At 33.3% G+C, this 144,179-nt stretch overlaps 6 protein-coding genes, 1 long non-coding RNA gene and 3 other non-coding genes across 10 annotated transcripts in view; 5 read left to right on the forward strand and 5 right to left on the reverse strand.

The window, feature by feature from the left end:
• The first annotated feature begins 5,184 nt into the window (after nt 1–5,184).
• On the forward strand, nt 5,185–78,991 carry LOC123703935. The gene is made up of 54 exons (XM_045652145.1): nt 5,185–5,641; nt 18,647–18,729; nt 25,324–25,415; nt 27,861–28,019; nt 28,999–29,167; nt 30,063–30,154; nt 30,795–30,935; nt 31,994–32,118; nt 32,793–32,884; nt 33,413–33,430; nt 33,881–33,965; nt 34,476–34,595; nt 34,794–34,905; nt 35,770–35,862; nt 36,699–36,824; nt 37,339–37,416; nt 37,842–37,943; nt 38,437–38,594; nt 39,267–39,405; nt 40,178–40,302; nt 41,401–41,531; nt 43,406–43,547; nt 44,435–44,521; nt 45,466–46,107; nt 46,862–46,927; nt 47,430–47,474; nt 47,915–47,932; nt 48,768–48,937; nt 49,830–49,978; nt 51,108–51,224; nt 52,615–52,761; nt 53,716–53,856; nt 54,697–54,874; nt 55,514–55,638; nt 56,017–56,360; nt 57,161–57,294; nt 57,772–57,911; nt 58,249–58,410; nt 58,838–59,553; nt 60,032–60,223; nt 60,521–60,573; nt 61,054–61,183; nt 64,406–64,543; nt 66,043–66,215; nt 66,832–66,923; nt 67,303–67,436; nt 68,391–68,512; nt 69,605–69,749; nt 72,337–72,467; nt 72,956–73,059; nt 73,586–73,687; nt 74,297–74,396; nt 74,761–74,904; nt 75,523–78,991. The coding sequence occupies exons 3-54, from the start codon at nt 25,331–25,333 to the stop codon at nt 75,662–75,664; spliced, it is 7,575 nt and encodes a 2,524-aa protein (XP_045508101.1). The 5' UTR covers nt 5,185–5,641; nt 18,647–18,729; nt 25,324–25,330; the 3' UTR covers nt 75,665–78,991.
• On the reverse strand, nt 71,652–72,197 carry LOC123704176. The gene is made up of 3 exons (XR_006753096.1): nt 72,049–72,197; nt 71,810–71,951; nt 71,652–71,732 (listed from the first exon to the last, which is right to left on the reverse strand). It is a non-coding gene; the product is annotated as an uncharacterized LOC123704176 (long non-coding RNA).
• Nucleotides 78,992–80,863: 1,872 nt separating the features above from the next.
• Nucleotides 80,864–90,528, reverse strand: LOC123704084. Its single transcript, XM_045652352.1, has 7 exons — nt 90,404–90,528; nt 89,691–89,862; nt 88,906–89,008; nt 87,794–88,230; nt 87,036–87,155; nt 81,665–81,763; nt 80,864–81,047 (listed from the first exon to the last, which is right to left on the reverse strand). The coding sequence occupies exons 1-7, from the start codon at nt 90,418–90,420 to the stop codon at nt 80,913–80,915; spliced, it is 1,083 nt and encodes a 360-aa protein (XP_045508308.1). The 5' UTR covers nt 90,421–90,528; the 3' UTR covers nt 80,864–80,912.
• Nucleotides 90,529–98,996: 8,468 nt separating this feature from the next.
• LOC123704053 (serine proteinase stubble-like) lies at nt 98,997–133,360 on the forward strand. The gene is made up of 10 exons (XM_045652312.1): nt 98,997–99,247; nt 108,324–108,534; nt 114,761–116,338; nt 120,350–120,733; nt 123,522–123,605; nt 126,810–126,987; nt 129,683–129,835; nt 130,220–130,335; nt 130,761–130,916; nt 131,984–133,360. Exons 2-10 carry the CDS (start codon nt 108,348–108,350, stop codon nt 132,145–132,147), a joined length of 3,000 nt encoding a protein of 999 aa, XP_045508268.1. The 5' UTR covers nt 98,997–99,247; nt 108,324–108,347; the 3' UTR covers nt 132,148–133,360.
• LOC123704231 lies at nt 127,630–127,822 on the forward strand. The gene has a single exon (XR_006753101.1). It is a non-coding gene; the product is annotated as a U2 spliceosomal RNA (small nuclear RNA).
• Nucleotides 133,361–133,682: 322 nt separating the features above from the next.
• On the forward strand, nt 133,683–133,789 carry LOC123704234. The gene has a single exon (XR_006753105.1). It is a non-coding gene; the product is annotated as a U6 spliceosomal RNA (small nuclear RNA).
• A 1,491-nt stretch (nt 133,790–135,280) lies between these two features.
• Nucleotides 135,281–135,387, reverse strand: LOC123704235. The gene has a single exon (XR_006753106.1). It is a non-coding gene; the product is annotated as a U6 spliceosomal RNA (small nuclear RNA).
• A 736-nt stretch (nt 135,388–136,123) lies between these two features.
• On the reverse strand, nt 136,124–139,349 carry LOC123704182 (proteasome subunit beta type-4). The gene is made up of 5 exons (XM_045652493.1): nt 139,116–139,349; nt 138,257–138,469; nt 137,566–137,701; nt 136,722–136,867; nt 136,124–136,309 (listed from the first exon to the last, which is right to left on the reverse strand). Exons 1-5 carry the CDS (start codon nt 139,244–139,246, stop codon nt 136,150–136,152), a joined length of 786 nt encoding a protein of 261 aa, XP_045508449.1. The 5' UTR covers nt 139,247–139,349; the 3' UTR covers nt 136,124–136,149.
• A 350-nt stretch (nt 139,350–139,699) lies between these two features.
• LOC123704183 (60S ribosomal protein L23) lies at nt 139,700–142,097 on the forward strand. Its single transcript, XM_045652494.1, has 4 exons — nt 139,700–139,816; nt 140,007–140,090; nt 140,784–140,911; nt 141,883–142,097. Exons 1-4 carry the CDS (start codon nt 139,804–139,806, stop codon nt 142,078–142,080), a joined length of 423 nt encoding a protein of 140 aa, XP_045508450.1. The 5' UTR covers nt 139,700–139,803; the 3' UTR covers nt 142,081–142,097.
• Nucleotides 142,098–143,479: 1,382 nt separating this feature from the next.
• LOC123704184 (RNA-binding protein 8A) overlaps nt 143,480–144,179 on the reverse strand; it is a 1,953-nt gene continuing 1,253 nt past the window's right edge. The window contains exons 4-5 of the mRNA XM_045652495.1: nt 144,064–144,177; nt 143,480–143,653 (exon numbers count right to left, since the gene is read on the reverse strand). Coding sequence (XP_045508451.1) covers nt 143,549–143,653; nt 144,064–144,177 — 219 coding nt within the window. The 3' untranslated portion in view covers nt 143,480–143,548. The remainder of the gene's footprint in view (nt 143,654–144,063; nt 144,178–144,179) is intronic.

Below are 144,179 nucleotides of genomic sequence, written 5' to 3' on the forward strand. Positions count from 1 at the left end.
GTTTTGCCTGGGTTGACAGGGAAAAAATATAACTACATATATGAATATTAATTAATTAGTATAACTATCTACTTAGTTCCTATTTTTTTCATCGATATTTGCACACCCAAGCAGTGTGTACATTGTATTTATTAGCCTTATAAAATTGTAATATTAATAACATCTATAATTTGTAACAACATTCTTGCAAATAAATATAATTCGAATTTGAATTTTGAGTTTCTACCCCTTTACTAGATATTACAATTTATAATCCTACTAATATTAAAAATGCGAAAGTTTGTGAGGATGTGTGTGTGTGTTTGTTACTCTTTCACGCAAATACTACTTAACCGATTACCACAAAATTAAGCACACATATAGAGAGTAACTTGGATTAACACATAGGATAGGTTTTATCCCGAAAATCCCACGGAAACGGGAACTGTGCGGGTTTTCCTTTGAAAACGCGGGCGAAGCCGCGGGCGGAAAGCTAGTATTTGAATTAAAGTTACCTGTATCCTTTGCTTTAAGCATATCTATATCTTTTTTATTTAATTCAACAGATACAGCAAAATTACATTTAATTATAGTTGACCCGGTGAACTTAATTACTTCGCTACTTATCTGTTATACACTATTGGTTTTAGATGTTTTATTTTTGTTTGTTTTTACTATAGTTAAGTAAGTATATCGATTATTGGTTGATAAAATCACGAAAAATGGTCCACCCGTTCTTGAGATAAATGTGTAACTAAGACGATTATGCGACTTTGTTTTCTTTGTCTGGTGTAAGAAATATTTGAAGTGAAACTTCTTTATCGGGGTTGGAAAAAAATTTTTCGTTACGCGTGACATTTTTCCGTTACGCGCCATCTTTTTCTTAACCCTACCACGCGTGATTATGTATTTCTGTACAGTTGCATATAGTAAATTATTTTTTGAAAAATAAGGTCATAAAGAAGTTTCACTTCTTACGTGTGTACACTAGTACACGCACACATTTTTTTTACCATTTTTGCAATATTTGCATTGCTCTCTCCGATCATTGATCGTAGCATGATGTAATTGAACCTATGCCCTCGATTAATTTATTGAAAAATGTTGGCTAGCTATCCAACACAAAAAAAAAAACATTTTGGAGCAATGTTCCCCGAGATACAAACAACAAACATACAAATGGTTCTTTATTTATTTACAATTAGGTAGGTACATTATATTATGTAGGTACTTACTAAAACCTTCCTCGAGAATCACTATCTATTAAAAAAAAACGAAAATCAATCATCAAAATCTGTTGCGTAATTTTAAATATCTAAGCATACAGACAAATGACGGAAAGCGACTTTATTTTATACTATGTATAGTGATAATATTTAATAATTACCTATTTTCTATCTTATATATAAAAATTAATCGCAAAATGTGTTGGTAAGCGCATAACTGGAGAACGGCTGAACCGATTTCGATAATTCTTTTTTTATTAATATTATATTTCTTGAAGTACGAGGATGGATCTTATGTAGAGAAAACGTAAACATGTACCACGGGCGAAGCCGGGGCGGACCGCTAGTACATATATAAAAATGAATCGTAAAATGTGTTGGTAAGCGCATAACTCGAGAACAACTGAACCGATTTCGTTAAATCTTTATTTATTACATTTCTTGAAGTACGAGGATGGCTCTTATGGAGAGAAAACGTAAAAATGTACCACGGGGGAAGCCGGGGCGGACCGCTAGTAAAAAATAAAAATGAAACCCGTTTCGCGTTGTCACGGCATCACGTGTGAATGGCTGAACCGATTTCGATAATTCTTTTTTTATTATATTCCTTGAAGTACGAGGATGGTTCTTATGCAGAGAAAACGTAAATATGTACCACGGGCGAAGCTGGGGCGGACCGCTAGTTAAATATATTTTTCGCATTGCCGTTGAGTCATGACTCATGTAGAGTCGTAGAGTAGATTCATTTGTATGACTCTTTGAAATTTATATTTAACTTTAACCTGCGGTTTTGCTCGAAATTATGCAGATAAAAAGCAACCTTTATGGCTTCATATGAATAGCCTTTATGTTATTCCAGGTATAATCTATCTGCATGCCAAATTTGGGCCAAATCGGTTCAGTAGCTTTTGTGTAAAAGGGCAACAATTAAAATCTTAGCATCCCTGCAAGCTTGAACGTCACTTATAGCAGAAATCGGAATATACAGGGTGTCCCACTATCAGTATACTAAGCGCGAAGGGAATTGTAGTTTTGAATAGGCTGATCACGTAAAAAATTCTTAAACAACAAAATTACGTCAAAAATTTTTTGCTAAATTTTTTCTTAAAATCCATGTTTTCTTCTCTAGCTTCGCGCAGCCGGCATATACAGCTTCGCTAATGGAGTATTTTGTCTATGAAAATATAATATTAAACGAAAGATCGCGTGTGGATGGCAAAGTTGGGCGGGTTACTTGTTACGGGTGTACACATAGGTCATAGAACATAGAGTTTCTGTGCCATAGAGTTTCAAGAATTCATCTATTTGAAAAAAATATGCTTCAGAAATTTTATAAGTATTTTTAAGCACTCAGCGTATGCAAATCTATAACCTCCTTCGAGCTTAGTATACCGAGGGTGGGACAGCCTGTATAAATGTGTTTTTATTTTTGAAAATAAGGCTATGATTAATAAAAAATTCTTCGTTTAAGTACATGTAATGTGTAGGTACGTATAAAATAGAGAATTTTCGATTATAAAGTATCAAAAGTACTTTACTACTTAAGTGCCCTTACGCACTAGCGGTTAACCGCGGGGGCGGCTAACCGCGTGGTTAGCCACTTCCCCATTTTAATATGCAACCGCTTTTATGATTAGTGCGTACAATCATAAGCGGTTGCATATTAAAATGGGAACGCGGCTAACCGCGCGGTTAACCGCCCCCGCGGTTAACCGCTAGTGCGTAAGGGCACTAACAGCTATAGCAGTAGTTAGGTACTTATACATATTAAAATTTAACACACAATAGAAACTGCCTCATTTATTCAGATACTATTTTAATTTATTATTATATTATTACATACGGCCTTAGTACCGATATTTCCTCAAAATTATGTGAGTAGGTACCTACCTACGAGTTATGAGAAACTTACAATAAAATTTATATTTTGCTCTTCAAACTTCTCTACCATACTAATATGGGTGAAAGCTTCATTTTAATCGGTTTAGTAGTTCGAAACATCTCCCTAGTCATAGGAGCAAACAAAATATTAGTATTTAGTAGGTATAATAATATATTTATTCATACATGTACGGGTAGTTTTAATTTATTAGCGTATTTAGTAACGTAGGTAGTAGGTACCTATCGTAAATCGTTGTTAAGATATTTATTTTTTCCTTTTCATATTAGAGCGCACTTAAATCTGAAAAGTGACTTATCAAACACTTTATTAGCAAACAAAAAAAAACTGTAAAAATTATACTAAAAATGGGTGAACCGTTTCCGAGAAAGATAAGAACAAAGGGGAGCACTCTTAAAACACATTATAACATCTCTTAATAAAGCTTATTAGTTATTACTTAGAACCGGAAAGTCCCTACTTAACTATTTTTTATTCTGTATAAGCCATAATCGAATGTATAAATAGATAGTTACCATATTATCATTATTATTTGATGATAATATAAATACATACCTATGTACATTTATTTTTATTTTTACGTAGGTACTTACCTAACATAATTTTAATTAGGTACGTAAACCTTGTAAGCCATTTGAAAATTTGTTTATTTGAAAATTCACGTTATTGCTAAATTACTACCTACTATAATAAATATTAAATATATATTTTTTTAATTTAAAGTCTCTAGTAGAGACTTTAAATTAAAAAAATATATATAGAGACTCTCTACCATGGTAGAGTCATTGGGTAGAGACATGTCTCTACCCAATGACTCTATAAAATATACAGTGTCATAAATTACATAATTCTCAGTATTACATACCTATCGAGCATTATTATTAACAAGCGTTTAATCTGAGTAACAGCTGGCCCAACTGATAAGGCTTCACAAAACGACAAAGAATGCCTTGCCTACTATACAAAAAAAAAATACTTAACAATACGGTAAGCGTAACATACAAAACTATACATTTCAATAATCAAATTTAAACTCATGAGACGGAGATCGAACGCCACACGCTCATAGAAAGGCTAGGTGAAGCTATTCAAGTCATTTATTTAACAGGTAACGAAAGAGACAACTGTTAGGATACTATTTAAACTTATGTCATTGACTTCAATCAATACGTACGCCATATTCGCGAACCAGCGCGTCAAAACAAAAAAACACGGCCACCGTCGCGTAGCCCACGAAAAAACAACCAAAAATCATGTGCGATACATTAAAAACATTAGCGTTATTGCAACAAATTGTCGTCGAATAGGCTTTGCGAGCGATAATCTCCGATCAAAATGGTGGCCGTCGGCCATCTTAGGTTCGCCACGAGCGAGAGAGCGCACGGTCCGGGAATTTGGGAAATTGCTGTTTTTTTTTGTTGTAAAGAGAGCAGTATATAAGAGGTCGGTAGGCAGAGGGGGCCGGCGGTGTGAAGGGAGAGGGCGGCTCACAAGAGCAGCCCGTCTCGAGATTTGTCCGCGGATATTTTTGCGTCGCTCACTTTGCATATAAATGTTTTGAAATAAAGCGAGCAAACATATTTTTTTGTGGAATATAATGACTTGTTGTTTAAATACGTTGTTATTTCAAGGTTTTCATTTACATAATATATAATTATTAACTATGTAAATAATAAAGTGATACAGGAGTTTGTTATATCTTGTACACATGAGATGGAATAACTTTGTCTATATAATCTTAATAAAATAGTAAAATTAAATGTTTGCATTTAATTTTACTTGTTTAATAATTAACAATAAATACTTAACTTAACTTATATAGTTATTATTGATATTACGTCTTACTACATTACTTGCGTGATATGGACTTAGAACTATGAATATTATAATCCATATTCCATTATCACGAGCCGCGCGCAAAGCCAGTGTTTAGAATTTAGATATCGTCAGATGGATCCGTTCGCAGCGGCACGGCTATCCCCGGACGGGTCCTCGTTCTGCCCGCCGCGTGTACCGGTCACCTATCTTTCATTGCACGTACGCGCGACGCGCGGGGGGCAACGCGGCATACGAAGCCATCTTGCTAGCGCCCGTCGAATCGCTCGCGTCTCCGCGACACAAATCGCTCTTAATTCGCACTAATTAACCATTTAAACAACAAAAACAATTAACAGTGATCAGTGAAAGCAGTGACGGACCGCGTTCCCAAAAAACATTGTTGACATAGTGTTGTTGTTTTAGTGCATTTGTCTAGGTGAGTAGTCACTCTTTGTGCGCGACAATTATCATTCTGATCGATTCGGTGCGCGGGGGTGTGCAGCCGGCCCGTTTTATATCTTTTGTTGTTTTGTAACGCTAAATCAATAATTTTAGTGGTGGCTAGCGGCCATCGCGTTCTTAATTCAAATCGTTTGACGTTCCGTTTGCTTTAGTTGTTTCTGTGGCGAAGGACTTTAGTTATTCGGCCAGTTCGGATCGTGGGAAAGTTTAGTGTCATCAAAATTCTTTAGATAAACGTCGATACTGGACTGTTAAGGTAATTCTATACAATCATGTTCGCTTGCTTGTTAAACGCGATTGATTTCGTTGTTTCTATAAATAGCACCGCCAGGTGCAAGTTATCGTACGTATTGCAATTGCATTATGGCATTATGTCACAAAAATATGTTTTAAAACGTTTCGCAACACCGAAACGGGTTGAATGTTATTGAAATTAGAAAGTAGTAATTAATACGAAAGTACGTGTTTTACACGTATTCTATTTACCATTCTTATTATTTATACGCTTCCGAGAAATAATGCATTAGTCATAAAACGTGATTTTAAACGTTACACTTACACGTATGTGTGTATTGACTTCAAAACTTACGGAAGTAAATATTTATAAATAGAACGCACATCAATTCATCAATGATGGCTCGTGATGATTCGAAGAATACCGACAGATTATCGAGTTTAAAAAAAACAGGTATTTTTTTATCAAGAAATAAATTATATTAATCGTAGCCTGTGTAATAGATGCACAAGGTCAACAAAATTATCTTTCATTCATGCGGGCGTTCTCTTTTACGAAAGATTAAATATTACATTATAAAATATGATAATAGTTACATAATAAGATAACACATGAACTATATTATATTTAAGTCGCTATATACCTATTCGATTGATACGTAAACCTTGAAGCTATTATTTTCGTAAATGCCCAAGAGTCAAGCACAAAAGCATTCGGTATAGATTAAAACCAAAATTAATGACACCTCTAGGTATAACATTAGTATTCTTTGACGGATTACTATTATCGAAATGGGTACTTATGTTAGAATAGATAATAACAGTGTGGTAAGGATAGAATTACGTACTGCTTCGAATACCTATATTAGATGAATATAATATGTAAATTTTGAATAAGAACAGTCACAGATTATCGCTGCGTTCGCAATTCAAAATGACATTTTATTTTTTTTAAAGTGCGAATAAAGCAAATGGTATTTATGAACGCGTCCATGGCGAGGTGAACACATGAAGCATGAAATAATTGCATTACGACCGCGCCTTGCTAACATTTAACTACACAAGCAGAAGTTATAAGCCGGTCGCGTGCAAGTGTGTGAAACACAGGCTTTCCTTGTCTGTAACACTGCGATCATCTCGAATTTGTCGCGTTATAGACGGCGGACTAGAGTTCATCAGTTTTTACGACTGATGCTCAAGTTATTACACAGCGAAAATGGAATGTCCCTTTCTCGTTCTTTATTCAAACTGTTGCAACGTTTTTTAAATCGTCTGGCTTTTAGAATGATTCATCAAAATAATAATTCATGTAAATTTTTCGCCCAATCGTTTGTTTATGCTTCGGTTTAACGTTTTTTCGAACCGGTTTTCGGTAATTGTGTTAAGTTTTTTGTCAGTTGATTATCGTAATTTGTTAAAAGTATTGTTTTATTAATGACTCCTGTTATTTTAGACGTTTGTAGGCTTTTGTACCTAGGTAATTTATAATTTAAATTATAATTAACGAGCTTATACCTACCTTCCTATTTTTACATTTATGTTACCTATATGCTTATAATATACCCATGTAGGCGGTTAATTATAGGTAGGTAGAGTAGCAGTTTAGTAAGTAGGTAGTTACCTACTCTATTGATTCATTAATGGAAGTAAATCGGATTATAATTGATTAGGTACCAGATTAATTAGTATATTACCTACCTTACACAACAATAAGATCTATAACAATAAGATCCAGAATACCTAACAACCCTTATGTTACATCAAGAAGAAATTCATTGCTAGAAGAGCTATGAAATTTTTTATTTATTATAGGTAGGTACTAGGTAGGTACTTACCTTATGTATGTATGAAAACGCACACAATTTTTAAAGACCATAGGTAAGTAGGTACCGTAAGTAGGTACTATTATGAAGTCAGTAGGCATATAAATTGATTCCTGATTGTATTAAATTCGCATTAAAAAAGACGATTTAAAAAAAAAAAATTAATGAAGAGTTTACCGGGAAATGCCGGGAAACGAAGTTACTCTTCGATCATCAATAAAATGTAAAGTAACGGAAGTAAAGGTCTTACCTCTGCCACCCACACCTCAGCCCACGACACTAAAAATGGCCGACGACAATTTTTTACGCTCGATGATTCAAATTGATTTGATATTAGGCCTTTTACTTATACCTACATGATTAATATTTTATAGAGATGTCTATAAAGGTTAAAATTCTTCAATAAATAGGTAATAATAATAAACATACATTCAAACTTTATGCGGGTAAAACCGCAGTGATAAGCTAGTCGACCTACAGCCTTTTATTAGATATTTTTTGTATATTTTGTGAATTTAAGCGAAAAAGTCTTCAAAATTCAAAAAACTGTTCCAAATTTGAAAACTGTTGCTTGCTTTCATTACTTGAAGCTAAACAATGGAACGGAACCGCGGTTGTTAAGTAGAGAGTAGGTAGGTACTTGAGTTTTATAAAACACTTAAATTTCTTAGTCCTTGCTCTAAAAGTTAAGCTGCTTTAAACGAACTGTCCTCTATTAATTATCTATGGAACACTAATAAAGCATTAGCCTTATTAAAAAAAAAAAGAGAGCGACCATAGCCAAGACAAATTCGAAATCACAATATAGAATTTCGAATTCCTCAAAGTCGTATTGACCACAAACTTTTTATTACCAAATAAATTCAAACAATAATAACGTTTATTACGTAAAGATTGAGGTCAAATTCGCTTGTTCGTATTAAATCCCGCATTGCCCATTGTCGAAGTTGCAAAATTAGTTTTTGTATGCATTCTCGTCCCGGTGAAATGTTAGGACGAACGTTCCATTTTTGGTTTATGCGATTATCGCGTTTAATACCACGTATTGTGTGTGATTATCCTGTGTTTAATTTTTGAATATTATAATAACTTTATCTAATAGTATTTGGTTGAGATTTTTAGTCTATATCGCAATGATGGCGGGTAAAGGCCACCCTACCTAGTTTTGGCCATTAACAAAAAGGTATTGTTTCTATATTTAATTATTTTTACGAAAAAATATTAAAAGCGTTTACAAATCACAACTATGTACATGTTATTCAAAAATTATAGACACGTTGTCTATAATTCTTTATAGATATAGATTATAGTATTGAGATAATAGTACTACGTATGGAGGAGACGTGCGCCATTTTTTTGCTCTAAGTTTTAAAAATTATTATCTAGTTAGGTACTTACCGATGAAAGTTATTCCTTTGCACTTTTCCGTATTATTTGTGCAATATCGTAATACACACGAAGGCATATTTGATGCGTTTCACTTTAAAACAAATAAAAAATGAGCGTGCAGTTAAGTCATATGGCTTATGGTGAGCGGAACATAAGTGATGTCTCCATATGTATATCTCAATGGATTATAGGTTGTAAAATTATCCAGTCATACCTAGTCATACAGCCGTTGTCTTTAAATTGTTAAGAAATATTAAATTTAATGTGGATATTTCATTTATCTGCATTTTAAGTACTGCAGTAATTGCTAAGATACATAAATGATATTATTTTATATCAGTAACAAATTGAGTTAAAACTTTTTTACTCTTAAATAGTAGCAATTAGTTATGTGTATTACGTAAATTATTTGAAATTTTAAAACAATTTTATTCAATAAAACTAGCTTCCGCCCGCGACTCCGTCCGCACTCCGCGCGGAAAAATTAAGATTTATTTTTTTTCTACGTATTTTTTGGGAAAAAAAGTATCCTATTTTATGCCCAGGATAATAAAGTATAATTATACCAAGATTCATCGAAATCGAACCGTTAGTTTTCACGTGATGCCTGAACATACAGACAGACAGACAGACAAAAATTGTTTTAATCACATATTTGAGTTTGGTATCGATCCAGTAACACCGCCTGCTATTTATTTTTTCAATATTTTCAATGTACAGAATTGACCCTTCTACAGATTTATTATATGTGTAGATAATGCAGATCGCATAAAATATTTTTTTAAACTCGAGAGAAACCGGGGCTGACATATAAAAATAAATCAAATGCTGAGTGCTGATATGTGAGACTGCAACAATACGTCAGTCAGCTAAAATTATAAGTTGTGAATCATTGTTTGAAATATTTAAGTATTTCTCACGGCTTTATGAATTAGTCAATTGAGAGAAACAACTTACATGCTAATCCTATTCATAAACATATAACTATAATATTATGTGGATTTGATATTCTATCACGCAAAAATGGCTGAACAATTCGGTATAAAATTTGACACAGAGATAGATGATACTCTAGACTCTAGATTACCACATTGCAACGCTACTTATTAAAAAAAAAAGTTTAAAAGGTGAGTCGTCGTCGTCAGCCATTGGACGTCCACTGTTGGACATAGGCCTCCCCCAAAGACTTCCAGAACGGCCGATCACCAGCGGCCTGCATCCAGCGGCTCCCCGCCACCTTGATCAGGTCGTCTGTCCATCTAGTTTGAGGCCGTCCTACGCTGCGTCGTCCTGTACGTGGTCTCCATTCAAGAACCTTTCTGCCCCAACGGCCATCGGTTCTACGGGCTATGTGCCCAGCCCAGCTCCACTTCAACTTGCTAATCCGGTGGGCTATGTCGGTGACTTTAGTTCTTTTGCGGATCTCCTCATTTCTGATTCGATCACGCAATGAAACCCCGAGCATAGCATGAGCAAAGGTGAGTATGTACCTAAAAATATAAAGAAAGTTCTAAAGTGCTTTTTGAATGAAACCTCCTTGAATATGATAGTTTTTCAATTTAAAAGATAAATAAAGGTGTCACTAAAACAAATAAACACACGGCGCGTAATCTAAAATTCTCAAGGGATAAGTAGCAAAAGTAGGTCACACTGAAAGAATTTTCTAGACCGCGAATTGACTAGATGCTAGGAATAGAGCCGGGTAATTTCTAAAGCCTGCTATAAAAAGTTATTATTAAGGAATAAAAGACTGAGGAGTTCTTATTTTAAAATCGGTTTACTTCACAGGTTTACTTTTTTCTCTTAAATTTTTATTGAGGAATAAAATACTGAGGAGTTCTTATTTTAAAATCGTTTTTTTCTCTATAATTTTGATGTGCCAGTGGAGACTGTATTTTTTTTTATTTTACCTGCTTTTTTCACTTGGGTTCTCGATATTTGACAAATTATTTGTTGTCAAAATCAGTAATTGTTTAAATGATTATTATGGTACTGTCACTCGCTCAATCTAAAACCATCACGCTGTTTACGTGGCCGTGGGTAACATATTATTTATTTTGTATGTTTGTATACAGATCACGCATAAACGACTTCAACGAATTGTATGTACATACAATTCGTTGAAGGCATACATATTATGTACAATTACAAGATTTTGAAGTTTGTGGACGAATCCGCGGACACAGCTAGTTGCAAATAAAAATGTTCGGTCGAATATCTAACATCTGCTTATGCAAGGCAATCTGCAAGTTGCAATAATAGTGGGGATTAGAAAGTAACATTTCCCAAGGCTTTGTTCTGACCATAAATTATAAACGAAATGGACACAGTGTAAATACTCTTTACACCGCCGGTTAGGTAATTGTCTATAACTCTGTACTCTATGGTAATGTTGCTTGTTATCTATGGAACTACTGCTTCTATTTTTAGAATTGACTACTTACTTTATTACCAGACGTTAAGTTCGATTCCCTACAATTATTAGTGACTAGCTTCCGCCCGCGACTCCGTCCGCGCGGATGTCGGTCGTCGCGTGGATGGTTTATATTTTCTCCATTTTGAGTAACTCTGACAATAACATCTTATAAATATCTATTGGACCCAATTCCCAAATACGGCTAGGCCTATAATAATACGCAACGTGTGTTCGCGGTTCTACGGAACAACGTCTATGGATAAAACTGAAAAATTAAGATTAATTTTTTTCTACGTATTTTTCCAGGATAAAAAGTATCCTATTTTACGCCCAGGATAATAAGGTATAATTATACCAAGTTTCATCGAAATCGAACCGGTAGTTTTCACGTGATATCTTCACATACAGACAGACAGACAGACAGACAGACAGACAAAAATTTTTTTAATCACATATTTGGGTTTGGTATCGATCCAGTAACACCCCCTGCTATTTATTTTTTTAATATTTTCAATGTACAGAATTGACCCTTCTACAGATTTATTATATGTATAGATATGTTAATTTTTACTAACAAAAAGGAAATGTTACTTTGTATGTTTGTTTGCTCGTAACAAGCTTCGAAACTAGTACCGATTTTTAACGTATATCTGTAGGTTATTTATTTCACTTTGGATTTATCCCAGACAACTAAAAGCGACTGAGTACTATTATATTATCAAGGTGGTCTTCCAAACAGAAACGTATTAACTAATATCAGCCCATTGCTCTACTCACGCACCAGCTAAAGAGATGCAATAATAATCCATAAAGTAATGAACTAAATAGTTATCCATATAGTAATGTATCTTAGATCCTTACAATGTCGATCAGCCATTTTATAACGAACATATACATACATATATTCAATTGATTATTTCATCCCGTTCGCGTTTGTACAAGATATATTGATTTACAATTCCGGTGATGACGTCACATTTAAAGATGTCCGTCTAAAAGACAAAAGCTTAGTCAATTGCATTAAGGATTCTGCATTTGGGTCATCACTTAGTGTTACGCATGAAGGTGAAAATAATAACGAGGTGCGAATTATATATGTTGTGTTTACTGCGAGTGAGGCTGGTATACAGATGCATGATGTTTAAATATACGCATATGTAAATGTGAAGAATATGTTGTTACTTAACTTTAATCAATCGTATACCATTGAAAAATAAATAATTATTAAGTAAATTTTTTGTCAATCGAAAAAAAGTGTAAATGTAATTAGTAATTATGTATTAAAAAAGCGATTTTGGCTGATGTGTTGTAGCATACCAGCGCAGGCAAGCCAACACACCTATAAAGAAATTATTTTAATCCGAATTATATTTTTTGAGAAATGCGTGGTCAGACGAAGATACGTTTTATGAAATTTGTCACACGTTAACATTACTGAAAACCAAAAACAGTTTATTTGTGACAATATCTACAGTAATAGAAATGTTTGTTTGATTACTTGAACTCGCTAATCTCAGGAACCACCGATTTGATTTTTTTTTCATTGTTGGATAGTCCATTTATCAAGGAAGACAGGCTTTGAGAGCAATGCGGATAAAACCGCGAGGCACATAGTTTATAATATTATATAGTAAGAACAAGTGTAATATTAGTAGGTACGTAAAATAAGAAATCACGTTTTTCGAAGTGGCTTGTCTGCAAGCGTTGTGAAATGTTTGTAAACGATGCATAAAATGCGATAAAACATCATTGTTCGTATCTTGGATAAGATTGTATACGTGTCATTGACCGATGTTAAAAATTACGATAAACCTAAGTTCAGTATGGATGGATGGAATTCTGGATGAAATTTGACCCAGAGATAGAGTATTGTATGTAATTAAATCTTTGATATGTACCTACATATGATATGGCAATGAGCATTTTTTACTAAAACGTGGTAAAAATGGTAAAATATGTAGTTTTTTTCTACGAAATTGGAGTTGTTCAGTTGTGTCAATCTTACTCAAAGATTGTTAATTAATATAGTAGGTAAATGGTATTCTGAGTAAATGTAGTTAAAATCGCTGAGTAGGTATGAATTAATACGTCATAATTTAGAGAAAACATAAAAACGTCGACTTTTCTATACTTATATTTTTCTTAATAAAAAACTTTCGTGTTTCGTCTTAAAATCAATAAAAATAGATATCGATGCAATTTTGTCTGTTTCCGAACAGCCTGATAACATTTTTTTAAAGATTAGTGATTCTGTTAAGTTTTTATATAATTTATTATATTTTGTACTAGCTTTCCGCCCGCGGCTTCATCCGCTTTGTATAAAACCTAATAAATTAATATATGTACTAAAACCTTCCTCTTGAATCACTCTATCTATTAAAAAAACCGCATCGAAATCCGTTGCGTAGTTTTAAAGATTTAAGCATAGAAATGGACATAGGGACAGAGAAAGCGACTTTGTTTTATACTATGTAGTGATGTATTATATATACGTAAGTAACCATTTAAATCAATTCCATATACATTTTATTACATAACTAGATTTCCGCCCGCGGCTTCGCCCGCGTTTGCAAAGGAAAACCCGCATAGTTCCCGTTCCCGTGGGATTTCCGGGATAAAAACTATCCTATGTGTTAATCCAAGTTACCCTCTATGTATATATATGTACTAAATTTCATTGTAATCGGTTCAGTAGTTTTTACGTGAAAGAGTAACAAACATCCATACATCCATACTTACAAACTTTCGCCTTTATAATATATATTAGAAGATATAGATGAAACAACCAAAATCCCGTTTTACGTAGGGTGTTTAATTCTCATACCCACAGGGGTGGAAAGGGATCAATCAAGGGTAGGCATGGTCAAACGAACTGATTTATAGGGATGCTTTTAGGCACTATTTTAACTACGTGGTACAGTGGTTAGAGGGTAGTGAAGAGAGGTACTAAGTTCGATTATTGAGAATAATTAAAAATATTTCTGTTAAATAAAGTTTCATAAAAGTAAATGGATTATGAATTAAGAATGAGGAATTGATTTATTGTATGCTATTTTTATTCATCTCTCGAATTTGCCTACAGCCGTTTAGATAGACACAAAAACGTAAATTAATAAAGACATATTTTCAATAATAAATAAAGATTATGTTTTATGTAAGTAAATATAAGTAGTATAATTCATTCACGCATTGAAATAAAAGAGCCTACTTTAGATCAAAATTAAATTATTTAAACATAACACAGCAGACAGATTCGTAGGCAAAGGCAGTAGTTGTATGACATTGTTGTTATTGACAGGCAGGGTCTATTTTGGGTTATTATTACTGGGGTGAGTGGGATTCAGATAGGGTTGCAAACTACGAGAAAATAATTAAAATTAAAATATTTTGTAAAACATAATTTTCATAGTGACTGAATTTACTTATAATTCACTATAACTACATAAAACTTATTATTAATATTGAAAATAATATTAATAATAAGTTTTATGTAGTTATAGTGAGTAGTGAATAAAGTCTGTGGGATTAATTGCTAATAAAATAACTTGTACGGTAAATATTCAGTTATTCACATGGTATTTATAATTAGAAAAATAAACTGTTTATGCGGTTATTAGCCATTTAATAGCATTTTTTTATTTTTTTGTATCATCTTCCTTACTATACGAAGTAATTATTTTTACAAAGTTGTTGTTTACTACTTATCTGTATTTAAATCAAATCTAGAAAAATGCCTTACGCCATCTTATTTCATTAATTTAGTTAACATGCCGTTTTGTTTTAAATTACGCAATATGTGTAAAAAACATTTAACTGAATATTATATTTCAAATAAATTTTAATTCTAAAACTATAAATTGCCAACCCTAAATCCAACCCCTGATTTATTTCTTCATCCCTGACGCGAGACAAAGCTCACGTCACACCAAATAGTGCAGTAATAACCCTTGTGATTATAATTATACGGTTGATTATCGCTTGCGAATCACTAGAAAACACCATGTGTAGAAATGGATGCATTTAAAAATCGATATTTTCTGTTATTATATGCAAATGAGGTATTTGTTTTCGTTACTGAGCCGATTTTGATGAAATGGCCATATTATATTATGTCGTATGTTATATTATTTAATTTAGAGAACGGTGTTTTTTCTATAATTATATCTTATTTTGGTATAGATAAATAAATCAGACTGCTTACAGTTACATCCTTTGACAGTTGACACGTTTAATTCCATCAAAATCGGCTTAGTTAAAAGGCTGCGTACAATGCCTATAATATTTAATGCGTTTTGAATGAAAGAAATGAAAGACCTCAATTTTAATATGTACTTCAAATTGAGTTTGAGTATCCCCGAAATATTTGTGTGTTTCTTTTGTTTATTGAAAACTAGCTTACTGCCCGCGGCTTCGCCCGCTTTGTCTAAAACCTAATAAATTATATACTAAAACCTTCCTCTTGAATCACTCTATCTATTAAAAAAAGCCGCGGACCAAAATCCGTCGCGTAGTTTTAAAGACTTAGCATACAAAGGGACATAGGGACAGAGAAAGCGAATTTGTTTTATACTAGGTATGTAGATACTCAGATTTATAGGCATTTTTACCTGAAAAATAAAATATATCCAAATCACTTAAATACTAGAGATTTTAATTTTATGAATATTTGTTTTATAACGCTTGCAATTACCAAAAAGTTAAAAAACTATAAATATAATGGGAGCGAAAAAAATGATATTGTGGGCTGTGGCTATCCGTATAACGAAATATGCGGGCTTGATATTCGGATCATGTCAAGATATTTCCTCTGTTAAAAATGTATTTTGTTTATTTATATGAAAATATTTCATACTCTTATATTAGAGAGTTCACTCACATATTATATGAACTTAAAATATATCGCGCTCCATTTTAGTTAGAAATCCTAAAAAAAAACATAATTTACAATTACGTAACTATCTTGTACATGGAAATAAAAAGACCCAATAAATCATATACTAAAGTTCCATTTTGATTGTATGTGTGACTGTTGCAGAATATTAGTGCAAATTCACATAAAATTTAGGAAGCCTCCTCTTAAAATGTATCTTTATCTTATCTTGTGTCATTATTATAATTTATAAATGGCATTTTTAACAATACGTATTATATCCTGCATATGTATTATGCACTGGTTGTGCCTCGCGGTTATATCCGTGGATAAACACGCAAAATCAAGTGTTTATATAGCTCACGTGTTATTCTGATGTACCTATAACCTATATTATTACTGTAAAGTTTCGTCTAAATCCGGCCAATAGCTTTTTCGTAAAAGAGTAACATACAAAATATTATATCTATCCTCACAATCTTTCGCATTTATAATATTAGTACAAGTAATATTATCTGTGATACTAGTAGGACATAATGTATCCTCCAGGTATAAAATTGAATTCTACGCGAATCCAGAAACCATACCCCTCCTTTTCAAAGTCGTGCAATTAGTTACATTTCTTTGTTCCAAGATCGTTTTATTGTAATCCGATGCATTGCGCTTAACTGTCATAACTGGTTACCAACATATACCTGACCCCCTCACACCTATGGCTCGGTGGGTGTTGGAAAGGGACGGTGAATCAAGAATCAATAGATGTTGTTTCTCTGGGGACATCTTTGAATGTGTGTTACGCACACATGGATGGCCATTTCTCTTATTGAACGTTATGAGGTTAGGATGGTTTTAGATAGAACTCAGGTACCTAAAAGTTATCTTTTATGTTTTACTAGCGGTCCGCCCCGGCTTCGCCCGTGGTACATATTAACGTTTTCTCTACATAAGAACCATCCTCGTACTTCAAGGAATATAATAAAAAAAGAATTATCGAAATCGGTTCAGCCGTTCTCGAGTTATGGAATTACAACGAAAAGTGGCATTGATTTTTATATATTAGATTATTGGAGTGAGAATTATTGCATAATATTATTAAGATGATCTATTGGATATAATGAACAATAATATATTATAAACAATAATAATCTATAATATGTTAAATATTTCATAGGTTTTATTGTTAATTTAACATTAATCAAAACAATAAATTTGTGAAACTCCTCCAAACTATTTTTTTATTACTTGCATTTCTTCACTATTGCAAAAGATTTTTATAAAAAAATTCATATTTATTTCGTTAAAAATACCGCATAATTTAATTAATACAATATTTAATACAATACAATATCTATAACATAACCCAACCAAAAATTACCCAGCCCCCGAAAATCAACAGGCAAACGTGGTAATAAAATGAGTATAACATCCGCAATTTCGACCCCTGTAGGGTGTAGCCCCTTTATGGGTATTGTCACACTAAGCGGTAAAAAACGTTTAATTTGTGAAAAAATATTAGCAGAGATTCTTTGATCATACTACGGTTTTTTATGCGAAAAAGTTTGATTGAATAATTTTAGAAATATAGAACGTGAAATGCTATGTTTTATTTAGGCGCGTTGAAAGTAAATTTTCAAGGTCACGTCATGGCATTACCGTCACGTCGCGTCATGGAGTAAGACGATGAATTTGATATCTGAATCTTGTAGCCCCTTTATGGGTATTGTCACACTATAAGCGGTAAAAATATTAGCAGAGATTGTTTGTTCATACTAGGACGGTTTTTTTTTGCGTAAAAGCGAAAGTGTTTGGTTTCTGTTTTGGAAGTATAGATCGTGAAATGACATGTTATTTTGATATTACAATTGAAAGGCAATTTAAGAACTATAGAACTAGAATTGGTATATTTTTAAAATACTCATACGAACGGCTCAACTGATGCCCATGAAATTGTGTGTGTCTATGCGGTAGATCTAATCGGCTAATATGTGATAAAAGTAAGGCATAACAAAGTTTGCAGGGAAGTTGTATAATTTTTATCTATTAAACTAACTGCTCAATCCGGCTCTACCTGCGTACCTGTACACCTTTTTTTTTTTTTTTTGAGTGGGGAAATCTTGCATAGATACCCACGGCCTCCGGGGGAAAGGGCCGCGGGTTATGTCGGATTCTTACCGACCAAAACCCCACTGTGTTCCGTCAAGCCACATAAACGACGGGGCCACGGGTATAGGTAGAATTCGTCCGTGACCGCGTACCTGTACACCTGCTTAATTATAGTTTAAAATGTTTAACAATTTATCCAACTTAGTATGTATTTCGTAGATTTGGCATTTATCTCTGTATTTTCATGTGCCTATAAGCATATATAATTTTGTATTAATTTAAGTGTATGGCAATAAATGTACTTTTTTTTCTTTCTTTCGAATAAAAAACAATTGATTATTCAACTATTAGAGCTGCCATACCTAAAATTAAATTTACAAAACAGTGTTTTAAAGTTGAAATTAACCACCCTTTCTCTTGTTCCAGGATTAGTGACAATGTGTTAGTGAAGTGTGTGTGTGATCATGTGTGGAGTTCATACGAGTGCTGGATGTTAGGTGTAACTGAAGGTAAGAATACAACGTCTTTTATGTAGACGCCAAGCGGGCGAATCCGCGGGCGGAAGCTAGTACTAACTAAAAGCGTGAATGACACGTTATTTAGTGATGAGTAAATAATAATTAATGTTAATAAATTAATAAGAATATTATTTATTCATAGAAGCTGTCTGCTTGTAGGTATACCAAGAAAAAATGGTCGAAATTCGTCGATTCACACAATATTTTACGCGCTCCACTGCACGTATGGAGATGAAAGATACATTTGACAAAATATCTTTATTGTAACAGGCAAAAATCGTATGTGTCATATTATTAAGTATGCTAACTAGCATAGTTTAAGGAAACCTGTATAGGGCTCGTTTCCGTGGGCTTTCCGGGATAAAACCTACTTTGTGTCTGTTATCGCATCTCAAACATTATTTACAAACTTAAATTTCTTTCAAATCGCTTCAGTGGTTATGGCATGAGAAGAGACAGACAGACGTATAGACAGAGTTACTTTCGCATTTATAATCTATCTATACATATAATAAATCTGTAGAAGGGTCAATTCTGTACATTGAAAATATTGAAAAAATAAATAGCAGGGGGTGTTACTGGATCGATACCAAACCCAAATATGTGATTAAAAAAATTTTTGTCTGTCTGTCTGTCTGTCTGTCTGTATGTGAAGGCATCACGTGAAAACTAGCGGTTCGATTTCGATGAAACTTGGTATAATTATACCTTATTATCCTGGGCGTAAAATAGGATACATTTTATCCTGGAAAAATACGTAGAAAAAAATTAATCTTAATTTTTCAGTTTTATCCATAGACGTTGTTCCGTAGAACCGCGAACACACGTTGCGTATAGGCCTAGCCGTATTTGGGTCCAATAGATATTTATAAGATGTCATGGTCAGAGTTACTCAAAATGGAGAAATAAACCATCCACGCGAAGACCGACACCCGCGCGGACGGAGTCGCGGGCGGAAGCTAGTGTGTTAATAAGATATTATTATAAACATTAAAGTACTTCGATAATTACTGCTTTTAAATGAACGAAGCAACTTGAACACAATATACGATCCTTTAAAGGACATACAGACAAACATTTGTATCATCTATATCTACACAAATATTATAAAGAGAAAGATTTTATTGTTTGTTTGTTAAAATTGAATAGGCTCCGAAACTACTGCACCGATTTAAAAAAAAAATATTTTACCATTAGACTCCTACATTATCCCTGATGAGCATAGGCTTTATGATGTTTTTATCCCGGGTCAACCTGTGCGGAGCCGGGACGAGCGACTAGTATAGATAACACTATCACTACAAGTACATAGTATAAAACAAAGTCGCTTTCTGTCTCTATATATCTATGTATGCTTAAAAGTTAAATATTTGAAACAACGCATTGGTTTTTGGTGCGGTTTTTTTTAAGATAGAGTTATTCTCGAAGAAGGTTTATAATTTATTAGGTTTTAGACAAAGCGGGAGGAAAGGTAGTATATTATATAGCAGTAAGGTATCGCATCCAATCAAGATTGTCTACCGTAGTCGAAATTTGATCAGAATTTGCGAGATAATAACACTGACGAGATCTGGACCAAAGTGAGTCATAAAACGATTGAATGACATCATATCTGGAAAATTGTGACCTAATTTCTAGGTATTCGTAGATAATCGAGCTAGATTTAATGCCGCTAGAATGTTTAATTATAATATGGACTAGTTATTATCTGCGACTTTGTGTAAAGTTTTAAACTGACTATCATACGAGAAAAACATAATTGTATAGGTTTATTTACCTAAAATACATACAATCACATACAATATTGTCAGTATGCAGTAGTTTCACAAAACATCATGTAATTTTCTATCACAAAAAACCGTTTGAAACCCGTTAATTTATCCGAAATCGTTTATTTCCTACCGTTTGTCTGTGACTTACCTTGTTACCGCGAGGTGAACGACCTGCTGACCTCACTATATTTGAACTTTGAAGTAATCCTGAGTTGACACGACGCGTTAATTATCTGGCTTAACCGACATTAAAAATGAGGTTCACATTTGAACTGTATTGTTTTGTAATTGACCCATGTATACTAATATTATAAAGATGAAGAGTTTGTCTGTACGCGCTAATCTCAGGAACTACTGGTCCGATTTAAAAAAATTCTTTCTTCGGTGTTAGAAAAAAAAATGTATCGCAAAATGTGTTGGCAAGCGCATAACTGCAACGGCTAAACCGATTTCGTTAAGTCTTTTTTTATAATATTCCTTGAAGTACGAGGATAGTTTTTATGCGAAAGGCGAAAGCCGGGCGAAGCCGGGGCGGACCGCTAGTATTCATATTATTTATTACTAGTTGCGCTCCGTTGTTTCACCCGCGTGGCTAGCTCCTATTGGTATTAGCGTGATGATATATAGCCTTCCTCGATGAATGGGCTATCTAACACCGAAAGAATTTTTTAAATCGGACCAGTAGTTCCTGAGATTAGCGTGTTCAAACAAACAAACTCTTCAGCTTTATTATATTAGTACGGATGGAAGTTGTCAGTAATCACTGTCATAAATTGCATGGGTGACCAATTATTTGCTTTTGCTCTTTAGCTAAGTATCCCGAGTTATTATTGAAAAACTGGTGTTTCTCATGTAAAGTTTAAATTTTATCCAACTTTGGGTAGTTTCTCAATTATTATTAACAAAGCATATTTGATATAATATCGTTACGTTCTTTGCTTTTATATGTAGTTTAGTTAAAAAATAATTTGTTTATTATTTTATGTATTAGTTTTTTTTATGTGTTATTTCTTTTTGCAAAAATTATGCTTATCTAATGCCATTGCCATGCATACAAGCAACAAAAATTGAGATTAAATTTTGGGATCGGGAAGTGACAGAGAACAAAGAAACTTCAATATCTAGTGACATACATAGTTACTATTCTATAATATACTAGGTCTCCGCCCGCGGCTTCGCCCGCGCATTCAAAGAAAAACCCGCATAGTTCCCATTCCCGTGGGATATCCAGGATTGTGTCATTTTCCCGGGATAAAATGTAGCCTATGTCCTTTCTCGGGTATCAAAATATCTCCATACCAAATTTCATGAAAATTGGTTCAGTAGTTTAGGCGTGATTGAGTAACAGACAGACAGACAGAGTTACTTTCGCATTTATAATATTAGGGTCATTGCGCCTGTTCGCGTCCATGTGCCTATTCGCGTCCATTTTGCGGATATCTTTTAGAAAATTCACGAAAATAAGTATAATTTATGTAAAATTGTAATAAGAAAAATTACCGATAATACCTCAATGTATAAGAGATATGCACACATATTCAAAATATGCCTGTGCACCGCCTATCCTATTTAAAAAAAATATTTAATTTTGGCTATAAAACGAGAGAGCTAAAACGCGCGGGATTTTGAGAAAAAAAATAGTGCGCAGCGTTGCGTTTGACGGTAAGTATCTTATCGTTAAATGTGAATTTTTGAATATGTAACTGTTTCTTTACTTTGTTAACAAAACTAAAATAAGGTGGACGCGAATTACTACACCAAATTTGTACAACTTCCATTTTGCGTCCACGGTGGTCGCAAACTAGACCTATAGGGCATAACAATAGAACATATTGCGTCCACATTGTTTTTCATTATGTACTAGCAATGAATTTTTTGTTAAAATATGTAATTTAAAATAGATTGTAAATTTTTGATGAAAAGTTCATGTTGATAATTTGAATTTTCATTCAAATTAGTAAAATTGTATGCTATTTTTTCATTTTAAAACGGGTATTCTAAGAATGAGACTAGTATCTTTGAGAATGAGAGTCTTTGTTTTTTGTTAATTTTTAGTTCTATTAATGATGAGAAGATAAATATAAAAAAGTTTTTCCAGTTTCCTTACAGTGAATTATATTAATAATTATGTTGATTTTAGTTCCGAACCTCAAAGAAAAAACCGGAATCCTTGTAAAGTGATCCACTTTGATATCCGTCCGTATATGTATGTCCGTCTGCCGGTCTGTCTTTCTGTCAAGACCCTTTTTCTCGTGGAGGTATAAAGCTGAAATTTATATTGAATACTCAAGTCTACGGTGCCTTGAAGCAGTCAAAAAACCAAACCAAAGCAATCAAAAGATACAGCCGTTTATGCTGCAAATTTTCGCAAATTTCGACATTTGCAAGGGAATCAAACCCTACAGGGTACTCTACGTGAACACAGACACTTGAAGTTTGATATGAAGCAACTTCTTATATAGCACTAAGGAACCCTCGGTGTACGAGTTCCACTCGCATTTGGCCAGTTTGTATTAAATAACTATATTCGTAAATACATAATTTATTAAAATCTCATTTTTATTTGCATTTATCTGATAAAATATCACCCAATACACTCTTAATTCCTTTTCTAAGCTGGTGGACGCGAACTGGTCCACGGGTGGACGCAAACTGGAATTTTTGGACGCGAACTGGGTAAAACGCCTAATTCTGCTATTTGTCTAGATAAATAAAAACCACATGATTTTTTCAAGACAATTGAAAGTAAATCTTAAAATAGACTATGTAATGAACACGTTACATAAATTTTGCGTTGAAATTTGTACTGGAACATTTTTATTTTCTCCTTCAAACTTTCCAACTGCACTAAGTGGACGCGAACTGGCGCAATGACCCTAGTATGGATTGTATTCTCACCTATCCTTGAAAAGTGTACCTACAAAGTTTAAACTTCAAAATCGAGTCTAACGGAGACGGTTACATACAAACTTACAAACATATAGGTCAAGCCAATAAATGCGTGTTAATAAAAGACCATATTCTAATTAGAAACTGGTTCTAGCTACATAAATAAATAAATATTTCAGGACTATTTTCACACACGGCACGATCTGATCCCATACTTAGCTTTCGTTTTTGTTATGGAAACTAGATGGCTGATAAACATCTATACTAATATTATAAAGAGGACAGGTTTGTAATTATGTATGTATGTATGTATGTTTTTCACGCATAAACTACTGGACCGATTTTGATGAAATTTGACACAGACAATCTTTAGACCCTGAGAAAGAACATAGGCTACCTTTTATTACGAAATATGTACCACGGGCGAAGCCGGGGCGGACCGCTAGTACATATATAATTTTAAATAAATACTTATATCGTTCGAACCATTTCGTCTAAATTGTAAAAACTAGAATTCTAGACTGCAAGTGGGTTGATATAACTGACGTCAGAAACAGAACCTAACCTAGGTCAATTGGCATACTTTCTCCACGCTGCGAATCGACCTTCAATGCAAAGGGTCGTACATACTAGACTTTGACCCTGGCTTTGCTCGCATTATTTAGTTAGGAAATATCTATTTTTAAGACGTTTATATTATTTAACCTATCATATGTGTATCAGTGTATCATATATTACACCTTTTTGAAGTGAAACTTCTTTATCGGGGTTGGAAAAAAATTTAGTGTAACATTTTTTCGTTACACGTGACATTTTTCCGTTACGCGCCATCTTTTTCTTATCCCTATCACGCGTGATTCGACGTATTTCTGTAAAGTTGCATAATATTATAGTAAATTATTTTTTCAAAATTAAGGTCATACAGAAGTTTCATTTCTGACGTGTGTACACGCACATTTTTTGCTTATAATATGATTGCATCTAGTTTTGATGTTTCCAGACGTTTCAATGTGATGGAAAATACAAACAATATTATGAGATCACATTATTGAAAATCTCTGCATATATTTGGAAGTCCAACTTTTGGTTGTTATGCAAATAAAATACGTAATCATAGTGAAATAAAGATGATTATTGTTTACTTCCTTTGTCTTTGATTATGTAAACATTACCATACGCAAAAGTGTGTAATATTATGTAAATTATTATTTATTATGCATAGTTCATTATGAATGAACAAAACATCCTACAATCAGTTCGATTTCACGAGATAGATTTGAATATTAGAAATTTAAAAACACTAAGTTTAAAATATTTTTAACATCGTCACTAATAATTATATTAGCTTCTCCTATGTGTTTGTATGAAACCAACTCCGTTATACTCGATTTTGACCCAGTAAACGGACAGATTTAATTCAAATTTTTAACCGACTTCAAAAAAAAGGAGGAGGTTATCAATTCGACCGGTATGTTTTTTTTTTTAATGTATGTACACCGATTACTCCGAGGTTTCTGAACCGATTTACATGATTCTTTTTTTGTTCGATGCGGGATGGTGTCGAATTGGTCCCATAAAAATTTTATTCGGATAGGCCCAGTAGTTTTTATTTTATGAGCTTTTTTGTTTGTATTTGTAAATGTTGCAAGTGCAAGTTTGAAGTCGGTTGTTTTTAACGCAGTTATATAGACTTGTTTAACTAATTATACACGTTGGATAGCCGGTTCTCACAAAGAGCGCATTTAAAAGACACAGAATCACTCCTACTAAAAAAAACTTATCAAAATTCGTTGCGTAGTTTAGGTGATAAGCATACATAAAGACAGGGATATAGGGACAGAGGAAGTGACTTTGTTTTGTACTGTAAGTGTACTATGTAATGATTACTTATCGTTGTGTTAAATATTTATTGTCTCTATTTCAGGAGTGGTATGGATAAGGAGACGGGGGAAGGCGGTGATGCGACCGCCAAGCCACCGCCCGATGGCCAGTTTGATCCATCTGGACTCTTTGGAGGTAAAAATATGGTTTTTACTTTTTATAATAGTTATATGTACTAGATTTTCCGCTCGCGTTTCCAAAGAAAAACCCTTTCCTTTAAAGTCAACACCATAGTGCCCTGTTATTTAGATTTCTATAGTCAACACGAACGTATTTCTATTAATTCATTTCAACCTTTGTAATTGCTTACTCTCACCTCGTCTTGATCGATTTTATGAGTTTCCAATAAGTTAATTATTGTGTGTATTTAATAAAATAAAGGGCACCTACAATTATTATTAATAAAAATATGTTCATCTACTCCATTTTAAAACAACGTTGAAAGTAAATACGTAAACTTATTTTCAATTAGGACTTATCCTTACAAATATGGGTAGTGGGTACTTAATATCCATAATTTATTACATTCATAAAACATAAATGTACCTGTATCATTAATTAATTACAAATATGCGATCATAAAAATAGTTTACAGTTCCGTTTATTTTATGACAACGACCTCTTTATCTAATCTGATATCTGTGACTGCTCTAAGTTATTCTAGAATTTTCTATTAGTTTATTAATATAAATGGACATTACCTAACTTACTTTAGATGCGTTAATTATAATATACTAAAACCATCCTCTTGAATCACTCTATCTTAAAAAAAAAACCGCATCAAAATCCGTCGTGTACCTACTTTTAACGATTCAAGTACCTACATGGGGAACTACAACACTACCTACTTAGGTACTATTCACAATCAATATCAACTTATCTGTATTTCATGTACAGACATATTACATGTCACAGCAATGTAACATAAATTATTAGTCATAATAAAGACTTCCTGAAAAAGACATATTCGCCAAAATAGCCTTGTCACTGTATCGCTCCTTACACGATCATGTCAATGTGTGCCAACTAAAGAATTTATGGGGTACATCCACGATGCACGCATCATACAAAAATGCACTCTTTTGCCTAAATAATAAAGTCTAATATCAATCACCGCTCAAACACCATAAGTAAAACCGACGCAGGTTATTGAACTTGTACATTGCGAGAAATGTATTTGCTGACTGAGTAATCTCTATTTCTAAGCAATAAGGTCGATTTTCGTTTGACACATAGTTGAGGTAGTTACGGAATCGATGGCTGTTGATTTTTCAGATGTATCATCTTTTGTCTGTTTCTACGGTTGCAATTGAGGAAAGTAAATTATATTTGTATTGATCAAATCGGCGAATATAATACGTATCTTAATATTATAAAGAAGTATTTGATTGTTGATTCGAAAATTTATCTGTCGGTTTGCCTAATCGAAAAATAGTTAAAACACTTCTCTCTATAAATGAATACAGACTTTTAACACGGTATTTTATCTATAAAAATATCCCTGTAGTTTCTCTGTTTGTTTTTATAGTATAGAAGAAACCTTAATTCAATACTTTTTGTTATTTATGTAATCATTACATATGTTTATATAAGTAGTTTATATACTTTTTAAAAGTACCTTCATTACAAAAAAAAAGTCGATAGTAATTACCTAGTAATTACTGTAAAGAAAAGTACCATTAACCATATCACCGTTTTTAACGCTTTATTACACGATTTTTTTATACGCATTGCTTTATAATTTATATTGTAAAAGTGGTTTAAAATAGGTATAAAGCTGAAGAGTTTGTTTGTTTGTTTGAACGCGCTAATCTCAGGAACTACTGGTCCGATTTGAAAAATTCTTTCGGTGTCAGATAGCCCATTTATCGAGGAAGGGTATAGGCATATATCATCACGCTAAGACCAACAGGAGCTGAACTATGCGGGTGAAACCGCGGAGCGCAGCTAGTACATAATAATATGTTTGTTACAAATTGCTATTGAATTTTTGTGCTGCTGCAATAGCGAAAGCTACATTAGGGTCCATATTTTGTGTAATGTCCCTTGTTCAATCACATTATCAATTATTATTAAGGCGACTACACCACCGAAACTAGCGCCCCCCCAACATTTTATTTTTTTACTCCTAAACCAGATCAAATTTAAAAAATCTAGCTCGGTACTTTGCTAGTTTATTACTTGTAGTATTTTTGGTATTACTTTTCATTATTTTGCATTCGGTAAATTAGGAGAACTTTTGATTACCGCCAAAAGTGGCCACTTTTGGCGGTAATCAAAAGTTCTCTAGAATAATGAACAGTTAGAATAGTGAAAAGTAATACCAAAAATACTACAAGTAATATACTAGCAAAGTACCGAGCTAGATTTTTTAAATTTGATCTGGTTTAGGAGTAAAAAAATAAAATGTTGGGGGGGCGCTAGTTTCGGTGGTGTAGGCCTCTTAATCTTGTTCAATATTTATTTTTATTTATTTCGCGAAATCTACATTAGGGTCATTTTTTGTGTTATTTCCCTTATTCCATAACCTTATCTATACTCATTAACTCTGTTCAATAATTGATTTATATTTTATTTCAGCGTACTGGGGTCGAGATGGCGGCAGCGGGGCAGCACAAGCACAGGCGCAGGCACAAGCACAGGCCGCTCTGTTCGGCTTCGGGTCGCGCTACCCGCCGCCAACCACGCTGGGGGTCGCTGCTAACCAGGCGGCTTCGTTGGGACTGCATCCCGCTGCAAGTGAGAATTTTTATATATAACTAGCTTACCGCCCGCGGCTTCGCCCGCTTTGTCTAAAACCTAATAAATTATATACCTTCCTCTTGAATCACTCTATCTATTAAAAAAAAACCGCATCAAAATCAGTTGCGTAGTTTTAAAGATTAAGCATATAAAGGGACAGAGAAAGCGACTTTGTTTTATACTATGTAGTGATAGTGATAATCCATACTAATATTATAAATGCGAAAGTAATTCTGTCTGTCTGTCTGATACTCAATCACGCCTAAACTACTGAACCAATTGTCATGAAATTTGGTATGGAGATATTTTGATACCCGAGAATGGACATGGCTACTTTTTATCCCGGGAAAATGACGCAATCCCGGAAATCCCGCGGGAACGGGAACTATGCGGGTTTTTCTTTGACTGCGCGGGCGAAGCCGCGGGCGGAAACCTAGTATAATAATAATGTATTTATTTATTGAAACATCATTGGCCCACTTATTAGTAACAATATTCTTATACCTATGTTAGTAACAATACATAATTTTATTCTAGTCAATATGATACTACATATATGTACATAATAATAGGTCTATTACACCTTAAAACATTGTTTGTTTAAATGCTCTAATCGCCTGAACTATGAATGATATCATTTTCAAGTAATTCTTACTGTTGAGTATGTAATACTGTCTAGGTATCAGTGTTTGATTGAAAGCGTTTTCCCGGGAACTTCTATAAATGTTTTTAAAACATAATATGTATATAATAAATAATAACACACCGTGTTATCACAGCCTGAATTATAGTTTTTAATTTCTTAAAGTTTTAACCTTAAGTTAAATGCAGTTTTCTAAACAAGTGCATGATGAAATTTTTATTTTATATGTGTTCATAGACATTTTAAATCCCGACCATTTATAAACTTAAACATAATCAAGTAACTTAAGAAATTATTTTATTGTGATCTTAATAAAGATTTATTTAATTCCAGGTGCAGCCTGGTGGTCCATGGCATCACATCTCGCGGCACAAGATTACTTAGCACGGTTACAAGCGTCTGGGCTCAACTTCCCCCCACTTGGCGACCCGTATGCAACACTATCCGCCCTATCTGGGGGAGCCAAGCCGAAACAGCACAAACAGGCGGGACGGAATGAGAGGTGAGCTTCTAGAACGTTCCAGAACATTCTAGAATTTTTGATGTTGGAAAGTACTACAAAATGTTAATATGCATCTGGGCTTAATTTCCCCCCACTTGGCGATCCGTATGCAACGCTATAATAAGACACAGCATAAACGAATGGGACGGAATGAGAGATGAGCTTCTAGAACTTTCTAGAATATTTTTATTTGGCGTAAAATCGTAACACGTGAAGCTTTAAATGTGCGGCAACGTCGCGCTCAACGTTGTCAGTACGCGACGTTGCCAGTTGGCGCGCAAATTGACAATGAGAAAGTTTCATATGTTTATCAACAAGTTGTTAAACAAATGCTAGGTTTTTTAATGTTATTGAAATATAGTTTAAAATATTAACAGTTAATAACTTATTTTACTACTGAACTAAACTATTTCCATGTGGACATAGTCACGGTCTAAATCTAACATTAAATAAAATTATCATTTAACTAATTTGGAACTATGTAGTTACATATCACAAGTTCCTATAACAAACACACAAAAAATAAATTAGTTATTGTTTTGCATTGTTTTTCAATTAGACATTTTATGTAATTATATCCTACTAATATTATAAATGCGAAAGTTTGTGAGGATGTGTGTGTGTGTGGTGTGTGCTTGTTACTCTTTCACGCAAATACTACTGAACCGATTACAATGATATTTAGCACACAGATAGAGGGTAACTTGGATTAACACATAGAATAGGTTTTATCCCGGAAATCCCAAGGGAACGGGAACTATGCGAGTTTTTCTTTGAAAGCGGGCGGAATTCTAGTGTTGTATAATTCTTATTTATTTCTTCATGCAGTATAAAATGAATAAAAACGTTCATCATACACTAAGTAAATATAATAATGCTTATATTAATGTTTCAGGTCAGGCAGATCCAGTACATCATCGAGTGTGTCGAATAAAGATAAGAGTCCATCAACTAGTACCAATTCACAGCATAATATGAGTGATTGGGGTATGTATTAATTTTGACATTTTTTTATGAAGAAAGAAAGAACACAGCTACTTAAATATATAAATCTACTTTTTTAAACGTGACACTGGCAAAGTTTAGTCTTATTGCAAATAAAAAACGAAAAAAAAATATGTCCAACACATAGAATTACAAAAACAAAACGGAGGAAGAAAAGACAAACCAGTATTAGTCAGAGTATGGACCATAATTTTTTTGATACAGCGAAAAATACACCACATACTTAAATAAGAGATTTTTAGATAAAATTTATTATTAGTAATTACTCAGCCCCCGGAATCACAGACACAATAGAAAATCTATTGTGTTGTGGACTGATTGGGCCGCTCAGGGCTCAATGGGTTAAATTGTTGTAGATTTTGATATAAGTGCTAACTTTATACTATCACCACATTATAATTACAAGAAAGGTCAAAATATATTTAATATTATTTCCTTTCCCATTAATTATGTTCCCAAATAACTTCATAGCTTCAAAAAATTTTCATGAATTTCTGAAGCCTAGAATCTTTTATAATTATCATACATATACATTATGTATAATATGTATACCTACCCTTAGTGTATACCTTATAATATTGTGTTTCCTATATTATGTATTAAATAAATATTAACATTACAGCATCAACCTACGGCTTCCCAAAAACATCATCACCGTCCACAATGGCATCTCAATCGTTATCAAGCCTCGCTTCACTCAACAACTTAGCGCAGCAGCCCTTGCAGAGTAAGCCGGTTAGCAAGCCTCAAGCTACGCCTAGCAGTAAGTTGATTGTGTTTTTATATTTATTTAATTTTTCTTTTTGTAAAGCTTTTCTATATAAGATCCTTCTCCTGACAATAACGAACACCAAAATAATAATTATGGAAATCGGTCCAGTCGTTCACGCGTTATGCTGTGACCAAGGGAACTAGGGTTTCATATTTTTTTCATTGTATAATAATTTTGAGAAATGAAATGAACTGTTTCTATATGCTTGTTATTAATTTTGTTACACTGATATTTTCATACATTATTTGTCATTTTACTCGACACAGCTAATTGGGATGATAAATTAATCTGTAAAAAAACTTATTTCTAAAATGACATTCTAAAATTTACAATTATAATATCAAAATAGATTAATAATATAAATAAATAAATAAATTCTTTATTTGACAACAGAAGATATACATGTACATGCAATTATGGGATAACTTATATATGTAACAACGTATTTTGTTTTTATTTTTTGTATTTTAAATAGTGGCTTTTTTTTCACTCTGTTAGAATTTTCTTGTTCTTAGTTTGTTTTTGTTCCTGGCTATAACTTGGTATAAGTAAGCTGTGTACGGTATTAATTGGATTGTAGAATTTATATGTATTATTAGATAAGAGCTAGATATAAGGTATTGTTCTGCAATCTGTAACTGTACCTGTTTATAAAAAAATAAAAATAAAAAATAAAATAAATATAATTAAAACATAAACCGTAGGTACAGTTAATTGCGCTATTTAAACAATGTCTCCTATACTAGGGAATGTCCTGTGTTACAGGAGACACAATATTATTATATTATTCACTAAGAAGGTATATAGCATGTATTGTTGTGTGTGGTGCCTTAATTTTTAATTGACAATTAGAAACGAAAGACACATTTCATTTCATTCAGAAAACAAAGTGTGTGTGCTTAGCACACGTGTCAGAAGTGAAACTTCTTTTGCAAGATTTACTCAACGCGCCTAAAGATGTTTCAATTCAATTATATTTATAAATATCCATCTGTTAATTACCAAATTTTTTCAAGCACAAACAGAACTAAACATTATCTTTTTTACAGGAAAATCATCGTCAATGAAAGACAAGGAACGTGACTTGTCAGTGTTACGCAGCGAGTTGATGCTGGCTCAAGCGGCTGCTCAGGGCGCTTATCACGCAGCAGTAGCGGCTGCTGCTAAGGGGAAGGTACTATCTTTATTATATACTAGCTTTTGCCCGCGGCTTCGCCCGCCTTTTGAAAGAAAAACCCGCATAGTTCCCGTTCCCGTGGGATTTCCGGGATAAAAGCTGTCCTATGTGTTAATCCAAGTTACCTTCTACATGTGTGCTAAATTTCATTGTAATCAGTTAAATAGTATTTGCGTGAAATAGTAACAAACATACACACACATCCATCCTCACAAACTTTCGAATTTATAATATTAGTAGGATTATAAATAAATAAATAAATAAAAATATTCCAGGACAATTTTCACACACGGCACAATCTGATCCCATATTGAGCTTTCGCTTGTGTTATGGAAACCAGATGGCTGGTAAACATACATATATAATTTTTAATTAATTTAGTGAACTGCATTCAAAGATTTTCGAAAATTCACTTGTTTCGACCTGGTATCGAACTAACTAATCACTACATAGTATAAAACAAAGTCCCTATGTATGCTCAAATCTTTTAAACTATGCAACAGATTTTGATGCGTTTTTTTTTAAAGATAGAGTGATTCAAGAAGAAGGTTTTAGTATATAGTTTATTAAGTTTTAGACAAAGCGGGCGAAGCCGCAGGCAAAAAGCTAGTAATATAATTATTCTTTTATTTTTCAACAATTTTAAAACATTTTTTATTTATTTGTTTCAGAACATGCCGCTATATCCTTTTGGAATGCCGGGCTCTGATAAGGATCGTCGTGGACTCGACTCGCTTGCTGGATTACCGCATAACTTGCTTAGGTATTATTGTTATAGTATTTTAAATTGAAATTAATTCAAACAATCTATACATATAATAAATCTGTAGAAGGGTCAATTCTGTACATTGAAAATATTGAAAAAATAAATAGCAGGGGGTGTTACTGGATCGATACCAAACCCAAATATGTGATTAAAAAAATTTTTGTCTGTCTGTCTGTCTGTCTGTCTGTCTGTATGTGAAGGCATCCATAGACGTTGTTCCGTAGAACCGCGAACACACGTTGCGTATTATTATAGGACTAGCCGTATTTGGGAATTGGGTCCAATAGATATTTATAAGATTTTATTGTCAGAGGTACCTACTCAAAATGAAGAAATAATCCATCCACGCGAAGACCGACATCCGCGCGGACGGAGTCGCGGGCGGAAGCTAGTAATAAATATAATTTAAAATTTATCAAGATAAAGTTATAAACGAATTGTTAATAAGTCTGCATTATTTTAATATTATATTATTGTAACATTTTGAATTCTCTAAAAAAATATTTAATGTTATTTATTCTTTAGTGCTGCTTTGGAAGGAGGGTATGATAAACAATTATTTTTTTTGCTTGTATTATTTTCTGAAAAGATAATTATAAATTCCTGTAATAGAGATGATTATTAAATATTGTCCTCGATAAACACAATTTACGACTTAATCATTGGATTATAATATAGGCATTGGCCTATATTTAGGCCGGTTGCAGAGCTTCACCGACCATCAGTGCATACGTCAGTCGCGCTTGTCATATGTATGGAAATTCATAAAACCGTTCATAGCTAGACCGACCATACGCACGCGTATTTCCATATATGAATACTCACTTATATTATCTTATATCACTTATACTCACTTATATACTCACGCTTATGTCATTTTACTGAATATTTTTAATATCGGCTTCCAAGTTAACGTTATAAGTATACTTTATTCAAAAATGCATATAAATTAACTAAATAAATATAATATTAACCAATTATTTTTGTTTTCAGTGATCCAGCGTCAGTGTTAGGCGGAGTACGACTGCCCCCTGATACTGAAATAATTAAATATACCTCCTCATTAACTGGGCCTAAGGTAAATAATATTATGTACTAAGTATTTCTTAATTTCTACGAAAGAAGATATATTTTTAAAGCGACACATAATTAGGTACAATATTTCACACTAAAAAACACATATTATAGCCCTCTATAAGAATCAATATGTTTTCCTTAAGTTCGATAAATAATTTATATGTTTCATAAATTCAGCAAAAATTGATTCTGCATATGAGTTTACTAGCTGTGCCCCGCGGTTTCACCCGCGTGGCTCCGCTTCTGTTGGTCTTAGCGTGATGATATATAGCCTATAGCCTTCCTCGATAAATGGGCTATCTAACACTGAAAGAATTTTACAAATCGGACCAGTCGTTCCCGAGATTAGCGCGTTCAAACAAACAAACTCTTCAGCTTTATAATATTAGTATAGATTCACCAAAAAACTAATCTTTCCGTTATAAATTTGATATTTTCTACCTATATACTTTCCTTATAATACTAATATTTATTTTCCTATAGAATATTATTAATTCATATGTTTGTCTAGGTACCAGCGGGGTCAACGAACCGCGGTCGTAAGAAGACAATATCTCTGGACCCACCGCATGTATCTTTGCATCCTTCAAGTGATCGAAGCACACCCTTACCCAACAAGCGACAAAAAGTGGTATGGTATTATAATAATATTTTTTAATATCATAGAGGAATAATAAAATGTATACATATGTGTTGAGAATTAATGCTTCTTTGTAAAACTCAAACTCAAACATTTATTCATTTAATTCATTATTTTTTTTAAATAAGGTCATAAAGAAGTTTCACTTCTTACGTGTGTACTACGCACACATTTTTTTATTAATTACAGGATGAGTATGGCAACTCCCGATCATCAGTAGAAGTAATCAGGTTGCCAAATAAGCCGGATCGAAGTAACTCCCTCTCCGCTACTCCACCACCCAATTTATCTGATTATGCAGGTATGTATGTATTTAATTATTTGTCATTAAAAAAAGAAAACTAACATTTAATATATTTGTTACTAGCTTCCGCCCGCGATTCCGTCCGCGCGGAAAAATTAAGATTTTTTTTTTCTACGTATTTTTCCGGGATAAAAAGTATCCTATTTTATGCCCAGGATAATAAGGTATAATTATACCAAGTTTCATCGAAATCGAACCGTTAGTTTTCACGTGATGCCTGAACATACAGACAGACAAAATTTTTTTTAATCACATGTTTGGGCTTGGTATCGATCCAGTAACACCCCCTGCTATTTATTTTTTCTATATTTTCAATGTACAGAATTGACCCTTCTACAGATTTATTATATGTATAGATGAAAGAGATAATACAAAGCCCAATGTTTGTACATAGATGTTAAATGTATGTTTTATTAAATTAAATAAATTACTTATGGCCTGTAATGAATACTGTATTTTAGTTTGGTATTTAGGAAACACAACAGCGAGCTAAAGCTGAACTTATATAAAGTTGAGCAAATAACAGTTTAACACAAAAAATATGATTCCATTTCAAAGTGATTGTTCAATTAACTAATGTTATTTGTGTTCTCTTTTGTTTTCGTCTAAATTTATTAACATACTAGCGGTCCGCCCCGGCGTCGCCCGTGGTACATATTTCGCAATAAAAGGTAGCCTATGTTCTTTCTCAGGGTCTAAAGATTATCTGTGCCAAATTTAATCAAAATCGGTCCAGTAGTTTATGCGTGAAAACCATACATACATACATACAAACCTTTCCTCTTTATAATATTAGTATATACATATGTACAAAACATAGTAACAGCGATAAAATTAATATAACATTATTTTTTTTATTAGGAATATCTCGAGAATTACTACAAACGATAGCAAGTCAGAGCGGAGTTAGTTTGGCGGCTCTTGAGAGACAACTAGCGGGAGCTAATCCTGCAGGTAAATATTCTTTAAAATAACTATTTTATATGTATGTTCTAGTCAAATCCCGAAACGAAATCTCTTCGCGTAAGGACTGGATTATCTTAGGTTTGGCAAAAGCCATCGGGCAATCTTCGAAATAATAGAATAATCCTCGAATTTCACCCTTTGACTGAAGTCAGCAGCAGTTTCGGGTGTATGCGAACGCAGTATAGGCATCGCACGCATATAAGACGTTTCAGCTAGACAACGATTTGCGAAAATTGTTTATTAAGGCCGAAATATTACAATTATTTGGGCTTTCACAATGTCATTATGCCAGACCAGCCCCCCTAGCCAAGTGGCTTTCTGCTAGCGTAGCGTTCAATAGAATAGACTACGAATGTATGAGATAAGTTATCTACTACAGCTTACGTCAATCTCATACATTCGTAGTCTATTCTATTGAACGCTACGCTAACAGAAAGCCACTTGGCTAGGGGGGCTGGGGTTTGACCAGTCCAACCTAGGAGTGCCCTTTCGATTTTTTCCGATTTTACAAATAATAATGTTTGAGTAGTAAAACTTCTTTTGCGCGTTGAGAGTAAAATTTAAATGTAGCGTCATGGCAATACAGTGGATCTTGCCAGTTGGCAAGATCCACTGGTTAGGTTAATAGTTCTAGTTAGAACTATTAACCTAAGTTAGAACTAGTAACCTATAAACCGATAACATAGTAACTTAGGTTAATAGTTCTAAGTAGAACTATTAACCTAAGTTACTATGTTATCGGTTTATAGGTTAACCTAAGTTCAAAGTAGAACTATTAATTATACTATGTTATCGGTCTACTTAACAATAACTTACTTTTCTAGCAGACTCCGGCTTAAACTTAAGCACGAAATCGAACACAAGTTCAGAAGAAACAGCCATGGACCTCGGTGGTACTAAATCTACGGAGGATGATGCTCCTCTTAATTTGTCGTTGAAACCTACTCCATGTAAGTTATTTTAATACATACTTTATTAAAACTAAAAGATAGTTTAAATTTATACTAATATTATAAAGCTTAGAGTTGGTTTGGAGATTGTTTGTTTGCTTGTATGCGTTAATCTCAGGAACTACTGGTCTGATTTGAAAAATTCTTTCGGTGTAGATAGCTCATTTATCGACTAAGGTATAGGCTATATAATATATATCATCACGCTAAGACCAACAGAAGCGGAGCAATGCGGCAAAAAACCACGGGGCATAGCTAGTTAAAAATTTAAAAAGAAAAGGGTCAATAATTAATTTTGATTGTGTTTTATGATAGTAAAATGAGTGCTTTTGTTGAAAACCTGCTAATCGAAATTTTTCTGAGCTGTTATTTTATGTCACATATTTTAAGATTGTTCCATCCTATGTTTATTTGCTTAAGAGTTAAGAAGGACTGAACTGAATATTAATAACATTTGTTTTGATTCGTTGCATGTTACTGACAAAATATTCATTTAATTTGTGTTTATTTCTAGCGAATTCTCAAGCATCGGACGCGTTGTCAAGACTGACGTCTCTCAGTAGTTCCCTTAGTGCGTCCAATGATAGAATATGTATGTATTTTAAGGATTAATTAATTAAATTTATTAAAATAAAAAGTCTAAAATTTTTAATTTAAAAATATTCAGTTATAATTATAATAGAAAATATGGATAGATTTACATTATTACAGTATTTGCCGCAGTTTAACTAAGAATTAATACTGACTAGGCTGTTTATTAAACGACTGATTCAGTCAGTTGGCTGCAAGTTACACGCATACTAAACAGTATGCAGTATTTTTTCACTCTGTATGTACACTGTACAGAGTGAAAAAATAGTTTGAAATTTTTACACCTAAAACTTAAAAACTTGTTGGTATTGCATGTTAAAAATCACTACATGAAATTTTTTTTTTTCATAAAACTCCCTAAAATCTAAGTAATATCTACTACTATGTTTAATTTCTCTTATATCTAAAATAATATAATTATTATAGCTCGCCGCAAACCGGGGGCGAAGCCCCGTCGCGTAGCGCCTGAACCGAATTCGCAGCCCGAGTGTCCGAGACCACGGTCTAGCGGCAGTGAGGATAGTGAATGTGAGTACAAATATATACAAATGTCGAAAATTATTATCTACACTAATATTATAAAGAGGAAAACTTTGTTTGTTTGTTTGTAATGAATAGGCTCATAAACTACTGGACCGATTTTTAAAATTCTTTCACCATTCGAAAGCTACATTATCCACGAGTAATATAGGCTATATATCATCATGCTAAGACCAACAGGAGCGGAGTAATGCGGGTGAAACCGCGCGGCACAGCTAGTGAGTCATAAATAAAATAATTAACTAAATATTATAGTAAAAGAATTTGTGAATTTTGAACGAACTTATATGTAAGTGGATATTAACTGAGCCTACCTCGATAAATCGGCTATCTAACACCAAAATAAGTTTTCAAATCGGACAAGTAATTTCTGAGATTAACCTGTTCAAACATGTTTGTTTCGTTCAACAAACAAACGAATTCTTCTGCTTCATAATATTAATACAGATTTATTGCAACTAATATATAATAATTTTTTCAGCCGTCCCACCCTGGCCCACCCGGGAAGGTAGACCACGTAACTTGGGCAGAGGGGTCAGCAAGCCTAAGAAAAATACAGTGGCTTCGTTATTAGCGCAGAGCAGGGCTCTAGGGCTTCGCCCCGCGTTGGCGCATCAATTGCTGGGGGAGACGGATTTGGTATGTAAAAAGTTATTGTTATAGCCCTCTACAAGGATCAATATGTTTTCCTTAAGTTCGATAAATAATTTATATGTTCGGCAAATTTAATTCAGTTTAATTTCGGCAAATTTGTTTCAGAATTATAGAAGAATAAATGTTTTGTTTCTTTCTTTATTTTTATAAAATAAATAAAGTAAGCATTTGTTCTAAAAGACACAATCATAGAACAATAACATTATACAGGGTATGAAAAACAGATATTTACACATTTTAGATGAATACTTGTTGAGTTATTTCATAAAGTTTGTTTTTAACTTTTTAATTTTGTGATGATCGTAGTTTAGGATTAAGCAGTTTTTTTTTTAGATTAGTGTAGAAACATAATGTGTCATCAATATGTAACTATTTTTAGATAAAATAAATATTTATAGTAAACAATTTTTCAAGCAGATTTGTTATGTATGAAATTTAATCATAAAATTTAATTTTTATATTCATTGTTAAATTTTAACATAATTTATAATACAACAGTATCAAGTATATATTTTATAGTTTTTCAATTGACTTATTTTCTTTTAAATCAATAATACAATACTGTTATAACTTAAATTCAAACTTTTGTTACTAAATTAGCTTTTTTTTCATCACCAAAGCATGAATAAGTTTAACAACGAAAATTAACATTTATAGGAAAAACTCCGAGTGCTCGTCGGTGAGGGTGGTAGCACTGACTCAGAGTGCCAACAGTCAGACAGCAACCCGTCTGATTCTGACGCGAGTGATGGTGGCAGGAAGTTGGACGCTTTGCTGCGATTGCCTCTAGCTTTAGGTAGGTTTATTTTGTATATAAATGTATTTTGTTCTTATTTTTTTAGTGTATTGGGTAGGTTTTACTACCTAATTTAGCTTTTACTACCTATTTTGGGTGGTTTTAGTGTATTTTTTTTATAGTAATGTTTTTTAGGGTACTAGGTAAGTAGGGGGTTTTACGACCTATTTTGGGTAGTTTTGGCGTTATTTCACTGATATAAGTGAGTATTTAAGCTAGGTACTATTAGAAAAGGTATCAAAATAAACGAGGTGAGGGTGGTAGCACTGACTCAGAGTGCCAACAGTCAGACAGCAACCCGTCTGATTCCGACGCGAGTGATGGTGGCAGGAAGTTGGACGCTTTGCTGCGATTGCCTCTAGCTTTGGGTAGGATTTTATTACATTTTTGAAGACTTCTTTTAGCGCGATGGAGACAAATGATGAGAGTGAATTTTTACGATGCGCGCGCACACCGACACCTAAATTTAACAGCATGAAGTTAGTTCTAGGTGGTATGACAATTGATAACTATGTTCAAGTTGTATATTCTAGTATTTTTTCCATACGGCAAAGAAGTATAACTTCTAACGCGTGTACATAAGTACACTCACTCTTTTTTTTGTATGAAAATGTGTATTTTTTAAGAAATCTACCTAGGTAGGGCTTTTTAAGACCTATTTCAGGTGGATTGGCGTTATTTTTGTTAATTTTTTTGTACATAAATATGTGTTACCTACCTATGTAGGTAGGTTTTTTTTAAATTGTATTTTAATAAATTATATTATTCTCAGGTTGGAAACGATTAACAGTAATAAAGGGTCTATCTCGGAACTGTAACATCAAAGGCGACGTGAGCTACACACCGCCAGAACCGCATTCGAATGTGCAAATCAAATCTGCGCAGGAGTTGCAGAACGTGAGTTTTTTGTGTATTAATTTATTAATTAAATTATAAAAATACTAGGTTTCCGCCCGCGGCTTCGCCCGCGCAGTCAAAGAAAAACCCGCTTTAGTTCCCGTTCCCGTGGGATTTTCGGGATTGCGTCATTTTCCCGGGATAAAAAGTGGCCTATGTCCTTTCTCGGGTATCAAAATATCTCCATACCAAATTTCATGAAAATTGGTTCAGTAGTTTAGGCGTGATTGAGTAACAGACAGACAGAGTTACTTTCGCATTTATAATATTAGTATGGATTGAATTTGAACGTTAAAAATAGATGTACAAAGAGTAGTTTTTATATAAATTATATTAATTGAAATTTTTTGAACAGTTTAAGAGAGACGAAGATACAATAACTCGGCTTGACACGCTGCCGCGTGTCTAGATGGAGATACAAATATCCTTATAAAATAGTATCACTTCGATTTTGATGCGGTTTTTAATAGATAGAGTGATTCTCGACGATGGTTTTAGCGTGTAATTTATTAGGTTTTAGACAAAACGGGCAAAGCCGCAGGCGGAAAGCTAGCAAATTTTAAAGAGTGTTTAATGTTCACTAGTCTTCGTATAGTTAACTTTATGAATTATTTTTGAGCGTGATTATGACTCAATAGTTTATAATACGACTAGCTTACCGCCCGCGGCTTCGCCCGCTTTCTCTAAAACGATTTGAGATTTAAACTATCCTATCTCTCAAGTTGGATCGAACTGCACATGGTGTGCGAATTTTATTATAATCGGTTAAGTGGTTTAGGAGTCCAGGACAAACATTGTGACATTATATATATAATATTAAGATTTACATATCTAGTTCCTCAAGTCCAATTTATGTTTTACTAGATTTCCGCCCGCGGCTTCGCCCGCGTTTGCAAAGGAAAACCCGCATAGTTCCCGTTCCCGTGGGATTTCCGGGATAAAAACTATCCTATGTGTTAATCCAAGTTAACCTCTATATGTGTGCTAAATTTCATTGTAATCGGTTCAGTAGTTTTTACGTGAAAGAGTAACAAACATCCATACAAACTTTCGCATTTATAATATTAGTAGGATTATATTAATGTTTACATTTCCCAGTTCCTGGAGTCGAACCCGTACCCCGCGCTATCTGCGGACAACTTCACGTTCAGCGCGCGCACACTGCTGGGCGAGTACGCGCAGGGGGACGGCGAACCCATACTGTTCGGGGAAAATGATATTGCTAAACGGTTTGTGGCTTTATTAAGCTATTGAATAGCTTCTATCGCGGACCTTGAGCGCGGGGACCGTATCCAGAAATTCCGTAACGAAAAAACCTCACGCTCCCCACTCTGACGGACAACTTCACGTTCAGTGCCCGCACACTGCTGGGCGACCACGTGCTGTTCGGGGAAAGTGATATCGCTAAACGGTATGTGGCTTTTTTTTAATAAAACAAGTAGAGAAAAAGTGTAATAACTAATGACCTATATTATACTAGTAGACGCGGCATACGCCAACATCATAGCACTAAAAAACAGCGTAATTAATACATACCTACTAACGCATTATCACCAATACAGTTGTTCTCTCTTTCACTCTCACGCACGAGACATAATACATGTCTCACTCATGTACTTCGTAATAACAACTGCCGATTAAAATACAAAAAGAACGTCCAGCCACGACGCTGAATGGTGCGTGACTAAGTGAAACTCGGGCACTTAGCTGAGTTTTTTCTTGCCAAAATAGAGAGCGGGTAACGTATCTAGCTTTTTTATATATCATAGGTAATAACCATTGAGATTGAGATATACATATGGAGACGACACCGCCTACATCACTTATGTTCCGCTCAACATACTCCATATGGCGTAACTGCACGCTCATTTTTTATTTGTTTTAAAGTGAAACACATCAATTATGCCTTCGTGTGTGTTACGATATTGCACAAATAATACGGAAAAGTGCAAAGGAATAACTTTCATCGGTAAGTACCTAACTAGATAATAATTTTTAAAACTTAGTTAGAGCAAAAAAATAGCGCACAGATTTTGTTCGTGGTGTCTCCTCCATACGTAGTACTATTATCTCAATGGTAATAACCTTGGTAATAACAGATATAAAAACTTTAGCCACGTAGAAAAAAAAATTGGCTGGGCCGTAGAGAAAAAAAAGTCTGTAAAAAAGTGTAGTAATTCCTTACTGGCTGGCTCGCTGTCCTCTAAAAAAGAATAACGAAAAAAAAAACGCTGTTCCTTTAATGTGGGATGTTTGCTGTTCTATGTATGTGGACAGAGTATTTTTCTATGTGGCCAGGGCAAAAAATTGCAAAACAATTTTTTCTAAGTTTGTTTCTATATGACCAGGTTTTAAGGAATTTTCTAAGTGGTCAATTCTTCAAAACCTGGTCATATAGAAAAACCAAGAGGAATTTTCTATATGATCGGATATTTTTAACCGACTTCAAAAAAAAGGACGAGGTTATCAATTCGGCCGGCATGTTTTTTTTATGTATGTATACCGATTACTCCGAGGTTTCTGAACCGATTTACGTGATTCTTTTTTTGTTCGATGCGGGATGGTGTCGAATTGGTCCCATAAAATTTTTATTCGGATAGGCCCAGTAGTTTTTATTTTATGAGCATTTTTGTCTGTATTTGTAAATGTTCAAAGTGCGAGTTTGAAGTCGGTTGTTTTTAACGCAGTTATCACTTGTTTTTTGTGATTGGCCAGGTACTTTTTAACACGGTTTAAACGATTGGTGTATTAGAATTTTCATTCTGATTACAAGTTTATTTTTGAATTTGAATATGTGACACCTAAAAATGTGTATTATAAACTACTAGCTTTCCACCCGCAGCTTCGCCCGCGCAGTCAAAGAAAAACCCGAATAGTTCCCGTTCCCTTGGGATTTCCGGGAGAAAACCTATCCTATTTCCCGGGGTAAAAAGTAGCCTATGTCCTTTCTCGGGTATCAAAATATCTCTATACCACATTTCATGCAAATTGGTTCAGTAGTTAAGGCGTGATTGAGTAACAGACAGACAGACAGAGTTACTTTCGCATTTATAATATTAATATGGATTGTATACTCATTATATTTATAATTTCCTCATTCCAGGCTCGAAGAAGCCCGAGCATTAGCAGCATTAGCAGGTCCCCGTTCAACACCGCCGCCATTAGAGAGACGGATTGAATTAGCAAGACGACAACAGGCCGCTAGAGATGCGAGAAGAGATGCTTCTCATAGGAGTAGAGATCAGGTGATTATATAATATAGTATATTGTAAATTGTAATAAGCTAAAAAGTTTGTCTGTTTGTCCTTGTTTCGATTTTAAAATAAAAAAGCGTGCGTGCTGAGCAAATGTGTCAGAAGTGAATCTTTGACAAGAAACCAAAAATCGTCGCCTTACTCGTGACGTGACGGTATTGCCATGAAGCGACATTGAAATTTTGCTCTCAACTCGCCAATAGAAGTTAAACTTCAAAAAAAAATTTCAATGTGATTTCTGCGGCCGGAATAAGAGGCTAGAAGTGGCATATTTTTTAAATGACATCTTTCTAGAAAAGCAACTAGCGTGTATATAAATTACGCTACTAACAAACGTTTCAATAATTTTTGTTAATATGGGAAAAATGTACTAAGAATATACAGAAGTGTACGTTATTTATAATTTTTATGTGTTCTCTTCTTCTACGAACAATATCTCGTCATCTACCATCTTTTGAATTGATCGTAGAAATAGCATTAAAATAAGTTTTTAACCAAAACTAAAATTTCCAAATTATAAGCAAATATACTTTTTATTGTTAGCTCTTGATGGAAGTACGTTTTATAGATTAGACTAGGAAAGCTAAAGCCCGCGGCTTCGCCCGCGTTTTCAAAGAAAAACCCACATAATTCCCGTTTCCGTGGGATTTTCGGGATAAAACTTATCCTATGTATTAAACCAAGTTACCCTCTATATGTGTGCTAAATTTCATTGTAATCGGTTCAGTAGTATTTGCGTGAAAGAGTAACAAACACACATCCTCACAAACATTCGCATTTATAATATTAGTAAGATTTTCTAATAAAGTACACAATTATTTACTTTTATTTTTAATTTTAATTATAAAAACAACCAACTATTTAATTTTTAATTTCAGGCGCGTCTCGTCCGTGAAATAGAGAGATCGGAAAAAGCGGAACTAGTTAAGCGTGAAAAGGAAGTACGGAGTCAACAATTGTTAGAGGTCAGTTATTTTTATTTATTTATATGTTTCTTAGTTATTTTTTATCTGTGTAGGTTGTATCGTAGACTTGTCTCTATGTTATTGCACTGGGTTTTTTTATTGTTTGTAGTTTTTTATGTTTTGATAGTGATAACTGATAAAGTATGTGTTTGGGAAGTTATTTTATATTGGGAAAAATATCTAAAAAATAATGAAACAAATTGTGTATATAACAGGGTATTATCATACAAAATATGAATTCAATTTGTGAATAAATTATATATTGTTACTTCTAGAGTAAATATAGTTTAAAAATTTCTCTATTTAGTTATTTATTTCAAACATAAAATAGTAAAAATATTAAAATTCTTGTTATATAAAAACGTCAAACAATAATCACCTCTAATTCAATGCAATAAGAATCAAATTTAAGTGCTATAATATAGAGGCGTAGGTTTTGTATCTATGTTCAAATAAATGTGCTTGTGTTTGTTTTTATTATCAATTTGATGCTTGGCAACATTGTGCTCACATTCGTAGAGAGATATTTTGTATTGTTGTAGTCGGTTATCTGGTCTAGCTTCTAAAATAGGCTGTTTGACTACTTTTTAAATATTTAGAACTAAAAACGTATATTTAAGGGAAAAAAGGACAATTTTTTTCCGTTTAAGTTTTCTAAATATGTGAAAAACAAAGCCAAATTAATGACTACTATATTATAACATTAAAAACAATATTTTTATAATTCAAAATTAACAAAAAAGGTTGGTTAAGTATTTATTTTGTCCGTTAATTTGTGTATAATATATACGTAGTCAAATAGCCTCATGTGTGTGTATGTATAGTATACATGTATTTATGTAATATTGGGCTGTATCTATCTAACACCTAAAACTGACAATGTTGTCAAACGATCCAATTGATAATCCACCAGATAGCAATATTAACCCGTCGATTTGAAACAGCATATCAACAAAAATAGAACGCAGTTGACGATAGAGGCGTTGCCAATAAAAGACGAATGGAAACTTCCAGAAGTAATGAGCAAGCGAGATAGAACTATGCCACAGATCAGTCTGTCCCTTATCCCGGTTAGTGGCAAAGATTCGCCAATCAAAAGCCTGAATTATGAGCAGGGAATGTGGAAGGCGGATACGGAAGAATATAACGCGTTGGATAAAATGAAAGATTTCGCTGAGAAAGCAGCTTTCGATCTGCCGAAGAGAAGCGATAAATACTTTGATTTCTCGTTAACAAAAACGGCGGAAAAGCGCAGTCTTCATAAACCGCCAGAAAAAGAGAATAATCTAGAAAAACTGATTGATTCGTATTCGCGGATATCTGAATTCATAAATGGCTGTGATTGGTCCAAATTGCAGAACGACAAAAAGGTCGACGACCCGAAAAGTATAGAACAAAAATACTTGGACGCGAAAAATGAGTTCATGTCCCAAAATCTCATGTTGAAACCTGTCCCTAAAGATGTTATCGACTTGAGCGGAGACGATGAAAACATAGACAATAAAAAAGATACAAAAATATTCAGCGTCGGCAAAGATGGAGCCTTATCGATTTCCGTCCAGCCGTTCGCAAGGGACGCTAGTCCGGTACGTCGAATTGAGATAAACTAACAGTTTCAACTAACACGGTCTATGGTTTATGGATTCTTGTCTATGGTCTAATCTCGGTGATTGTCTATGATTCATGTCTAACATGCGGATAACTTGATATTCTAGGGATTTACTCCACTAATCATTTATATGCACGCTTTTTATTTACTTGCACTTGAATAACTTGGTAATTATATAATGAGTCAAATGCACTTTACTAATGTTTAAAGGAATCTGACACTTATATACAGTTAATGAAGTTGAATTCTGCATAATGCAATGATGTTGGTTTTGATATAACACGCAAAAATGGACTTAAATGATTAAAAATACAGTCTTGTTTCCTAAAATCGTTAATAAATTATATTTGTGAATTTTACCGCCCGCACAAAGAGAACGCACTAAATGATAACTTAAAAATGCATATTTTTAACACACTTATTCTGTAGCATGATAAGTAATAAAAAACTACGATTTCCTTGCTATATTTAATTTATGGAAACATTAAACTTTTATTAATAAGGCATTTAATTTACCAATTATATATAAAAAAAGTGACAAAAAATATAGTTTATCTGACGAAAAAATGACGATCATAGTAAATTCTAGAATTTTTTGTAGTCTTACCCACAACACATTAGACAAGCTTGTACCCCCGCTTCGCTTGCAATTTTCACAATATTTTGTTTTATTTTCATTGTTTCATGTGCGCTGTTTTTTATAATTTGCTCGCTTTCGATGTTACGTAAAGGCTAAGAGGCGAAAGCAAGAGGACGCCGAGAAAATACGGGTCGAAGAGCAGGCGAAACGGCAGCAGGTAACTAGCTAGGGATCGTTACTTCTATAAAAAGATGGCGGAATCTTAGGAAATATATAAAATGGTAGTTATTGTTGGAAAAGTAGTCAAAATCGATCGTTTTTGAGACAGATTGGAAGATATTGTTGTGACTTGTATATATCTTTTTTAAACTGTAATATAAGATAACAAACGCATGAAAAAATATAATTATTTCAATTGTTATCCTTTTTCCAAATTATTATTGACATAAGTAATATATAAGCTAACGTCGAGATATAGTTTGAGATTTACCTAGCAACAAATATTATTTTGAAATTGTATGTTTTGCTAAAAAGCTTTAAATTCACTCTTACAAAGTTTTATAAGCTTTTTTTTAAGACACAAAATGTCCTGAATGCACTTAAATTGATAGAGAAAATACTATCTTATTGTTATTCCTATAAGGTCTTTATTCGATTGCGAAAAATCGATTATGTAGCTTTTAAAGATAAATGTAGTAAAGTAGGCCATTTTGTTTTAGGAGAGAGAAATAAGGAGACAGCAGGCTATGCTTCTTAAAGAACAGGTGAGGATGTATATCTTTATATGTGTTTGTGCTAATTTGTGTGTGTGTGGTTAACATAATACAAAAAAAAAAATAGTTCGGAAATAATATTGATCAAACTTGTAGGAAATTAGAAAAGTTTTTCACGATAATGTATATAAATGTAGTAAAATACTAGAAGGCACTTTACAGTTTTTTTTGTTAAATAATTGACAATTAAGCCAACTTGATACGCAAGAAAAAACTTCTTTATCGTAAAAGAGAAAGAGATTAAAATACATTTTCAATATGGTAATTACAAGTCGTCAAATTTTAAGAATTAAATCATAATTATTTGATTTTCAACTTTATCTCCATAAAAATAAGGTTCAAGTTTGAAGCGTGTTAATTTAGAATGTGTGTGTTTTTTAGTAAATAATTTGTATGTTTGTTTCAATCGCTGTTGACGCCGATCGATACAGCAAAAGTATATAACTGAGGTAATTCATTATTAGCAATATACTAACAAAATAATATATTATGTATGGGATTGGCTTTTTTTTAGAATAATTCGGTGTTTGGTGTTTTCTTAATGTATGTGAGTGCTTTGTGCTTTGTGTATGGTATTTTATTTGCGGTTTTTTGTTACTTTTTTATGATTATTTTGATTATCCTATAAGCAATAATAAAATATAACATTCAGGACTGTACATTTGAACAAAGATAAAAGTTATGATGGCTTTTGCTTTCTGATTACCTAGAAACTGCCATATTTTGCAAAAATAGCTACATTGGAAATTTAAATATTACACTCTAAAACATCCATACTAATATTATAAATGCGAAAGTAACTCTGTCTGTCTGTCTGTTACTCAATCACGCCTTAACTACTGAACCAATTTGCATGAAATTTGGTATAGAGATATTTTGATACCCTGACAAAGGACATAGGTAAGGTTTTATCCCGGAAATCCCACGGGAATGGGAACTATGCGGGTTTTTCTTTGACTGCGCGGGCGATGCCGCGGGTGGAAAGCTAGTTCTGTATAAATTTTCCAAAAAATAAAGTTTTTAATATCATTTTATATAGAGCTTACAATTAAATTGTTTTCGTCTCATTCCAACTTACAACAATCCATTGAACGAAGACGAAGCATCTCTTGAGAAGATTTTGCTATTGAATTTTCTGAGATTTATGAATAAATGAATAAATCTCAGAAAATTCAATAGCAAAATCTTCTCAAATCAAAATACATATATTCATGAATAAAATTTATTTCTTACTCATGCAAAAATGTATAACTCCTTGAAAATTAAACCCTAAACTATCTCCAGGAAAGAGAAAGAAGACGGCAGCACACCACCTTCATCAGACAATTGGACTCCAGGAGGAGATGGGAGGAGAGAGAGAGGAGGAAACACCAGAACCTTCTGGATAGATTGCTGGTGAAAGAGAAGAAGCTGCAGCAGAGGAGAAAGGAGATGGAATTACTGGCTGAATTGAGGTTAGTTAAATAAGTGTTAGTTAAATTAAGTACACTAAGATACTTGTTTTTATCCCTCGTTTTGACGTATGATCGTTTACCACTGATCCGGAAAGCAGTATCTATGGAGAAGAACCGGCAAGAAACTCCGTAGTTGCTTTTTAAAATTAGTCAATATCACATTTTAATTTTACTATGTATTTGTAAAAATATGTATATAATATGTAAAAATTGTATATATTGCATCATAATGTCAAAGAACTGTCCTTGGATATTCATCCTACTAATCCTATCCTACTAATATTATAAATGCGAAAGTTTGTGAGGATGTGTATGCGTGTGTTTGTTACTATTTCACGCAAATACTACTGAACCGATTACAATGAAATTTAGCATCTTGGATTAACACCTAGGATAGGTTTTATCCCGGAAATATCTCGGGAACGGGAACTATGCGGATTTTTCTTTGAAAACGCGGGCGAAGCTGCGGGCGGAAAGCTAGTCTTCCATATATTCATTAATGTAGGCTCCCTAAACTTAAACATTTTTGCAGTGAAAGGTGACGATTTTGGTATCTTTATTATAGAAGTTTCACTTCTGATACGTGTGCTCGGCACACAGCGGCCGGTATGTTTTTTTATATATGTACACCGATTACTCTGAGGTTTCTGAACCGATTTACGTGATTCTTTTTTTGTTCGATGCGGGATGGTGTCGAATTGGTCCCATAAAAATTTATTCTGATAGGCCCAGTAGTTTTTATTTTATGAGCATTTTTGTATGTATGTATTTGTAAATGTTGCGAGTGCAAGTTTGAAGTCGGTTGTTTTTAACGCAGTTATCACTTGTAATGCTATGATAATACTTGGGCTATCTAATCGTTATTAACACTAGCATATTTGTATTTCCACAGAAGGCCGCAAGAAGACTCCTCGCTATCGGATCACAAGCCATTACCCAAATTGGATCGAATCCCCGGACTAAGATTAGCAGGACAAGCTTTCGCTGATCTATTGCAAACATATGAATTCTTGAATAACTTTGGACAGGCATTGGGCTTTGGTAAGATATCCTACTAATATTATGAATGCGATATTATAAAGTTTCTATGTCTGTTGTTCATGCACAAATTGCTGAAGTGATTTTCATGAAATTTGGCACACACATACCTAACTTGGATTAACACATAGTTTTTCTTATTTTCTTCCTTTGACTACGCGGGCGAAAAGCTAGTTATTATATTTTGATGTAGAGTAAGTTTTCGTGGGGAAAACAGATTTAGTACATTAACTTAGGCAGTTGGGCTTTGGTAAGAATTTTTGGTATTTTCATGTTAATCTATACATATAATAAATCTGTAGAAGGGTCAATTCTGTACATTGAAAAAATTAATATTAAATATGATCAATAATCTATGACATTAGTTGCAAGAGAACTTAGTTATTATTATTTCATCGCCATAAAACTGTAATGGCCATTGTAGTTCTCCCTACTAATATTATAAATGCGAAAGTTTGTGAGGATGTGTGTGTGTGTTTGTTACTCTTTCACGCAAATACTACTGAACCGATTACAATGAAATTTAGCACACATATAGAGGCTAACTTGGATTAACACATAGGATAGGTTTTATCCCGGAAATCCCACGGGAACGGGAACTATGCGGGTTTTTCTTTGAAAACGCGGGCGAAGCCGCAGGCGGAAAGCTAGTATTGCAATATTTGCATCCATCTTTGAAAAATCTTAAAATACTGAATTAACCACCTAAATTCATCCACGTAAAAAATTGATTATCTCTGTTATAGGAAATGATATAGATAATTAAATTATTAATCCAGCACAATAAAAAACTTCCATAATACATTGAGATAATATTACTACGTACGGAGAAGACACCATGAACAAAATCTGTGCGCCATTTTTTTGCTCTAACTAAGTTTTAAAAATTATTATCTAGTTAGGTACTTACCGATGAAAGTTATTCATTTGCACTTTTCCGTATTATTTGTATTATTTGTGCAATATCGTAACACACACGAAGGCATATTTGATGCGTTTCACTTTAAAACAAATAAAAAATGAGCGTGCAGTTAAGCCATATGGCGTATGTTGAGCGGAACATAAGTGATGTAGGCGGTGTCGTCTCCATATGTATATCTCAATGCATAAATATTATTTTTATTATTTTCAGACATGGAGTCCCTGCCAACCCTGGACACGTTGCAACAAGGTCTAATACCAGATTACAACCATGATGCGGAAGATGAACTGGTCTCTGTACTCACCAAGCTGCTTGTACTTGCTATTGGTTTGTGTTTTTTTATTTTTTTTATTTAGGGCTGATTTTTCAATCCTTGGTTAAAACTTATTCATCGAATAACGTATTAAACTACCATTTCAAAAATATATTCTAATTGTCCGTATTTGACAGTTTACAGGTGACATTTTAATATGTTTGTGTAATACTTTATTGGACGGATAAATTTTAACCAAGGATTGAAAAATCGGCTCTAAGGCCGAGATTCATAGATCGCACTTTAACTTTACTTTGATGGAAAGATCTACTTTAAACCAAAAATATATTTCTTAGTCGTGTCAAGCTCATCTTTACTTTCCAGAAACTATACTTTACTTAGTAAAGGCTAAGGAGCCGATAATCATGACTTTGGTCTCAAAGTAAACTTTACATGACTATGCGTATAAATTATGTAGGCCTTCATTTTAAACCAATTTCCTAGAACAGAAACACATTTTAATATGGTTGGGTTATAGATCGAAACGTCATGTCGAGTAACATTTTTTTGTTGATGTGTTGATCGTTGCATCGTTTCGTTTGTCTTATAACATTATTATAATATTTTTCTGACGAATTTTGCGGTGTCTACCGGTTTTTGATATTTCTACTATAATCTTCCTACATAATGGTTTTTTTTATATAAAATAATAATGTTATTATTATATAATATGTTTTTTTATGGAAATATAACTTAATTTAATAATATTATGTTCTCAAAAACATAAATTATGCGTATGAAGTAACAGTTGCATGTCTTACCCTGTACTTTACTTTGGGGCCGTACTTTTCTAAGGAAAGTCAAGCAATTCTCTCTGAAATTAAATATGTTGAAAGTAAACTTCGGCCATACAAAGTTTACTTTGTGAAGACTCTTTTGCTCTATAGTAAAGTCACGATTGTGAATCTGGGCCTTAGTCTAGTAATATTATGAAAAAATATTTTATAATGTTGAAAACGAGATAGAGAGACGTTCGTCATCAGCAGTGATTGTAGCACCCATATTTGAGTTGATCGTTTACACGATTTTTTATACAATGAATTCATAAAACACTAAAATAATTAATATTTTTTGACTAATACTCACACGTGAAGCCAGTTTTCGTCATATATAATTTTTTAACCGAAAATTAACCTAACTAGATGTTTAAAATTTCTGAATATTTTTTTTAATCATTCCACATTCTACATTTTTTTTAATCATTCAACCTCATCATAAAACGTAATTCTCATGATCCTCGACTAAAGGTTGCCTGGAAGAGATCGCTGCTTTAGCGATAAGGCCGCCTTTTTGTACGTGTTTGTTTGCATGTGTTTTTTCGTATTATCTCCTTGTGTTGGTGCAAATAAAGTATTTGCATTCATTAATTCATTCATACATTTTAATCATTTTTTTCTATTCCAGAGGACCCCGGTATCCCCCACCCGGGAAGACATACTACGCTTTTGGGGCAAGCGATCCGACTCGGTGACGTCACAGCACACAACGTGTCCGAAGTGCTGCGGATATACTTGTATGCGTGCGCTACGGGGGAGGTCAAGGCGCTCACTGGTATGGGATTTGTATAGATATAGTGGGTTTTTGGCAATATTTCGGGAAGATATAGTGGGTTTTTGGCAATATTTCGGGAAGATATAGTGGGTTTTAGGCAATATTTTTTAGCTGTTAGGAGAAATTCCCAAGAAAATTAGGTAAACAATGCAAAAAATGCCCAAATTGATTTTTAGTATCTAGGAGATATAATACCCAGGAAAATGCGTTTAAAAGTGGTAAAATGTCCAAATCACCCTAGTTTTTTTTTTTTTTTTTTTGTATGGTGTTTCTCAATGTTAGCCAGAAGGGCTTCTACATTTTAACGCGGACGCGGGGGTGAACTGAAGGTTCACCCTGGTAGCGACATGCACAAGGGCGTCCCCCTGCCACGGGGACCACGAACCTCGGCTTGAGCTGTCGCTTGAGTGGAGGAGGCCAGAAGGGCCCTAATCGGACGGGAAATCACCCTAGTGACCTAACCATCTCTAGAATAAATTTATTCATTGCAAAGTGACAGAAAGACAGACTTTGGCACTATATTAGTCAGGATTGTAAAATTTTTGTTGAGAAAAATGCCTTTATATAGCTACACAACTATAACCAGACACAAAAACATATATTATATGTATATGATAGTCACTAACAAGACACATTTGGAACAGAGGAAAGAAAAACATTTTCCCATTGCATTTATCCAATATATCAAATCATAATAATTTGTATACGTTAAATCATTCACATCTATCCCAATAAATATCACTATTATTTTATTTACTAGCTTACCGCTCGCGGCTTCGCCCGCTTTGTCTCAAACCTAATAAATGATATACTAAAACCTTATGAATCACTCTATCTATTAAAAAAAAAGCATCAAAATCCGTTGCGTAGTTGCATACAAAGGGACATAAGGACAGAGAAAGCGACTTTGTTTTATTTTCTGTGGTGATAAATAATAAACAATATTATTTGCAGGTCTAACAGTAGAACGGGAACGCGAACGTCGCGTGGCCGACCACCATCAGAGCGAAGCAGAGATGCAACAAACGTGCGCTAGTACTAAAAACTCGGCGTATTATGAACATTTGCATAGCAATGCTACTTATAAATTGTCTGGTAAGTTTTAGGAAATTTATACAATCAGCATTTCTAAAACATACTGCCATTTCATTTTTCATAATGTTGTAAAAGCCAGACTGTCGATTAGTCAGCGCTTTTGAATAAACAAATCGAACATTGGTGTACACTAACCAATAAAAAGATAATTAACAAATAAAACAACAGTTATATTGCAATAAAATTAAAAAAATTATATCATGAGGCTGAAATTTTTGTATTTTTCAAGTATTCATGACAATAAAAATAATTCCTTATACCTTTTTTTGTCCATCTCATTTTTTAAATATTTGAATATTTGAAAAATGGGACTCGCGTTGTATTTACAATCGTTTTAAAGTTGTACGCAAACATAATATATTTAAGTGGTTCATTTTTATATAAATAACACTATCTATAAAGCTTTGTAATATACAGGGTGTCCCAGCAATGGTATACTATGCCCCAAGGAGGTTATAGTTTTGCATACGCTGAGTACGTAAAAAATTCCAGACGAATGTTTTTGACAAATAGATGAATTCTTAAAACTCTATGTGTACACCCATAACAAGCAACCCGCTCAACTTTGCCACTCGCACATTATCTATCGTTTAAGATTATGTTTTCATAGACAAAAATTCTCGAATTAGCGAAGCGGTATATGCCGGCTGCGCGAAGCTAGAGACGAAAACATGGATTTTTAGGAAAAATTAAGCAATAATTTTTGGCGTAATTTTGTTGTTTAAGTATTTTTTACGTGATCAGTGTATGCAAAACTACAAGTCACTTCGCGCTTAGAATACTAATAGTGGGACACCCTGTATAAGTAATTAATTATTTTAATAATATATTTTATTTCAGAATTACTCCGCGACAAACCATTCGTATCCCTAAACCCTACAAGCAAAGCACGCATGCTATCGCGTCTATGTGACGAATTGCTGCAAAGTAAGCTAGTGCTTAGGCAAGTTGAAGCCGCACTTGAGCACTTGAGTGTGGTGCGAAAGGAACGGTATTTGATGGACGCGAAGATAAGGAAGTAAGTAAAAAAATAATTGGATAGTAAGATAGTGCTTAAGATAGTGAGTAAGCTAGTGCTTAGGCAAGTTTAAGCCGCACTTGAACACTTAAGTGTGGTCAGGAAGGAACGGTATTTGATGGACGTGAAGATAAGAAAGTAAGTAAAAATATATTAAATAGTAAGCTAGTGTTTAGGATAGTTAGTAAGCTAGTTCTTAGACAAGTAAAAGCCGCACTTGAATACTCAAGTGTGGTAGGAACTGTATTTGATGGACGTAAAGATAGGAAGTAAGTTATCACACCATAAAGGAATACTCATAATCGCGAATAAAATTATCCAAAGCAAAAGTCTGCCTATGCATGTATTAGGCAGAGTTTTATAATTATCAGTACATTCGATTTTGAACGTTACTGCAATGTAATAAGGCGTAAATTTTAATAAATGTTTTTAACAAGGATTGTTCATAGCATGTCCATTAAATCAACGATATTTGTCTATTTGGTTTCTTATTAATAATGTAACTATTTAAGAAGACAAAAAAGAGTTAAGCCTTAAGGCATGAAAAAAAAATACTAAAAGCAAGATAAATTTAGGTTCAGTCTTTTACAGATAGAAGCTTTTTAATATTTAATCTATTAATATATAATATTCTTTCAGAGTACGTGTGTTACACCAAAGAAAGTTGCGCAGCGAACAAGCGGAGAAACAACAAGCTATGGCGTTGGAACGGATGCAAAGATTGGTTGAAGAGAGCTCTGGGATTGCTAGATCGCCTGTACATGGTTAGTTATATAATATAGATTTATAGATTACTAGCTCTGTCCCACGGTTTTACCCGCATCGATCTGCTCCTATTTGGTCTTTTGCGTGATGTTATATAGCGTTCCTCGATGAATGGACTACCTTACAATTAAATATTAGTTTATTATCATTTATTAAATTTAAGACAAAGCGAGCGAAGCCACGGGAGAATAGATAGTTATATTATATTTGTTGCCATTAGTTGTCTCTTTCGCTCATGATAAATAAATCATGCCATCTCACGTCTAATCGTGTACGTTAGTGTGATATTTTTTAAGTTACTCGTTAGTTCCGATTATATTCCGATTTTTAAGATATTTATATTAAATTTTATAATATAAACTTAAAAAACATTGCAGACACGCCAGAAAAGCCGTCTACTCCCAAAAAGGAAACATCCCCTCCACCAGACGACAAAGCCATATCACCGTACAAAGAAGATGAAAGTGACAAAGAATTATCTCCTCTAAAAGAACTTAAAAAAGAAAACGAACTATCCCCTTTAAAAGAATTCAAAAAAGAGAATGAACTATCGCCTTTAAAAGAACTTAAAAAGGATATGATGAATGATTTATCCCCGTTAAAGGAATTGAAAAAGGAGATGATGAATAATAATAAGGAAGAGATTCCGGAGGGCAAGGATAGTGTTATGGGTGATGATGTGTTAAGTGATTTGGAAAGTGAAGGCACTCAGCCTGAGGAGGTAAGGATATTGTATATATAGTGAAGTCCCATGTCCCCGATGCATTATACATCTGTTTCACTGATCGATTTTCTTTAGGGACAAGCAGGTGATCAGCCTTCTGTGTCCTACCAGAAATTTTTTCTTCTTCGTCTCCACCGGGAATCGAACCCAGGACCTCTCGGTGCTACGCTCACGCGTCAACCACTGTGTCAAAGAGGCGGTCGATTACTGTAAATAAAAGACTACTGGACAGATATTGAGATTTCTTTCAGGAGAGTTACTATATATATTTTGTTGTCTTTATTGTTGGACTATTGTTTTAACTCATGGACGAACTATAAAAAACTACGCTACAAACGCTTTTTGAAAAAATGGCATTGTAAAATATACATTGAAATAACACCTTATTTCGTTGCAGTTATGGTACAAAGTCGATCACTTATTAGTAAACTCTGAATAATATACGTGTTATTTACAAGTGTAGTTGTTTATTGATAACAATAGTAAAATGTTATCAAAATTAACAAAAAAATGTATTCAATGAAGTGAAACTTGTTGGAAAAAACTTTAGTGTAACATTTTTTCGTTACGCGTGACATTTTTCCGTTACGCGCCATCTTCTTCTTATCCCTACCACGCGTGATTCGACACATTTATGTAAAGTTGCATAAAGTAAATTATTTTTTGAAAAATAAGGACAGAAGATTCACTTCTTACGTGTGTACACTAGTACTAGTTTTTTGCTACAGCTTTCTTTCATATAAATATTTTTATTGTTACCATCAAACCTAAAATTCCAACTTATCTAATTTATCCAGGATGAAGACAAAAACCTATCCTCCGAGGAATTATCCCGAAAACTCGAGAAACTTCTGCGTCAATCGGAACAGCAGCAATTACAGTTGGCGGCCGCGTCACATTCGTTAAGAGCGTCTTGTTATGGACAGGATAGGTAATTAATTTAATCTATACTAATATTATAAAGCTGAAGAGTTTGTTTGTTTGTTTAAACGCGCTAATCTCAAGAACCACTGGTCCGATTTGAAAAATTCTTTTAAAGGTTATAGGCTATATATCATCACGCTAAGAGGAACAGGAGCGGAGCAACGCGGGTACAACCGCGGGGCAGAGCTAGTAATTAATAAATTGTATTTAATGCAATTTATAAATTAACCTTTATGTTACTGAAATGATTTGTTATCTTTGTTTATTTTTTTCATGACAATTGTCTTTCTTGCTTCTATCTCTTTATTCTTCTTTGTTATAGCGATTTATATAAGCTAAAGAACTAATAAAATACGAATTGTAAAATTTTAAAGAACGGATTGTAATTTAGAACTTTTCTTTGTATTGGGTCATACTAATTTTCAATTCCGATAATGATGTAATGTTTCAGTTTCGTTTTTATGTTATAAAACTAATTTCCCAGATACTGGCGACGCTATTGGTGGCTCGGCAGTTGCGGCGGTGTGTTCGTGGAAGGCATGGAATCGGCTCAACCGGAAATAATGTCCTATCACGAGAGACTAGCGAGGGATAAGTGCAAACCGGAAACGGAGGTTGATACTGGTAAATATTACTTATTAATCAAAATTTTAACAGCTTACAATATTATTTGATATACATAAGTATGTTTAGAATACGCCAATTAGTTGACCAATTATTATTGTTAAATATAATATAATATGTAATTAGAAATATACTGAATAAGTATTTTACACATAAATTAAAAAATATTGACTTGTAACTGATCTAATAAAAACAGGATATTATAATTAGTTTGATAATTGAAAGCTCAAAATGTAAATTAATTTCTAAAACAGTAAATTTGAGTATTCTAGTTTTATTCTTTTGAACAAAAATGCCAGTGAATGTATCAATATTGTATAATGTATTATATTCCCAGAAGAAGAGAAAGAGAAGATCAAAAAAGAAGAGCCACAAGAGACAGAAGTAGACGCAGAAGCTGAAGCTCTAGAACTAAAGAGTATTAAAACGGAACTCAATCTAAGTGATAAGACGCAAATAATCAAGTATGAACATAACAAGATTGTTTGTAAGGTCGAAGGTGAGGAAGTGATGTGTTGTTTTTGATAATTTTGTGGAAAAGATAGGGGAAAATATTAATTAAGTTTAATTACAAGTTTGGGAACGTATATTTCTATTTATTTAAAATCAAATAACATTTTTTTGTATGAATAAAAATATGCACTAATTTACAAAAGTATTATCTAGTTATGTTGTCTGTGTTGCCTGGAAGAAGTTGCTTATAAGTGATAAGGCATCATTGCATTATTATCTCAAGTTTTTTGTGCAATAAATTTGTTCTCATTCTTGATCAATAAATATTCTTAAACAAATCCTCGTTCCCTAAACTCAAAGATTTATTTATTCAATTAGACTTCTTTTAGAAGTACTTTCGAATCGTCATTACATATTTTTAACATTTACCTAATGTAACCAAGATTCTATCAATTAATAATTTTGTATTCCAGGGTCAATAAAGATGGAAGAAAAGTACATTCAACAAAAGAGTCACGAAGAGGAAGATATGTTGGACATCGAAGACTCCATTCCCACAGCATTCCTTGTTCAGAAACCGTCGCACAAGCCAATGTTCGCCGCACAAGCTGAGCCCATAGACAAGCCGCAGGAGATCGTCAAACTAGAGAACCCCGCCAAAACAGAGACCATAGACAAAACGGAACCAGAAGACACCAAAGACAATCTAGTTAACAATCTAGAGGAGTTACGCAAAATGGCGGAAGCGGTGTCCTCACAATTGGACGCCGCGAAAAAAGCGGAAAGCGAAGTCAAAGATGAGAAAGAAGACACGAAAGAAGAAGAAATAGACGCCCACGCGCATCTCTACTCCAAAATACTAGATGGAAAATGGTTTTCCATTCTGCGACACGAAAATTCCTTCCTATCAAATATAAATGAGGAAAAACAGGACATACCCAAGTACTGTGATAACGAGCATACATGTGCCGAAGTGTTAATGTGCCAAGGTCACAAATGGGACGTATCGAATAATCTACATCTTTTGAACGACCCGAGTTTGTTCACGTTGAACAGTATGGTGACGAGTGTCCAAGTGCCGTGCAATAGTGTGTACAGTGACTCCAGTTTGACAATGTCCGGGCTGGATCAGGATATGATGGACGCCAGTTTGAATGATACGGTGCGAGAGACGGAGTGTAAGGAACAGGTAATATTATTTTAATTCAGGTATTTATTACAATTATTAATTGCATCTATATCTTAGAATTTTAAAAGTTCTCTTTATCATTATGTAGACATGAAACATATTTTTGTATCCTTGCCTATTGATAAATGTCATTGAATAGTAAAATATAAATATATATATATAAATTTTTGTAGCGTCTTAACTATTTACCGATTAAAAAACCAAGTGACATTATCAAATTTAAATACTATGTGAAATTATATTTCTAAGTACAAATAATCATTTAATACAAACAATACTATACCAATTTGAAATATTCTCACTAATCACGAGATTAAAAATATGTTTTCTATAGAAACTTGTATGTTTGGTGTTTATCCAAGTACCCAGGTCCCAGGTGTTTTATACAAAATTAAATTAATGCAAAACTAAATTAATTATCCAAATACTTTATTTTGACCAAATTACTACTATAAATTATTTTTTTATTAATTCACAGGAGAACGATCTAGAAAAAGAGCTACAAGCGGATTCAGCCAAAGCGGACATGTCCCTACAAAAGGCCAAAGCTTCGGGACTAAGTTCCCTCGGCTTACTCAACTTTAATGCTCTATCCACTTATGTGACTTGCGACTCGCCACCGCCTATACAGATGTCGCCTGAGGAATTGGACCAGTTGGAGAGATGCAAGGTATTGACAAACAAACATACACTCATAAACGCATACGCGGGAAAAGCGTACGCCGTACAGCGTACGTACGCACTTACACACAAATGCGTACACCCGCAAACTAACTCGTACACATGTACACAAATACGTACGCATGTACACACAAATCCGTACACACGGGCAGAATAACACAGATATGATTGATAAAAAAACTAAAAAGGTTAAAAAAGTTTATATAAAAAGGGATAATACGATTAATAATAATTACCTATAATATTCATATTGTATATAAACTAAATCTATTGTATTATATCACAGGTACACGGTCTACCTAAGAAGCTTGGAGGAACGGCTGTGCCATTAGAAGAAAGGTAATTTAAATAATAATAAAACTTACTTTTCAACCGATTTAAAAAAGAGAAGGTAGTTCTCAATTCGGCCGGTATGTTTTTTCTTTTTTTTATGTATGTACACCGATTACTCCGAGGTTTCTGAACCGATTTACGTGATTCTTTTTTTGTTCGATGCGGGATGGTGTCGAATTGGTCCCATAAAAATTTTATTCGGATAGGCCCAGTAGTTCTTATTTTATGAGCATTTTTGTCTGTATTTGTAAATGTTGCAAGTGCAAGTTTGAAGTCGGTTGTTTTTAACGCAGTTGTCACTTGTTCATTAAAAATTTGTCCAGTACTGACTATTTGAAGGTACTTTTTAGTTTATTTTTAATAATTATATGTAGAATATATTTTTGTAAATACTTAAGAAAATTAATATACATATACTCTTTGAAAAAACAAAGTTATCCATCCAAATAGTTGCATCAAAATCGCTACAGCACTTCCCACTTGCAGACACGGCTGGTGGCGTATAACGGACTCGGAGCAAATGAAATCGCTTCTAGATTCGTTACATCCGCGAGGTGTGAGGGAGAGGGAACTACATACGTCGCTTGTGCAACATTTACCGACTGTGAATAATAAGGTATTTTGTGGTTTTTTTTGAAGTCAAACTTCTTTATCGGGGTTGGAAAAAATTTTAGTGTAACATTTTTTCGTTACGCGTGACATTTTTGCGTTACGCGCCATTTTTTTCTTGTCCCTACCACGCGTGATTCGACGTATTTCTGTAAAACTTTACATAGTATAGTAAATTATTTTTTGAAAAATAAGATCATAAAGTTCATCTTCTTACGTGTGTACACTAGTACACGCACACATTTTTTATATAACTAGCTTAATAAATAAATAGCTTTCCACTTTGTCTAAAAACCTAACAAATTCTGTAATAGTGATTCAAGAGGAATATTACCTTCCTCTTGAATCACTGTATCTTCTATTAAAAAATCGAATCAAAATCCGTTGCGTATTTTTAAAAGTTTAAGAATACATAGGTATAGAAAAAGCGACTTTGTTTTATAGTATGTAGAGATATATTTATTCACAATGACGTAAGATAAAAAATTACGTTTCATAATTGTCCAAAACAAAACTCTGCCTACGCGTATATTAGGCATAGTTTTCTAATCTGCCAACTTAATTTGAAAACAGTTGAATTTGGACTTTACCGTCACGAAATAAGGTGTTAATTTGAACGAATCATTTATTAAACGCCGCTCTAATATTTTATGACGATTCAGGCGATTGTGAGTCTAGTTTAATAGTGATAAACAACCTGAATGGAGTTAATTTAATTTTATTTGTAAACTAGCTGTGCCCGCGACTTCGTCCGCGTGGAATAGTGACTGCATAGTAGTTACTAATTAACTTAATTATTGAGTAAACACGTACTACCATAAATAATTAAAAGAACTGATAGTAAAATTTATTAACGAACTGAGCTTAAAAATAAAAAAAATAAATGCCTAATTAATTTTCTATTTATTTCTTTTAAATTATGTCATATTATTTTTAAGCACCAGGGGGGAGGCGAGCAAATTTCTTCCTTCCTTGTATGGATGTTATTAACAATGTATCGTGCAGCAACTGATCAGCTTAATCGATACTCAGTTTTTATCAAATCCAGCACCAAATCCAAATCAGATCTTTCCTGTCTCACGCCTGTAGTAACTAAACCGTTTAGACCGTGCAATAAAAGTTAAATAAAAAAAAACCCAACGCAACGAAGAAAAGTGCATAGAAAAAGGAATAAATAATTTCACAAACTTCCCGACGATCTTTAAAAATAAATACCATTTTAAATATTTATAAAAAAAAAACAAAGTCGTCGGGGCTGCCATGCCAACATTATCATAATATAGATAATATCATATATACCTCTATAAATATTTTTTTTTATAATGGAACTTAATTTTTAAGATCGTCGGGAAGTTTGAAAAATGATTTATTCCTTTATCTTCGTTGCTTTGGGATTTTTTTTTTAATTTTTAAATTTTTAAACTTCGGTTTCTTATTTTCATGTAATATTTTCAAGTGAGCAAGACCGAACTATCAAATGTACCTCCATATTACATTCCTACATCATATTGATTTGGGCCGTAACCGTGCCCAAATTGTAATGGACCACAGTGGCAAAAGAAGTGGTATATTTAGGAAAAAAAAATTCCAAATTCCAATTCCAAAAAAAAGGGCCAGGCCTATATGGCTTTGAGTAGATTTCAAAATTTCCAGGGTGTGGCTATCCTCTCGCTCCCATATCTCCTCTTCTTTCACAGACTTTCAACCCTTTCCTTTCCACCCCTAGTAAATAGCAGAACCGATTTTGATGTAAACCATATCTAATTGTACCTATATGTACATTGTACACGTCATATCCTGTCGTTTGATGCTCCATTTGGTTTATTTATACCCACTGTCGCCCCTAAAGTGCCCTAAATGTAATAAACGGATGAACCGACTTCGATAAAATATGACTAATTGTAATTCACACTTTGCCCTTTCATATGCCCCGCTTGAGTATATTATTTGACCACATTCGATTATTGTTCATTTCCACTTTTACCGCTGTAATCTAATAAATGGATTAACCGAATTGGATAAAAATATAACTAACTGTACTTCACCCGTTATGCACTTTCATTTGATATATTTGACAATATTCGTTTTTTTCATTCCCACTTTTACCCATATATAGGTATAATAAATGGATGAACCGATTTTGATTAAATATGTCTAATTATACTTTACACGTCATGCACTTTCATTTGATATGTCACTTGAGTATATTTGACAAAATTCATTTTTTTATTACCACTTTTATACCTATATCAAATAAATGGATGAACCGATTTTGATAGAATTTCACTTATTGTTACTTTCATTTGGTCGTTCACTTTCATTTCACTTTGACCCCTATATACCTAGATATAATAAATGGATGAACCTATTTTGATACACTTTATCTAAGAACCAGCGTCTGAAAATATTCTGCCTAACAAAAAAAACCGCATCAAATTCGGATTACCTGTTAGCGAGCTACGGTAGCACAAACATATATTATACACATATAGTTGTCAAACACTCATCACCCATCTTTTTGCGTCGGGAGTTAAAAATATAATAGGACATAATTTAAAGGACATTTTATGTATAAAATTTACCTAGAAAAAAACATAATTCTAATTTGACCCCTTCCCCCCTACTACTTCAGCTTACCCCACTCCTCCCCCACCCTTGGGGACTTTCGATATGATCACCTGGACATTTATAGGAATAACTGTAAGAGATAACTTATATCGTACACTGTACAGTGTACAATAAATAGAATGCCTTAGCAAATGTTCGCCGTGAATACTTAAATGTTCATAACTTTTTTGTTTACGAACCGATTGACATGAAATAAACACTAAATGTTAAATGAAGATTACTCCAATATATTAGTGAAAACCGCATCTAAATCGGATAAGCCGTTTCTGAGATTAGCGTGCACGAACATACAGACAAACAGACAAACAGACAAAAAATTTTTTAACTACAGTTTTGGGTTTGGGATCGATTTAGTAATAATACCTGCTAATTTTTTTTTCCATATTTTCATTGTACAGACACCGCTTTTCTAGAATTTTATTATATGTATTGATGATGATGATGATGATAATAATCTCAGGAACCATACAGCCGATTTACAACATTATTTCACAAAGCCACTTTCCTACCGACACTTAATTTCTACCAATTTTAAAATAACATTTTTTCCAGGACAATACCTATTTTTTACTCATTTTACAATAATATTTTGTTATTTCAGCTATATATAGACAAAGGTGACCCCACACGAACTCAGCTCACAGCGAGCCCTTGTGAGGGCGAATTCCCTTTACCCGATGAGCCCGGGGCACATTGTGTTGAGACTGCACATAGAGTGGACCTGCGGGTGTTGGCTATGGTGAGTATACCGCAGACTATAATCCATACTAATATTATAAATGCGAAAGTAACTCTGTCTGTCTGTCTGTTACTCAATCACGCCCTAACTACTGAACCAATTTGCATGAAATTTGGTATATAGATATTTTGATACCCGAGAAAGGACATAGGATAGGTTTTATCCCGGAAATCCCACGGGAACTACACGGGTTTTTCTTTGACTGCGCAGGCGATGCCGCGGGTGGAAACCTAGTAAAATAAATAAATAATAAATAAATTATTTATTGCATAAAAACAGGGTATACCTATACAAAGATATTTAGACAAAATTATAGACACTGGATTTCCGCCCGCGGCTTCGCCCGCGTTTTCAAAGGAAAACCCGCATTGTTCCCGTTCCCGTGGGATTTCCGGGATAAAATCTTATGTTAATCCAAGTTACCCTATATGTGTGCTAAATTTCATTGTTATCGGTTCAGTAGTATTTGCGTGAAAGAGTAACAAACACACACAAACACACACACACACACAACTTTCGCATTTATAATATTAGTAGGATTCATGTTTTTACTATAACTATTATAGCATACAATAATTATTATTTTACAAAATGAACGCAGAATAAATAGTTACAAAATTTAATACGAGTCAGGAGTATTGTCACTTAAAATTAGTTTTATACATCATTCTTTTTATATTGTAGAGTATATTATGATATACTAGCTGTGCTCCGCGGTTATACCCGCAGTGCTCCGCTCCTGTTGGTCTTAGCGTGATGATATAATATAGCTATAGCCTTCCTCGATAAATGGGCTATCTAACACCGAAAGATTTTTTCAAATCGGACCAGCTGTTCCTGAGATTAGCGCGTTCAAACAAATTCTTCAGCTTTATAATATTAGTATAGGTTATTATTTATTGATAATAGATTGTTACAACTGACCGAAATGATCGTAGACTACAAATATACGGGGTGTTATCGTTAAGTGTGCACAGGCGATTATTCCGTAACTATTAAACTGATATCGAAGTACTTTAACTAATGAGTAAAATGACAATAATAACTTTTGCTCGCAACACAACGCGAAGCGTATGGGTGTATTCTATTCTCGAATTTTAAAGTATTACAGGAAATATCCAAAAATGTTATACACTCCCGATTACACCCTGTATCTATGATATATAAAAAAGCTAGATACGTTACCCGCTCTCTATTTTGGCAAGAAAAAACTCAGGTAAGTGCCCGAGTTTCACTTAGTCACGCACCATTCAGCGTCGTGGCTGGACGTTCTTTTTACATTTTAATCGGCAGTTGTTATTACGAAGTACATGAGTGAGACATGTATTATGTCTCGTGCGTGAGAGTGAAAGAGAGAACAACTGTATTGGTGATAATGCGTTAGTAAGTAGGTACTAGGTATGTATTAATTACGCTGTTTTTTAGTGCAATGATGTTGGCGTATGCCGCGTCTACTAGTATAGTATAGTGACCCTGTATAGTAAATTATCAATCTGCAGGTGGAAGCCCTAGAAGAGCGTGTGCTAGCGGCGTCCATGCAAGTGAAGGGCTGGCGGGGCGCAGGCCCCGGGGGCGGGTCCCCCGTGCAGAGGGCCAGGGTCACACTGGCGCAGCTGGAGGCCCACGTGGAGCGCCGGTATCTGAAGCCCCCGCTCGTGCAAAGGTACGGGAGGTAGGTGGGGGTGGGGTGCATACTATATTATGTGTGTTTGTTATATACTAAAACCTTCCTCTTGAATCACTCTATGTATTTTCTAGTGTTTGATTTTACGCGAGTATTATACATTTAGAAATTAAAGACTTTTTAACGGATTTTAAACGCGATTTATTCTCTTTAAAAAAATCTAAATCGCGTTTAAAATCCGTTAAAAAGTCTTTAATTTCTAACTCTATGTATTAAAAAAATATGTGTGCGTGTACTAGTGTATACACGTAAGAACTGAAACTCCTTTATGACCTTATTTTTCATATAATAATTTACTATATGCATGATGCATCTTTACAGAAATACGTCAAATCACGCGTGGTAGGGATAAGAAAAAGATGGCGCGTAACGAAAAAATGTTATACTAAATTTTTTTCCAATCCCGATAAAGAAGTTTCACTTCAAAAACCGAATGAAAATCAGCTGCGTAGTTTTATACATTACAGCATACAAAGGGACATAGGGACAGAGAAAGCGACTTTGTTTTATACTATGTAGTGATTTGTTGGAATATTACACAATACTATTATTTCAACATTTCTCACGTAATTATAATAAAATTAATTATTTTCTTCGTTTTCAGCACAAACGACGCAAATCTGGGCGCCATGTTGCAAGGCGAGCACGGTTCATCTGCGACGTCACCTAATAATTCTGACGCGAGTGAAACTAAAGGTAATTGTGTATTTTATTAACTTAATCTATAGTTAGGAGTAAATATATTGTTACTTAGAATATTTCGATTATTTATTAGTTTGAATTTTTTATTCAAAACCAAATAAATATGTATACAGAAAATATAATCCTTTCTCTTTAGTTATTTAGAAAAATAAGTCTGTCTGTCTGTGATTTCTAAATAAATTGTCCTGAATTCGTAATTGAAGTTAAGAGCACTGAGACATAATTTTTAACAGATAAAAAATCCTGAATTCGTAATTGAAGTTAAGAGCACTAAGATATAAATTTAACAGATAAAAAATGGCTGGTACAATATTGATAAAATTATTCTTACATTATGTTCAAATTAGATTCAAATAAATAATTATTCGAACAGAAACAAAAGGCATAGCCCGCGGTCTGTCAACTTGGCGCGACGCGGTATCGAGGTGCAGTACGGCTGCGCAAATTGCGATGCTGTTGAACGCATTGGAAACTCACATTGCGTGGGACAAGAGCATTATGAAAGCTGTAAGTATTTGTTTTTATTGTTTTATTAGAATGGAAATTTTAAATAAAAAAAATCTTAGGCATTTTTAAATCTATAGGAATTAGTTGGAAATTTTTATTGTATTGTGCGAAGAATAAATAAATAAATACATAGGACTTATAATATATATACTTATAATAATCTTGATATTTTCATTGCAAATTCCTCTTAAGAAAAGTCAGAGAAGTTTAAACGATTAGTGTAACACGATATTTTTCATAATTTTAATTAATAATTGTACTATTTAATATGAATAAATCATGTTAAAAATCCGTTAAATTTAATTTTTAAATCAATTAGCATATTAAACGATACTACACACATCATGAAACATTTATAAACTCCTACTAACTCTGTCGCAACATTATCATTTCATTTTTGTTATCTGTTCTGTTTTTATTTTAATTTTAATTGTTTAAGCTTTTTGTTATCTGTACTCTTTTTTAATTTCATTGTTTACTTAACGTTATTTGCATTATGTTTCTAATTAGCACCAGCATTTAGTTTTAACATTACTTTATCTATTCTGCAAACTAGCTTACAACCATTAAAAATAACAGTTAAAATTCTTTTCATTTTCGCCATTTTAATTTCTAACCTAGCTTTCTTATTGAAATCATTTAAAAACCTCTTAATTCTGCATTATTCTACTAATAACTCTTTTTAATATAATTTAATTTCTTGCGATTATGGCATCTTGAAGTCTTGCCAAAGAAGTTTCACTTTTCGCTCTTTTTTTCATATAAATCACCATTTCATCTTTGAGTCTTGCCAAAGAAGTTTCTCTTTTTTCATATAAATCACCATTTCCTAATTTTTCCGCTCTATCCTTTGATTTTAATTTTATTTTCTTTTGCTTATCACAAATACTAACCACACATTTACAACAGGCGAGCCAGCGACGGGCTAGTAAGCGCAAATTGGCTATTTTACAGAACTGTCAATTCTGCCTGTCCGGTGATAACGAAGATCAGCTCCTACTGTGCGATGGCTGTGATAAGGGTTATCACACTTATTGCTTCAAGCCTAGGATGGATAAAATACCGGAGGGCGATTGGTATGTATAATATTATAATTAACTAGCTTTCCGCCCGCGGCTTCGCTCGCGTTTTCAAAGAAAAACCCGCATAGTTCCCGTTCCCGAGGGATTTCCGGGATAAAACCTATCCTATCTCGCAAGTTGGATCGAACTGCACATGGTGTGCGAATTTTATTATAATCGGTTAAGTGGTTTAGGAGTCCATTGAGGACAAACATTGTGACACGAGATTTATATATATTAGAGATTAATATATATTTTTTTATGTATGTTTTGGTCAATAAATGTTTGTATTACGACGCGACTACATTTATTGACGACGCGGTTGGCGCAGTGGTAAAGTAACTGCCTACTGAGCCGACGGTCACGGGTTCGATCCCCGGTCAGGGCATTTGTGTGATGAACTCAATTATTTGTTCTTGGGTCTGGGTGTTATTATCTATATATATGTATTTATTAAATATTATATTTATCGTCGCCTAGTTCCCACAACACAAGCCTTAATTGAGCTTACTGTGGGACTAGGGCGATTTGTGTAATAATGTCCTATAATATTTATTTATTTATTTATATTAGGAAAGGGTGTGACAGCTAACCGTGTTTTAAGGGTGCTTGTGAAGCTGTTAATTATTTTATAAATGTGAAAGTTTGTGAGTATGGATGGATGGATATTTGTTATTCTTTCACGTAAAAACGACTGAATTGATTACAATAAAATTTGGTATGTAGGTAGCTGAAGGCCTAAAATAAGACGTGGTCTAAGTGGAACTATGTGGGTTTTTGAAAACGCAGGCAAAGACACGGGCGGAAATCCATACTAATATTATAAATGCGAAAGTAACTCTGTCTGTTATTCAATCACGCCTTAACTACTGAACCGATTTGCATGAAATTTGGTATAGAGATATTTTGATACCTGAGAAAGGACATAGGCTACTTTTTACCCCAGGACATAGGATAGGTTTTATCCCGGAAATCTCAGGGGAACGGGAACTATGCGGGTTTTTCTTTGACTGCGCGGGCGAAGCCGCGGGCGGAAAGCTAGTATCTTATATAGGACCTTAGTGGCCGACTCGCACTTGACCGATTTATCCTTTATTATGTATACAGGTATTGCTGGGAATGTGTGAACAAAGCCCGCGGTGAGCGTGTATGCATCGTGTGCGGGGCCGGCAGTGGGGGGGGGAGGCTGCTGCCCTGTGCCTTGTGCTCGAGGGCCTACCACGCGGATTGTTTGTATCCGCCGCTGTTGAAGGTGCGTATATACAGACAGACAGACACACATAAAGCGTACGGGGAGCGCCTATGCATCATGTGTGCAAAACGTTAGCGGGCATCCAACTGTCGTGCTTTACAATAAACACACACACTTATTTATTTAAATAACACACTAAGTGCGTTTTGACCTGCACGCACACACATGCGTCTACATAACATAATACGTACGTTGAATGTGATATTTTTGGTTTTATGGCATTTAAATGCTTTATAAATATAAATTTATATAGAATAGAAAAAAGTGAGTGGCTGAGTTGGTGAGGCATCCGCCCCGGAATGGTGCGAAAGGATGCGGGTTCGAGTCCCGCCTCGTGATCGAATTTTTTCTATCCATACTAATATTAAAATGCGAAAGTAACTCTGTCTGTCTGTCTGTTACTCAATCACGCCTAAACTACTGAACCAATTTGCATGAAATTTGGTATGGAGATATTTTGATACCCGAGAAAGGACATAGGCTACTTTTTATTGCGAAATATGTACCACGGGCGAAGCCGGGGCGGACCGCTAGTTCTTTATAAATTTACATAATACGTACGTACATACATAATACGTCTACAAACAAAACTACACGTCTTAAGTAACCGTTTTATTTCGCACTAGCTACGCTCCGCGGTTTTACCCGGAGTAGTCCTGTCCTGTTGGTCTTAGCGAGATGATATATAGCCTATAGCCTTCCTCGATAAATGGGCTATCTAACACCGAAATAATTTTTCAAATAGGTCCCGTAGCGCGTTCAAACAAACACACACCTAAATAAGCAAACACATTTGTAAAATTTATTTCAAAGCAATGTTTAAATTACCTAAATTATTTCAGTACGTATATAATATTTACTACTTACCAAAAGTCTGCAATAACAGATTTATTAAGGGCCGATTTTTCAATCCATAGTTAAAACTTATCCGCCCATAAAGTATTACACGATAATATTAAAATGTCACCCGTAAACTGTCAAATACGGCCAAAGAATACATTTGTGAAATGGTAGTTTAGTACGTTATTCGACAAATAAGTATTAACCAAGGATTGAAAAATCAGCCCTAAATCTTATTATAATAATCCTATCCAATCTAAAATCAAACCTAATCCTATCCAAAGGTTGCCTGGAAGAGATCGCTTGAAAACGATAAGGCCGCCTATTTAACCTTTAACCAGTGACGTGAAAAATGTATAACACTATACGGGACATGACGTCTGACAGACTACTACTTTCAAAGTAAATTTTAGGCATAAAATGTAATATGTACGTATCAAAATTGTGTTGATATTTAACCATCGGTATGTAATAAAAGACACAAAACTAAATACAATCAGCTTTTATTATAAAATTAAAGAAAAAACAGTCATTAACTCTATCTAGTACTATTCAGCCTTAATTGACTTGAGATCTCCATTTTAGCCTTTTAATTGACAAAACACAAGTAACATTTGAAATTTAACATTTTTTACTTAAAATCTAATCAATAAAGAAACGAAAGAACAAAACAGCACTTCTGAAAACAAAAATATAAAAAATTTGACAACCGCTCAACTTTATATAAATCACAGGCAATTTTTGCACAGGGGGCGAGAACATTGCAAGCAAACGGGATTAGAACACCCGACACACGTGTAAATTGTCATTCTGTGTAGTTTAGGTGGACAAACCCTACATGCTCTTCGTTTACCCTGACTTGGCTCATGACTTTGGTCACCTTCTTCGATCATATCATCCCCCAGAACTCGCTTTATCACTAGTCGTAACTCCCTTGGTAATTGACTGCTGATGACACGTCTTTGCATATGTGGTATCACTAGCGAACGGGCTAATGACTTCAAAAAATCACCTCTATCGGCAACCTATATTCGTAATTCTGAAAGAATTCTGAAAGTCTTCGTCTTCAGAACTGTCGCTGCTAACTTCTTCACAAGTGATTTGACCTTCCTCATTACTGTCTTCTCGAATGGTCCGACTCTCCTGGGAATATTCGTCTTGATCACTATCATGATTTTGTAAAAAATCATTTTCGGAAATCAAAAAGTCATCGCAATCACCTTCGCTGTCTGATTGGTCTGAAGCTAGCATGAGGGCATTGAACTCCTCTTCAAACGATGGACTGTTTAACCGCAGGACTTGTCTTGTTTGTGAATTTGTGGCAGACAATTTACGTTTCCTCTGATTTTCCGCCATTTTGCACTGAAAAACAAAAAAATGGTTTAAAAAACATTTGTATGACAACTAGGGACATTTAGCCTGACAGACTCCTTTAGATTTTGAAAGTGTTTTTACTCACGTGTTTTACAACCGACGACAAGTCCGCCTCGTTCCCCGATCGTTTTAGCACTAAAACAGAGGCTACTGAGAAGCGGGGTCGCGGCAGGCGGGGGGAAGTGACCAATTCTGAGAATTTGTAAAACACGCGACGCCTGTGAGACTCCGCGTCACTAGTTATGTGTACCTATCTTATGTTTTTCTCTTTTCTTTTTTTTATCTTCTGTACCTATGTGTGTGTTAAATAAAGAATTAAAATAAATAAATAATAAATAATATACAAAAATACTAATATCTGAATTATTTCTAGAACCCCCGCGGCAAATGGTACTGTGCAGCGTGTATATCCCGGGCACCCGCTAAGAAGCCGCGAAAACCGGCCAAGCGTGATCCGCGACATCGAGAACCGTCACACACCGATATAGAACCTATGGTACCAAGGTAATAATTAGTTTTGGTAATGTTTCAATGGATACCCCCTTAGGGGCAGTCCATTAATTACGTGAGACGTTTTTATGAAAATTTTCTAAAAAATAATAAGTTCTTAAATGAGATTCGATCCTCTCTCTCCTTCTCCCTCACGTAAATAATGGATGTCCCCTAAGAAGTCACTCAACAGAAGTTACTCAATCACAGAAGTTACTCAATCACAGAAGTTACTCAATCACAGAAGTTACTCAATCACAGAAGTTACTCAATCACGCCTTAGCTACTGAACCAATTTGTATGAAATTGGGTATAGAGATATTTTGATACCCGAGAAAGGACAAAGGATAGGTTTTATCCCGGAAATCCCACGGGAACGGGAACTATGCGGATTTTTCTTTCACTGCGCGGGCGATGCCGCGGGTGGAAAGCTAGTAGTCTATATTCTGCTTTATGAAAAATAATTAAATAATTTTATTTTTAATATGAATACAACTCCACAGCCCGGCATCACACGCGTCAACATCTACAACAGCGGAAGAATGTGTTCCCACAGTCACAGAACGAGATGAACCACATCCAAGCGAACATGAGAATGGACATGCTGGTAAATAAATTCTACTAATATTATTAATGCGAAAGTTTGTGAGGATGTTTGTTAAAATAATTCTCTTTCATGCAAATACTGCTGAACCGATTACAATGAAATTTGGTATGTAGGTGGCTGAACTTTTTATCCCGGAAATCCCACGATTTAAAGAGAGATAAAAAGGAATCGGAAATATGCTGGATTTTCTTTGAAAACGCGGACGAAGCCGCGGGCGGAAAGCTAGTAATAAATAAAATATTATGTATGCGATCGGAAATCGGTATCTAGTTCATAATAAATAAATATTATTGTTTTAACAGGAATTTAAATAACCTTTCTCAAAAGAATCGCATTTAACGATAAGGTACTGCATTAGGTACCTAATTCAATTGGTTATTTTCGTCATGTCATTAACAACTATATCCACTTATACATATGTATAATACGACCCGAGTATAGTTTATTTTCACTACTTATTTCATAAAAGTTTATAATATCTCTCTAAAAAGTACGTCATTAATGATATAAATATATTTATTTTCAGTAACAGAAATAACAGACGAAGGTCCGCCAGAAAAGCGTCGCGCGTTACAATTCGTGGCGGGAAATGGGGCTCTACCTCATGATGATACAGATCATGTTGATGGTAAGTTACCACCTTCTAGAACGTTCTACCACCTTCTAGAATGTTCTACAATGTTCTAGAATGTTCTACAACGTTCTAGAAGGTTCTAGAATGTTCCATGTATCTATAGCTTCTTGTATAAAAGCGACGGACGTTACAATTCGTAGTTGGAAATCACGTTGGTGGTGTGTTTCCACCTTCCAGAACGTTCTACAACCTTCTGGAATGTTCTGCCACATTCTAGAATGTTCTACCACCTTCTAGAATGTTCTACCACTCAGCAAGCGCATCAAACAAACATCATTTTTGTAGACTTTTATTGTATACTCGTTATAGATATTTCAAAACGACAAGTTTTTTAATCAAAATTATTGAAGTGAAAATTCTTTATCGGGGTTGGAAAAAAATTTAGTGTAACATTTTTTCGTTATTTTTCCGTTACGCGCCATCTTTTTCTTATCCCTACCACGCGTGATTCGACGTATTTCTGTAAAGTTGCATATAGTAAATTATTTTTTGAAAAAATAAGGTCATAAAGAAGTTTCACTTCTTACGTGTGTACACTAGTACATGCACACATTTTTTTATTTTTTAATAAACACTTAAAAATAACTAATTGTTATTATTCAGGTGAAGATCACGAAGCAGAGAACGTGCCATTACTGTCGCGATCCAAAAAGGAAAAAAACTCCACTAAGAAACAAAACAATAAGGAATTGCAGTTTTGCAAGTAAGTCTTATTTTTATTATTGACTAAAATATGAAATTAATTATTCTCTGAGACCTTTTTTATTGACTGATTTATTATATTATGAATATATTGATTACAAGAAAGAGTGAACAAATAGTAAATTAATTATAGATACATAATCAAATACGAATTAGAATTGCCCGTTTGCAATATTAAATAAAACTGAGCACACGTATCAGAAGTGAAACTTTTTCAAAAAAATTTCCTTGCCTTCCTCCATAAATGGGCTATCTAACACGGAAAGAATTTTCAAATCGGACCAGTAGTTCCTGAGATTAGAACATACAAACAAACTCTTCAGCTTTATAATATTAAGTAAAAATAATACTAATTCTTTATCCAGGAGTCTCCTCTGTGAAATGGAATGCCACGAGCACGCTTGGCCGTTCCTAATACCGGTGAACACGAAACAATTCCCTCAATACAAGAAGGTTATCAAAAATCCTATGGATTTGTCCACTATTAAACGGAAATTGCAGGAGGCTGGGTAAGTTCTGTTATAATACAACTACATTAAATCTTAATATATATAAATCTCGTGTCACAATGTTTGTCCTCAATGGACTCCTAAACCACTAAACCGATTATAATAAAATTCGCACACCATGTGCAGTTCGATCCAACTTGAGAGATAGGATAGTTTAAATCTCAAATTGTTTTAGAGAAAGCGGGCGAAGCCGCGGGCGGTAAGCTAGTAGGTCTATATAATTAATATATTAAAATATTAAGGCATGAAGTAAATTTTAATCGTTTTATCGATACATGACCTACTTACTGAATTATTATGTACCTAAGTTATTATTTAGAGTTTAGACTATAAAGAAAGCATCAATAAATTGTAAACTGTAAATCCTATGTGCACCCTCGTTGCTACGCTCACCCTGGGTTCGATTCCCGGTGGAGACGAAGAAAAAAAATATCTAGGTCTGGTAGGACATAGAAGGCTGATCACCTACAGTACTTGTCCCTAAAGAAAATTGATTGGTGAAATAGATATATAATGCATCTGCCCCTTACCCCACTAGGGGACATGGGACCTCACTTCTATATTAATAAAAAAAATACCACAAACTGTTATTTATTTTTTATTCCGATCTCTCCACAGATACAAAAGCAAGGACGAGTTCGCAGCGGACGTTCGGCTGATATTCAGCAACTGCGAAGTGTTCAACGAAGACGACAGTCCAGTTGGTAGAGCTGGACACGCTATGAGACATTTCTTTGAAACACGCTGGGCGCAGATTTGAAGCGATTTGTGGGGGAATTTGTAAGGAAGTGATACTAGTTGGACGATTTGTTGGCGGATTTGTTGCAAGATTTGTTAAGAAGAACACTATTATTATGATTGATCTGCGAGGGAATTTTGCTATGGACTATTTAATGTACGGATGGATCTGTTGGACAATTTGTTGACGGATTTGTTGAACAATTTTGCAAAACAACAACTTTTAGTAGTCAACAGAAGTAAAAGTGCAACTTGTTGGACGATTTGTTGAGAGGCTAGATGTGATAATCGGAATATATATGGAAAGGGTCATAGGGCCACATTTAATAAAAGATTTACCGGGAAATTGTGAATAGAAGTGACACTTGTTTACGGACTGGACATAGAATAACATAAAAAACGATCTGTTGGACGATTTGTTGCAAGATTGATCGTTGTGTCGAATGTAGTCTACATTAAGTCTATATAATATAATGAAAAAACTACATTTTATATCGACAAATTATGAACAGTTGTCAATTTGTCGCTAGATTTGTTGACAAACTCGTCGGTCAACTAGTTGCCAGATTTGTTGCTAGATTTAATAATAGCAATGGTTTCTTAACAGCTTGTACTAAATAGATCAATCAATTTATAATTGGTTGATTGATTTATTTCTGATTGATTGATGTCGAAATAGTTGTGCAACCGGGTTTTTTTTTCTGAATAATACATAAATGGAAAGTGTTTTCTATAGTAATTTAATTGGTCAATAGGTATTTAAAAATATTGAGCTATAGTGATGACTTTTGTATTTTTATATTATTTTATTAGAAATAGAAATAGAAAGCGTTTTATTTGCCACCATGTAAAAAAAATATAAATCTTAATAATCTAACTCAGAAAAGAAAAATTATTCAGTTTAGAAATGAATGGAAATATACGACTTTAAGCAACTAGTTGTACGATTTGTTGACTAAATGTTGACTAAATATATTGGAGAGATGAGCGACTATATAATTCGTAAACTTGTAATATTTTTACCTTGTCTTCATTATTATTTTACAGTGTTGAATGTAAAATAATGTTGCATAAATGGTGTTTTTCATTGAATATTCAACGAAAAATGAGTTGTTAATTGATTTGATTGAATAAAAAAAAGATAATTAATATATAACTATGCCAAAAATTGTGTCACAATAAAATAATACTATTTTTAACATTCCTAAATACAATTGTAATCTACAACTGGTTGCACAACTAATCCAATATTTGAAATAGTCGACCAACTTGTTACGAGATTTGTTGGTCGACTTTTTGTATACTAAATTATGAACCTAACAACTTGTTGTAATGACTCAATGTTAAACGAGTAAATGTTGTTATTAAGATATTGATAAAATGTGACAATTCAATTAAAGTCAGTCAGTTTAACTCAAAAATTCCTAATGCCGGCTACTCACGTACCTGCAGCAGGGGCAATATTGGAATTGCACACTTAATTGGCTCCTTGATTGTGATGTTTATAGGCAAGCAGGGGCAAATTTAGAGAACAACTGAAATTGCTCCGACCGAGATTGTTTCAATATTGCCCCTGCTGCAGATATGCGAATAGCCCGCTTAAAACAGAAAAAGTCCGTCAAATAATTTGTCAATTTCGTGAAAAATTGATTATTATAATTGTTGAATTAAATAGTCAACAATAAATGTAATTTTCTAATTGTGAAGCATATAATACATATTATGTTCAGAATTATTTACGCCATCCGGCCATACTGCATTCAGCATCGAACTTAGATATACTTAATTTATATTTTTATTTAGTTAACAAATTAATTTTAAATGGCAATTTATTTCAATAACAATTTTATTGTTCATTAAAGCAATAATAGTATGAACTATTTTTAATCTACATTCCAGATGTGACATTTGATTTTATTGCAAAAAAAAAAAGATTTTAGAACAAGGACGCGACAAAACGAATCTCAATTTAAAATTAATTACATATAAAATGTAATTAAATCCACGCACACTACGATTGTTATTGTATCTAAATGTAGCTGGTGTACATAGCGTAGAGTAAGTTAAAAAAGTATTAGTTTGAGATATATTTTTAAGCATAGATAATATAGAACGTTAATTGACATTCGATTTTTTTTTTTAATTTTGCAACAGCAACGAAGCAGTATTCGAATACTCGCGTTCTCAATTTGAATTTCTGGCCAGTTTGTAAATTTTATTAAAAAAATAAAATTAAAAAGAAAAAGAAGCTGTCATTGAAATGCGCGCCAAAAGTGAAGGGTTTTTTGTGTATTTTCATAATGGAATGTTTTATTTGTATAATGTTTAAGTGCAAATAATTATAAAATATAATGTTTAGATTAAATGGAGCCTGTACGCAGTGCGATAGATTATTGGCTCTGGTAGAAAGCAATGAAATAGACTACATATTTGATACTTCTTATAACGTTAAGTTTTCTATAGATGATTCTTTAATAGTTTCTAAATACGCTCTTAAATTACATATTAAAATGACTTCGTATGTGTTTTTTATTTCAATAAATACCTAATTATGTGTAGTCTATTTCATGTTATTTCCAATTTTAGAATTTGATGTAAAATTTTAATAATATGGTGTACAGGAAAAATTGGTTGTAGCGTAGAAAAGATTTCGATAGATTTCAAATGGTTATACATCATCCATTTGTAAAATTTAATGTTTTATTTTTTTAGTCTCGAATATTTTACCTATTTGTAAAATTAAAGAGAATCTTTTGGTTTTACGTTTTGATTTTGTTTAGGTTTTAACGAAAAACTTGTTTATGCTTTTAGACGTTAGTCGTAAAATTCATTATTTGTAAAATTTTCGAATATGCGAGTCATTTTCTTTGTACATGTAAGTTTTATTTATTTTGTGATTCCAAATTATTAGTACTTATTTTCTAAATTCGCCACTTGCAGGACATTATCGATTGATTGATTTACGAAAACAATATTCCTGCATGTCATAAGGGAACACTGTATAATAGATTAATTTTTAGTTATACGTCATTCCTACGGCACAAACGTGTTGAAATAGTATTTTAAAGTATTAATTATTATGTCTACTTAATACGCAGCTTTTTTATTATACTCTGTGGTTGACAGATACAAAATAGCCTCGATAAATTATTGATAATCTGTAGTTAGTAGCCTTTGCCAATATATGTTTTTTTAATACTGCCAGTAAAAATGCAAAACATATTTTGGTGTATCGTCCGTCGGGCGTTCGTGATGAATAGTTTATATGTTGTGTGAATCGGTTGATTTTAACTATAAATGGATATATAAATTATATATACGAATAAAATAAATAATTTTTGAAGCACTCTCTTGTTGTTTTTTTTTTATCTCACCTTGCACTTAATCTAGACCAATAAGATTAGTCAGAAACTAACATTTCATTTTCACTACACTTTTATACACGTTAAGGCTGCTTTTCCATCAATAATGTGCGAGAAATGTGTTTGTAAATAACCAATAGTATCGCTTCAAACCCTAAACCCTTCAAATTTCAAACCGAAAGAAACAAACACATTAGAAGAGCATAATGTAGTTCAAAGAACACTCACGAAAAACCAGAACTAGATTTATTATAAAACAGTACTTATAGATTTCACAACATTTGACTACTAATTTTTATTTTCGCATAGGTATTGAACATTAGTTTATTCATGCATCAGTACTAACAGCGCCATCGAGTGCCAAAACAAACAAATCTAGTTTATGGAACAATACTGCAACATGTAGTAATAGTATTTTAAAACAAAACATCGAATGAAATGTTCATCTAGTGCCGAAATAAACAAATAAGTAATGATAGTACTGTAAAATGCAATCCAAACAAAATAAATTTTCGAAGTAGCACAGCGCCATCTAGTGACGCCTAATATAATAAAAAAAATACTAATAACATTACTACGTAATGCGTATCAAAATCCCACTACCGTAGTAGGTACACGTTATTAAAAAAATTGGTCTAAGCATAACAGAGTTTCTTTTAGTTAGTTAGTGTCATAAGATAAAGTAGGCTGTATTCATCTGATAACTCGATGATACCATTACAAAACTGTATGCTACCATGATTGTTGTGTACCATGTTCATGACTTCACCTGGCACCTGAAATTTGGTCTACATAAATACCTAATGTTTTATATAATATAGTATACCCATGCCTTGGTCGGTTTGCCTACTAATATAGAATACGTTAACACAAAATTATCTATCATGCGATAGGCATTGGCTCAAGAAAAATCACTTTAGCGAAATTCTTGTAGTGGCTTTTGACAATTTGCGATATAGATTTTTTATAGAATAATTAATATCGCAATGCGTTAGGCCCGGCGCAGACGGCACACTTTTTGTGCGATCGAGTCTGCGGCGCACAAAAAGTCTGCATGACGCGCAAAAAGTCGGTCGCGGATTTTTCACAGACTCAACGCACACGACGCACATCTTCGATCATTTTGTCGGCAGAAAAATCGACCTCTGGCATGATAATAGATCGCGTGCGTACGTCCCTAGCAATTGCAGATTGCCGACTAAAGTGTGCGCCGTCTGCGTTAGCGCTTGTTGAAGCAAACGTTCTATTTTTTTCACAGACTTTTTGTGCGGAGCGGCGCGGTGCGATCTGCCCGAATTACACGGATTTTTTGTGCGCCGGACTTTTTGCGCGTCGTGTGCGTTACTGCATATAATTTCATAGGTTCTATTTTGACAGACTAAAAAGTGCGTCACGGATAGTCTGTCGTCTGCGCACGGCCTTATGATTTAGCTTTGTTGCTGAATTTTCTGTTTAATTCTTGAATTATGAACATATCGTCATCATAATATTTTTATCGCCAGCTTTAGACCTAACACTAGATATATGAATGCAATTGGATTTTTCACATCTGATGATGATCTGAACGATTATTCATTTTTTTGTCTAGAGATAGTTAAGGCTAAAGTGATCTCATTCCTATGGGAATTTATTTTGATGAGGCGGTTGAAAAGGTTTCAATTTTAAAGAGACTTTCTGTTTTATAAGAAAGCTTTCCGACCACAGCTTCACCCGCTTTGTCTAAAACCTAACAAATTATAGTATATTAAAACCTTCCTCTTGAATCACTCTATTTAAAAAATCGCATCAAAATTGCGTAGTTTTAAAGATTTAAGCATAGGCACATAGAAAGCGACTTTGTTTATACAAAATAAAACAAATTTTACATTATAATATAATTTATTTCATATAAATCCTATACACATATAGTTAACCCGACTCCGCCGCGGCTTTGGCTATCGCTCTTTTTGCCTTATTTCTCCGATAAGTCCTCTTTTTATTGACGGCGACACTTCCGATGAGTTTTCCCGATTTCTGTAGCGCTACCAGTTTTGCTGCTGTACTCTGAAAATAAAGGAAATAATTGTTAATTTTAATGATATTTTAATTTTTTATGTACTAGTGAGTGTAGTTAACAAAAAAGTGATAAAAAAAAAACTGTTTCTTTTTACATTTTGCTTTAAGATATTATGAGAGGATTATCATTACATAAAAATATATTATTTAAGGGAATGTTGCAGATTTATAATTAATAATTTTAGAACGATTGAACCGATTTTGAAAAATTTCATAGTCCTTTATATAAAAGCTTAGCTGTTTCCCGCGGTTTCACCCGCATGGCTCCGATCCTGTTGGTCTTAGCGTGATGATATATAGAGTATAGCCTTCCTCGATAAATGGGCTATCTAACACCGAAAGAATTTCTCAAATCGGACCCTTGACCCTCGGAGTAGTTCCTGAGATCAGCGCGTTCATACAAACAAACATGCACTTTATAATATTAGTACATATAAATATAATATTATACTGTATTACAAATATCTACAAAAATAGATGTCTGTCTGTATGTTTTTACGTCTGATCCGGTGATTGATTTTGATGAAATTTGATACATAAATAAATTACAACTTGAGAAAAAACAGACTACTTTTATACGAAAATCTAGTAAATAATAATCTCACCTTTGCCTCACTTTTACTTATCTTGCTATTCTTCTGCGTCGTGTACAAAACGTTTATTCTTTTGTTGTCCAACATCGTGTGATGCTTCGAGAGGGCCAACTGCGAACAAAACATAATTTTAAATATAAATTTGATACTTTAATAAACAAACTAGCTTTCCACCCGCTGCTTGGTTCGTTTTGTCTAAAACCTAATCAATTATATACTAAAATCTTCCTTACTTATATACTAAAATAGTGAAATCTATATAAAAAAACTGCATTAAAATCCGCTGCGTAGTTTTAAGCATACATAGGGACATAGGTACAGAGAAAGCAACTTTGTTTTATATATATATGTACTATGTAGTGATAATTATGTATGTAAGTATAAATTGTTTTTATTATTGTATTATAGACTGTAGACAAATATAATATAAACTTTTTTGAAGTGAAACTTCTTCAGGCGCGTTGAGAGTAAAATTTCAAGGTCTCGTCATGGCAATACCGTCACGTCATGGAGTGAGGCGACGATTTTGGTACCTTTGCCTTGCCAAAGAAGTTTCACTTCTGACACACGCTCTTTTTTTAATTGTTAGTTCTAATGATATTCATTTAAGTAATCGTTCTCGTTGTGTTATTTAATTGTAGTTTTTAAGGTTTTCTTTTACTTAAGAGTCCGGCGGAGGCCGCTGCCAACTGCAATTCGAAGTGAAGGCAAAATACGCTCGAATATTGTTGTCTCTGTTGCACAATTCCCGCCGAAGCCGCGCGTGAATTTGTGTGAATAGTGTGTAGTTGTGTGAGTGTACCATTCATTCATATTGACAAACGCATTTCTTTTTATTTAGGAATATAATGTTTCTTATTTAATTTATTTTTGCAGCAAACTTTGGGCAATCGTAAGTGTATGTGCAGAATAGCAATGCGTTTTAACCCTAGATTACTACCCTTCGTCGATTCGACGACGCGTCACCAAAAAAATCGCTATAACTTTTACGCGCGCGTCCGTATGATTTTCTAACTTCAGCTAATCTCAGCCAACCCGTTGCGCAAGCGATGGACGGTAGTGCTTTGTGCGTGGAAGGTCCACACGCGCTGTTCCAGCAACCATGGCTCGTCACATCGACGAAGGTTAGTATTAACGTAACTTTTCGTACTATTTAGTTAAGTTAAAATTACGTTATTTTATCTTTTATAATGGTGCCTATTATTTTATTTTTTAGATGCGATTCATATGTTAGTTTTAGAAGTTGAAAGCGATGAGGAAAATTCATCTGAGAGAAAGCCTGAAGACCACATTGAGGCTGAAGAGGCATGAAGCGGAGGGTGATGATGAAGTTTCTACTGTAAATAAAGAGCAATTTCCAGATCAAAATTATGAGGCAAGTAGTAATACATCTCCCCACGTTCTATTGAAGACGAGAAACCTAGCACTTCAGCTGATCCTAGCGATTACAAGACCATCGCGTACCATTCTTCTTGGGAAAGAAAAACACATATTATGGTCATCACAACAGTCAAGGTCACAAATCAGAAGACCTTCAAAGAACATAGATACATAGCACGTGGGCCTGTACGCTTTTTTCAAGATATTTTAGATCCTCTTCAATGTTTTTCAGGTATAATAACTGGTGACATTACTGATACTCTGTGGGACTCAATTACATAAATTTTAAACATGCCAGGAAGGAATAATGTAAAAGTTATAAATGAGACTGAGCAAACTAATACTGCTAATGTGCCTCCATAGCAAACTAAAATAAACATAATATATGCTATATGTCTCTCCGTAAAGCAAAAATAGATGCACTAAGTGTAAAAAACGTTGTGTGGGGAACACAAACTTGATGTGTGTCACAAATGTTTTAGATCCTATGCTATTATCAAAATTATATTTTTAATTAATTTTCCAGATATTATTTTTGTAATTAATAGTTTATTTCGAGCAATTTAGAGGTATATATTATATGTACGGAATTTTTCAAAAAATATAAGAATGTTCATAAAGCGTGTAAACTGTGATCTCATTTTGATGACTGTTTGCATTAAAACTATGTTAAAATAAATATTTTAGTATTTTTATATGTAGATTAATACATTGTCCTTAAAATAAAAACATAACTACAAATATATTTTTTTAATTAAACCCCTAAATCCCCTCCAATAAACAGCGTAGTCGAAACGACGAAGGTTAGTATTAAACGTTGAAAAATAAGGTTAGTGTTCTAGGGTTAAGGAAATTTCTCTACAACACTTATATCCTACTAGTAATATTATAAATGCGAAAGTTTGTATGGATGTATGGATGTTTGTTACTCTTTCACGTAAAAACTACTGAACCGATTACAATGAAATTTAGCCCACATATAGAGGGTAACTTAGATTAACACATAGGATTTTTATCCCGAAAATCCCACGGGAACGGGAACTATGCGGGTTTTCCTTTGCAAACGCGGGCGAAGCCGCGGGCGAAAATCTAGTCTTCAATAATATCTCAACATCTAGGCTTTGTAGAAAAAAATGTAGCTGTAAAAATCAGGGTACATTTTTTTCGCAAATATAATCTATACTCTATACATATATATAATAAAAAAATCTGTAGAAGGGTAAATTCTGTACATTGAAAATATCGAAAAAGTAAATAGCAGGGGGTGTTACTGGATCGATACCAAACCCAAATATGTGATTAAAAAAATTTTTGTCTGTCCGTCTGTCTGTCTGTCTGTATGCTGACATCACGTGAAAACTAACAGTTCGATTTCGATGAAACTTGGCATAATAATTATACTTTATTATCCTGGGCATACAATATATACTTTTAGATACTTTTTATCCTGGAATAACACGTGGAAAAAAATAATCTTAATTTTTCAGTTTTATCCATAGACGTTGTTCTGTAGAACCGCGAACACACGTTGCGTTACTCGCAGTGGATTCTTTTTTTTATAAGATGTCATTGTCAGAGTAACTCAAAATGGAGAAATAAACCATCCACGCGAAGACCGACATCCGCGCGGATGGAGACGCGGGTGGAAGCTAGTCAGAAATATTACAATACAATTGGCAAAAAATACGCACGCACAATGCACTATATGTTTTTACTTTTAGGCGCAAAAAAGTGACATCCTTTGGAGCTTCTCTTTACACGAGTAGAACACTCAGAGTTTTATTTTAAAAACACGATTTTTAAAAAAATATTTAAAATATTGGGATTTTCGCGGCCGACTGAGCTACCTAAATAAATTCGTAGAAAAAAAAATTGATACACTAGAAAATTTATTATGTTGCTAATATATGTAGTGATTACAGGCGCAAATTATTTTAATTAAAATAATTAATTATTTTAAACCAGAATTAACAATACTTGTATTTAGGTATACCTACTTAATTATATTTAAAACGATAAATTAAATTAAACTTAAAAACACAAAATATGCAAAAATAAATTAAAATTATTATTATACGAGCATAGAACCTCCACCTTTTTGTTTTAGGATGAAAAAGAAAATAGTTTGACAGGCTTGTGCTTGACAAAGTGGTGACGTGGTTTTCACACATCGAAAATATTACCAACACATACAAACTTTTTTCTATACTATGAAGTTTACTGTATGTATCTGTATATTGTGCTTGATGCGACAGCACGACGACCGATGAAAATTTGTGATTAATTTGAACGTGTGCCGTAATACCAAAAACGATGAATGAAAACTCAATGCTTTTCCAATTTTTTATGCATATTGTGTAACTTAACAATGTAAACCATGTTTCGAATTACATTACATTAAGAATATTGCCGTTTTTATTACAGAATGGATGAGTAGAAAACATATCATTTATACTTTAAAAATGTGAGAAATACAAATCGTTTACAATTCGTTGTATTTAAGTATTTTGCAATAAAAATAATATGGGAACCTAGATAAATACTGTCTTATTCCGAATAACAGCACAATAAAGTGGAAATATGCTCAAACTGAAAATTATTTTGGTATTACGTTTGTATGGAAAAATTGTCGTCCGCCGGCCTCTTAATTCATTTATAATTTTATGTTTAAATTAGGAAATAATTATGTATAATGAGGATTGTATTTAAGTGGTTATTTAAGTTTAAAATAATAATGTAAAGTACTAGTTTTAAATCAATATTGTATTTGGTTTTCATTGTAAAGTTATTTAAAATAAACAAATTAAAATAATATTTTGTTTTAATTTCCTTACTTTTCTCCAAAAATAAAATATGATAGTTAGACGTACTTTTTGAATGTGTGATTCATTTTGATTTTGAGCTTATTTCATAGACATGTTAAAACACTATACATATAACTAAAAATGCGACAGTTTGTTTGTCTATTTGTCTTTCGTTCACGTTGCAACAGTGCAATTTTGTAGTATGATTTTTGGGTCCAGAGATACTTAGGAAGCTAGTATATAAAAAAATATTATAATACTAGCTTTCCGCCCGCGGCTTCGCCCGCTTTGTCTAAAACATAATAAATGATATACTAAAACCTTCCTTTTGAATCACTCTATTTATTAAAAAAAAAAAAACCGAACCAAAATCCGTTGCGTAGTTTTAAAGATAAGCATACATAAGGATTTTACAGTTTTAAATGTAATTTTATTATTAGTATGTATATAAAGGTAGGACCTCGTAAAATACGCGGGCAGACTGAAAATCATCGCTGTTCGGGTGTTAGCCCACAGCATGGCTGAGTCTGTTCCGATTGCCTAATATGTGTTTACTTTTAAGATAGGATAGTCTAAGTTTTTGTTGGCAATAAAGCTTTTTTTCTTTCTTTCTTTTCTTATATAGGGACAGAGAAAGCGACTTCGTTTTATACTATGTAGTGATGTCCTTTATGATGTGAAAGAAAGAAAAACAGTCAACTCAACATGTTAATACTAGACTTTGCATTTAATATAAATTTAATACAGGTATATTAGTAAATAATAGGTATAAATCTTATATTTACCACCAAACAAACTTATATTCAAAATTTTGTTGTTAGTATTTAGAAATTAAAGATTTTTAACGGATTTTAAACGCGATTTATTCATAATATTATTTTCGGGACTTTTTTCAGCGAGCATGATCACGGGGAGACCATAAAATCCGTTAAAAATCTTTTAATTACAAAATGTACTATACTCGCGTAAAATCAAACACTAGAGTCTAGAATATACTATACTAGCTGTCCGCCCCGGCTTCGCCCGTGGCACATATTTCGCAATAAAAGGTAGCTTATGATCTTTCTCAGGGTCTAAAGATTATCTGTGCCAAATTTCATCAAAATCGGTGCAGTAGTTTATTCGTGAAAACCATACATACATACATACAAACCTTTCCTCTTTATAATATTAGTATAGATTAGTATTTATTAACTTACCTCATAGCTATGTTCATCTTTTAATTCAATATAAGCGATGCTGCTTTTCTTGCCTTCCTCTCGCTTTGGTAATCTCACATCCACAATATGGTCTGATAACTCGGAGAAATGTGACAACAACTGAAATGTTATATAAAAATTAATACCTACATATATTGATTATTATATTATATGAAACTGGTGTAAATTTAAGGTAAGGTGATGCAATTCTATAGATATTTAAATAAATGAGACATGTAGTGTTGCAAGAATATATAGATCAGTTCTATAAGTAACAAGCGATTAAAAATAATCTACACTAATATTATAAAGAGGAAAACTTTGTTTGTTTGTTTGATTGTAATGAATAGGCTCATAAACTACTGGACCGATTTTAAAAATTCTTTCACCATTCGAAAGCTACATTATCCACGAGTAATATAGGATAGGTTTTATCCCGGAAATTCCACGGGAATGGGAACTATGCGAGTTTTTCTTTGAAACCGCGGGCGGAGCCGCCGGCGGAAAGCTAGTCATGAATAAAATGATAACTACTGTGTTGTTTGTTTGAACGTGTTAATCTCAGGAACTACTGGTCCAATTCGAAAAATTATTTTGGTGTTAGATAGCCCATTTATCGAGGTAGGATATAGGCTATATATCATCACGCTAAGACCAACAGGAGCGGAGCCTCGCGGGTGAAACCGCGGAACATAGCTAGTAGTAAATAATACTGCTAAACTAAGTATTTATTAAAACACTACCAAAGGATATCATACCTTTTCTTTTTCAATATCTGGCACTAAATTACCAACAAACACTACATATCGTTTTGGCCCTTTCACTTTTTCTTTTTTATCTGTGCCATTTTTATCATCAGATTTTTCAACATCTTTTTTATCTGTACTCTTTGTTGTGTCATTTTCTATAGCATTATCTGTGCTGTCAACTTTTATTTCGTTATCTGTGGCCTGCTTGTCCTTCTTCCCCGCCTTTTTATTTTTCTTCTTTTTCTTTTTTTCCGTATTATTTGGCGCAGTTTTTGTTGTTGTTGCGTTGTTTAACATATTGTATAATATTCTCAGTTTTCTCAAGTCAGATTCTGTTAAATTTTCTGTTTGTTTTATTATGGCTTGCATTTTGCCATATATTGCGTCAGGAACTAATGCATCATTTGCTCCTTTAACTCCTTGCCTTAAGGCTTGGCGAATTCTACCTAGAAAAAAAAAAGATTATATCTATACTAATATTATAAAGCTGAAGAGTTTGTTTGTTTGTTTGAACGCGCTAATCTCGGGAACTACTGGTCCGATTTGAAAAATTCTTTCGGTGTTAGATAGCCCATTTATCGAGGAAGGCTATAGGCTATATTATATCATCACGCTAAGACCAACAGGAGCGAAGCAATGCGGGTGAAACCGCGGGGAACAGCTAGTCAATAATAAAATTTAACAATATTTCACTACAGCTATTAAATATGAGTAAATTTAAATCTTAGTTGTTTAAATATTTCTGGGTGACTAAGAAATCATGATAGAGAGTAACTTGGATTAACTCATAGGATAGGTTATAATCCCGGAAATAAATCCAGATTCTTAAATATCAGTACTACAAAAGTTAATTTAAATTTATCCAATAGTTTTTGGTTTTACTAGCATACCGCCCGCGGCTTCGCCCGCTTTGTCTAAAACCTAATTAGTTATATACTAAAACCTTCCTCTTGAATCACTCTATCTATTAAAAAAAGCCGCATCAAAATCCGTTGCGTAGTTTTAAAGATTTAAGCATACAAAGGGATATAGGGACATAGGGCAGAGAAAGCGACTTGGTTTAATATGTAGTGATGAGTAACCAACATTCATACATACAAAATCTGTATATTAAAACTTACCTTTCTGATTGTTTGTCATGGGAACAGCAAGAAACCGCTTCACTAGTTCCTTATCATTTAACACTGGATATCTCTCTGCTAACTCCTCTGGCGATAATTGCACCTTGAACACAAAATAATGATTTGAGTAAAAGAGTATTTTAGAAATAAAATATTTTTTTAAATGAAAAATACTAGCTCGCTTTTATTACACACTAGCGTTCCCCCCTTTTGGTCTAGCCTAATCAATAAGATACTAAAACCTTACTCTTGAATCACTCTATCTACTAAAAAAACTGAATCAGAGTTTGTTGCGTTGTTTTTGAGATTTAAGCATACATAGGGCCGGAGAAAGTGACTTTTTTATACTAATTAGTGAATATCACACCTGTTAAACATGCAAGTTTCTAGTTCATGCTATAAAAAGGTTCAAACTCTCCCTTAGGGTCGGCGCAGATATGGCGAAGCACATTTTTCCTTTTTAAACTATTATCAAATAGTTTGACAATGAAAAATGAGCTGAAAATTTTTATTTTAATGAGAACAATGTTGATTATAGTTTGACAATGAAAAATGTGCTGTGCAGTGCTTCGCCATAACTGCGCCGGGCCTTACAGTGTCATATTTCTATTCTTTAATCTCTCACGTGTCCTACTATAAAATACAGATTTAGTTACACGCGAATAACGTGCGTAGGATGTGCGAAGGTTTAAAAATTTTCAAACAATTACCTGTACTGTATTATGTATATTGTAATTATGTATCTTTATAATTTATGATGTAAAAAAGAAATATTAATTTTTTACCTGTGGTTGTGTTTCTACACTTTCCACACTCTCTGCTGGTGTTGTTTCTTCAATTTTCTCTATATTTTTATCAGCTAATTTTGCTTTCTTCCCCTTTTTTTGTTTGGACTTGGGATTTGAATCGGAACCAAGCTTCCTTTTGTTTGAAACAACTTCATTTTGTTCATCCATACTGAAATAGAAAATAATTTGTTAAATGCGGTAATACAGTGTTTGTTAAAATCTAGGTATATAATCAAAGGAATCATCGAATGTGTTAATAAGCACAAATCTCAAGAACAGCTGAACCAATTTAATTAATTCTTTTTTTTATAACATTCCTTGAAGTACGAGGATGGTTCTCATGGAGAAAAAACATAAACATGTAGGCATGTAAACATAAACATCAAGTTAAAAAAATTAGGGGCATTTAATAAAATATTGAAATGCTTATTAACCTTCCCTTCAAATATCTTCTAAATTATAAAACTTTAAAAGATTTTTGACCTTTAAAGTATATATTCCGGGATATGCTAAATTAATTTGCCCTTTTAGTAGAAACGAGAATGAACGCGAGAAATTTAATTTTCGAATCAAATTTAATGAAATCGAACTATAAAATAAAATGCAGCTGTAGCTTTTAATACGCGAATTTCTGTTTTTGTTAAGCAATATTGAAAATATTCTTATAAGTTTTCACTCACAAAATTAGGAAATGCAAAATGTATTTTTACCTGGTTAAGACCGCCATGTGAAAATTTTGAGGTTAAAATAAATATATACACATGTATATCTTTGATTTAACAAAAAGTAACTAGATTACACACACACAGTGTGGTAATATTAAATTATTATATTTAAAATATAATTAAATTAAATACAGTAATCAATTTCTACTTTTTTCTAGGTACTTTTTTTCGTGACAATCCTATTCTGACATTGACAATTGACATCACAGATTGACAAAAAACGTTGCCATATAAAATTTTTTTACTGAGCTTTAATTGAATAGCTTCATTTTAAATCAAAATCCTGCTTATTAGAAATATTCAATATAAGTAACTTTAAAATAATAATTACTGAAGTCAATATGTAATGATTTGTATCAAAAAGTCTACGCTATTACCTATTATAATGACGTCCTTATTAGTACATTTTATGGCTTCAACATTCTTCATCTCCGCACGATATGCGTGGCCTTTTGATGTAATCTAGTTAGGAATGGAATTCACTTCCGGCATTTTCCCAAGCTAACTCATGATGACGTGTCCATTTATTTTCTTCCTGTACCCATAGATACAAATTAACATACCGCTTGAACATATCCGTTAAACTACTTAGCTTGTTCAAAAACAGTGAGCCGTGCGAGAAGAAACTTGGCTGATGGTTTTTTAGGCAATACAAGTTCTAAAGTTCTTATTCTCTTTAAAAATGTATCTAAATAAATATATCCGTCGCCGTTTACTCGCTTAAACCTTGCCCTGTGCCCAGTTTTTTTTCACATGAAATAAGTACTTATGCATAGAGTCCTCCATACATAGTGAATCGACGTGGGAATGAGTTTTTTTATTTGAACTTGTAATTACCATATAAACAGTAATAATTATCGATGGTATAAAATACGTATTTTGTTCTAAAATGTAATAATTTTTCCTACTTTCTACGTGTCCAAGAAGACTTAATAAAACCATACTTACTTAACTTTTCAATATCTTTGCCTGTCTAGACTAGGCCGATAAAAAAATGTTACCTATATTTGGTTATATTATTGAACCATGCGATTGGCTACAATTCATTTTACATTTATCAAATGATTCAAATGTGTTCAAATGCCTTTGCAGACTAATTATTTTAGTCTGTGGTAACCATGATAACGTTTACAAAATCGTGGAAAGAAGCACCAAGCTTGATAAATAGCACAAAATGCAGGTATACCCATGTACTCATGCAATCTCTTCAGTCGTGAGTTTTGAAATATACTCATTACCCATCGTAAAATCGTGACTGACAGAAGTATGGGAACGAATTTAAGATAAATAAAACATGAAAATATCAGTTCTTTTATTCAGCATTTAAATTCAGCGTAAATAATAAATAATAATAATAAATATTTCAGGACAATTTTCACACACGGCACGACCTGATCCTATACTAAGCTTTCGCTTGTGTTATGGAAACCAGATGGCTGATAAACATATATAATATATAATTTTAAATAAATACTTATATAGATAATTAACACCCAGACACAGAGCAAACATCTATGTTCATCACACAAATATTTGCCCCGGGTGGGAATCGAACCCACGACCTCTGGCTTGGAAGGCAGGGCCACTACCAACCAAGCCAACCGGTCAGTCAATATTAATAAATAGGTAATATTTTACTGTTGGCTAGAATTTTATTGCCCAAAGACTTACTTACGTATACTTATTTAAAAAATATTATTTTTCCCGAAAACTGGTTGTCTATTGCCAACATAAAGGTACATTCTAGTTAAATATGTAATAACCTTAATTACCTTTGTATTTAAATACAGATTTGTGGACATTTTTTTAGCCTGGTAGCAATCACTGAAACCAATTCATGAGTTTTTTTAGATCAAAGTTAGTATTTAGGAACTACTAGCTTTCATTCTGTTGCTTTGCTCGCCCATAATATTATATTTCCTTCTTGTCTTCAATTTCATCTCCTATCGTTATATCGTTCATACATTATTTTATGTCTGAATTCTATCACCATACTGAATTACACCAAAATCGGTTCACCGCTTTAGCCGTGAAAGCGCAGCAGACACACAGATAATAACCGCCTGTAGCTCTAAACTGAAAAAGGTGAAATACTAAATATATATAATAAATTACCAACATATTAGCAATAATGCGATAAACAGGGGTATAATTCAATTTACAAATTCATGGTTAGTGAAATTTCTACACGTTTATTGACTGTGCGATTTTTCTAGATGATACAATAATGTCCTTTTGACCCATTTGAATCAGTGATGGAACACTGAGTGGTTGGCCTAATTATGGCATAGGTACGTATATTTTTAAGCTCCTTTTTAAATAAATTGTATCTTTTTTTTTCATATGACCATAATAAACTTATTTTCATTTCATTTCATTTCCATTTGTTTTTTTTTTTCAATAAAATATTTTTTATAGCTATCTACATATACATAATAAATCTGTAGAAGGGTCAATTCTGTACATTGAAAATATTGAAAAAATAAATACCAGGGGGTGTTACTGGATCGATACCAAACCCAAATATGTGATTAAAAAAATTTTTGTCTGTCTGTCTGTCTGTCTGTCTGTATGTGAAGGCATCACGTGAAAACTAGCGGTTCGATTTCGATGAAACTTGGTATAATTATACCTTATTATCCTGGGCGTAAAATAGGATACTTTTTATCCTGGAATAATACGTAGAAAAAAATTAATCTTTATTTTTCAGTTTTATCCATAGACGTTGTTCCGTAGAACCGCGAAAACACGTTGCGTATTATTATAGGCCTAGCCGTATTTGGGAATTGGGTACAATAGATATTTATAAGATGTTATTGTCAGAGGTACCTACCTACTCTAAATGGAGAAATAAACCATCCACGCGAAGACCGACATCCGCGCGGACGGAGTCGCGGGCGGAAGCTAGTATTAAATATTTGCATATTATACAATGACATTATGCACACTAGAGAATTAGTTAAAACCATAGAAATCTAAATAACAATGGTTAAAACATTCGTAGTATATAATAGAAAAAAAAGGTAGTGATTTTTAGAATTTATAGAACGAGATTCAATCCCAATCAAGACAAAAACTTTTAATACTTTTTGAATCGTCATAATATTATATAGAAATTAGAAACGGTTCGAAAAGAAAGTTCTATACAGATGAGCCGACTTATGTAGTTATTCTTTTATACGTAAAAATCACTATCATCACTAGGTAAAACAAAGTCGCTTTTTCTGTCCCTATGTCCCTTTGTATGCTTAAATCTTTAAAACTACGCAACGGATTTTGATGCGGTTTTTTTTAATAGACAGAGTGATTTAAGAGGAAGGTTTTAGTAAGTATATAATTTATTAGGTTTTAGACAAAGCGGGCGAAGCCGCGGGCGTTAAACTAATAGTTAATATAGTGAAGGAAAACTAAAAACACGATTAAAGTAATGAAATTATTGTATTATCACCGATTCTTGATAAGTGTATAAGTTTGAATTAAATCGGTCCGTTTAAAGTGGGTCAAAATCGAGGCTAAAGGAGTCGGTTACATACTACCATACAGATGAAGCTAATAAAAGCGTGATAATAATGAATGCGATGCCGAAACCTGTCTTGTGGTATCTAGAACGATAACATTTTATAGATTTTTAATTTATTTATTTGACGGTATGCAAAGCGATCACCACCACTTATGATCATTTACAGCAGTAAAATAAGTTTGTTACCTTTTGCCAAGGTTGCCTGGAAGAGATCACTTCTAAGTGATAAGGCCGCCTAATAAACTATACTGTTTTTTGTTTTGTATATTAGCAATAAGTTTTCTATGTATAGTTTTATTGAAGAGTAAATAAATAAATAAAATGTAGAGAATGTGTTTTTGTAGAGCTTGCCACTAGAGCTTTTGCGTTGCCCATTTTTAAAGGGAGCCTTTTAAGGGTATTAGAAAATAATTGACAACGGGAATAAAGGAATAGATTGGAAGTGCGAGGAGAAAAAACGGCCCTCTGGCTCTCCCACTTACCGTACAAAACTGAAAACACAGTACTATTCGCACTACTATTTGACGCAAAACTTCTGTAGAAGTGTGGTACATTACGAGAAGGCCCAAATAATAAATAATATATTACCTACTATCTGCATCAGTAGACGTTATTCTGCCCTGTTGCCCCTTTTGCCTGTTTTCTCTCGAGAAAATGATAAGAACCTTCCTTGTGCCCTGAGAAAAACTTAAAAAAAAGTCATATTTGTCGGGCCGTTTTAAAAAGTTACGCTAAGCAATACATCGATTCATTTTTTTAATATATATATATAGAAGACTAGCTGTGCCGCGCGGTTTCACCCGCGTGTTTCCGCTCCTATTGGCCTTATCGTGATGATTTATAGCCTATAGCCTTACTCGATAAATGGGCTATCTAACACCGAAATAATTTTTCAAATCGGACCAGTAGTTCTCGAGATAAGGGCGTTCAAACAAACAACCTCTTCAGCTTTATAATATTAGTATAGATATGACATTTTATTATACCACAGGTTATAGTCTGAATTCAACCATGTTTATTTATTTGGTTTTATGAGTATATATACGATCTTCTTGAGCTTCATAAATGAATAAAAACGTAAGCACGACTGCCGACACAACTCAAGACTTTCATGTAACATAAGAAATCAAATTTAAAATTAAAATTGAATCGTAGAAATGTTCGTACGCACATACAAACTAATATTGTAGCGACAAGCAGAGTATAGTAACAGTTACCTACCTGAATTTAAACGTAATAAAGATTGGAGGTACCACTTGAGGTCTCCGGTGAGGCCCATCTCCGATTCTACAAAAACTGTAACTAACATGCTTGTCGCTTTACAAACTTCGCAAACAGAAGCTTTTATAAACATCGTTGAACCCTCCTCAACAACCATGCTAAGATCTCCACGCCTGCCAACGTCACCAAAGCGCAAAGAAGGCTTTTTAGGTGGAAGGCCTTTTCCGTTGCCATACTATAGCGTCCTTTTTTCTTTCCCCGGTGGCGAATTTCCAAAGCCTATTTGAGTCACGAGTCGGACTCTAATAGATGAGCCCTTGTTTATGCATATTACTCGACAAAACTTAATCTATCTCAGTAAAAAAGTGACTCAAATGGATTAGCTTTTATCGAGATATTTTCTAACATTTCATACGAGCAAAACCTAGTCGAGTAGAGTCTTGTGAATCTGTGGAAGCGATTATCGACTGGAACGTTACGTGGAGTACTGTTTCGTTCCTGACGTCAATTTTGTGCGTGAACTGTCCAAGCTCAGGAAGTACAGCCCCCCTAGCCAAGTGGCTTTCTGTTAGCGTAGCGTTCAATAGAATAGACTACGAATGTATGAGATTGACGTAAGCTGTAGATAAACGTATCTACAGCTTACGTCAATGTAGGGGGGCAGGAAGTGCTACAAGCTAAAATGGTGGTTAGGAATAAAACCTCTTTAGTACGTTTTGTCCGAAGCACGAACCCTTTTAATTACACCCATGTGCTTGTAACATATAGCTCTTTTTGGATTAATATTTTTTTTTATTTTTTAAATGGAAAAAGCAAAATATTAGGATTTACTCAGAAAAAAAAAGTTAACAAACGGAAATAAATTTTTTTAAGTACCTAACACAAAAATGGTCATTCCCATAAATTTTATAGTACACAAAGAAACTAAGTACTTACCTATGCTTTTATCCCATTTTACGTATTTTTGCCTTCATAAAGCAGAGTAACTAAATTGCATTCCAAGTCGCAATTTACTATTTTTCACAGAGATTTCGAATCAGTGAGTCATAATTAGTGTTGCCGAACTATCGATAGTTTGACTATCGATAGTTGACCTTGAAAATAAGTCAGAATATCGATAGCACTATCGATAGTATCGATATTATCGATACTATCGATAGCGTTAATCATGGAATACTATTGATGAACTGCAATAGTATCGATAAAATCGATAGTATTGATTGCCAGTAGTTGCTATACTATCGATACTGTCGATAGTATCGATACTATTGCTACTGAATATTGCAACTACAATCGATACTATCGATAGTACTGATACTATCGATAGTTTTGAGCTATCGATAGTAGTAAATTGTGCAATAGTATTGTTCACGATTTCTTGGTATAATGGGTCAGTCAGTGCCACCGACCCATATTATGACTCAGTTTAAAAGTTAAGACTAGTATTTGGTTTAATCGTTGTAATAAAGAGACTTTCTTTTTTTCCTATTGTTTTGTGGGATCGTTTTCCCTATTTTTTTTTTAGCAATACTATCGAGAAAAAGGTCACTATCGATGGGACGATATTATCGATAGTATCGACACTATCGATAGTATCGATAGTTCGTTCGATATTGAGCTTCGATAGTATCGACACTATCGATAGTATCGATAGTTCGTTCGATATTGAGCTTCGATAGTATCGACACTATCGATAGTATCGATAGTTCGTTCGATATTGAGCTTCGATAGTATCGATACTATCGATGGTATTGCTATGTGTCGATAGTATTTACACTTATAGGACTATCGATACTATCGATAGTATCGACACTATCGATAGTATCGATAGTGCTATCGATACTATTGCTTTTCCCCAACTATCGATAGTTAATCGATAGACTATCGATAGTGGACTATCGAGCGGCAACACTAGTCATAATCCATTGCGAGGAGGAAAACATCCTCCTTGCTACATTTCAATACAGCATGGGGAAAAACAATAAATGAGTATGGCCGCCAAAAATTGTACATTCAAGAAAAAAAAAATGTCCTTGTCATTTTATATAGCACCAGATTTTTTTATATAGTAATTATGGTAGTTTTTATATAGTTTCAGCTTCACTATGTTATATTTATCATTATATTAATAATTTAAATTAATTTTGAGTGCCTTTAACAAGCTCAATATTTTTTTTTTGAAATGCTTATTTTCCTTTCCATACTAAAATCATGTGTCCCACTTAGTCATCTCACACTTTGAAGTCACAAAATTATGCAAAAATCTATTGATACCTGTAAAATTTTGGTATTTCTAAATTATTCTGTAAACTTGTGGATAGTTTTAACAAGTTCTAATAAAAATAACATAAAAGAAATTAATATAAAACTCACTTAAAACTATGTCCCACTTTTTTTCACGAATGATACTTCACGCACGGTTACCATGAAATAACACCCTAAATAACTAGATATCCAAGCCACAAAAATATTTTTAAGTAGTGGCAACACCGATTTACATGTTGGCCAACCTTTAGAAGAAAAATCGCCATTTTGTTACTGTCAAAGTTAATCGAAAGGTTGTCGGCATTTTTGCTTCGCAACATTTTAATAATTTTGAGTGAGAATTATGCAAGGTAAGAATACAAATTTACTATATTATTTAAATTATGTGTGTAGCTTTAGTGACCTAGTAACAAATCAAACTATGCGGCGTCTTATTACTACAATACTTTGGCGAATAAAGGCTTTTTAGGTTATGTCCAACCATATTTTTATTCACGAATGATACCATGTGTTACTATTGTGTTACGTAACATCCGTGAGCGGCTCTTAGGGGTAGTACTCACTAGAGAATCTAAACTTAAAAATTTACTTTTTTACATAAAGAGAACCCACTTCAAAAACTATCATGTTTCGGAAGTTAGTAACTTTTTTACTATAATAATTCGTATTCGTAATTAATATCATAAGTTGTGAATGATTCTTGCATTTGTAAGTATTATAGAAATACAAAATTTGAGAAATAAAACTTTTTCTTTAATATTTAAATTTGTTTTATTGAGTTTTAAAGTAATTTAATCAAATAATTTAATTAACAATATAAAACAGAAATGTAAAAAAAATCTCCTGCATTATTAGTTGTAATGTACACTAGGCTTAACAAAATCACGTATGTTACTATCAGTCACGTATGTTACGGTGTGTTACGACTTCACGACTGTTATTGTACAATATTTGGCGGCCATACTCAAATAATAAAAAGCACAGAACACATTGACAGAACATCGACTTGGGCAGTATTTCTGTTTGATGCTCTATACTTGAGGAATACAAAAATGCTAATCACTTGAAATAATTCTTATAATTAATCATTAAGAAAAGTTTATTAATAAGTTACGAACTCGTTAAAAATGACATGATTCGTACGTTTTTCTTAGAGCATTATATTTAATGCTCTAAGACGTTTTTTATATAAAAAATACACTTTCGTTGTAGAAGTAAGTGCCTTTTACTTTTTAAATAAACAAAATTCATAAGAAATGACTCTACACAAAGAGGTCTACATTGCACCTTTACATTCCTATCACCCTTTTTTCACACATTGCAAGCTTAAAATTCCAAAAGCACAATAAAGATGTCACACAAGTATTCGCTTAACGAAATAATCGGGAGCAAACAAAGACAATACATACTCCTAAAAGCTTCTCCGAGTGCAGATAAGATAGCTTTCTTCGCCATGAAAAAGTGACCGGAATCAGTGCAACGAAGCGAAAAATAACTGTTGGAAAGTAATTTACATGGCCTGCCGAGCGAATGAGCGAGCTTCCACGACCGACTCGTTCAGTAGTAGCGCACTCGCCTAGCGGTCAAGGCTCCAGCGAAGACCCGCGCCACGGACAAATTAAAAAAAAAATTAAAAATAAAAAGCGCGCGCTCGCGGCTGTCAAACGTCACCAATGCAATTAGACGAAAGTTTTTTCATCTAATTTTTTTTAACTAGCAACATTTCTTAATCGCTCAGTTTTTAGTACGAATAACTGTTTATTTCTTAGTGCCGGTGGATAATGAGTTCGTGATTGTGCTACGTCTCGGAGTCCGTTAAGCAGGTGAATATATTTTCTATTATTTATTACTTATCTATTAATCATCCCATTGAATGCGAGCGAAGCCATAAATCAATTGCACTTTTGAAACATCGTTCCGTTGATTTAAATTTGACATGCATTATGCACAGATAATAAATAAATTAAATGCGCAGATGCATTATTTATTAACCTTTAACATAAAATATTCTACAAAATACAATAAATTAATTGCGTATCCAGTAATAACAATAACGTATTTTTTTGCACGAGTAGGGTCAATCTTTTTGCATTTTCAAGACTAGTCACAGACGAAGGATTTTTAAGTTTTTTTCACATCATTATGGTTGGCAGAGACGATGGAGCATAACGGCCTAGCAATCATAGGTTGTTGATCTTCCCGGCCAAGGAAATAAGTACTAACTCGTTTAAGGGAAACCAGATCTCAAACTGTTTTATTCCCTTGAATACATTAATAGTAAATAAAGCTATTAATAAAAATTATATTGTTGTTTGACTCTATCGGCATTGCGAATTTTATTTAGTTATGACTTGAACAAATATGAAGAGAGCTTTTTAATTTTTATAACTAAAAGTTTTCATTCAAAGTTACTATTAAAAAAAACAATTAACAACAAATATTTTTAAATAATATCATTAAGTTATGCATATTGTATATTGTGTAGTGGGTAATTAATTTTTTAATGTCATAGTACACAAATAAATCAATTAAATCTAACTATAAAGGAAATTATATATACAATAGGTACGTAGTAAGTCATTAAACTTTAATAACTATTATTATATCATAATCCTCGTTATAAATTAACGAGTCCTAAAAACATAATATAATTTAAGTAACCTTAAGCAACTCATATAAAAAGCACGAAGTTTTTTCTCTTATTAATATAAAAACTATAATTATTAAACATCCGGTGTAAGGAATAATGAAGTAAAATATTTTCAAATATAACGAATACATATTGCTAATAATAATACATAATACCTAATATACGCCTCATTCAAGTTCAAAAAAATCCGTATCTATAATCTAAATTCAATTCAATATTTTAATTTATGGCATATCTATAATTTGCATAATCACCTAAAAAAATATGAAATGTCAATGTCATTAGTGAATAAAAAAAAATGACCCAAGCCTTGCACACAACGCCATTACCTAAAAAAAGTACATAAAAAACAAATTAGCATCAATTCTAAAGTCGTGTATTTGACCACACTGGCTCTGTTCCGTTGTGTTGAATGTAGGTCAGTGAAATGAACGAAACGCGGCCGGTCCCGTATGGAATCCGACCTGACCGCCCGCGACCGATTTCAACGACATTCTTTTATTCCAAATTCAAATTTGTTTCGCGCGGATTCGAATCGCGTAGGCTATGGCGTTTTGCTAAACAGCCTGACATAGATACGACAAAAATAAAAAAAAATACTCCTATGTACATAATTCTTATTTCATATCTTGTGTGGTATTTTTATTGTTTGAATACCTACGAATTGCTGTTCGCAAGACTTAAATTCACTTTTACCTTCTTTTTACTTAGTTATTATAGTTTGCTCTTATGAAACGTGAATTTTATTATACTAAAACGACATACATTGGAAACTAATTTGATCCAAACGGATTTCTTTCACGTAGGCTAGGGAATTACGCTAAACAGCCAGTGACCTGTGACACAGATACTATAAAATACAGCTTATAAAACTAATTTTAAAATTGCGAGTCTACATACTTCTAGAATGTATAATAATTAAGTATTATTCTTGGTCTCGAATTGAGTTTCTTTAATTATACGAATGTCACTTATAAGAGTTTTATTATGTGTGTGTCACATACAAGTGTCATAATATATGTATATAAAAAAAATGATAGCTTTTAAATATAAAGTTTATTGGCACAAAATGATAATTATTTATTATATTTATCGGAATATCTAGTATTTTATAATCTCTTAGTTTTGTACAATAGCGTTAGAATTTTTTTGAGTATTATCGAAAAATGCATCAAATGGTCTAATATGTAATATTATGCAAATTAGATGAAATGTTTTCAAAGACAATACACCTTCACATACACACAAACTGAGCCATTCCATAAAAAAATAGTAGATACAACATTTTATGTCAGTAAATTTTATTTTGAAATGAAGTGAAAGTGATATTCAAAAAGAAATTCCATCATCATAAAAAAGTTGAATTGTCTATATGTCTATTGGGCACGAAGCGACCATAAACAATAAATGTTAATTGTCTATGATTCATATCCGATATCCCGACTCGTACTCTAATATTTATTAGTAAATTAATTTCTGTGTTCAATTTATTTTATTGCCTTTTTAATTAGCAGTATATATCAAAATATTTTTTTATTATTTTAAGTTTATTACAACTTTCTGTGAGATACATAATATAAATATAATATACCTACAATAATTAGCACATCAGCTGATAAAGAAAATTTAAGAGAAGTAGGGAAAATCTTTTGGACGGGAACTCATTATTATTATTGCTATTTACTTTAGGGAAACCACGCGCGCGAAAAGTAAAATTATGCCACAGATAATATACTACATTTTTGCATAATTATATCCTTTATTTCACTATTAATATGGGTATGGTAATTATAAAAATAAAATTTATATAACAGTATGGAATTATAAAAGCGAGCACGAGACATAAAATCTTTATAAATAAATAATACCTTTGCACAGCAAATGATATTCCGATATTAAAACACGCATGTCCACCAAATGGTTTAAAGGTAATTGTTTTTGAGATAAGCGCAGATAAGCGTGGGGTCGTTAACATCGTTCCCGCGCAGGCATTCCGTTACGACGCCATCTTGTTTTCAGTCGCTAATTGGGGTTTCAATTGCTTCATTTAATTTAATCGAATGTCACCTGTCATGTTTAGTCTGTAATCGATGGTGTGTTTTTTTTTAATTTGCGTGCAGGCTGTGGCTCAAATCTGATTTGACGTCAAAATTAAGACACACAGTGCTCTAGCTAAAATCTTTGAATAAAACTTATTACGATATTATATATACTTTCTTGGAAATGTTCAATGTTCATATTATATGTATATCATGATAAATTAATAAATGCAAAACGTCATTTAAAAGCTCGTTTAAAAATCATTATAAAGGTTTATAGGTAACCTAAATACAACTAGAGAAGCTAGATAATTAGACACTACTGTGTTCTAGACTCTATGAATATGTAAATAATAGGTTATGTTCAACAGGTTATACTTAATAACTTAAGTACTAAAATAGAAAAAGCTCAAGTTATTTACATATAGAGGTTGTTCTACTTATAATTATTTGTAGTTTAAGTTCTATTAAATGTAAAATCGTATAGATTACAATTTTTATAAGCTCGAAACAAATGTAAAAAAGCTCAGTCTTTAGTAGCAAAAAAACGATTAAACAGCAAAAAATTACTTTCACTTCATCTTATCATAAAAATAAGTGTTTTTTTTATTATAAGCTTTTTGTTACATCTATGCGATCTAAAAAAGCACCCCTCAACATTGCTCTAATTCTAATAATCTCACTACGGATTTTGATGCGGTGTTTTTTAATAGATAGAGTGTTTGCGGTTTTAGAATATAATTTAATAGGTTCTAGTCAAAGTAGGCGAAGCCCGGCGGAACGCTAATCACTACATAGTATAAAACAAAGTCGCTTTTTCTGTCCCTATGTATGTTTAAATCTTTATAACTTCGCAAAGTATTATGATTTTTTTTAATAGATAGAGTGATTGTCGAGGTAGGTTAAAGGATATAATTTAATAGTTTTTAGACAAGTTGGTCGAAGCCCGGTGGAACGCTAATAAAATTTAAGACAATGTACTGTAAACTACAAAATATTAATATGTATATACACATATAAGACATCCTTACTAATATTATAAATGCGAAAGTAACTCTGTCTGTCTGTCTGTTACTCAATCACGCCTTAACTACTGAACCATTTTGCATGAAATTTGGTATAGAGATATTTTGATACCCGAGAAAGGACATGGGCTACTTTTTACCCGGGGACATAAGATAGGTTTTATCCCGGAAATCCCACGGGAACGGGAACTATGCTATTTTCTTTGACTGCGCGGGCGAAGCCGCGGGCGGAAACCTAGTACATAACATATATGTTAAGAATAGATATTCTTTCTCCACGTGTCCCTTAGTGAGGTGTACACTCACCAAGGCGGCCTCACGATGTTATCTATACTAATATTATAAAGCTGAAGAGTTTGTTTGTTTGATTATTTGTTTGTTTGTTTGAACGCGCTAATCTCGGGAACTACTAGACCGATTTGAAAAACTATTTCTGTGTTAGATAGCTCATTTATCGAGGAAGGCTATAGGGTATATATCATAACGCTAGGACCAACAAGAGTGGAGCTACGGGGGTGAAACCGCGCGGAGCAGCTAGTAGGTTATAAAAAAACTATTAAGGAATTTAATGGTTGTAATAAACATGTAGATTTATAGTACTTACTGAGATAATAACAATGTATTAGGCTTTATCAATCTGTTTATTCCACACCAAAATGCGTAGATCAATTAAATGCTGTTTTACGGAAAAAATTTAGTGGACGGTAGCTCAGTGGTTCTCGCCTATCTAAAGAGCATAAGCAAAAACGGCTGAGGTGATGTTGGTGAATTTAAGTTCGTTAATAGATAATGGAATAAATATATTGTAAAAATTCAATAAATATATGCTTTTCTTTTAACTTTGGTTGAAAATACAAATGCGTAACCCTCTACATACATATTATTGTACATTGTTATAGGTCTATTAAAACTTTATTACAAAGTTGCTAATGTGTAGGTAATGAAATATTATGGCGTGTGAGACTGTTCACATATTAAGTAACTTAGTGTTTTTACTTAAAAGGTAACTGTGTACTTGTTGTAATAAAAATCACCAACTTAATGTTTCTTTTGCAAAAGAATTAAACGCGTTTGAAGTCATTTTCACATTTGTCAAATGCCACATTTTTTTTAACATTGTGGTATTTAACTATTTATATTAATTTTTATATTAACGTGTATTGCAAAATAGGTTATAAAAGTTGAATGAATGAATATTTATTAAGAAAAGTAATTCAATATAGAAAGGAAATTGTCTTAAAAAAAAAAAAACAACAATACAAAAAAATTTATGATAGTTTTAAAAATCAGATCAACATATTAATTTATATTGCATTTTCAAACAACACCCTTTAAGCAATCCTATATAAATTATAAATGCGAAAGTTTGTGAGGATGTGTGTGTGTGTGTGTGTTTGTTACTCTTTCACGCAAATACTACCTACTGAATCGATTACAATGAAATTTTGCACACATATAGAGGGTAACTTAGATTAACACATAGGATAGGTTTCATCCCGAAAATCCCACGGGAACGGGAACTATGCGGGTTTTTCTTTCAAAACGCAGGCGAAGCCGCGGGCGGAAAGCTAGTGATTAATAAATATCAATAGACTCTAAACCAATTACACTTCATATTTCTCACGTTTCATCGAAACAAACGCAAGTCAATTGAAACATAACTGTATTACCGAAATTTGCACACAATACATTTGAAATAATAATAATTGTGTTGTAGTGATATCATCAAATTGCATTTAGCAAGTGGTTATTGTCTGAATAAAACCTGGGAATTTGGAAATTGTTTTTACAGTTGCGAAATAATAACTAGGATAGTAATTTGACCTATTCGACCTTCTGAAATACTCTTTATTGTACACTAGCATACCGCCCGCGGCTTTGCCCGCTTTATCTAAAACCTAATAAATTATATACTAAACCCTTCATTTTAATTTAAACCTTCCTCTTGAATCACTATCTATTAAAAAAACCGCATCAAAATCCGTTGCGTAGTTTTAAAGATTTAAGCATACAAAGGGACATAGGGACAGAAAGCGACTTTGTTTTTTACTATGTAGTGATTCCTAATAATAATTAATATTATCATTATAATAAATAAGCTAGCCAATACATCGTTCAAACGGGCTTAGCGCGATGCAATCAGACGGAAGTGAATCGAGATTCCAACTTCTATAGATATTAATACATTTCAGGGACCGTTTAGCAACGGTACATGTCTACTTAACCTGCCTCTGTACCATGCTTAAAGCAGTATTATTTCCAACAATATTTCCGAACGCATTTTCAAAGAAAAACCCGCTTAGTTCCCGTTTCTGATGGATTTTTGGCCTATGTCTTTGTCTGGGTCCTTCAGCTACCTACGTACCAAATTTCATTGTAATCGCTTCAGTAGTATTTGCATGAAAGAATAACAATTATCCATCCATCTTCACGAACTTTCGCATTTATAATATTAGTAGGATGTGGAAAAATAACAGCGCTATATATGTCTAGCGCCATCCCTACCTCACACTAGAAATATTACTGCTATAAGACGTGGTAACCCATGGCTTTGGATGGATATCGATGGGGAATTGATTCTTTAAAGTTTAAATCTATACGAATAATGGTTAATACGTTAATACGTTAATACGAACGTTTGCCATTCGCATAGATTTAAAGTTTAAATCTATGCGAATGTCAAACGTTCTGCCAGGACACGTGTGACACGGGCCACGGCCTTATCAATGAGGAGTATAAAAATGGCTTTCGACTTATATCAGGCTTACCGAATATACGAAATCTCATCAGTCAAGGTAATAATAGTCAAGCTGTTTATTTTTCTGAGTTATCTAGACTGAATTTTGTTTCAATCACGAAAATAGGGTTCGCGTTTTATACATTTAAATCTAAATATTACTCCTATAACTTATACAAACTGTATTCACAAATATTTTACTTTGTCCATCAAGATTGTTATAATAATAATGAAATCTGTAAAACAAATGTATAGTATTGTAAATAAAGTAATTTATATTATGCATTGTTGTTACATTGCAGTGTGTATGTGTAATATTGTAATGACAATAATAACTACATGTTTATGTAAAATAAATATATGTTATTAATTATTATGTTTTATGTTTCCATTCTATATGTACGCGTTGAGTTGAGTATTAATTACTATGATTAAGTTATAAGTATAATTCACATTCGATATCCGATCCTAGTGAATAGTGAATAGTATCGTATCTATGTTTTGTTATTTTATTTATCTAATTCAAAATAAATCATTTAATGTATAGGTAGGCGATATATTTGAAAATGACTCTACAAGCACTCTACAATTCTCTACTACTCTCTCTAAAATTAAAGCCAATTGCATCATGACAATACTAAGTAAAATGCATTCATAATAAGAGCTATAATAGGCTCTTAACATATCATAGTATAAAAAAGTTTAGTCGAGCAACATTTAAAACTTTTTAATTTAAATTTGATTTTATTATGGTGAATTAGATGAAGTACAGTTTGCGTTTTAGTTTAAGGGCCAGTTTCTAAATTTAATATGTATACGAACCGAATTTGAATGCTGGTTGAATTTAACGGATTTAAACGCGATTTATTCATTATATTATTTTTCCCAAAGTTTCACACAGTTTGCAGCGAGCGTGGTCAGTCTCCTCGTGACCAATCTTTAATTTCTAAATGTAATACTCGCGTAAAATCAAATACTAGAAAAATATTATGCTGGTTGAATATTTTCTTCTATGCAACGTAGGCAAAACCTTTAGCAAATCAATTCAGACACCAGCAGTAAGAGATTGTGATTCAGACTAACTTTACGCGTGAGTGAACCCGCGTGCCAAACCACTACCATGTGATATGCCAACTCGGTGACATTGCGACCTACACTTTCTCACAATAACTGTTATCCGACACACTTATGCCGGTCGAATTACAACATACATACTGATATTGCGAAAGTCTGTCTGTTTTTATGTTTGGTGAATTTTTGGTTTATAGATTGATGGGATTAGTGATGAGGATGTAGGATTATCATCTCCTACTAATATTATAAATGCGAAAGTTTTTGAGGATGAATGTGTGTGTATGTATGTTACTCTTTCACGCAAATACTACTGAACCGATTAGAATGAAATTTAGTACACATATAGAGTGTAACTTAGATTAGCACATAGGATAGATTTTATCCCGGAAATCCCACGAGTACGGGAACTATGCTGGTTTTTCTTTGAAAACGCGGGTGAAGCCGCGGGCGGAAAGCTAGTAATTAATAATAAATAAATATTTCAGGACAATTTTCACATACGGCACGCGGAATTGGTCCCATACTAAGCTTTCGCTTGTGTTATGGAAACCAGATGGCTGATAAACATACATATATAATTTTAAATAAATACTTAAGTATATAGATAATTAACACCCAGACACAGAGCAAATATCTATGTTCATCACACAAATATTTGCCCCGGGTGGGAATCGAACCCACGACCTGTGGCTTGGAAGGCAGGGCCACTACCAACCAAGCCAACCGGTCAGTCAGTCATAATAATTATATACTGTAATACAAGACAAAAGCTTTTACCTATATACCTATTTAAGCAGTTTAAACAACGGGGTACATGCTACAGCTACTTAAGCTTCATTAGGAAATATCTCAGATGTTTCTTGGCGCCATAACGGTATATCTCATTTCCTTTGCCAATAAATTGAATACCTAGTGTCAAGGCTGGTTAGGACTTAAGATAATGTCTAGGGTATAAATTGTAAGGTGATAGGATGAGCTAGGGTTTATTTAATTTTATAGTGATGATTTATTGTTTCCTTATTATTTGTATTTTTACAGAAACTTTATTCATTCCTTATTATTTGTATTTTTACAAAAATTCCCTTCGTAATTTCTTACTTCTGTTTCCACAATTAATTATTAAAATAACTATATAACTACATTAAAACGTCTACGTTTATTGTTGTCTTTTCTAACCATAAAGGTGGTTTCTGGTTTGCCACCAGAGATGTGCGAAGATGCATAGCGAGGAATGTGTTTGTAAAGAACCAATAGTATCGCTTCAAACGCTAAATGAAGCGATGTGATTACGCATCTTCGCATCTCAGGTGGAAAAGCACCCTTAGTCTACATTCGAAAAGCTTTTCCTTATCTAACCAATGCCTTTTGTTCTAGCCACCGAACATGCGAACCTGAGCCATGGGTCCACCAATAAACAGTTGGCCGACGAGCCACCACCACGACCACAGCCTGGTCCTGACCCTGGTCGACAAGCTTAGTGGTCTTGGCGTGAATTGTACTGTAGTGGTCGTGTTGGTCCAGATATTCTTAAGCTTGAACTATGTGACCGCTGGCCCGGTTATATTGAATTTGGATTATTTGCAAGGTATGTTTTTGAGGTATCTTATTGCATGCAGCATGACATGTATGTCATGTCAACTATCATTTTCTAGATTATAAACAGTTTTTAACTTTTATTTAACTTAAAAGGCTTAACTTACTTATATATAGACACTTTATAGACAATTATGCAATTATCTTTTTTTAAATACATAGAGTTTTTATCGAAGAAGGCTTTGGTATAACATTACCTATAATTTATTATGTTTTCGACTAAGCCGCGGCGGAAGACTAGAAACATATAAACACATATAAGTATAAAGTACTAGGTTTCCGCCCGCGGCTTCGCCCGCGCAGTCAAAGAAAAACCCTCATAGTTCCCGTTCCCGTGGGATTTCCGGGATTGCGTCATTTTCCCGGGATAAAAAGTAGCCTATGTCCTTTCTCGGGTATCAAAATATCTCCATACCAAATTTCATGAAAATTGGTTCAGTAGTTTAGGCGTGATTGAGTAACAGACAGACAGACAGAGTTACTTTCGCATTTATAATATTAGTATGGATAGATTTAATCGTTAAACGTATTTTTATAACGTATATATGTCGTGGTCATATCGTAGATTTGATCATTTCATGATATGAGTGGCCATTTCACGAAATGGTCGCATATCGTGAAATGGCCAATTTAGTTTGGCCACATCATGATGTGGTTTGGGCAGATCAATGATAAGAAATCGTTTCACGATATGGCCAATTAACGCACGGTTTTTTCATGAAATGATCAAAATTATTTGATCATATCGTAAAATAGTTACATTAATCGTTGGTAGAGGCGCTGCAAGCTCTGTGTTTATGTGATAAGATGGCGGCCGCTGGCGAAAATTAAATTATTCGCAGTTAAAAACTTCATAATTCGTTTAATAACAATATTATGAAGAAAGTCATAGCAAAGAATTTACGACGAAGAGGTACAAGTAGATACTATGGAAAATGTGGATATCTTATATGTATTTAAGAAAAAAATGCGACTTAAATAAAATAATTTAAGAAACTACTACGCTCGTGCGTTGTTTATCAAAGTCTAACCTAACCTAACCTAACCTAACTGTTTTCTATTGCAAAAACGATTCGCTTCTGGCATTCGCCGGCCGCTGCCGCGGCACTAACTTAAATGACATTAAACAAGTTTTTAGAATATAGTTATTCTGAATTTTTTTAATATTTTATGGACTCTTTATATTTTATACGATCTGGCCAAATGTGGATGTCCAAATCGTGAAACGTTGACGATTTAACGATCTGATCAAACTATGTTGGCCATTTCACGATATGCGACCATTTCGTGAAATGGCCACTAATATCATGAAATGATCAAATCTACGATATGACCACGACATATATATAACTCATTCTATAAATTCCTATATAAACTCGGAAAACAAGACCACTAAAGAGATGGGTTTTTACATGTTCTAAGTTAGTAAGTCAGTACTTTCACTTCCTTTACATTTGGGTCAGAGAGGACTTCTTAAAGACATTAAGGCTTCGCAAATTGTTAATGTTGTACTAAGTATCTATATTTATCTATACTTTTAATATTATAAAGCCGAATAGTTTGTTTGTTTGAACGCGCTTATCTCTGGAACTACTGGTATGATTTGAAAAATTATTTCCGAGTTATACATATAACCCACAAGCTGCGCCCCACGGTTTCACACACATTGCTCCGATCCTGTTGGTCTTAGCGTGATGATGATGAACTATTTTTTTTAATATCGCCTGTTGTATTTAATCTGCACTCTTTTATTATAAGAGCACACACATTTCTTTTTTGTCTAATTAATTATATAGATATATTGTGTATAGCTATATCGCCTAATTTATTATTAGTTTCTGTGAATGTTGTGTTCATCTGTAATTGTGCATAATAATTTATAAATCCTATTGTAACTGTATAACACGAATGATATGTATGTAACAACTGTTGATGAACCTTTTTTTAATAAATAAAAAGTAAAAATGATATATATATAGCCTATAGCCTTCCTCGATAAATGGGCTATTTAAAACCGAAAGATTTTTCTAATCGGACCTGAGATTAGCGCGTTCAAACAAACAAATGAACAAACTCTTCAGCTTTATAATATGTATTAATATACCTAGTATAGATAGATTATCTGTGGTTGTACAGTGTATTGACCTTTGGTGTTAATGGTTTAGTGTCTATTAACATTGATAATGATGTGACTGATTTCTATCTTAATTATGTGTTAGTGTTTACCAAGTTACCCTCTATATGTGTTCTAAATTTCATTGCAATCGGTTCAGTAGTTTTTTATAAAAGAGTAACAAACATACACATACATCCATCCTCGCAGTTTCCCATTTATAATATGAGTAGGATAGCAAAAAAAGCCGCTGGGTAAAGCTGCTATTTTATTTTAGATAAGTAGATAAATACTACGCAAGTGAAATGTTCTTACGAAACCTTTTTTTTTTCAACTTTCGATATTTATAAATTGTCCTAATATTGGCGGAAACAATAATCCAACAAACTAAATATGTTGTAAAATTCGTTAAATATGTAGGTACCTAATAAAATTCGTAAAAATCAGTTCAGCCGTTTTGAGTCATAATTGTGTTGTCACTAATTATGTGCATATACTTAAAGATAATCTTTTGCCATTTTTCTACCAGCATTGCGTTTCCATATCAGTCAGAATTACCTCACTAGCTTTCTCTCGATGACACAGACACAAATATTTACATAATATTGTGAAAACCCGCTGAATCATCCGTAATTGTTTATGAATGCGTTTTTTATTTTTAACAAACATGTAAAGTTAGGGTTACACAATAAACAATAACTATTATAAAGGCGAAAGTTTGTATGGATGTATGGATGTTTGTTACTCTTTCACGTAAAAACTACTGAACCGATTACAATGAAATTTAGCACACATATAGAGGGTAACTGGGATTAACACATAGGGTAGGTTTTATCCCGGAAATTCCACGGGAACGGGAACTATACGGGTTTTTCTTTGAAAACGCGGGCGAAGCCGCGGGCGGAAAGCTAGTAAACAATAATATGAAGAATTCTTGGAATTCTTTTATTGAAAGTTTTCATGAAGAAAAGGAAGGAAATAAATTAAAGACGTTCTACTTTAAATATCTCTAAAATCGGTTAAAGAATTTATTCAAAGCACAACTTGTATAAATGTATAGTATTGATTGAAAGTGCACACGTTACATAGCTAGATTAGGGAACCAGGTGTCGCTCCATCGATATCTGGGACGGCCCACGGGGCGACGCGACGGTGGAATGCCCAGATATGCATGTCAAAAGTATAACCCCAATTAATTATTAACCTATTTTCAATCGATTTAAAGTGAATTAAACTTTTCAAAAGAAGACAAATCACAATTAATGTAATGACTGAATGCTTTATCCAAAATATATTTTAATTTTTTGATTTTTATTCCGGTTCATACTAAGGTAGAGCCGGGTCTAGTAACTAGTTAAATAAACAAAATATTATCACGTGTTCATAGTAATGCAACAGTCGATTATCAGGAACATAGATCTTTCAAAGTCATTCATAATTATAAGTAACTAAAGGTCATTTTACATTTGTATGCATGTGGATTATTTAAACAATTGAAATTTTGTTGCACAAGATCAAAATAATGTTATCGGATTTGACATTCATATAATAAAGAGCACAGATTTTATTGTAAGTTTACGATAAGAATAAAGCTAGATTCATCAATGACATAGGTACCGAAAAATATTAACTAAATGTTATATTTTTGTATGTTGGGCTAGCAGATGCAAACATTTTGAAATACCTAATAATTAATTAATATTGTTAAAAAAAGCAATAAAATAATACCTACCTACATAATAATAATAAGCTATCAGATATAAGAATTAGTTAATGGCTTGCGGAGCTTTTGAGCTTTATCTGAGCTTTGTGCTAGGCAAGTGCTGATGGTGATTTTTGTATCTCTAATAGTAAATCCTATTCTATCCTATCCTACTATAATATTATAAATGCGAAAGTTTGTCAGGATAGATGTATGTGTATGTGTAATGTGTATGTATGATTGTTACACTTTCACGCAAATACTATAGATTACAATGAAATTTAGAACACATATAGAGGGTAACTTGGATTAACACATAAGATCTCGGAAATCCCACGGGACCGGAAGGAAGTGGGATTTTCCTTGAAAACGCGGGCAAAGCCGCGGGTGGATGCTAGTAAATAAGTAAATGCTATGTATCATTGCGATACGTGGAAAAATGACAAGATGACCCACTTAATTTTAATATATTGATAGACATACATGACTAATTTCCTTCCTGTCTCATAAAAAACCTAACTCATAATAAATTTATCTCTATGAATAGACGTTGGACAAACAAAATAAGTGTGTTATTAGATTAAACGAACGGACCGACTGGTTTCTAACTGTATATCTTGTTTGCGCGGCGTGTTTGAACATACTAGACGATACATCGTTTGCATTTTATCGTGACAACATGTCGTAACGATATGTAACTTAATCTTGTGCGGTGAATACAAGAAAAATATTTTTGTAAACAGATTACACATAGCTTCTCTATGTGCCAATGCATTCGGTATATTATAAATGACCCACAAAATTTCGGGTCATTTGTAACAGGATGGCGGTTCTACAGGGGTCTTAGTACGCAATGACAAAAAGAAAAATGATGGTCAGAACGCTCATACCGGATACCTTAAGATACTATAACGTTTTATATTAGAATTTAGAGTATCTTAACATAAAATATTATAGTATCTTCACCGTGTGTGACGCGCTTAAGAATCTTTCACGTTTAAAGTACTTTAAATATGTATTTCTTTTTGAATATTATATAATTTGAAATGCAGACTGAATTTATTCTAGTTAACTGATATAATCAAAGGGAATGTTATGATTTTGAAAGTAAAAAAAAAAAAACTAAACTTCACCACAAAAAATTACATTGTTCGTAACTTATTTTATTTTCTTATTGTCTGTTCTTTTTAATTTTAATCAATACATACAGATTTAATTTTGAAAAATACCGATCAAAAAAGATTCCGATAAAAATATCGTTCGGATTAAATAAAAACGTACCGATTTTTTTTCTGTTATTTAAACTCTTCAGACGTTTGATGAGTCAATTCTTACACCTACAACCAAGAAGCCTACAACTTATAAATCGCATTTTAATTTTACTGCATGTAGGTATTTAACCTATATGAGTAAGTTCTGTGAGTAAACTCATCCATATACTAATATTATAATTATGCGAAAGTAACTCTGTCTGTCTGTCTGTAACTCAATCACGCCTTAACTACTTACTAACCCAATTCGCATGAAATTTGGTATATTTTGATATCCGAGAAAGGACATAGGCTACTTTTTACCCCGGGAAATAGGATAGGTTTTATCCCGGAAATCCCACGGGAACGGGAACTATGCGGGTTTTTGTTTGACTGCGCGGGCGAAGCTGCGGGTGGAAAGCTAGTTTGCAATAAATAGGTACGATACAATCACAGCTTTTACGATGATTCATTTATATTTATTTAAATAATCATTTATGTATAGTATTTTAACCAATTCAAACTACCTACTTAGATACCAATAAAAACATCTATTTTTCATATGTACCACGGGCGAAGCAAGCGTGTTTTGTTTCAACGACCTCTACATTTCTTTTGAGATGTTAATGTTTCACTTTCGATTTGTTACCTCAATTCTAAAATGAAACAAAAGATGGCGGTGAAACTAAATTTAAAAGATGCATGAAAATTGCGATATAAAACGTTGAGCAGTGGTCGTTTTAGTAGATATGCAACTATTTACATCAAAATATGTACTATTTTAATTTATTTTTTACAATAATTTAAGTTTGAGATTTTTTTACATGATAAAATAATTATTATAACCTGAGATTATAAACCTTACATATTTTACAATGCTTCATAATAATTTTACTTCGTTATAAAAAACAACGGTTATTATGCAGACTTATCTAATTATGTTAAGTAATTCTTAAATTTCAATGTTCAACATAGAATAAAATAATAGACAACGTAACTGCAATAAAATACACAGGTATTAACTGTGTATTTTATTGGAACTGCATCGCTTATTACGGATCTTAAATTTTTCAATTATAATGAGATTTTTATTCCCTTCCCATAAATCGTATACAAATATTACCCCATCTTACCTCTACCTCTTTTGTTCCAGGTCCGGTACCTCTAGCAAGAAATATACGACACTTACCATGCGTATCAAGAAGAACGGCTGAAGAAGGTCTCTGTATGTTTGCCATCGACTGTCTCAAAGCGAACGGCTCCCACCTCGGCACTTGCATTGATAGATTCTACTTCGGATCCTGCTGTCAAATCCCAGACAAAAATATCCTGCCAAGTATAATTAACAACGTAGATGATAACACGATAGACAGCTCTAGTTTTGTCCACCCTCACACTGAGGATAAACTACACAGCACTGTCAACAAAATACCAGATGTATTCACGAAAGTCAAGCCAGTTAGTACAACTAAGAGCCCGCTTGACGTACAGAATGTAACAGAAGCTCAAACTACAGCTAGTGTAGCACAAGAGAGAACAGAACCGAATGAAGTTGACAAAGTAGATAGTAATACAACCCTAGATAATACGATACACGATGACGATAAATTAACGACGCAACCGGTTACGTCATCTAGCGTTAAAATTACAGAAGTGAGTAAAACGACTGAAAGAATAGAACCCACTGAAGTTCCTATAAAACTGTCAACATTCCAAACCGTATCAGGAGATTCGAGCAATTTAATAAAAGAACAAGAAACGACAGTAAAACCGATAAAGATCGAAACAACAGAGGCGGTTACTACAACAACAGAAAAGTCAAAACCGACGAGGAAACCAATAAAACCTACTTATAAGCCCAGACCGACGTACAGACCTACAAACTTTACTAGACCACATTATACTGGTACAGGCAGGCCTCGGCCAACAAAACCCGTAGCTTCATATAACACAACAAGAAAACCTCCCTTCAGAATACCATCAAAGAGACCACCAACCAAAAAGCCTTTACCAATCCCACCTAGATTAAATATAACTATAATTCCCCAATCAACTAGTTCAAAACCCGCATTTACGAGACCTTCAGTACCTATAATAACATACATAAACACAACAGTAGCTAAAGCCGAAGAAAAAACAACAACCCCCACAGCAACAATATCTACAACAACCACAACAATCGCTCCAATAACAACAGAAAGAGAAGAAATAACAGAAACAATTACAGAAACTGTTGCTGAACAACAAACTGAATCTATTCCAAAGGCCACTGAAGCGGTGACAACAGAATATGTGAAAATAACAGAACCTATTCCAGAAACAACACAATCATCTCCAAAATCAACAGAATCACCTCCAGAATCAACACAAGCAACATCAACATTAACAGAGGCGCCTACAAAACCGACAGAAGCACCAACAATATCAACAACAACATCAAAAATAATTACAACAGAAACAACACCAAAACCAACAGAAAAATTGACAACTGAAGCGATTGTTCCAACAACAGAATCTGTTAGAGACACTACGTTACTAGAAACAACAATAGCATTAGAAACTGAGAAACCGACTGAAGCAGAGATTACAACAACGTCAACAGAATTCCCGCCTTTCATGACGTGGTCCAACACTTTTGATACAGTAACAAAAACACCAGAAACAACAAGCACTACAACAACAACAACAACTACTACAACAACAGCAGCACCTAAAACAACAACAGACGATGGTGAGTGATTCTTTTTTCTTTATTATCCTAGAAATATAAGAAAAGACTAAAATGAATGTTTGAAACCAAATGAGAATCCCAAATAGGTCATCAAATATCAAAATCATACAAATTTTATTAACCGCTACATGGTGATAATAACATTTTATTACGTAAACAAGTCAAATAATTAACGGACACGCTTATATAAATAGATTATAAGAACATGCAAATCCTGCCCCTTTACCATATAAAAGTCTTAAAGCAGTATTATTGCCAGTGTGGAAAACAGACAACGCTATAATATATAGGTCATAGCGCCATCTCTTTCCCACACTGGAAATATTACTGCTATAAGACATTATGGTAAACTTCTAGAACAGATTTCTAAAGAGCAATAAGTAGAATTAACCTTATTAGTATTGAATATAAAGCCTTTGCATCTCAAATGACTAACGAAGTTTCTCAGAATCAAAACTTAACTTACTTTCCTGTTGATTAACAGGAAAATGCGATTTAAATCTTTAATGACAGTCATTAAGTTGGATTTAAATGCGTTATGAGCTATAGAGTATTGAGGTTGATGGAAATACCTAGATTTATAAGATACATTGTAGCTAGGAAATACTTCAGTTGCAAACTAGTACATCTATAGATAATTAATGTAAGTTATGATACCCATTGAGCCCCGAGCGGCCCGATCGGTCCACGACACAATAGATTTTCTATTGTGTCTGTGATTCCGGGGGCTGAGTTAATAATTATTCGAATTTCTATCTGTTGTAGAAAACGGACAAAGTCAAAAATGTAATGTTTACAAGAATTAGTACCGTAGGATGACCGTAGGGAAAGAACCGATACTTCTTGTACCTACTCGAAGTGATATTACGTATCTGTGGTATTAAAAGAGACAACTGACAAAACTTCAAATAGGTACATAAAAAATCGAATTTACAGTATAATTTATGAACCTTAACACACTAACGGTTCAAATATCTATTATAAAAATATATTTACCTAAAAGATCGATGGCAGGTCGTTGACTGTAGTTTTTATATTGTTTTTATTATTCATCCTTTGTGATTACTCACATATACATACACTTGTTAAAATTTCGATACGATATTTCATATTGACAAATAATTATGTCCTAAATGGCAAAAAGTCGTTAGGTTAGATGAAAGAAATGAATGACCACTGTAATGTCGTTACGTTATGTGACGATACATTACTTTTTATGAGCAATACTTAATTTTTTTTTTCTTTTATAATCTGAGAGAAGAGAAAATAATCGAATCATTTTATGTTAAACGTGGTTTGGAGAGATGATGTTAAGCTTTGAATAAAGGTAGAAGAAATATTACTACAAAATTGTATACTTTGAACTGTCAGAATAATTAATTATTTACTTTATATTAACATAAGCTTAATTGAAGGCTGAAATTTTATTATTAGCAGTAAAAAATCGTTTCAGATTACGTCAAATCTAGTTCAGGATACATCGCCCATTTTTGCAAGTGACTACTATCAAGCTAATTTTCCGTTTGTAGCTTTATTTTGATGAGACGCCCAAAAATTTTGTGTACGAAAGTCTCGATTGATAGAACCATCAAATCAAAAAAATTTATCCTTGTTATCTCTGTTAGCTACCACAATCGAGAGTTTCGTACACGAAATTATTCGGTGTCTCATCAAAATAAAGCTACAAACGGAAAATCAGCTTGATAGTAGTCACTTGCAAAAATGGGCGATGTATCCTGAAAATCGTAAAATGTAAAACAATAATGTTTACAAATTAGAACATCAGTATGACTCACGATCTATACTATAATGTGGTATGCGAAAATAATTTTCATGTAGTAATCTATCTAACGGAGTAATTATTATAATTTATTATATATCTTAAAGAATAGATGAGATGATTTCTGAATCTTCTCGGTCTATCTCTTCTCTATAATATATAAAAATCAATGCCACTTTTCGTTGTAATTCCATAACTCGAGAACGGCTGAACCGATTTTGATAATTCTTTTTTTATTATATTCCTTGAAGTACGAGGATGGTTCTTATGTAGAGAAAACGTTAATATGTACCACGGGCGAAGCCGGGGCGGATCGCTAGTAGATCTATAGTTTGGCTGTTGATTTCGTCATTCATTCGATGCAATTCAAACTTATTTTGAATGGAAATCCATTCAAATAGGTATAAATATATTTTATAAGTTATATGATATAACTAGTTTCGAACTTCTAAGATAACTTCCAAGTTCAGTATCATCCACATCAAGAAATAACTAGTAAACAAGTGATAACTGCGTTAAAAACAACCGACTTCAAACTTACACTTGCAACATTTACAAATACAGACAAAAATGCTCATAAAATAAAAACTATCCTATCCGAATAAAATTTGTGGAAAAAATGGGACCAATTCGACACCATCCCGCATCGAACAAAAAAAGAATCACGTAAATCGGTTCAGAAACCTTGGAGTAATCGGTGTACATACATAAAAAAGAACATAACGGCCGAATTGATAACCTCCTCCTTTTTTGAAGTCGGTTAATAAAGACGTAACTTGAAAATATTTGAAAGCCTCTAAGGGCGTATTCAGAAAGAAAGCTTGAAACTTATTTAAGCGCTTATCGGCGCTTGTCATGTTCATAATATAATATTTTCCTGCGCGGGTTACCAGCACTGACAAGCGCCGATAAGCGCTTATAAGCGCTTATAAGTTTCAAGCTTTCTTTCTGAATACGCCCTTAGTTACGAATGTCTTTTTTTTATTTGACTGCCTTCATTATTATAGTGTCACAGAGTATTCATTGCCATAACGAAAATAAAATAATATGCAACGATACGTCAATTGAAAATTCAACTTTTTTAAAAATTTAACTGGCGTTTGGAACCTTCTTAAGTCTAACTGCGTTTCAAACCTTTCCCTTAAGTCTTGTGAAGCCAATAATCATGCCCACAGTCAGATCACGTATCCGGGCCACGCCGGGTCACTGCGGCGAAATCACTTTCACATTCTATTATCAATTTAAAGGTCATGCTTTTGTTCGTTTTTATTCACAAATCGTGCGTTAAGGTTCATTTGACGCGTCTTGCCCCCAAACCATGGTGTTTAGCAGTATGGAAAAATGACAGCGCTATATATGTCGCCTAGCGCCATCCCTCTCCTACACTGGATATAATACTTAATAAATAAATAAAATAAATAATACTTTTTAATGCGCTATATGGATAGAAGAAAGAAAAGATATAGATTTTAGGCAACTGAGGTTTTAGAAGTCTAAACACGGCATATTATTTTCCAATCAAAATAATTTATCATCTATAAAAAATTCAGTTTTACCATCATGTTTATACTTAACTTTGTATTTGTTTAAATAACATTAACTTCGTCAGTTGTAGTACGTATTTACAAACAATCTAGTAGAATCTAAAACAAATCAAATACAGTTACAGTATAGACTAGATTTTTCCGACAAAAAAAATCTGTTCATACTACAAGATTCAAACTAACACGACAGCAAAACAATACAAACTACAGTATAGTTATTACGTATAATTTAGCCATAATTACGCCGTGATGAGATGTTGCAATTAACAATGTAATTTGTTTCTAAGCTGCTAAATGTTAAATTACTGTTGCAAGGGGTCAAGAATACTAGAGCATAACAAAGGACTGTTCTCTACAGCTTATAGTTTTAGTTATTATAATTATTACGGGTTATTATTTAAAAAAAACATTTGCCTTAGTTGTCTATGGATTTTAATCGTGTTTATTTTAAAATAGGTATCAAGCTTTACCGTGTTATATGAAAAGCTGTTTGTTTCGTATTTGTAGATAATAATAACGTAAGGTCATCTTTTTCATAACTAAGCAAACCTCAAATGTTTTGATAGTTATTATTCAATATTATGTGGAAAAATTTAGTCATAATTGATATAGATTATATTGAAACTTGACTAAAAATAATCATTTGTTGTTTTGTTAAAATTATAGTAACTGAATGTTATTTTACAGAACTATGGTCACCCATAACACCGCCAGACGGCTGGGTGCTATTATCAACCCCACCAAAAGAAGATACAACAACAAAATCATCAACAACAACATCGACAACAACAACAACAGAATCAACATTAACAGAAGCACCCGTGACAGTGCTCACACAGTCATACACATCGCAAGCACAATCCGAAACAACACAAAGTGTAACAACACAAAGCGTTACAACACAAAATGTAACAACACAAAGTGTTGCAACACCTGTAACAACAGTATCAACGCCAGCAACAGAACTGTTGGAATTCACGGTGAATGTGACGTTGTCGCCAACGGTACCGCCAACAACAGAATCTGTTGTTGCGGCCAATGTTACACTGAACGAAACAACAGCTAGTGAAGGTAAGTAAATCGTTGAAGTACTGATACTATTATATGCAATACGTATTAATAGCGCAACTATAGTCTACTATTATTTATTATTCAAACTAAAAGTATGTACATATAGTTATTTTAAAACAGTCTTATATGTATTAAAAAATTCACTTAAATAAAAAAATGAATTTCGAATATAAAATTCGTCTGCATTGACTATACTTTATAGTGAAAATGTAATCTATAAAATTCGTTTTCACGCGAATTACATGTCCCGCAGCCGGAGGCCCCAAAAGAAACTCAGATATACTTAAAAACTACATTTAATTACTAAAGTGAGACTTTACACCCATGTCCGCACGATGCGGACCGGAGTCAAAGAATGAATTTATACATTTTTAATAATTATAAAGACGTAAGCTTGGATGCTAACTAAGGGAAATCGCACCCACATTCTATTCCCGTGCGAACGGCGTATTCAGCAGTTTTGTATGAAGGCAGGGCCGTAACTCCTCCCGCCGAAGTTCAGCGACCATTTTTGAATATTGTGAAAAAATGTTGCTGGAAGCTGGGGCTCATCTGCTTCCTCATCTGCTCATAATATGTGGTCCTCTATAAAGTATGTGTAGATCTGCGTCACATCGTGTACCAAATGGCCAAAATTAAGACTGCACCAACCAGAATTATGTATATAGGGATAGTTGTTTGATATATTGCAGGATCCTTTTCTATAGCGATAGATAGGGGTTTCTTCCAAATTAACTGAGTTGAGAATTGCGTATCTTGTATATTTATTTCTAATGTCCTTGATATATGTACCGCGTATCTTCAGTCAGTGGCTGTTCCTTAATTTTGTCTTTTACATTATAGATCTTGAAATTCTCCGACTCGAACATACATCCAGTAGGTATAGTTAATAAGAATATACCTTGGAGTATCACGAAGTCCTCTTGTTGCATTTATAGTGAGATTTTAAATGAGCGTGGTAAATATAGTAAGTAATGTATTATACTTCGGGCATTCAGCCTCTATGTACAAGAATGAGTTACTGTTAGTTGCTATATAGGGATAGGAAGGGATGAGGGCCTGCCTATTCTTATTTGGAAAAATAGCTAAATGAAATAAATCAAGAATATCTGTAGAAACTAATGGAAATTTAAAAATTACCTATTAAAATTTGCTTATTCGAAAAGTAGTATCCAGGCTTAAGTATATTATAATATTCCCTATCTTTTAACTTTTAATTCTTATATTTTATTCTTATTATAAATGTTACCTAATTTCTTAATCATTATCCTAACTGTTTCCATAACTAACATAGAATGATGATTAGCTAACTTAACGTATCTAATAAGATTATAGTCATTTAATTTTTTTTTAGAATTGAATTAGGTAAATAATGTAATTAAATGATTTTCCAATATCTAAGAAAGAATACTATGATGGCTTTTTTAAATCATTAGATGATATATAAACTAAATGCTGATTTTTTTTTTTGAAAATCTTAAATGAAATTTTCATATTTTATAATTTATAGCATCATTGCAACCCAAATTAATACCGGTAATACCTATGATGATCGATTTTAATCTTCACAGTCAGTAAAGCTATTACTAGCATAGTGTGTAAAGTTCGGATCATATGTATGTGGTATACCGATAAGGCGCTTCACTATATTGTAATACGAATAATTCTTGGAATAAAAGTCAGGGCCGTACTCAGGTGGATATAATTCATGCATATTCATTTCATGCATTTTCAAATATGTAATTTTGTGTTAAAGGTAATCTCTAATGGGTTTCGAATTAAATTCTTTTCTATCATTTTTACTAATTATTAAAATTATTTTTATTCTGTAAATAAGATGCATTTAATTCTTTATACATAAATTCTAATGATTCAATTAAATTAAATTTAATGAAAAATTTAATTGTCACAATTTTTTAAACGTTTTTTCAATTTAAATCGACCGCATATATTGAATTCTTGAGCCTAAGGCCTCCTATAAGCCGCGAATAAAAGCTTGTAGAATTTTTTTTATCCTCTATGGTGGTTACTACTGAATCATGAAGCGAAATGTAAGTCATGAAATTTATCATTGATTAAGAAATTAAGCTATTCACTACCTTCAGTAGTACTTATATAACTTTTATAACCTAGTTAATAAGTATCTAATCTAGTTAATAATATAATTAATTAATTTTAAAGTAAATCTCTACTATTATCTAAACCTAGTCATCGAGCAGCCTAACTCCATGTAGTGCTCTCGGGAATTAGACTTTCACGAATGGAAAATCTTGGAAAGGAAATTAGGACTAAAAATAGGTATAAACTAGTAAAAGGAAGCAACACAGAACTATTCTATGTACTTACCAATTAATCTGGTTACTTTTCGGGATCGATGTTTGATTTAGCCTCCAGGCCGCAGAAACCGTAGATTCTGGATCCCCAGCTCCGTAGCGATAGCAAGGTTACTATCTATGCCACGTTTTTTGAGGATCCTACCGACTGCGCCAATTACATGTCCCGCAGCCGGAGGCCCCAAAAGAAACTCAGATATACTTAAAAACTACATTTAATTACTAAAGTGAGACTTTACACCCATGTCCGCACGATGCGGACCGGAGTCAAAGAATGAATTTATACATTTTTAATAATTATAAAGACGTAAGCTTGGATGCTAACTAAGGGAAATCGCACCCACATTCTATTCCCGTGCGAACGGCGTATTCAGCAGTTTTGTATGAAGGCAGGGCCGTAACTCGCGCTGTGAAGGGACTGTATATTTGTTTTTATGTTTGTATTTATGTTTCAGGACAAACAAGCAACACGACAGAATCAACAACAACGGTAACAACAACCACAGAAGCAACATTCAACACGTCCAATTATAAAGATAGTAAGCATATATATTTGTTGTTTAATCACAATACATATCTAATATATAAAAATCAATGCCACTTTTCGTTGTAATTCCATAACTCGAGAACGGCTGAACCGATTTCGATAATTCTTTTTTTATTATATTCCTTGAAGTACGAGGATGGTTCTTATGTAGAGAAAACGTAAACATGTACCACGGGCGAAGCCGGGGCGGACCGCTAGTCTAATATATAAAAATCAATGCCACTTTTCGTTGTAATTCCATAACTCGAGAACGGCTGAACCGATTTCGATAATTCTTTTTTTATTATATTCCTTGAAGTACGAGGATGGTTCTTATGTAGAGAAAACGTTAATATGTACCACGGGCGAAGCCGGGGCGGACCGCTAGTTATATATATTTTAATTGTCATCGAAACAAAAAATAAATAAATTTATAATTCTATATGACACAGAATTATCTATACATTTTCTAATGATCTTCAATCGCAAATAAAGTCTCTACATTGTAATTAAGTACCTAGCCATTTTCTTGACCTAACCTCGATATCAAAAAACTTCTTTGTACGGTCAACAAATAAATATTTATTTTAGAATAGAAAAAAATATTTACTTAAAGGAGAAAAATGGTTGTTTAAAAGAAATTGATGATAAAACGAGTTTAACTATAACTTTAAACTTTGCTTCTCTAAGTATTCAAAATTTATACAGATAGCTAAAAGTATTACGCACAATTACGTGTATATATACTTACGTAGGTATAGGTAGTACAAACCATAGGTACAAACATATAAACAAAGAATTAACAGTCTCATTAACAATAATTACATAATATAAGCTTAACCATTTAACTTCCGTGTTCAACCACATGAAGATTATTCTTGCGGTTTTGGTTAATAATAGAAGAGGTTTATTATCATGGTCACAAACAAATCGTTTAAAAAAGATAAAAAAATCATACATTTATCAAGAGTAAAGTGAGTTTATTTATCATATTATTATCTACTTATATTTAGGCATTAAAAAATAAAAATAGTTTGGAAAATCCAAAAGTGCACGCCTCATAATCTCATCCTTTACAATAAAATTGATTATTTATAAAGAGTACGTGACTATAAAATATATAAAAATGAAATAAAATAAAACATTTGGAAAAGTAAAGAAAGCGGTACCGTAATAATTGAGCTATTTTTCTTGTGGCCCCCACCTAGATGTGAAACTGCGCAGGTTTAAGGGACTGACTACCAACTTATTTTTTTAAACCTTGGCTTATAGTATAAAGAATCGAGTTTATAATGGTGAATTTTGAGTACACTATAAAAAAAAAAAAAAAAAGTCGATATTTTTTTTGTTTATTTAATAACAATTAAACCACATCGAATCAGACCCTGAAAAATGAAAGGGTTCTATTCCTGAGCATACTCAAGCGTAAGAGAAAAAAAAAGACTCGATTAGTAAAGTATTTCGGTCGCTATCGTGTTAACAAGAAAAAGGATCCGCACATACAGACACACGGACGTCCAAGACAGAACTTTTTTAAACTGTTTTTTAACTAGTTTAAATAACAAAAATGACATCAAAAATATCATGAACGTTAAAAATAGTGTTTTTTCTTAATATGTGTGTGTATGTATTATCTTACAAGTGCAATGTATGATACATAAAGACATTTTAAGTTTGAAAAATCAGATGTTTTGCGCGAAGTGACAGTAGTACCCACCTCAACGCTTCGCATATGAGGCGTGCAATAAATCATCGTGCTGAAACCGCGAGAAACTACGAGAAAATTATCATGAATATTACCTTATTGTGTTTAAAATCGCTTATAAAGACATTGTATAATGTATGTACCTAACGACCTACTTGATACATTGAATTTTTAAATATCTTTTACGAACTAAATTACTTCTAAAATTTAAATCATAAAAAAAACAAACCAGGGAAGCATTTAAATAATAATCTTGAAATGAAATCTTTTCCTTCCTTTCAATCTGATAAGAAAGACTTATTTTAAAATAGTGCTGTTCTGGTTGAATAACTCCATATAAAATACTAGCTTTTCGCCCGCGGCTTCGCCCGCGTTTTCAAAGAAAAACCCGCATAGTTCCCGTTCCCGAGGGATTTCCGGGATAAAACCTATCCTATCTCTCAAGTTGGATCGAACTGCACATTGTGTGCGAATTTTATTATAATCGGTTAAGTGGTTTAGGAGTCCATTGAGGACAAACATTGTGACACGAGATTTATATATATTATGAAGATATTGCGTAATCCTAACAATAATATCCTATTAAAAATTCTGACCACAATTTTCGAAAAACCAATTTGCATTCGCCAAAGCTACGGTCAAAGCCCGACAAATGTAACCGCGATCTCCCGTGCGTAAATAACAATAAAAATATTATATGTTTCGCATTAACACATTACAAACAATGACTTGAGCTGTCAGAGTTCGCGCGTGAATACGGCCAAGGTGCAAGGACGTGTATCGGAACGACCATTTTAAATTTCGAAAAAAAAAACATTACTTTTTATTTTTGGCGGGAACTTAATTTGATTGCTGTAATGAGGTTCATGTTATGTTTTGGGAAATACATAATTGTACCTAATGAATTTAATATTAAGTGATTGATTATGTAAATGAAAAAGTGTCAATTATAATTTTCCTTTATTGTTGTGTAAGGAAGTGAAACCTGTTGGATATTTGAACAAGTGCAAGTTTAAGTGTATTGTGATTCGTGGCACACTGAATCGGGCAATGGCCTACCGAAAATGGCAACGCTTATCCGTAGCTTTGCAGTCATGATTATACTTTTTAATACTTACGTTGAGCACAGATTGTTCTTGTGTAAAAACAGTTCAGTTTCGTAACGGCAGCGTCCAAATTGGTTCTTTAAGGACATTTTTGTGAACAAAAACACTTCCTACTGTGTAACACTAATTTAAACATTTTTCAAATAACTTCACTACATTTAACGGGCTTAAATTATCATTAGCAGAAACACAAACATTGTTTTGTTTCGAATGAAGACGTTCCATTTTGAAATCGTTTAAATATTTTGAGTGTTGCGTTCTATAATCTATGACAGACATTTTTTTTTTCTTTTTTTCCTTTACTGACTAGTGTTTAAAAATAGTTGTGTACACTGTACCTACTGGCTGGTGTGTAAAAAAAAGTAAATAAAAATGATAATAAATTCTACGTTGATGCTTCTGGCAGTGTGCGGTCGTCGTATGTGGCCGCAAGGACGTATAGTTGGAGGCGCCAAGTCGGGCTTCGGTCAGTGGCCGTGGCAGATATCCCTGCGGCAGTACAGGACGTCGACGTACTTGCACAAGTGTGGGGCGGCGTTGTTGAACGAAAATTGGGCAATTACGGCTGCGCATTGTGTGGAACAGTGAGTATTTGATTAACACTTTGTGTTTTAATGGTTTGGTTGTAATTAAGTTGTTTTATGGGAGTAAGGATGCTGAACTTTAACGTTGAAGGAATATAATGAGTAGATATAAATATATGAAAATAATATTTATACTGTGATACAACGAACGTGTGTAATGTGTATAGAGGTAGATCACAGACAATAGATCTTATCTGTGAGGTAGATAATAGTAAACTGTTGTAGCTTCTAGCTTATATTTTTGGTATAATAACTAATAAGTCTTAGAGCAGCTCTAAGTAATAAATAGATAACGTCGTAATTTATTTTGAACAGGTAATAAAACGAAAGCATATAATTACTTTAAAAATCTATTTATAATAAATGAAAACGGGTCATTGCAATTTTCATCATGTATAAAAAATGCACTAATCGTTTTTTTAATAGCCGTTGTATTATGCATTAATTACTGCAATGTGCACTTGACCTTAGCATAACATTATAATAAATGCTACATTAACGTAAATTTTTACCACTCCTAATGAGAGTATATACTTACAATATAAAAAACAGATGGCGCTGGCAGCATTCTGTCAGCTTGTAGATCGCGCTATCGTAATTTTTTTCCGAGCTAGTAAATAAGCCCTAACACCAAATTTTGGTATCGCTTCTCGGCCTTTTGGCTAAGATCAAAGTGTAGTATCTGTTCTTTTCAGCTTAATATCTGAAAGTTCCCGCACAGCGGGACCAGTATATTAAACTGATTTTTGTAATCCGACGGGATGTTCGGGGCTCGCTCCACTCCCGTCACGGGTCGGCCCGGCATTGCAGTGCCGCCGGGATCGGCCCATATAATAATATATACGGAAAATACATAATGTAGAAACGTTTAAATATAGAAAATAAAATATTAAGGCTGGTTGCAGAGCTTGACCGACCATCAGTGCGTACTTCAGTCGCGCTTGTCAAATGTATGGAAATTCATAAAACCGTTCATAGCTAGACTGACCATACGCACGCGTATTGTCAATTGTCATGCGCATATTGTTGATGCGTATCGTCAGGACCGACGGTACGCACTGACGGTCGGTCAAGCTCTGCAACCAGCCTAATACTGATTACGATTTAAATAAAATGTATCTTCATAGTTCAATTATTATGTATTTGAATTACTGAGAAAAAGAATTAACCAGATTTAATATAGCCTAATTACAATTAGGCAAACATGCATTTCATTATTTATTTTTATAATAATAATAATAGGTATGTCTAAATTTGAAAAAAGGCTTAGATAATGTTATGTACCTAGTTAAAAATTTTGGAAGTTTTATATTATAATTATGTATTAGTATTTACATAACCATAAACACATGTTACGATCAAGGTTACGATCATAATACATTAAAAAATACTTATAAAATAAAATTAAAAATAATCTTAATATTGCAATTTACAGAAAGATGTTCAGATAAAACTATAACCTTCGTCCTTGTTAAAGGTCACATGTCTGAAGTCTATGACACGTAGGGTTTTATGTTATGATATTATCTGTATTTCCTTCCTGTTCACTAGTTTTTGTTAAATAAATAATTTTTATTTTAATCCAAATTAAATACTCAGTACGTAAGCAATCAGAATACAAAGTGACTAATAAAATATTTGTTGAAATATTATGTTGAAAAAAAACGTCACACAGAATTGAGTACCTACTACCTACATAGGTACGTGTGTGTGTTTTTCTATGGAAAATAATAATCTATACATATAATAAATCTGTAGAAGGGTCAATTCTGTACATTGAAAATATTGAAAAAATAAATACCAGGGGGTGTTACTGGATCGATACCAAACCCAAATATGTGATTAAAAAAATTTTTGTCTGTCTGTCTGTCTGTCTGTCTGTCTGTCTGTCTGTCTGTCTGTATGTGAAGGCATCACGTGAAAACTAACGGTTCGATTTCGATGAAACTTGGTATAATTATACCTTATTATCCTGGGCGTAAAATAGGATACTTTTTATCCTGGAAAAATACGTAGAAAAAAATTTATCTTAATTTTTCAGCTTTATCCATAGACGTTGTTCTGTAGAACCGCGAACACACGTTGCGTATGATTATAGGTCTAGCCGTATTTGGGTCCAATAGATATTTAAAAGGCATGGCATGCATGGCATTGTCAGAGTTACTCAAAATGGAGAAATAAACCATCCACGCGAAGACCGACATCCGCGCGGACGGAGTCGCGGGCGGAAGCTAGTTACTATAATAAAAATGTATCGCAGCGATTAATCCTTTTCTTGATATTATATCATCATAGTTCAGTATTTCCCATCATTCCTGTAGAATAGAACGATGAATGTGTTCATTCATTTCGTTTGTTCATAAATTATTATTGATGTTTTTTACGACAATTGTCATAAAATCCGTAAATACTTCAAGGTATTGTCTTAATTTTATTTATTTTTTCTGCTATGTCTATCTCTTAGTGATTTGACTCAAATTTAATTATTTAACATGTGTTATCCCATAATTATTGTTTATCACAATTGTCAAATTTTTTAAATTTCCTTACTGTAACGTACCATATCTATAAGTATTGTTGTGATCGATGTTGGATGATTTTAATAAATAAAATAAAATAATAGAAATGATATTCTCTATAAATTTTCTCTATGGAAAATTTCATACCCCTATATTATATTTAAATTATTTCCCAGTGTACCCCCATCAGAACTACTAGTACGTCTTGGTGAACACGATCTAGCGAACGAGGAGGAACCGTATGGCTTCGCGGAGAGACGGGTGCAGATCATAGCTAGCCACCCGCATTTTGACCCGGCTACGTTTGAATATGATCTTGCTTTGTTGAGGTAAGTGTTTTATTGTAGAGAGATTTTATGTTAAAGTAATATATTAATAAAGTTTAGTAAAGTTGACCAAAACGTTTAAAATAGACAAAAGATGATGTTTTTTCGAATTTTGGTATAACGGATAAACTAAAAAAATAAGTACCTACCTACGATTTTTTTACAAAGGATATTGATAATATTTCTAAAATATAATTATTTTGTACAAAACTTGTCGATTTTTCAATTTTAATAAAAAAATAATGCTTTATAGATGAATCAATACAAGTTTTCGGAGAGAGATCGCCTTTAGCGACGTTTATGTTTTAACTTTTAATAGAAGCTATCCTTTACAATAAAGTATTTTTAATTTCATTCAATACTAATTAATAATTAATATTATACCAGATTCTACGAGCCAGTGACATTCCAACCGAACATTATCCCCGTGTGTGTGCCCGACAATGACGACGATTACGTCGGCAAAACGGCCTACGTGACTGGATGGGGTCGGTTGTATGACGGTTAGTGTTAGTGAACGAATGAACGATATTATCTTTGTAGTTTGTACTGACTTATATTATGTATTTACTTGACTGACCGATTGGCTTGGTTGGTAGTAACCCTGCCTTCCAAGCCTGTGGTCATAGGTTCGATTCCCACTCAGAGCAAATATTTATTGTGTGATGAACATAGATGTTTGCTCTGTCTCTGGGTGTTAATTATACGTATTTATTTAAAATTAAATATGTATGTTTTCCGCCGTCTGTATGCTTGCTGAAAGCTTAGTATGGACTATGGGATCAGATCGTGCCGTGTGTGAAAATTGTCCCGAAATATTACATACATATTATATGCGTTTTGGCGTGAATGGATGCGGGTTCGAGTCCCGCTTCGTGATCGAATTTTTTCTATTCTTTATTAATATTTGTTATTTATTTATTTTCAGAGGGCCCGCTCCCCAGTGTACTCCAAGAAGTGGAAGTACCCGTGATCAACAACACGGCGTGTGAAGCGATGTACCAAGCCGCGGGATACAATGAACATATACCGAATATATTCATTTGTGCTGGTTGGAAGAAAGGTGGCGCTGACAGCTGTGAAGGTGAGAGTTTTGGAAGAAAAAAAATTTTTAGACCAAATTTTAATATATTATTCAATGAACTTTTGCTTGGTCACCTCTTTAACGATTGTGAATCATAGAATGCAGTTGTAAATTACTAACTAGCTGTGCTCTGCGGTTTTACCCGCAGTACTTAGCGAGATGATATATATTATACAGGGTTAATTGTAAAACACCAGCAACCTCGCAGGACAAGATAGCTAACGTCATAAGTAACAACATTTGTTCTACGACTTATGATAATTTGTTAGATTTTATTTTCATACAAAAATAAATATTCATTTAATTTTCCGTCTGAATATTATAAACTCTACGCGCATCCCAAAAATTACGTAAACAAGAAGCGAACCAGAGGGGGAAGAAGCGTGCGCGGGCGTCGCGTTAAAGAATAGAACATAGACTTACCAATGTTAGGAGAGTACAATAAAAGCTTAAAAAATCATTTAAAAATAATTTATTGCGTTATGCCAATAGTCGTAGAACAAATGTTATTACTTATGATGTTAGCTATCTTGTCCTGCGAGGTTGCTGGTGTTTTACAAGTAACCCTGTATAGACTAGAGCCTTCCTCGACGAATGGGCTATCTAACACCGCATTAATTTTTCAAATCGGACCATTAGTTCCCGTGATTAGCGCGTTCAAACAAACAAACTCTTCAGCAAATTAGTATAGATGAATTAATGACTAAAACTAGTACATTATGACATTCACTTATTATTATTTAGCAATGTATTCATTTAATTGTGTACCTACTAATCATGTGAATGAAAACACAGATGAAATTACCTATTTAATAAAGTAATTTATTTACATATTGCGTACATTGCGTACTATTTATTATCGGGGTTGAAAAAAAATTTAGTATAACATTTTTCGCTTTTTCTTATCCCTACCACGCGTGATTCGACGTATTTCTGTAAAGTTGCATATAGTAAATTATTTTTTGAAAAATAAGGTCATAAAGAAGTTTCACTTCTTACGTGTGTACACGCACACATTGTTTATTTATTTTACTTATTCGTTCATTCATTCATTCATTCATTCACAGGTGACAGCGGCGGGCCTATGGTGATACAACGGGACCGTGACGACCGTTTTGTACTCGGTGGGGTTATATCATGGGGTATTGGGTGTGCGGAACCCAACCAGCCGGGTGTTTATACGAGAATATCCGAGTTTAGAGATTGGATCAATCAAATATTGCAGTTTTAGTGAAAAAAATGGAAAAAACTGTTAAAAAATCCAAAAAAATGTGATTTTAAGGAAAATACTACGATTTTTGTGAAGATAAATGGTTAGAACGTGAAAATAATCACAAGAATTGTGATTTTATCAGTCAAAAAAACATTACAACAACAAATCGTCTTTACATTTTGTAAAGACGATTTACCGAAATTTGAAAAAATTTTGTGATTTTAACGCTCAAATTATTACGACTTTTGTGAAGATACTGGTTAAAATGTGAAAAAAATCGCAAAAATGGTGACTTTTATATTGAAAATAACGATTTTTGTGAGAGAACTTTTGTTGATACGTTTTTTACACATTCCAGTGACATACGAATACCGAAGTTTGTAGGAAAAAGACAAAGCTATGTGGTTCGTCTAGCGCCATCACTTTCCGACACTGGATTTATTACTGCTTTACGACGTCAACTTTTGCTTCATAGAAATGAGTAAAAGCAGAATAATATATTAATTTATTACGGTATTCCCGCTAATTAAAAATAATAACTGAAGGATAGAACAGCGGTAGATTACCAGTATTTTGGTGTATAACGACGAAAAAATACTCCAAAAAAAAAATATTTGTAAAAAATATTATTTTGATATCAAAAAATTGAGAATTTTATAAAGACGATCTCCGTTTCTATTATTTAATTCTAAAAGTATTGAAAACATCAATGAGATGACAACGAAAATATTTCCTAAAAATTATTATGACTTGTAAAGTTTAGTTATTGGATAAAAAATGAATTTGGTCAACAAATGCATAGTATTTAAATTGTTTGTTGGCTAAAAACATTTAAACTATTTTATTCATAATAAAAAATTATTATTCTTGTAAACACAACGATAATGATTTTTAAAAATAATGCCTTTTACAAACTTAAGTAACTTAATGTACAGGCATTTTTTTCTAAGCATCTAATCGACAATGTTATTTATTTTATTAAATAAATAATAATATACAAATAATCGCCAAAAGGTATTTGTGTTTTTTGTATAGAAATTCTAATTTCTTGTGTTCCAATTTTTATATAAGATAATTAAGTAAAATAAGGTTAAAATTTGAGCCAATACGTATGATATTATCCGTCCGTTGTAGTCTTTAGAACTTTGTAAATAATTGATATTTTCGTAAATAATGCATTTATTATTTTTCTATTTATGACTAGCCATAATTTTAGGTAAATGAATTTTATTTTTACAACGAATTTAATTATTTATAAATAAATATAATACTACAAATATCACTTTGTTTTATTTTACATTCTCTTCAAAATATAAATATAATTTAAATAAAGTTTAATAAAGTATTGTAACTTTAAAATCCTACTATTAAATACTACACAAAAACAACAAAATTTTTGTTTTTCATATTTTAGAAAAGATCCATCAATTAAATAATGTGGATGGCGCCTTTTCGGCAATCGAACGCCATTTATTGTTTCATGAAACTTGAATCGCGATGTACATATTTTTTGCGTCACTAAGGTTATATACAGCATTTTAACCAAAGTAAGTGTACTCGCTTCGGCAGTACATATACTAAAATTGGAACGATACAGAGAAGATTAGCATGGCCCCTGCGCAAGGATGACACGCAAAATCGTGAAGCGTTCCACATTTTTTGGCAACTTTTATTTTTAATTTTCATTATATAGTATATACTCCACACAGTGTGGATAATATTTTCGATGGCCCTGAAATACTGGAGAAAGCAAATTTTGTTGAAAAATAATTCACTTGTTTCAACCGGGAATCGAACTAACGAAAATTAAAAGGGGTTTGAAACTTTTTGTATGGACGCTGGCATATCGACCCGCCGCCATTTTGATTTTTTTTCAAAATCGCGGCGCACGATTAAAGTGGTATGTATGGATAGAGGACACATAGACGAACAAAAAATGTCGAATAACATAGTACCCTAAAGCGTCACATTACCGAGATATTTGGAGGTAAATATTCACTTATGAGTACACGACAGTCGACAAACACTAAAAATTTACTTATTACGTGTCTATAGGTGCATAATATTATCTCCAAATAATCACTCCCAGGTAGATTATTATTATTAACAGTTTATTGGAAGAAAGTAGGTACAATCATTACATAAAAACATACATTCATCACCTATTAACTAGATATATTAGTTACTTACACAATATATTTTTTATGTAAGTTATGTAATACCTACTTTCTTCCTGTAATAATAATAATCTACCTGGGAGTGATTATTTGGAGATAATATTATGCATATTATTATTAGTTTTCAAAATTAATTTTTCGCACTACTTCAACTTGGTACGGTATAAAATTACATTTTCCTACAAGTTGGAGTGATCGGCACAGGGTTTAGGATCACAGGTTACATAAAGCACTATTCGGGATGACGTAAGAGAAAAAAAATTGGCAAAAAGTAAATATTTGTAACAACAGGAATGAAAAAACTGTCACATGGTCTACACTCTACATTTACTGGAATTAAATAAAAAAATCCATAACTTCAAAATACATGACTTAATTTTTTTTTTCAATTTTTCTGTTAACTGGTGTGGCATAACCTTTCAGAAAATTTCGGCTTGACGTCGACTTCTGGGACACCCTGTATAATAAATCTGTAGAAGGGTCAATTCTGTACCTACATTGAAAATATTGAAAAAAAATAAAATATAGCCCCTGTTACTGGATCGATACCAAACCCAAATATGTGATTAAAAATTTTTTTGTCTGTCTGTCTGTATGTTCAGGCATCACGTGAAAACTAACGGTTCTATTTCGATGAAACTTGGTACCTATACCTAATTATACCTTATTATCCTGGGCATAAAATAGGATACTTTTCATCCCGGAAAAATACGTAGAAAAAATACCTAAATCTTAATTTTTCCGCGCGGACGGAGTCGCGGGCGGAAGCTAGTATAATAAATATAAGCTACATTATTTTATTTTAGCCGTTATATTATTGCACGCCGGCTGTTTAACGGGATTTCACGTAGGGACTAGGGAAAGTGGTAGTGCTCTACTTTTGCTTCATAAAAAGTTCCATCCCACTTCGTGTTGACGAATAAATTATTATGTTGATACGTTTTTCATTCAATCATTTGAAATAATATTGTCAAAAAAATGTGGAACGCTTCACGATTTTGCGTGTCATCCTTGCGCAGGGGCCATGCTAATCTTCTCTGTATCGTTCCAATTTTAGTATATGTACTGCCGAAGCGAGTACACTTACTTTGGTTAAAATGCTGTATATAACCTTAGCGACACAAAAAATATGTACATCGCGATTCAGGATCAGCTAATGGTACTTAAAAGTGACACTAGAGGGCACTATCCACAGAAACCCCAATCGTTTTTTTTTTTTTAATCATATATTTCTGGGCTTTTGAACGAATGTTCATGGCAGCCCCATTGCAACAAACAACTTACAAACTAGACACATAACAATTAACATTTCTAAATAAAACAATGAGAACTCCTAGGAGCCAGCGCTATAAGTTGCAAGAAAATCTCGAACCATAGAAAATTTAAATCTTGAACTTTCCAGACTTTTTCTCACAGTTTTTCGTTTGTATTCGTAGTAATTAGATTTGAATTCTTTGTTACACTTTCATGCGAAAACAACCAATACGAATTTTGATGATACTTAACATTGATAAAGCGCATTCACTAGAATAATGCACGAGCTTATAGACGGATCACGGAGATACAGATACTCTCTTTTGACCGCCGGTAAAACAAAGAACAGCTGGTAATTATTCAAATGTTTCGTATTTCTCAATTATTTAGTCAATTCTCATCTTTCAAATTCATTAATAAAACAAGTCGAAAAAAGCACTTATTATATTATATTATCAATCTGGAATAACTGTAAATTTTCACTCAAAAGCGACCAGTAGTTTTTTTAGTGTTTCAAGTATCGTATAAAACGGGCGGAAAGCTAGTTTAAAATAAAACACACGTTTCAAAAAAGCACTTTATTATCAATCTACTTCATTTTAATCATGTGTGCGAGCGACCAGTCATGTTTGAGCTCCACCGGCTCATGTATAGTCACTCCAGCGGAGGTCACCACTCCAAGTTGATAGCGAGGGAACGAACGAGCATCTCGGTAAAATAGAACCTCCATACATTTGCGGACCAGTGCTCTGAAATTTGTTTTAAATAATTTTAATATACTGTCAATCACTACATAGTATAAAACAAAGTCACTTTCTCTGTCCCTATATCCCTTTGTACGATCAAATCTTTAAAATAACGCAACGAATTTTGATGCGGCTTTTTTAATAGATAGAGTGATTCAAGAGGAAAGTTTTAGTATATAATTTATTAGGTTTTAGACAAAGCTGGTTTTTTACCCGCTGTGCTTCGCTCCTGTTGGTCTTAGTGCGATGATATAATATAGCCTAGAGCCTTCCTTAATAAATGGGCTATCTAACACCACAAGAATTTTTCAAATCGGACCAGTAGCTCCCGAGATAGCGCGTTCAAACAAACAAACTCTTCAGCTTTATAATATAAGTATAGATTAGACTTTACTATTACAACTTATGTACTCACACAGCTGCCTCCTCATCCAAAACTCCCTTTTCCGTAGCGTCTCTAATGAGAGGAGTGGCCATGTACGCTCCTAAACCTGTAGCGATGGCCGCATCTTCATATGCTGTTCCCAATTTGTCTACAGCACCGAGGAATGGTTCTCCATCCTGTAATTAGAAAGATAGGAATTTAGACAATATTAATTGGTCATAGCACTAAGGACGGCCATACAAGGACTGCTTCAAGCAGTTGAGACCGACAGCTTGAAGCCGCGATCGCGCGGTGAACTATAGACATTCATTCACTGCCGTACACGGACTGCTCGAGCAGTCGCCGTCAACTACGCGGTTGGTAGCGACAGCTCGAGCAGTCAACGATCGATCGCTTGAGCATTCCGTGTACGTCGCTTAGCCGTTAACTGCTCGAGCAGTCCGTGTACGGCCGCTCTAATATTAAAAGCTACAGTTGATAATTTATATTAAAGAAAATAAAATCTACATGTATTTAAAACAACCTTTATAAATATATCAATAAAAGTTGCTGAATTAGGCTCTTAATACATATTTTATTGGCTTTACATACTCTGATAATTAATATAATATATAGTATAGATAAATGTAATTTATAGTTTAAACATCTATAATAATTAATAGATACATTTATAAGAAAAAAATGTAACATTCATTATGCGAACACTTTAATGGGCAGTTTGAATTAAATAAAACTGTGCTAACACTGCACTAACTACTTATTTCTTGATAAAATACATATTATGCCTTGCAATTATGTATATTGTTATATAAATTCTAAGAATGACTGCGTGCTCAAGCATTTTCTTACCTAAACTCAGAATAAGGAATAATACCTGAATACCAGCAACAACATAGTTATTCCACAAGGGGTCCATCTTGCTTCTCTTGTTGTACAGCACTCTTGTGAGCCAGCAGTGGAGCGAACGAGGTTTCAAGTGTAGACCGTCGCCAATGCATTGTTCATCAATACTGTGAAGAAATTATGTTCAGTTATTTTAATCAGTGTTTAATGAAGAGGAATTATATTAAATGGTGGTTTAGTTATTAGCAACTTATCTTGAAGATAATGCAATAGCAAAAATGTTGTTTGTTGTATTGGATTTCAACAACAATTATTTCCAAGTTTGTTTAAGTATATGTATTTGTAGCATGTATTGTAAAAGGCGTTTTTTCGTGTCACATGAACAATAAAAAAAACAGCTTAAGGTCTATTCAATAAATTAAATTGTATCAAAATACCGAATGCTTCTTACATTAAATTACGCAAGTAACATCTTAAGATATATAAATCTCGTGTCACAATGTTTGTCCTCAATGGACTTCTAAACCACTTAACCGATTATAATAAAATTCGAACACCATGTGCAGTTCGATCCAACTTGAGAGATAGGATAGTTTAAATCTCAAATCGTTTTAGAGAAAGCGGGCGAAGCCGCAGGCGGTAAGCTAGTAGAAATTATAATTATCAAATCATAACTATAACATTCAGACTAGTAAAACCTTTGCAATTTGCTAAAAACTTACATTTTCTGGTCAATAATATCCTTCAAGTACTGGAAGTCAGCGTAATCACCGCCGGAACCCAGCATGATCAGATCGTTCACTTTCATCACTCTGGGACAGTCTCGGAACCTGGCCAGGGAGCCGTAGGAGCCGAGCGTGTCTGCGGCAATCACGCAGCCCTTGTCGAACTTGATCGCTACCACTGATGTGGTGGTTGTGATGGGGCTGGCTGAACTGTAATGTTTGGTGATGATTTGTATTGAGATTCAGTATTCAAATTTTTGGTGATGATTTGATGTTGTAGTTTTTAAGGTTAGGATTTTTTTTTGTTTCTTGGTAAGTTAATTAGTGGAGGTAGTTATGCCATATAATAATGTAGAGTTATTAAAAGGGCAGTAATAAAGTACAGCAATATTAAAAGTAAATTATTAAATATGAAGTGTATGTTAATTAAAATGAAAATATTACAATATAGGTAATAAATTCAAGCCTTCGCTCAGATACCAGTTAAATATTATCATTTACTTATGTTTAAAATATCTCTTCTATTTGTTTGTTTCCCTTGTGTACAAAAGGAGAGACCATATTATAATATGATAAAAATGTTAATAGAAAATTATGATTATATAGATAGGAATGTTTCAGGTTAGTAGGTGTGTGTTAAATCCTTAGTGTTCGGTTAATATTCAAGAAGTTTTTGTATTAATAGAATTCATGACGAAGAATACTTTAGAAGTCTTTGTAAAAGTTACAAAGTCTTCAACCTTCTTGCTTCATTATAATCCAATGATCTTCATTTACATAAGTCATAACTTTACGATTATTTAAAATTCTAGAATCAAACTAAAGATCATTATAGATAATTTTATAAAATACTTACTGAGCTCTGAAATCTTGTAAAGGACGTGTAGCTAAATGTGATGAATTTGCCGGAAAGTTATAAAAAGATCCCGGTGACGGGCCGTTATGCCACAAAGGTACAGGGGACATCATATCTCCCATGAATGCCATTTTATTTCTTTTAATTTACTTCTATAATAAATATTTTATAGAATTCAAAACACCAACAATATTTTTCGGGTACAGGCAGAATGACAAGCGAATAACCAAAATGACAAACACTTTTTCAAAACGTTTCGTTTCGCGTTTAGTTTTAGTTGAACATAAAATTATTTTGTCTTTTGTTCTTTAATCAAAGTTTCATGTTTAATCGTTAACCGTGAAAACATTTCATGAGTTGCTCCCTATATGTATTAAATAGTCAACTATCCAATAAAATATTAACACACAATTCTAGTAATCTTAACATGTGAATATGGATTTTGCGAAAAACGAAACGTTCTAGTTACGTTCAAAAATCGTATATCAACTTTTTATCTTGATTGATGTTAAAGAAAAAATTCAATTAAAATTATTAAATTAATAATTTCAATTTTCTTTTCATATTTTGTTCTTATATTCACTGTAAATATGACAGTTAGGTTTCTGAACGAAAATAAAAGCAATCCAAAAACGAAACTTCAACTTGACGTTCTTTTAGATTCCTCTTTTTAAATTGACACAACAAAATGTCTAAGAGAGGTTCGTGAATTCTTAAAAAATCCGATTAAATCTTCGTGAAATTATCAAATAATGTGCAATCAACACTCAAAAATGATTGTTAATACTGTATTAAATGTGATTGCATGTTTATTTCACGTTCCGGTCGTATTTTGTATTTCATGTGATATGTTTTTGTGCGATGTGTAAATGGTGTATTTTTCTTTTTAAGGACGTGGAGGTTCCGCGGGAGCAAAGTTCCGCATCTCACTGGGTCTCCCAGTGGGAGCAGTAATTAACTGCGCCGACAACACAGGTATTTTCAATATTTTGTTTTCTTTATAACCTAAAATTGTCATGTATGCACTCAGGACTGGACAAACTAATGATGATCACAATCGAAAACACTGTAGTGTTTTGATTAATAATGATATTTTCCTTGGCTGTGTCTGAAGTTTTCTAGTCCTAATTTGCATTGACTTTCAAAACTCATGGAAACACTGCGTATTGTGATGGAAATGTGACTAATGTGATGTGATTTATCATTACTTATAGGTTATAATTTATAAATGTGGAATAAGCTAACCATCGATTGATAAACCAATATGAAGAGCCTATTGGACAAATTTTTTGTAAATTTCAAACATTGAAAGTTCTTAAAACAACAAACAAACATACTACTACTAATGTACTAAACATTAGCAACTTTTCCAATAATATTCAATAACTAACATATACACCTCTTAGCAGTAAGTTTTATTCCTATTAATTATATAAATAAACTAGCTTACTGCCCGCGGCTTCGCCCGCATTGTCTAAAACCTAATAAATTATATACTAAAACCTTCCTCTTGAATCACTCTATCTATAAAAAAAAAACGCATCAAAATCCGTTGCGTAGTTATAAAGATTTAAGCATACAAAGGGACAGGGACAGAGAAAGTGACTTTGTTTTATACTATGTAGTGATGTGAAACTTGGTATTACAAAAAATACTTAAAACTTTCAGGAGCCAAGAACTTGTATGTCATTGCCGTGCAAGGTATCAAGGGTCGTCTCAACAGATTGCCAGCTGCTGGATCTGGGGACATGATTGTAGCTACCGTCAAGAAGGGTAAACCAGAACTCAGGAAAAAGGTGATTATTTCTCCTTTCTACATGATCAACTTAGAATAGGAACATCGTTGATTGTTGGGTGACTATTTTTTGTGAAATGTCATTTGAAAAAAATAGTATTTACTTCAAAATTCTTGATTTTTACTTATATTACTTGATATTACTTTGATTTTTCACATAACAATGGCACAGAATCAATCCTATTCATAGTTGAATTACTTACAAATCTTGTTATTTTATGCATGTGTGTCTCAATATTTACCAATTTTAGTATAAAAATAGTTTTGGTTCAAAATCTCAGTTTTTAGATCAGAAATAAAGACGAATGTATCAAGATTTTTGACCAGAATATTTGATGAAGTGATAGTTAATACTGACAGTATGGTCATTCATTTATATATAGTTTTATTAAGTTATATTTACCAAAAAATCAATGCATTGAAATGTAATTGCAATCTGATAGTGTTTAAAATAAGACAAAGAATTCATGTTAAAATCGCAATGATGATACACCAATGGTTTCGCTAAATTTCCAACAGAGCTGTTATAAACAGTATGTTGATATCACCTTGGCTGACTGAGCGATTTTATCAAAGGCTTGATGATCTGTGATGAGGAAAGTATTTAATATTTTGGTAAATAATTAATATCATAATGATTTTTATAAGAAAGAAATATAACTATGTGTGTATATTGTAACTAACTGGGTTCTATCAACTTTATTGTAGTTATCATTTATTATATTCTACTATTAAATAACTGAATATGATAGTAGATATTGTGTATCATATTTATTCTATTTTTACATTCTCTTGAAATAGCCTGGCATAGTTATATTCTGAATTATAAAATTCCTTACAGATATTTCTTCAAAGAAAGTAAAATAAAACACTAATTAATTCAATTCAAAAATAATTCCCAAAAGTAACAAAACTGAACACTTTTTTGCCTTTTACTTGTATAATATTCCAAATTGTTTATAATCATTCCAGGTAATGCCAGCAGTAGTGATCAGGCAGCGGAAGCCGTTCCGCAGGAGGGACGGGGTGTTCATATACTTTGAGGACAACGCGGGCGTGATAGTGAACAACAAGGGCGAGATGAAGGGTTCGGCCATCACCGGCCCCGTGGCCAAGGAGTGCGCAGACTTGTGGCCCCGTATCGCGTCCAACGCTAGTTCTATCGCTTGAATATACGTTAAGATCTATAAGCTGTTTTATTTTCTACCTTTATTGTACCTATACAAAAACATAAAAAGTTACTGAAACATACATAAAATTAGACAATTTAGTCATCCCCACACTGATTCACTGTGTTGTAGAGATAGAAATATAGTATTATATTATACTAGCGGTCCCCCCCGGCTTCGCCCGTGGTACATATTTCGCAATAAAAAGTAGCCTATGTTCTTTCTCAGGGTCTAAAGATTGTCTGTGCCAAATTTTATCAAAATCGGTACAGTAGTTTATGAGCCTATTCATTACGATCAATCAAACAAAGTTTTCCTCTTTACAATAGTGTAGATTACATATATAAGCAGAAACATGCAGTCTATATGGTCGGGAATAACTTTTCTTTGTACTGATAATATTAGTGTTCATATCTACATCTACACTAATATTATAAAGAGGAAAACTTTGTTTGTTTGATTGTAATGAATAGGCTCAAACTACAGGACCGATTTTAAAAATTTTTTCACCATTCGAAAGCTACATTATCCACGAGTAACATAGGCTAGGTTTTATCCCGGAAATCCCACGGGAACGGGAACTATGCGGGTTTTTCTTTGAAAACGCGGGCGAAGCCGCAGGCGGAAAGCTAGTACTTAATAATGTGACTGGTGAATGGTGACAACAAGGCCGAAATGAAGGGCTCGGCCATCACCAATTTATCAAATTACAAAAGTTCGTGTGCGGATACTGGTGGAGATTACATCCTAGAGCAAGGATCAACAAACTTTTCCGGGCAAATGCACTTTCAGTGAGCAATACGCCATCGCGTTGATAATTTGCAAGAACGTTACATTACATAGAAATTCTACACATATTCAGGAATCTTGCGGTCAAAAACTTTTTACCACCATTTCTATAACTGATAAAAAGGAAAATTATTGGGAAATAGGCTTCAAACTTCTATTTTTTTCAACCTTATCCGCAAACAAATCGATCAAATTGCAATGGTTGGTAGGTATCTCATGAATCGTGAACTTAGTTAGCAGGTTGAAATTTTCAAAGGTTATGCAATAGTTGGCGCAGTTATAAATTGGATGTGCTTATGTATTAAATTATTTACAGAACTACGGTGTGTTGCGTTTCTGACTCGAAGTTGCCGATTTTACTCATTCATATTAAACTACTAGCTGCTCCCCGCGGTTTCACCCGCGTGGCTCCGCTCCTGTTCGTCTTAGCGTGATGATATAAATAGCCTATAGCCTTCCTCGATAGATGGGCTATCAAACACAAATAATTTTTCAAATCAGATCAGTAGTTCCTGAGATTAGCGCGTTCAAACAAACACTCTTCAGCTTTATAATATTAGTATAGATTTCTCATAGCATGAAAATTATAAAGTTAAAATAAAAAACACATAGACGGTCAGAATTTTTATTTAAATATAAAACACATACTCTTGGAATATAAATATACTGTTACACTAGAACTATCGTCGCTTCTTGTGCCCCTTTGTGGGGCCTTTAACGAAGCACCAATCCACTGAAATTGATTGTCCCAAGATATCAGCCCCATCTAGGGCTTCGCGTGCACTCTGAAAAAAGTAATAGGTTATTTTTTATAGCTAAATAAATTTGATTGCCCATCAAAATGAGATGTTTATAAAAAGAAGGCTATATCACTCTATATTCTTCTGCAGACACAAAAATCTTACCATAAAATGCTCTGTCACTACGTAAATCCTATTTTACTATCTACTAATATTATAAATGCAAAAGTTTGTCAGGATGTATGTTACTGTATGTAATGTGTATGTTACTTTTTCACGCAAATACTACTCAACCGATTACAATGAAATTTAGCACACATATAAGGGGGTAACTTGTAACACATACGATAGGTTTTATCCCGGAATCCCACGGGAACGGGAACTTTGCGGGTTTTTCTTTGAAAACGCGGGTGAACGCTAGTTTAAAATATTTCTTTTAAATATCTCATACTTACAGCTGCTTGCTTGTATGTTTCATATTCAACTAGCGCATATCCTTTGAGGAAACCGGTACGACGATCCAGATTTAAATGTATGTTTTTAATCTCTCCAAATTCTGAGAATTGATTCT

This window comes from Colias croceus, chromosome 28 (genome assembly GCF_905220415.1).
Source record: "Colias croceus chromosome 28, ilColCroc2.1".
Classification (NCBI taxonomy): domain Eukaryota; kingdom Metazoa; phylum Arthropoda; class Insecta; order Lepidoptera; family Pieridae; genus Colias; species Colias croceus.

Bases quoted from the DNA above. Each gene is read 5' to 3' on its own strand.
- LOC123704183 (XM_045652494.1), top strand. The intron at 140,091-140,783 runs GTATTTTCAATA...TAAAACTTTCAG, and splicing joins TAACTGCGCCGACAACACAG to GAGCCAAGAACTTGTATGTC. The intron at 140,912-141,882 runs GTGATTATTTCT...TAATCATTCCAG, and splicing joins AACCAGAACTCAGGAAAAAG to GTAATGCCAGCAGTAGTGAT.
- LOC123703935 (XM_045652145.1), top strand. From the start codon at position 25,331: ATGGATAAGGAGACGGGGGAAGGCGGTGATGCGACCGCCAAGCCACCG. The intron at 55,639-56,016 runs GTTAGTTATATA...AAAACATTGCAG, and splicing joins TGCTAGATCGCCTGTACATG to ACACGCCAGAAAAGCCGTCT. The intron at 74,905-75,522 runs GTAAGTTCTGTT...ATCTCTCCACAG, and splicing joins CGGAAATTGCAGGAGGCTGG to ATACAAAAGCAAGGACGAGT.
- LOC123704053 (XM_045652312.1), top strand. From the start codon at position 108,348: ATGGGTCCACCAATAAACAGTTGGCCGACGAGCCACCACCACGACCAC. The intron at 108,535-114,760 runs GTATGTTTTTGA...CTTTTGTTCCAG, and splicing joins GAATTTGGATTATTTGCAAG to GTCCGGTACCTCTAGCAAGA. The intron at 120,734-123,521 runs GTAAGTAAATCG...TTTATGTTTCAG, and splicing joins CGAAACAACAGCTAGTGAAG to GACAAACAAGCAACACGACA.
- LOC123704182 (XM_045652493.1), bottom strand. From the start codon at position 139,246: ATGGCATTCATGGGAGATATGATGTCCCCTGTACCTTTGTGGCATAAC. The intron at 138,470-139,115 runs GTAAGTATTTTA...CAAACATTACAG, and splicing joins TTACAAGATTTCAGAGCTCA to TTCAGCCAGCCCCATCACAA. The intron at 137,702-138,256 runs GTAAGTTTTTAG...ATTTCTTCACAG, and splicing joins GATATTATTGACCAGAAAAT to TATTGATGAACAATGCATTG.
- LOC123704084 (XM_045652352.1), bottom strand. The intron at 81,764-87,035 runs GTAAGTTAATAA...TTTTGTTCGCAG, and splicing joins AAGATGAACATAGCTATGAG to TTGGCCCTCTCGAAGCATCA. The intron at 81,048-81,664 runs GTGAGATTATTA...CTTTATTTTCAG, and splicing joins TAAGTAAAAGTGAGGCAAAG to AGTACAGCAGCAAAACTGGT.